Below are 109,220 nucleotides of genomic sequence, written 5' to 3'. Positions count from 1 at the left end.
GAATTTCTTACAGTGGTCACAATCTGTGAAACTTTTATTCGTGGCCGTGGAAAATTCGGCTATCTCTCAGGTATCACTACGAAACCTGCCGAAGAAGAAGAATCTAAAAGATGGGAGGCAGAAAACTCGATGATTATGTCTTGGCTCATAAATTCCATGGATCCGAGTGTAGGGAGAACTTATCTCTTCCTACCTACTGCTCATGACATTTGGAATGCTGTGAACGAGACCTATTCTGATCTCGGGAACGCAGGACAATGGTTTGAACTAAAAACTCGATTATGGAGGCTAAAACAAGGAGAAAAAACTGTCACTCAATACTACACTGAACTCAAGACCTTGTGGCAAGAGGTTGACATGTTCAGCGACTATGAATGGAGTTGTGCTAAGGACAGGGCTCTATTCCAGAAGATGGTGGAAAAAGAACGCGTCTTCGAATTCCTTGTCGGCCTTAACAAGGAATTGGATGAAGTCAGAGGGCGCATCCTTGGTCGTGAACCACTACCAAGCACAAGAGAAGTCTTCTCCGAAGTCAGACGAGAGGAGAGCCGGCGGACAGTCATGCTTGGAGGCCACTCACCAAATCCCACCGAGTCTTCTGCCTTGTTCTCGGGTCAGCCACCACGTCGCAACGATCGTCGGAACGACAGAGATCGGCCAATCTGTGAGCACTGCAACAAGCTGGGACACACTAAAGCCAAGTGTTGGAAGCTACACGGGAAGCCAGCCGAGAATTTTTCAGCCAATCGAAATTCTCGTAATGCAAAGGGATTCCATGCCATCTGAAGATGCTTCTGAAGAGCCAAAACCTGCCTCAGAACTGTCTGCCTTCAGCAAAGAACAGCTAGAGCAATTGTATCAACTAATGAGTTCTCATTCCATATCCAACACTCCTAACCCATCATCTTATATTGCCTCTTCATCATTAGCCCAGAAAAGTACATATCCTACAGCTTTCATAGCCGGTTCTAAATCAAACCCTTGGATCATAGATTCAGGGGCAACAGATCACATGACCGGTAATTCCTCCATATTCTCATCTTATTTTCCTTTATCTGGTAATCTGAAGGTAAAAATTGCTGATGGCTCCCTAACCTCTATAGTTGGAAAAGGCTCTATCATTATTTCTCCATCTCTCACATTACTAAATGTCCTACATGTCCCAAAGCTCTCTTGCAATCTCATCTCTGTTAATCGTATTATTCATGATTGCAAATGCATTGCTACAATAACATTTGCTGGATTTGAATTTCAGGACCCTTGTTCGGGGAAGATGATTGGCAATGCTAAGGAGGTTGATGGACTTTATCACTTGGTCACGGACAATCCTTCAAATAAACAAGTTCAGAAACCGAGATGCTTTACTACCTTGTCTTGTGAGAATGAAATAATGTTGTGGCATTATAGGTTAGGCCATCCTAGTTTTAATTATTTGAAAATTTGTTTCCAAATCTTTTCAAAAAAAGGGACGGTTTTTCTTTTCAGTGTGAAGCTTGTGAATTGGCAAAACATCATAGATCTGTTTATCCATCTTTAAAGTATATGCCATCAAAACCTTTTTCTCTTGTGCATAGTGATATTTGGGGCCCTTCACGAGTAAAAACAGCCTCAGGATCTAGATGGTTCATCACATTCATTGATGATCACACTAGAGTCACGTGGATTTATTTACTAAAACAAAAATCCGAGGCAGCAAGTGCTTTCAAAAATTTTCACTCACTGATCAATACTCAGTTTCAAGCAAATATTCAAGTTCTTAGAACCGATAATGGTCGAGAATATTTTAATGCAATCTTAGGTGATTTTTTGAAACAAAAAGGAATTATTCATCACAGTTCTTGCGTTGATACTCCCCAACAAAATGGAGTTGCTGAAAGAAAAAATAGGCATTTATTAGAGGGACTAGGGCTTACTGTTTGCTATGAATGTTCCTAATCGTTTTTGGAATGAAGTTTTTGGAATGAAGCACTCTAACAGCGTCTTATTTGATAAATCGAATGCTTACAAGAAGTTCTTAATTATATTACTCCTTTGCAAGCTCTAAAGAATATGTTTCCTGAAAATAGATCTTTCACTGATTTAACACCTAAATTTTTGGTTGCATTGCTTTTGTTCATATACACGGCCAAAATAGAGGGAAAACTCGATCCCCGAGCACATAATGCATATTTCTAGGTTTTTCACCAACACAAAAAGGGTATAAATGCTTGATCCTAAATCTGGGAAGTATTATGTGAGTATGGATGTCACGTTTTTTGAAAACAACCTTTTTTGACAAAAAACTCTCTTCCGAGGGAGAATGACTCTGAAATGAGTTTTTGGGAACAAACATCCTTGCCAAAATTGGTTGTAAATAGCTCAGTGGAACCAATTCATATTTCCGTAACTAATCCTAGGATTTCACAACCTATAAATTCACAACCTCGTGAGACTCAGGTAGAAACCAACTTGGAACCACCTACTGAACTTCGTGTTTATTCTAGACGGATGACTCGACCAAATAATGTTCCACCGGTCCCCAAGGTATGTCAACCATCGGACTCGACTATGGTCCAAGGTACGACTTCTCTTTCTCCTATTTCTTCTCCAAATTTAGAGCCTTCTACAGAATTCTTTGAACCCATAGCCTTGCGCAAAGGTGTTAGATCATGTACCACAAACATCCAATATCCAATTTTTATCTTATAATAAACTCTCTCCAGATTTCAAAGCTTTTTCCACCAGGATTATGGATGATGTACTACCTAAGTCGATACATGAAGCTCTAGAAGTTCCGAGATGGAGAGAGGCAGTTTTTGAGGAGTTAAAGGCCCTGAAGAAGAATGACACGTGGGATCTAACTCCTTTACCTGAGGGGAAACAATCTGTAGGCAGCAAGTGGGTGTTCACCATCAAATACCATGCAGATGGCTCGGTCGAGAGATACAAGGCAAGACTCGTAGCATGAGGCTTCACTCAGACATACGGCCTTGACTACGAGGAGACCTTCGCACCTGTGGCCAAACTAAACACCGTACGTGTCCTACTCTCACTAGCCGCCAATCTGGATTGGACTCTCAGACGAAGAATGCGTTCCTAAACGGTGAGCTAGAGGAAGAGGTGTTTATGGAAGTTCCTCCAGGCTTTGATGAATTGAAGAAGGATGGCAGGGTCTGCAAGCTAAAGAAATCCATTTATGGATTGAAACAATCTCCGAGAGCCTGGTTCGAGAGATTCACGAGAGCTGTGAAACAACATGGTTACACTCAGGCCCAGTCTGATCAACTATGTTCTACAAACACAATAATGGTAAAATGCTATTTAATTGTGTATGTAGATGACATTGTTATGACAGGAGATGACACAGTAGAGTTGGAGTCGTTGAAGAACTTCTTATCCAACCAGTTTGAAGTCAAGGATCTAGGACAACTCAAGTATTTCCTTGGAATGGAGGTGGCTAGATCCTCAAAAGGTATAATTATCTCGCAAAGGAAATATGTCCTCGATATCTTGAAGAGACCGGATTACTCGGATGTAAACCAGTGGCGACTCCTATTGATCCGAATCAAAAACTCGAAAAAGAAGATGGTGCTGAGCCTGTGGACAAGAATCGGTATCAGAAACTGGTAGGGAAACTGATTTATTGGCTCATACGAGACCAGATATTGCATTTGCTGTGAGCTTGGTTAGTCAGTTTATGCATTGTCCCTCAGAAAAACACTCCAAAGCTGTTTACCGGATTCTTCATTACTTGAAAGGGAGTCCTGGTAAAGGAATCATGTTTTCGAAGAATGGAAGTCGAAGAGTGGAGATCTCACTGATGCTGATTGGGGCGGAAGTTCTACAGACAGAAGATCTACTACCGGTTATTGCTCCTTTGTCTGGGGCAACTTAGTTACTTGGAGGAGCAAGAAGCAACCAGTTGTCTCTAGAAGCAGTGCGGAGGCCGAGTTCAGAGCCATGGCGCAAGGAGTATGTGAGTTGTATGGCTTAGGAGGATCTTAGAGGAGCTGAAGGTTGAAAGAGATAAACCGATGAAGTTGTATCGCGACAACAAATCGGCAATCAGTATTGCTCAGAATCCTGTACAGCATGACAGGACCAAACATGTCGAAATAGATCGACATTTCATCAAGGAGAGGCTGGAAAATGGCGATATCTGCATACCGTTTGTTCCATCATCAGAGCAGCTCGCCGATGTTCTCACCAAGGGACTGTTACTACGATGTTCGAAGGATTTCTGTCCAAGCTGGGAATGATCGATATCTATTCTCCAGCTTGAGGGGGGGTGTCGAGAATATCTAAATTAAATATTAGATAGGATCAGTTTTAATTAGATAGAATCAGTTTTTATTCTATTAGTTATTAGATAGGATCATTTTTAATTAGATAGAATCAGTTTTTTATTCTATAGGATCATTTTTAATTAGATAGAATCAGTTTTTATTATGTTGCTAATTTTATGCATCTTTTTATGTAAAGTTGTTACATTGTAAACTCTATTTAAGTCAGCCATATTCAGCAGAAATAACACGATTTATTCTGAACAAGTTTTGTTTTCTTTAGAAGTTATACCGATTTTATAAGCACCAATCTGCACGCCATTGACAGTGAATTAGCCTTCCAACCAGCTAACTTACTGTTGAAATTCTGTATAACCGGCTCCCAAAGTACATCAGAATTTCTCTTTGCACCTATAGGTAAGCCAAGATATTCCATGGGAAAACAGCCCACTGAGCAACCAATATCATTCGCCAAATGCTGCAATACCAGCAGAGGCAGGACTTTAACCTTATGCTCTGTCGTTATGCTTTAGTCTAAGTATTCTAATTCTGCAAATGATTGTCATGTTACTTTCTAATATTTTTGCACAACACCTAGCAACTGTAATTGCTATCATCCTATGCTTTCCTTATATTTTTCCCGATCTTCTTTTTACTTGTCAAGTGTCAACCATTTCTTAACCAACAAAAATAACATGCATACCACATAGATTTAACTTCTTCTACCCTTTCTGCTAAGTTAGCCTCCATGCTGTTGGTCCTAAAGTATCTTATTGAAGGGAAGCCTCCAGAATAGTAAGGTGGGATTAGTTAACACAAATCAAGAAACTTCATGCTTATAGATCAATTCTCTGCTTTAAGCATTGTCTAAACGTACCACAATTGTAGAGATCTCTGCAATTATACTTTTTCTTACATCAGTGATATTTGCTCAACATTCTATATTGACTGGTGAAGTGGTTTTTTTTTCCAATTTGTAGTCTCATCTAACTTATAATCTCATACATAATGTATGCACTAGTCTGAAATCCGAATTTCATTGGTAGGAAGTCCATCACTGGCTTTGAATCATTTTCATCACATTGAAACAGATACCGTAGCCATGTATTCTAGTTAACAGTGGTTTCTTTTCTGGTTTGCAGAGTCTGTCACAGTTCAGCCTTCCTGTTGCAGTTCCAACAGCAAAATTGTTGCCAACACCTTCTGGACTTGGAACAATACTTTCAGGTATTCCTCCAACAACTTCGATGAACAGCAGATCTACATAGCAAAACTGCATACCTGGAATGACTGAGGATGCCTTAGGTACGAATGGTGCTGGTTCTACCAGTGTAAGTGGTGCTGATTTGTATGATCCTGATCAACCCTTGTGGAATAGCAATGGTCTGGAACCATCGGGTGCACTCTCAGGACTGCGTTCACCCAAGACTGATGAAACAGAATCCTTGCAAAATGATGATATCTCTGGTTGTCATCATGGAAGGTTACGCGATGCAGTAATGGGTAGAACTGGTATCTCAAGAACTAGATTAGATACCAAACATAAAATTGACCTCTCATCCTTGGACTGTCTTGAGAATGAAATCAAGGAAGAACAACAAGCATATCCTAGCTTTCAAGGTACTTCTAGTCAGGTGAAGCGGAACATTAGTGAGAATGATGGCTCCAAAATTATGGATTCATCATTGAAGTCACAGACTGATAGCTTGCGTAATAGCAGAAAACCAACTCAAAAGGCACAATGTACACTGTTTGTCAATGGGATTCCCCAGAAAAGCAACAAAAGAGGGGCTCTTCTTTCTCATTTTTGTAAGTTTGGAGAGGTTATTGACATTTATATTCCATTAAATAGTCAACGGGCCTTTGTACAATTTTCAAGGAGGGAGGAGGCGGAAGCTGCTCTGAAGGCACCTGATGCTGTAATGGGTAACCGATTTATTAAGCTGTGGTGGGCCAATCGAGATAACATTCCTGAAGGTGGCATAAACAGTGGCAGTGGTACATCAGTAACTTCTCATGGTCAGCCTACTGCCAATAGAGGAAAAGATAATCTTCAACATGTTACTCAGAAGAGCAACATTAGCCATGGTGTTGATGTGCCTTCTCTGAATTCCTCCAAGCCTCTTAGTATGAATGGTCCCATGCTTCCCCCACTGCAGAAAAAGTTAGAGACTTGGAGCAGATGAAGAGGAACTACGCAAGAAGCATGAAATGCTGGAACAGAAGCGGAATGACTTTCGGCGCCAGTTGGACAAACTTGAGAAACAAGTACTGGGAACTTGGTTTACTTTTATGTACTATATTCCTAAATATCCAGTCTTTGAGTAATTTTATGCCTCTAAGAACCGTTACTTATATAAATCAGGTTCAGAAGTTGCATGCTCTCATAGTAGTTTTGAAACTGATTAGAATGCTGTAGCTAAGTGATGGGAAAAACTTCACTACCGTGCGTTGTCAAACATGCATGCCTTTTATTTTCCAATAGTTTGACTGCATATACATGCTGACACAAGTTGAGAAAGAATAATGAACCAGAACACCAGGTTTTTAAAGTAATAAATGCGTGATAGTATCCCATGTAAGTTAGGTTTAACGTTTGTCTATTTCAACCTTTTTGCTGTCCCATGTTAAGTTAGGTTTAACGTTTGTCTATTTCAACCATTTTGCAGTCTAGTGGGGTCGAAGGCAATACTGAACAAGCAGCCAAGAGGCAAAAGGTGGCATTGTGGCTGATCCTGCTAAAGCTTCAACTCCAAGATCCTTTGGAGCTGGCACTTCTGCTGCAACACCATGCACTATGGACATGGCAGATAAGGATATGTCAACGGAGAATGCTCTGTCCCACAGTCCTAAATCAAATCAGTGGTCTCAGTCAGCATCAGTGGCACATCCATTCTCGGTGAACAATACAAATTGGATAACAGGCCTACTGCTTTTAGAGTTATTTCACCATTGCCATCCGATCTTGCGCATGTGAGTTGCTCTCTCCTTTTCCTTGTTTGAGAAATTGTTTTGGCTCCATCTTTTGCGATGTTGGATTTCCCTTGATTCATCTTCTATTACATCTTGAAATGAAAAATGAAATAAGTACATTGCCCAAACAACAGGCCTTACCTATGTTGCTTGGGCTCAAATATACGCACACGAGTATGTGCCATTCAATTTTCCCAAGATTTTCATTGTTTGGAGAATCCTAGGTGGATCATGTTCCTATACCATATTTGGATGTGTGTTGGGTTTAGATGTTTGGCATGAATGCTTCAGGAAAAATGAAGAGTTGTAACAACATAATTTCTTAGATGTATAGTTATTTATAATGATGAGATCTTCACTTAATGACATAAAACTGGATAGGCTTGTATGCCCTTTGTTGTCAATGAAAGGCAGCTGAAATCTGTTTTGTCAATTATTAGGTTGATGTTTTGAAGGAGCACTTCTCACAATATGGTGACCTTTTCTCTGTGGAGCTGGAGGATGTGGAAAATGATGATGATGGTATGGTATCCGAGACAATAAATTGCTCAGTTCGTATAACTTACAGCACACACCTCTCAGCAGAAAGGGCATTTGTAAATGGCAAATGCTGGCAAGGCAACATTCTGCAGTTTTCATGGCTAACATGTAGCAATTCGAGCAATGACCCTACTAGTGAAGAAACATCATCTTCCACACCAAAGGAGCCTTTAGAAGCTGATGATAACTTTTCATGCAGCGTCCAGGAAGTTGCTTCGGATGACAGGGAGTCCACGAATTCTGATGTTAAGAGTTTTGTTGAGCATACCGGCTTGGCTGAAGTTTCAGAGCATAGTCCATCAACATCCAGCATGAAAGAGTCACCTAAAAGCAAGAAATGTTGAAGATTGAGAGGGGGGGGTTGGGTTGGGTTTGTACAGTAAGGTAAAAACATTCAATTTGTTTAAAGTTGTAGCCACCACAAGGTATAACAGTTCTACTTGACTGGCAATTGTGTTGTGTTTTGAGATTAAATTTTAGTACAAAGGATTAAAAGTAATATATATATATATATATCCATTGATATTTTACTGAAGAAAAGTTAGGGAATTGATTTCCATTTCAGTTTGGCATTTGAGTTTGGAGCTTGTACTGATTTTTAATTCGGAAATTAGAGATATAACCCTGCAAAAGTTACTAAAATTTTCTTAAAAGGTAAAAAGCTACAAGATGAAATGAAATCTGTACATACAAAATTTATAAGCAACCGGCTGGTTATTGCAGTTGAGAGCCAAGCATCTTATGATCATCCAATCTCTTAGCTCTCAATAGACCATTAATTACATATTTGCATGTCAAGGTATTAGGTGCATATCCTAGTTTCATCATTCTATCCTGAAGCCCCATTAACTTATCCATACCGCCACTCTCTGTATATGTCCTCACAAGAAAATTATAGCTTTCGGTATCGAAAATCTGAAATTCTCTGGCAAAGAAGCTCAATAGCAACTCCGCTCTATCAATATCCGATTGCTTGCAGTAGCATTGTATTAGTGCCCTGCTATTTGCGGATCGGGAAGGATATCAGATTCAAGCATTTCTTCCATCAAGGATTCTGCTTCACGAGCTTTACCTACTATACATGATGAGCATATAAGAGCTTTATATGCAACCAGATCAACCTTTATTCTCTTGCATACCATATCAGCTTTCAGGAGCAATGCATCAGTCACACTATTGCACCTGCAGAATGACTGGATCAATTCGTTGTAGATATTCGGTTTAGGAAAATAACCCTCTTGAGAGGTTCTTTCCAGTAGACTCTTTGCGGCGAATGGTCGATCCTCATGGCATAAAGAAACCATCAAAAAGTCATAAATATCTGAAGAGACGGAAACCCTGAATCTCCTTAGCTCTACAACCAAATTCAAAGCTGAAACCAAGCTTCCCTGTTTTGCATATCCTTTCACAAGAACTCGACAAGTAAAACTATCCGGGGAAATCCTGTTCCCTATCATCTCATGCATCAAATTCTTCGAATCTTGCATCCTCCCCTCCTTGCAATAACCAGAAATAAGAGTATTATATGACACAATGTCTGGTTCAATTCCTTGATGAACCATACTATGGAATAACTGATGCGCATCTCTCACTCTCCTTTCTTTACAAAGACCGCTCATCAACACGGTATACGAAACTAAATCTGGCATCTCACCTCTCCTATACATGATCCGATACAAATAGAATGCATCGTTGAGTCTCCCTTTCCTACAATAGCTACTAATCAACGTATTATAGGTTACGAGATCGGGATCAAACCCTTCTTCTTCCATCCTCTCCAAGAACTCATTAACCTTATCAGCATTTCCATCTTTGCAGAAAACATTAGTCAATATATTAAAAGTGTATGTATTCGGACGAATCCCAACTCTCCCCATCTCTTCATACACTAGCCAACACTGATCAATTAAATTCAACCTCAATAATCCATTCAAAAGACAATTACAAGTAATCACAGAGGGCAAATGGCCAACTTCCAATACCTTCCTAAAGGTCTTAATCCCTTCTTTAACCATACCCTTTCTCACATAAGCCTTAACAAGCATATCGAAAACAACAGGATCAAAGTTACAATCTTTGCTACAAAGCACCAAACTTTCAAAACATCTTCACAATTTGAACAAACCCTAACAAAATCAATCAGTTCACACAACAATTCCATTGCCAAAGGGAAGTTCTTAGACCAAGCCAATATATGAACAATGTAACAATAGTTATGTGAAGAAGGTTTAATACCCAAATCATTTTAACCCAGTTGAAGAAAGTTGAAGCTGAGAAAGAATCAGACTGGAATCTCAATAACACCCTTGTGATTTCATGACAACCCAAATGAGGAATGAGGGGTTCTATGTCATTTTTGAGAAGGGTTAATTGAGAATTGTTTTGTTTGAGAAAGGATGAGATGAGGTCTACTATTTTGTTGGGGTTTTGGGTCTCAGGAAGAAGATTGTAAAGTGGACTTATCATCGTTTTGCTCCGAGAGTTTTCAATGGTTTGAAGCGAAGAAGACGAGGTTGAAGAAAAGGGTAATTTTGAAATGGAGTTCCCGTGGAAATTGCCTGATTTTACAAGGCTACGGTTTAAGGTACTGAGCTGAGCTCGAGTCATCAAAAAAGACAAAGATAGAAATAACTTAATCTATAATGTTTCCCTAAGCTCACAGCAGAGCCATGAAGAAATCAAATCGAAGACTACCAATCATAACAATCTCACTAATTTCACCAGAAACCTGAAAATTTGCCGACAATTCGAGCCTTCAAAATTACAAGGAAAATCGAAAGCTTACCCAAAGCAGCCAAGAGCTCAATCAACTCGGAATCAATTATGAGTTTTGACACTGAAAAGAGCGACCTCTGTTTGCAGAGACCTACGGTTTGCTTTGCAGGGAAGCTCCGAGCCTCTTACCGGATGCAAAGAACCAAACATACAATAACAGGCCATCCTAGCCACCAAGCTTTTTGGGCTAATTGATCCACCAATTTGGCAGATTTAGAACTATTAGTGGCCTAATAGAGGTGGACTAATAATTTAAAAAAAGAGTAAATTACGCCTTCATACTTAACGTTTAATTTTTTTAAAACTATACTTAAAGTTTATTTTTTATTTCATTTTAGTACTCATCGTTAAAACCTACAACTTTTATTTCATTTTGGTACCTATAGAAATTAGGTTTTTATACTATGCTATTGGAATTCGTGATAAGAGATGCAATTATGTTTTTACAAGTCAATTCTGGTTTTTTTATGAGTTACCTCATTCATATAATATATGATATTTAGATTTGTATCAAATACGTATATTTTCCCTTCTACTAGGGGCTTTCATTTGTTGATAAAGAAGATTGAATTCCAGAGAAGTATGAAAGCTGATAATAATGCACACATGATGTGTTTAGAGAATCAAAATGATTGCATCCCTGCCAGTTAATTATAATTAATACTAATACATAATTAAGAATGTCTTTACTTTATAATATAAGCTGCACGCACACATATATATACATAGTCGGTGGGTTTAGGTTTGGCCGTGGTGGGTTGAGTTTACGTATAAACTATGGAAGGTAGGTGGCTTCAACAATAGAGTACTCAATATGAAATCATTAGCGTTGTAAAATTATAGCTAAATAACATGGCATAACTTGATACATGCAAATGATCAATTTGTCAATTATGTCAATTCATTTGGTATTTATTAGTATTTTGATCAATATTAAAATTCAAGTCCCAGTAGTAGTCTTATCTGACTGATGAATTATGTGTAGTTAAATAAAATTTTTAGTTCTTGATCAATGTAATATCTTTATTTTGAATTAGGATAATCTCTTCTCGTTTAAAACCATTGGATAAGGATGGATATTTTACTTGAACGTGATGTGTTCTGACTCAACCAATTTCGTAAGATTGTTTTTTAATTCAAGTTTAGGCCGGGTCACGATAGATAAATATAAGGTTGAATTAGGGTTCAAATTTAGAGTGAAATATACTCAATGCAACCTTAAAATAATAGTATAATTTAACTTTACGTATTTATCGATAATTACTACAATATCATTATCTCTATATTTTTTTAATTAAATTCATAGTTTACCTAATAAAAATGTACCAATGGATATATGTGTACAAATACGAATTTTTACATTACTCTGGGTTTGGTTTAATTTATCTATCCAACTCAAGCAAGACAATCAAAATCAACCCTAATGCTAGCTTGAAAAACCTAGAAACTATGATCTTTAAGCTTCTCATGAATCAAATCAATACATATAATCTGGTTGATCTTTAACTTTAGATATAGATTCTTTGAACAAATACATAAGATGTCTCATATAATCATATTAAAAGTTTCATGGAGGTTTAATCAATAATGGCAGCATGTCATGAAAGTACCACAATATATGCCATTGTCACACGCATGGAACTTTAGCAAACTCCATTACTAGAAAACCCTAAAGCTAATCCCAGATGGGGACTTCCCAGTTCCCACCAATAATCTTCTTTGCTTATTTAAGTACATTCATACTGCTTAGCCATGTCAGAGGCTTCCACCATCTGATCCTCCATAAGGTTCACTATTCCACTGAGAATTAGGATAGTAAAAGTTACCGGCATTATGATCGAAACAGGTGCTTCCCGACGTCGGCGCCGCGGGCATCTCATTGCGGGCGCCGGCGGTGTATCGGATTAGATCGGCACGAATGGTGTCCAATTCCCTTTGGAGTCTCATCACCTGTCTCTGGAGAACCGAGATGGCTCCGACACAGCCGTAAACGGGGTCTTTCAACCTCGCCTCGGCTTCGTACGCCAGCGAGTTGATGGCATCTTGTCTTTGATGGGGTGCTACTTCGTTGATCAGTTTGCTAACGTTGCTTGCGCCGAAAATTTTGTGAACATTGAAGAATTTCTGGGGTTCTTCCGGTGGGAAATATGGTGCAAAAGTGCAGTCCGCCATGCATTTTCTCCTCAAGAACTTGCAGGCTGCACATGGGAAGTTTGAAGAGCTGGAAGAAGAAGAAGAAGAAGCCATTTCTCTCTCTCTCTCTCTCTGCAGATACTATGAATTGTTTGCATGGATCAAGAGCATTATAATTTGTCTGTTTTCAATTGCTTAAAGGAAAACACTTTGTGGATCTCTCCAAATTTTGTTTTGAAACAACTTTTTTTCTTTTTCTCACCTGCAAAGCAGCTTTTCTTGAATTTAAATATCATACTGTCAGAAACATTTTCATCTTAAAATTATAAGTCCCCCCCCCAACCCCCCACACCAAACAAAACAAAAGAACATGTATGATTACATTAACATGTGAAGATTCTGTGATTCTTTCTTGGATTTTTTCAAAAATGTTGCATAAAATGAAAACAACCCTATCATCCCAAAGATCTAAATTTCCAACATGCCAGATCTTTCTTTCTTTCTTTCTTTCTTTTTCATGTGAAATATACAGACAGGCACACACATATATAAACTTGTTTTAAATTTCCTTGTGGGGAATAACTTGATAATCTATGATCTTCAAATGAACCACAGAGGAAAGGGTGAAAAACCATAAGAAGAATCAGAGTATATGTATAAAAACATCAGTTACATAGAGTGTTTATAGCAAAAGTTACCAATTTTAAGAGCAGGTTCTTCCAAGTTATGCAGTCCTTTGTTACTTGTTGACACTTTGTTCCAGTGAAGAAGATGACTATGAATCTGTGGAAACCCTAGAGAGGCCTGCAAATAAACAAAGTGAGAAAAAAGTAGGGAAGATGGAGGAAAAAGAAGCATAGGCAAAGAGCATTTTTGAGTGACAAATAATGTATAAAAAAAAAAAAAAAGCAAAAGAGGAAGGAGTAATAATGGGGCTAAGGCTACGCAAGGATCACTTTGACACTGTTGTTATAATTATAATAATAGTATTAGTACCAAATTAAACCACGGTTTCAAGAAACTGGGCACAATGTTTATATATATATATATATATATATTGATGTCAACTGATCATCTAATACACACTTCATTAACTTAATCATCAATGGGTAGGGTTGGTTAAACATATTCTTTTCAATTATTACTTTCATATAACTTCTTATAAACATTCAATAATTCAGTTGGTTGATGATTATTCATGTGCTTCAACAAAATTAAAATTTGAATCTTACCAATAATCCCATTAATTTGATTACTAAAAAAATATACACTATATTGCTAGATCAAGAGTACAATGAAAATGGGACGAAACGGTTTTTTTTAACGGCTCTCTCTCTATCCCGAAAACTAAATAATGTTATCTGATGTCGATTCATCTTGATATTAAATAATGTAAAATGCTTTAAATTTATCCTGATTTGATCAGACACAAGTGATTTTTTTCGACAAGATAGAATGCATGAGTATTATAGTTTAATTAAAAAATTTAAATTATTTAATTTATTTAGGGTTTAATTAAAATTTTAGAGAGACTTGACATGAATTTTTTTAAAATTATGGGAGAGGATTTAATTAAAAACATTAGAAAATTTTAATTTTAGGGATCAAATTAATTAGGGCATCAAAATATAGAGTCTATAGAATCCACAACAAATATTAAGTTCAAGAAAGATTCGAAATTATAATATAAGCAGAGAGAATAAGCTTGAATATGTGTTTACATAACTTTCTTTTATGCATGAACCTACGGTATTGATTGTTCAACATGTGTAAAACCATATGTTTATCATGTATTGTTAATTCTGACGGTCCAAATATATATATATTTTTATTATTTATTTTTTTAATAAAAAAATGGAGATAGTGTGACCAATGATTGAAGAAGAATATATATAGAACTGATGATAATCTAAATTAGATTATGGTCACGATGATTATGATTATGATACATTGGATATCTCTATTCTCTACCTTTACCTTCCTTTTCTATTCCTTGCAATGCATGTGCCTTACCAATATTCTCTTTTCCAATATATATTGTATAATACGGATCTGCCCATGAATTCAATTTTCTATTATTTAATTTCATTATAAAAATACTTCATTATTTAAATAATAAAACAAATCGATATACCAAATTTAAATAGAGTATCACATCATCATCGTTAACTGCTACATCAATACTGTAAATAACAACAAATATCGTTAAAGGATGGAATTAGTGTAATTAAATGAGTTCGAGAATAAAATTGATACAATTAAGATGTATGAGTCAAATTATTGATTGAGTTTATCATACGGGTAAAATAATCCCTTAAATTTAAATAAAATAAATTACTATTTTTTATTAAACTGGGTGGTTAAAATATAATATAATATATGTTCAGAAGACTCTCAATCATTTGACAATAAACGCTTAAATACCTTTGTAAACGCCTTACCCAAACCTGAGATTTCTAAAGATAGCAATCATCATTTAACTACTGAAATCGATTGGTCTATATAAATATAATAAATATATATCATGAGTCAATTTAACGCTAACTCAAGTAGAAAAAGATTAAAATAATTTTTAATAATAATTAATATTATTATAAAAATATTTTTATCTTCATATTTTTTAATATTTTAAATAAAATAAAATTAGATCTTATAAATTTGTATATAAATATTTTATTATTTTATTTATAATCATTGTTTGAAATATTTTATTAAGAATATATATTTTTAGATTGTTTGGTTTAATTAAATGGCATCAATTAAAAAAATAAAAAAAATCAAAATATAAATTTACAAGATTATAATAATAATTCAATTTTTTTAAAAATAAATAATAAGTATGATTGAATAAATTTTATTTGAAAATTTTTTTTTTACACTTCTAGTATTAAAATATTGATGTGAAAATATTTGGCATTTATGATTTATGTATTTTGAGCTTTGCGAATGGTGGGCTTGATCTGGCTCTAGAAATCTAAGATCATTGGGCCGAGATTCAGCACGATAATCATTTGGGTCTTTGTCTGTAGTTAGTCAAAAGATGAGAACTGCAGAGAAGATAACTGCAGCGAACTCAGCTCGGTTGTGCGTCTATTTGGGAAGACAGAAACTACAAAAAAAAGTAACTATCTGACGAGAATTATTTTCTTTTCTGATTTTTATTTGTTTGAATTTGAATTTCCGATGTTATTCTTATATAAATTTCCAAATTTGCTATAATTTATCCCGTTCTTTTATTCAAGATCAACTGTTTAGAAGAAAGTTTACTGTGTGTTTTTTTCCCTTCTGATTTCATGTGAAACTGATTTGGAAAATTTTCACATTTGATGGATCATGAGGTGGAAGTTACAGAAGAATTATCCTTTATTTTTGTTAGATTAGTGAATCAAGGTTGGTTACCTTGAAATTCCTTGTGAATTTCCAGCAAAATGTGTTCAGTTGCTTTCTTTTCTGATATAGAATTGTTCGTTTGCTAAGACATGTTATTACACCTTTTTATAAGATATTAGATTGTTTCTGCATTTGGACAGTGTGACAAGGAATGCATCATTGTCGAGTTTACTGTCATAGTGAATTATAATGTCGGGATTAGAAGAGTTAAAGAAGAAGCTAGCACCTTTATTTGATGCCGAGAAGGGCTTCTCGTCTGGATCTACACTTGATCCTTATGATTCGTATATGGTAAACTTCGCCATTGATGAGTTGAATGTGATCATGAAGCTAGTTTTTATCCTTTGATTCTTACATAAATGATTTTTTTGTGGGGTTGTTTGAAGCTTTCTGATGGTGGAACTGTCAACTTATTGAGTAGATCATATGGAGTGTATAACATTAATGAGCTTGGGTTGCAAAAATGCACATCTTCACCCGTGGACGATACAGAACAAGGTGAAAAGACGTATCGGTGTGCATCTCATGAGATGCGGATATTTGGGGCGATAGGTAGTGGTGCAAGCAGTGTTGTTCAAAGAGCTATGCATATTCCCTCTCATAGAATTCTTGCATTGAAGAAAATTAATATATTTGAGAAGGTAATTTTGCTGCAAAGATGTACTTGTTTGTCGCTTAAAGGTCAGCTAGATTTATTATGATAGTGAAGAGCATCATGTGGTTGTAGATTTGGCTTACATCGATATTGATTTTTGCATATTAGGAGAAAAGACAACAGCTTTTGACAGAAATACGAACGCTTTGTGAGGCACCTTGTTCTGAGGGCCTTGTGGAATTCCATGGAGCTTTCTATTCCCCTGACTCGGGGCAAATAAGCATAGCTTTAGAGTACATGGATGGAGGGTCACTGGCAGATATCTTGAGATTGAGGAAAAGTATGCCGGAACCAGTCCTTTCATCTATGTTTCAGAAGCTCCTGCAGGTAATAATATCTCATAGTGTTTCTGTTTTGGTTTTCCAAATGAAAAAGGTTGTGACTGGCCTATAAATGGTGCATGTTTTTAAGTTGAAACCACATCTCGTATCATCCAGGGGCTGAACTACTTGCATGGAGTAAGGCATTTGGTTCACAGAGACATCAAGCCTGCAAATTTGCTCGTAAATCTAAAGGGGGAGCCCAAAATAACAGATTTTGGCATAAGTGCTGGCCTAGATAATTCAATGGCAATGGTTAGTCATTAGATTTTAATTAATTTTTGCTTGCTTTTTTCTTTGCTGCCAGTACCTTCGGTTATATTAGTTTATCAAGAGTTATTTTCACTGATGTTTATCTTGAAGACGATAATAAGTTATTAAAATCTATTATAAATGTCTAACAACTGATTCGGACTTGTTATTAGTGTGCTACCTTTGTTGGAACTGTTACATACATGTCACCAGAGCGAATTCGAAATGATAGCTATTCTTATCCTGCTGATATATGGAGCCTTGGTCTTGCTCTCTTTGAGTGCGGCACTGGAGAATTTCCATATACAGCCAATGAAGGACCTGTTAATCTCATGTTGCAGGTGATATACCATTTCCTTTAATACAGATCTTTCAACATTAAATGTTGCCTGAAACATTACATATTATTCTTTGTTCATTTATTCTGACATTAATATTTCTGAATTTCCATGGAAGATCTTGGACGATCCATCCCCATCACCACCAAAAGACAAATTTTCACTAGAGTTCTGTTCATTTATTGATGCTTGCCTGCAGAAGGATGCAGATGGCAGACCAACAGCAGAGCAGGTAACTTGTACTCCTCAGTGAATATATGACCTATGTTACCTAAAATCATTTGTGAGTTTCAGACATGGGCATGGATCTAACTGGGATATGTTAATTTTTTTTCTAAGATTTATGTGTATTTGGAGAGTCTTTGAAGGATCATATCCCATATCTATGTCTGGATATGTGTTGGATACAGGTGTTGGACACTGGTACTTCAAAAAAAATTTAAAAAAAAATTAAGAGTTAGAACAACATAGAGTATGGCAGTTCAAACTTAGAATATGCTGAACTGATATTGTCTGATTGTAGCTTCTTTCCCACCCGTTTATCAAAAAGCATGAGCATGCTGGAGTTGACTTAGCAGCATTTGTTCGAAGCGTTTTTGATCCAACACAAAGACTGAAAGATTTGGCTGATGTGAGTACATTAACTATTATTTAATTATTTTGCATTACATTCGAACAGTTATGTTTGAGCTAGAGTGCATCATTTTCATTTTTTCATTGGCACATAGGACGTAGGAATGAAATTTAAGATATTCTTTCAAACTTCGAATATAGTCCAATTTATTTAAGAGAAAATAACCTCAGTGACCGAAAATGCCGTGTAATATACGATTTTGACCAACTTTTTTTGGATTTGCCAAAATGACCAAGTAAATCGCAATGCGATCGATAATTCGCAACGCGATCTCTGGTATCGCAAATCAGTTTCCAGATTCGCAATGCGATAGTCGAAGTTCGCGTTGCGATTCATTCCAATTCGTTGCGACAGGCGAAATTCGCATTGCGATTCATTCCAATTCGTTGCGACAGGCGAAGTTCGCATTGCGATTCATTCCAATTCGTTGCGACAGGCGAAGTTCGCATTGCGACAGGCGAAGTTCGCGTTGCGATTCATTCCAATTCGTTGCGACAGGCGAAGTTCGCGTTGCGATTCATTCCAATTCGTTGCGACAGGCGAAGTTCGCGTTGCGATTCATTCCAAATTCGTTGCGATTCATTCCAATTCGTTGCGACAGGCGAAGTTCGCGTTGCGATTCATTCCAAATTCGTTGCGATAGGCGAAGTTCGCGTTGCGAGTCATTCCAAATTCGTTGCGATAGTCCAAATATTGCATTTGTTTCTTAAGAATTTTTTCTAAAAAGATAGAATTCGCGCGGACGTGTCGAAGACACGTATTACCACGACCACGACCTCGACCCGAGACGGGACGGGACCAATAATGTTTCCAATACTATGTGGGATTGAGCATTACCAACACTTGTTTTCAATATCATTACTTTCATTGTCTGTAAGAGTTTAATTTTGAAACTAAAAAATATTTATTCGAATAAATAACTTACCCTTTGAGGATTTTGATCATAAATGAAGTAATTGCTAAAACTAACTCTGATTCGGGTTCTTATAGTGTTCAAATGACTTACTTGCAAAGAGTAGATGATGACCAAACAACTCGATATGTTTCCTTTGTGTCATTATCAGCTAGTTTTCGTAGCATCCTCAGTTGAAAACTTACATCATTGTCTCCTTTGCATTTGTTTGGTTAATATTTTTCTTCCATCAAAGTCCTCAAAGGGTAAGTTATTTATTCGAATAAATATTTTTTTAGTTTCAAAATTTAACTCTTACAGACAATGAAGGTAATGGTATTGGAAACAAGTGTTGGTAATGCTCAATCCCACATAGTATTGGAAATACTATTGGGAATGGTATTTAAGGCTTGACTTTCCCACTTCCTTGTTGAGTGATAGAGAACAAGGGGGACTCTCGCGCGCCGCCGTCCCGCCGCCGTCCCGTCTCGGGTAGGGTCGTGGTCGTGGTAATACGTGTCTTCGACACGTTCGCGTGAATTCTATTTTTTTAGAGAAAATTCTTAAGAAACAAATGCAATATTTGGACTATCGCAACAAATTTGGAATGAATCGCAACGCGAACTTCGCCTGTCGCAACGAATTGGAATGAATCGCAACGCGAACTTCGCCTGTCGCAACGAATTGGAATGAATCGCAACGCGAACTTCGCCTGTCGCAACGAATTGGAATGAATCGCAACGCGAACTTCGACTATCGCGTTGCGAATCTTGAAACTGATTTGCGATACCGGAGATCGCGTTGCGAATTATCGATCGCATTGCGATTTACTTGGTCATTTTGGCAAATCCAAAAAAAGTTGGTCAAAATCGTATATTACAAGGCATTTTCGGTCACCGAGGTTATTTTCTATTTATTTAAACCCTTTTTCTGATTATAAGATCAAAATTAGAATATCAATCATTATTTTTGTGGTTAGCAGATTGATATCTGTTAAAACAATTTTCTGTTGCTAATAGTCGAAAGGCTTGCCAACAAGAATAGAAATCAGGTTTATGTGGTCTTGCCTGATTTATCTATTAGTTTGTTTCGATCCGAGTACTTTCACTGACAAATATTGAATTTTTTTCCCCGCTAAACTTTGGGCGAAGATAGAACAGATGGTCTGATTGTACTATGATAAGGCATTTAAGTCCGAATAATTTCGATTTAATGTAGAAAAGTTAACGGAACTTGAAATTCACATATTATTTATCTTATCTTTTTTATTTATGTTTAATACTAACAGTAATATTTGCATGATCAGATGTTGACATTACACTATTACTTACTATTTGATGGACCAGACGAAAACTGGCAGCATGCAAGGACCCTGTACAATGAAGATTCAACTTTTAGGTAACAAACTATTAAGTGTGTCTTCCTATCATTCTTTTCATGGTACATCAGTAGAATAATCCCCCGGCTTTGCATATGTCTTGCTTTTTTAGTTCTCTTCAGGCTTCAACGACATTATGATGTAAGATAATAAACATTTATTCTCCCAACCAATGTACCATCAGAAACATTTATGCAGAAGCTAATTAAGAAGATTAGGATACCATTTAAAGCTTTATGGTTGAACGTCCATATGGCAAAAGTATTATAGTTATGAAATATTTTTGAACTTGGTTAAACTTTTGTGGATAGCACATTGTGCCTTTTTGGTTCATGTCTATTAAGAGGAATATGTACTTTTTTTTCCAGTTTCTCGGGGAAGCAGTTTGTTGGTCCAAATGATATCCATGCGATGCTTTCCAGTATCCGGAGCACATTAGCTGGTGACTGGCCCCCTGAAAAGCTTGTACATGTTGTAGAAAAACTTCAATGCCGTGCACATGGTCAAGATGGAGTAGCGATCCGTGTCTCGGGATCTTTCATCGCCGGAAATCAGTTTCTAATCTGTGGCGATGGCTTACAAGTAGAGGGCATGCCTAACTTTAAAGATCTTTCTATCGATATTCCTAGTAAGCGAATGGGTACATTTCAGGAGCAATTCATAATGGAACCAGGAAATCTCATCGGTTGCTACGTTATAGCTAAACAAGAACTTTACATTCTTCAATAGGCAAACCACAAGCACGCTCTCCTCTGAGGTTAGTAGCTCTTGACCTGTTCACAATGTTGACGCTAACATCCGGTTTCTTCTTGCCATCGGATTGGTTATAACAGTGCTGTAATGAGAATTTCCTCGTTATTTAGATAAATTACTGTTTCTTATTACATCTTCTATTACTTCTTCAATTCCCTCCTTCCATTGTTGACCATGGCTTGCATGTAGTCCATGTTGGTATTCTGCCGATTAGAGTAAGCCGCGCGTTCTGCCTTTGTAACATATAAGATAAAACTATTGCCATGGTCATTGGTGTAATTTGCTGAACTTATCAATACACAGATGTGTAGACCGACTGATAATGAGTCCAGGATTTGTTATATATTTGAAGAATCATCCTATATTTTCCAAACACATACTTTAACATAAAATTCCATAACTAATCAAATGGCAGGAGCATTGGGCTCTAATTCAATTGCCATTGTTCTTGAAATGTACATTTGGTACGACTGAAGAATATGAGCTACCAGGTTGCTTTATTTGAATAAACATTATCTATAGATGTCAAATATGCTCATACCTATATCTGACTAAACATTATATATAAATTCGAATAAAACCATAAATAAATGTCAAATATGATTATTCAAAGGAAAATGAAGTGCAGATGTGAAATAGCTATGGATCCCTATCCGTCCTTCCTGCAAGAAATATTAGAATATTAGCATCGGCTAGCATATTTTGCATATTATGTATGTCTATCAATTCATGGATATAATAATTGTTTTTTTTAATTTACCATATATTACTATTCCCGCCGGAAAAGTAATAATGGAAATGTATAATTATTTGAAATTAGGGTTAACTACATGCAAAATCACTCACGTTTATGTTTTGTTTATTTTTTGTCACTGATTTCAAAAAATATAAGATATGGTCACTTTCGCTTTTATTTAATTAAAACGTGGTGACCCCGAGCTAACTTCCGTTAACAACAGTTAAATATTTTGATATAATCACACATTTGGTCCATGTTATTTATATATTCCCTCAATTTAGTTATACTTTTAATAAATTAAAATAAATTTAATCCTCCAATCGAATAATGTCACATGTCATGCCACGTAGAGGTGAGTATTCGATCGAGCCGAGTCGAGTCAAAATTTTTTGAGTTATTCGAGTTGACGAGTCCTATTTTACAACTCGGAGTTGACTAAGAATTTTTTCGAGTCGAGTCAAAATTTCGAGTTTATGTTTAAATTTAATTATAAATATTTATTAAAAAAATAATGGAGAAAATCAACTTCCAATTAAAAAATTAAATTTTGTTTCTTAGAACAAAGCTCTTAGCATTTGTTTTCTGATTCCTTTTCTTTCCTTTCTCTTGTTTGGATCGGAGCTTGAACAGTTTCTTTGAAGGAGAGAACACTAAAACAAGGCAAAATCCCCACAAACTATAAAGGAAAGCTGTTTCACTTTTCTGATTTCTCCTCAATGAACAGCTTCCTTTTGAGAAAAAAAAAATTCTGGGCTTTCCATTTCATGGAAAATATCACCTTCTCCTGCATTCTTTTCCCTGTTCTGTGATCGGGTAACCTGGCTCTGGCCTCTATAAATTTCCTTTTTCTATGATGGGTTCTTTTCTTTTTCTCTATTGATGAAGATTATATATATAAATAAATGAAGCTTGCTTTTCTGTTTAATGCTTTTTCTTAGTATCTCTGTAATCTTTAGTGTTTTCTTTAATTGTCAGATTTGCTGGTGATGATGACTATATTTTGTTTGAATTTAAGACTGCAACTTTAAATCATCATTTCTTGGTTTTGAATAAATCCTTAGCATGTGACCGTTTGTTTTTTGTAACCGTTCTGTTTGGGACATTAAAGTTGCTAGTTTCTGCAATTAATGGCTTCACCTATATATATGAAGTTAAACTTTGCTGAATTTGACTTTGGTTTGGCATTGATAGGTGTTCTTGAATTGTTAATGGAATCCATTGCTATTTCTTCATCAAAGAATCAAACTCCAGGTTCTGATATGGGAAGCAATAGCCTTCCTTTGATGTCTGGGATGCCTCGGCGGCCTTCTAGGCCTCAATTACCGAAACACTCTGAAAATGAAGGGCTTTCGTCTACATATCATGGTGTTAGGATCGAACGATATCCAGATGGTTCGATATGTTCTCGAAAGCATTCATTTAAATCAGCCTGTGACAACATGGTGTGTGAAGAATTGCCTAATATGGCAGAACTCTACTATGATTCTAGCAAGACGAAATCCGAATCGGTGGGAAAGATTTCGGCGGTGGCTAACAAATCTTCCTTCAAACATCCCGTTGATGATCGTAAGAGTTCCAGTTCCATTGATCCATTGGAATATGAAACAACTGTGCATGGTGTACATTATCATGATTTGAGTAAGCGGAACTCGAAATCAGTAGGAAAAAATTTGACAATGACAGGTGAAGCTTCCTTCAAACATCCCATTGATGATCCTAAGAGATCTAGTTCCATTGCTTCATCGGATTATGAAACAACTGTGCATGGTGTACATTATTATGATTCGAGTAAGGCGGAATCCGAATCAGTGGGAAAGATTCCAAGAATAAGAAGCAAATATTCCTTCAAACATCTCACTGATGAACATAAGAGTTGCAATTCCATTGGTTCATTGGAATATGAAAAGCTTGAGCCCGGTGTTATGCATTTGAACAACCTCATTGTACCACAATCAGAACCAAGCATTTGTCTGAGCCGTTCAAGTAGTTACCGCACGGGGTCGCTCTATGCCGAAGCAAAACAAAGTTTCACCAATACAGAAAGTGATGAAAGTGATGAAGTGAGTAGGAAGATAAGCATCAATAGAGAGAGCAATGCCAGTTATGTTAGTGATGAAAGCGGCTCGAGTTGTTCGATCAGTATCATTTACAAGCCCCACAACGCAAATGATATAAGATGGGCTGCAATCCAAGCTGTTAGAGCAAGGAAATGAGACTTGGACTTTAAGCACTTTAGGGTGTTGAGGAGACTGGGATGTGGGGATATAGGGAGTGTTTATCAATCGGTACTGACCGGCACAAACACTTATTTCGCCATGAAAGTCATGGATAAAGCTCTTTTGGCAAGTCGAAAGAAGCTTCTTCGAGCACAAACCGAGAGAGAGATTCTCCGATCTTTGGATCATCCGTTTCTCCCCACCTTGTATACTCATTTCGAGACAGAGAAGCTTTCTTGCTTGGTTATGGAGTTTTGCCCTGGAGGAGACTTGCATGCTCTCAGGCAAAGACAACCTGGAAAGTACTTTCCAGAGCAAGCTGCCAGGTTAGCTCCTCATTCTCTTACTCGGACTCGAGTGTAAGTGTACGATATAACACTGCTAGGAAATGCCATTGATCTTCTTCTTTCGTTCTGCAGATTTTACATGGCCGAAGTTCTCTTCGCTTTGGAGTATCTGCACATGCTTGGGATCATTTACAGAGACCTTAAACCTGAGAATGCTTTGGTCCGAGAAGATGGACACCTAATGCTTTCGGATTTCGATCTCTCTCTTAGATGTACCGTCTCGCCGACACTGGTTAAATCATCAAACTAGACCCTGGAATCGAAAACTTCAGCATTCTGTACTCAGCCTGCATGTTTGCAGCCAACATGTGTAATGCAGCCATATTGTATTCAGCCTGCATGTTATGGACCGCCTTTTTTTTCGAGCAAGCATAAGAAAGAAAAGAAGAGCAAAATGAAGAACGAATCGACTCATCAAGTGAGTCTTCTCCCTGAGCTTCTTGCCGAACCTACCAACGCTCGATTGATGTCCTTTGTTGGCACTCACGAGTACTTGGCCATTAAAGGTGAAGGCCATGGAAGTGCTGTCGATTGGTGGACATTCGGGATTTTTCTATACGAACTCTTTTTCGGAAAAACCCCATTCAAGGGGGCCGAAAACCGGACGACACTCTTTAACATAATCGGCCAGCCACTGAAATTTCCAGATCACCCCAATGCGAGCTTTGCAGCGAGGGACTTAATCCGAGGCTTACTCGTAAAGGAACCACAGCATCGGCTTGCACACAGGCGTGGTGCTACTGAAATTAAACAACATTCGTTCTTTCAGACTGTCAATTGGGCACTCATTCGCCAGACGCGACATGGCAAAAGTTTCCATGAACAACATGGTCCCAGGTTTAGATGTTCAGCCTTCTGGTAACTATTTGGAGATTGATTTCTTTTGATTATTTCTTTTGTTTTCTTTCTTAGAAACAATGTTGTGAACACCGAAGTTGAAAAGCATCAGTTGAGACATGCAAATGAATTGAAATGAGGAATTAAGCTGCTTCTCGTCGTCTTCTTTTTAAAGTATCTATCTTTATCATTTGTATAAGATATGATTTTTACAAATCCATATCCGATATTTCCCAAATTTGTAAATTATTTTGATCTTTTAGAATTGAAATCGAAATTAAATGACATAAAAATCAAAATTTTCCATTAGATTTGGTTTGATCTTGTAGTTTTAATTTTTTGACATTTTTTTTAAATTAATATCTAAAGAAAGTAAACTTCAAGTTTAAACTCCTAAGCTGGGTCTAGGGGTTACATTAACAGTGATGTAAGTTCGAAACGTTTAGCTTTACATACCCAGTAATGTCTTTGAAAGGCTGAAGCTTTTTGTTTCTTTTTTATACGTAGGTTTTGCCTCAATGGTCCGCCCTTCCAGTCGGAGAGAAGTTCTATCCCTCGGACACTGAGCTTTTAAATCATTTAGCGGCAAAATGCGGCGTTGGAGGCTCGACGGCACATCCGTTTATCGACGATTTTATCCCTACGCTTGAGGAGGATAAGGGAATTTGCTACACGCATCCTGAAAATCTTCCTGGTAAGAGTTAATGCATTCTAGTATATGCCCAAATTTGATTATAATGAGCATTTCATCTTATTTTCTGCAGGTGCAAAGAAGGATGGAAGCAGTATTCAATTCTTTCATCGGACGATCAATGCTTACGGTACCGGTGGACGAAAGCGTCGCAGAATCCGAAGCCAATATAGTATCACCGAGGAGTATCGTTGGCATAAGACCGGAAAGACCAAACCCGTCATAGAGAATGGAGTTCACCAGGGCTGGAAGAAGATCATGGTTCTCTTATAAACGTTCGAAGCGAGTTCGTAAATCCGAAGAGTCAAATTGGGTGATGCACCAGTACCATTTAGGGGCTGAAGAAGAAGAGCATGATGGGGAATATGTGGTTTCTAAAATCACATATCGACATCCAAAACAAACTGAGTGATGGTAGTGTAAGCATTGAAGCGCCGGATGACTCGAGAATTAGGGATGCATGAAGATGACATTGATGAAGACATGTCTCACAATCCAATTTTTTTTTACCTTAGTTAATTTTTCCATACAACAGCGCTGGTCTTATTGACATTCTATAAAATTTTTCACCTTCTTGTCACACAAAACTCCAGTAGCGGCCATTCACTTTAACCATCCCACCTTTATACGGTGTGTAACGTCATCATCTACACCCATCTTTATGTATCATAGACCCTAGGTACTTGTAACAATAGGATTTGATTGACACCCGTCGAGTACGAGTCAAATGTTTACCCATAATTTTAACTGAATAAAAGTATATGCCCTATTATTTTTTATTTAAGATTAAGTTAGATAGAATATTACTAAATTTTGTTTTAGGGCGATTCTCTCGAGTTATTAATTTTTAGTATTGTATACCTTAATTTTGAAGCAAGTCGGCACTAGATAATATATTTCCAGTTTTAGTTTTGGACCAGATTTTTTTTCCTATTTAGTCCAAACTTAATTTCAAGTGGGGCCGGAAAATAACCAAGAAGAGTGGCACGTTTGAATCTAACAAGTGGCAAAGATGGAAATCTTCCTATAAATATTCCACGTGTCAATAACTAAGACTTAACCAAGACAAAAAGTAGAAAAATCAAAATTATCCATCGATTAACTTTTAATTCATTAATTAATTAATTAAATTTCATAAAATATTACTCTTATTTATTATTAATTTTCCTTATAATATTTTTCAATTTAACAAAGAGGCCCCCCATCAGCGTGTATTCTCTATTATACTAATTATTACAGAGTAACAGTATTTAATTCAAACATCATTTGAGAAAAAAAGAAAATAAATAACTTCTGATCAAATTAATTGGTCGATTGAAGTGAAAAATCTAAGCTTCAACTTGGAAGTAATCTGGCAAAACAGACGACATTCTATTTCCGACGAAGATAGGAAACAGGAAACGATGTCGTCTCCGGACATTGCTTCAATCTTGGAAAACTCGAGGGAACTCGATCGGTTGAGGAAAGATCAAGAGGATGTGCTCGCCGAAATCAACAAGCTTCACAAGAAGCTTCAAGCTAGTAAAATTCTCAACCTTTTTCTGGTTTAGCTTCAGATTTCATGATCTGGGTTGATTTTTTTGGTCACTGTGATTATTGGGTTTGTTTTAGATTATTGAAATACGGTCATTATAACTTTCTGGGTTTTGTATTGTTCCATTCGAACAATTGATTCTTGAGTTGGGTTTGGTTTAAAAGAGCTTAAATTTTGTTGATGATGGAATGTATTGGATGAGTAAGCTAACTTTTTTGCATATTATTGCTAATTGCTTAATTTATGAATATTCTTTTCGTTTTTAGGAGAAAAGGAGAATAGAGATAATCAAATAGCAAAAGATAGGACAATTTACATTGGCTTGCTTTAAAACTTGGTTGCATTTGTTTTTTAGGTAAAGAAGCTAAGTTCTTGTGAATTGGTTTACTAGGTTTTATGATCAAAATTGTGGTATAATATTAAGTGTGGTATATGTGACATGTAAGTTTGGTGTTAAGGATTTGCCTCTAGGATAATAAAACAAACTATTTAGCTATAAAAATGGCTGCCTATGTGGCCGAGTTTTCATGGAGAGTCGAAGTTATGTGATTTTCCGGTGTTATTCGTTAGATGCTTGGAATTCCATGTAGAGAGTGGTTAAACTTGCTTGTAGATTAATGGTCAAAGCTTCATGTATAATTACCTTTTAAATAGTGAACCACATAATACTCGTATCATAACTTTGCTCCTATATTCTTTTTCTCCGAAATGTTTTGATTGATTTAATTGAGAATGATTGCACAAAAGATGTCAGAAATCAGAATATTCTACAAATTAACAACAAACTGTGTGTATTGGAACACTAAAAGTAGTGTTGTTAATTTGATATGGTATAAGCTCGATTAAAAGTTTCTTAGATGCACGTAGTTGACAATCAGGAGTATAGAAGTAGCATGGGAGGAATTTTTAGATCCATCATTTCCTATCATTTAAACATTAACAGAAACTACGGGATGCGTTTGGATGAAGAATTTTTGTGGCTCTTGAATAATGACTTGAGGTTTAGAGATTTCAACAAATAATCAATTTCTGGATTGTTGTCTTGCATAGAGCAACTTATTACAGCTTTAATGAGTAGAAAGTTTACTTAGAAATCTTGGATCAAATGATTAAATTGTATTCTTTAAGATTCGAGAATCATTTCTCTCTCTTCTTTTACTTTATTTGTCCTTATTCCTGTTTAATTATTACTGTCAGTGATAGTTTATGCTAATCCTGAACTTTTGTATATAAATGCAGCTCCTGAGGTAGTTGAGAAACCTGGCGATTCTTCATTGTCGAAGCTGAAAACTTTATATATTCAAGCTAGAGATCTTTCAGAAAAAGAAGTAACGTATGCTCACTATCTCTAACAAAGTCTTGTTCAATTTGCTTAGTCCTTTCTCTTTCTCTCCCCCCATTTTCTAGTAAATCCGCGGCTTGTATTTTCGAGTGTAGGAATCAACTTTCTGGCTAGATTTCGTATTTCCAAGTACCGTTTCCATTGTTTTGACCAACCCCTTTTTTGGAATTGATACAGGATTTCCGGCTTGTTAGTAAGTCAACTTGATGCTTTCTTGCCATCTGGACCTCCGGGACAACAACGAAGAAAGATCGGTGTGTGCTACCAACTATGTCTAGCTTGGACGTTTCAGTTGATTTAAATCCCTTTGCATGATAATATTTAGGCTCCGGTTGATAATGTCTAGCTTTGCATTATATTTATACCTCGTTTTCATTTTATTGCTGCATTTCACTTTTTATCGAGAAAAGTAAAGGAAAGCAAGAAGCAAATAGAAAAAGTATCAACCAAACTAAGCCCTACGAATCTTAAAAATCCATTATTATAAAGTTAAAAGCTAAGGTTATATCTGGACACCATGGCACTTTTCTTTAACTGTGGAAGGGTTAGCAGCAGCCTGCGGTTATATAGTAATGAAGAAGATTTTCTACCTTATACCTCTCTTTCCCTTTCTAATAGTACAGTAGGTGAGTCATTTACTGAAACATATAGTTGCTTGGCCGATGACAGAAAAGTTGTTGAAGTGATATGACCCCAGGTTCCGAATTTATATTGTTATAGTTGCAATTCTTAAGTTTTATGCTCTCTCTGTTTTTCTGAAGCTCGAACATTGAATGTATGAGATGTACCGAAAAGGAAAATTCATTTCTTTGTGTAGATTTCGGATACTAGTATAAGAGTATTGGAACTGCCCTTTTTGTGTAGCTGTGCCTGACATTAAACAAATTGCAGATGGTAATGATCAAAAAAGGAAAAGAGTGAAATCTGATTTGGATATTTCCCGCCTCTCTCCTTCTATGCGGAGTCATATCGAAGCTTGTGTTAGCCTCAAAGATGAGCAGGTAAGTTTTTAGACTCATGTAGCAAACATGAAAACCAGATTCCATTAGTTTGTTGTAATCAGTCGTTGATATTTTGTTCGTAGACCAAATTTTTTTGTGCTCTTATGCCCAGGTTGCTGCAAGAGTCACCTCGGATGCTGAGAAGGACGAGTGGTTCGTTGTGAAAGTGATAAATTTTGACGAGAAAACAAAGGAGTAAGTACGGTTCGTGTAAGACATTAAATTTGGCTTGTGCTGATTCCATTCGGAATATTCTTTGTTCTTGGTTAAAGTTGCATCTCCATATGCAGATTTGAAGTTCTCGACGAGGAGCCAGGTGATGATGAAGAGGGCGGTGGCCAAAGGTAAGCTTTTATGCTTTATGTTTTAGTGTTTCGATAGATTCAGACCAGAATTCGAATCAGTTTAAGTATTTATACCACTAGATTGGGAGAGAACATAGATTTTGAAAGCACCTAAAAATACAAATTTTTGTTTTTGTTACTGCAACTTCAGGAAGTACAAGCTGCCTGCATCTTGCATTATACCGTTCCCCAAGCGGAACGATCCGTCTAGTACTCAAGAATTCCCTGCTGGAAGACAAGTTCTGGCTGTTTATCCTGGAACAACTGCACTCTATAAGGCGACTGTCATCAGTACTCCTCGAAAGGTAATGATTCCAGTCATCTCCATACTAATTCCGGCCAGTTGCTGCTGTTTCTATTTTACTTATATGTTGAACTGACCACTCATTTCTTGCATATATCCATGGGGGGACACCAACCATTTATATTTTTCCAGAGGAAATCGGACGAGTAAGTAACATCCTCGATTCTTGACCATCTGTTTGTTGATTACTGTTATTATTAGTTGATTAACTGTTGCTTTTTTCCCAGGTATATACTGGAATTCGACGATGACGAGGAAGATGGAGCATTGCCTCAGCGGACAGTACCGTTTCACAAGGTGGTTCCGTTGCCGGAAGGACATCGGCAATGAGATGTAATTTATATAAATTTGTATAATATAGAGCTGTAGCTGGCGTTTAAACCTGTGAATCTGACCTAATTTTCACGTGCCTTGTGTTATTTGATTAGTAGTGAAAGATTGCCACTGATAACTCTATTGCTACTTCAGTTCTTCATTACTTGTAAATGGCTGCCATTGGACTCGGTATTCGACTCAGTCGTTTGTTGATCCCGTTCCCGCTCAACTTTGTCAATAATATTCTAAAGGGTAAAATACTTTTAAAACACTTAACTTTGTCTGTATTTCTGTTTTGGTCACTCAACTTTAAAAAATTTCAATTTCATCATTCAACTTTCAAAATTGATATTTTGGTCACCTAGGTGTTAAATCAAAAACGGTGGTGGCATGACATGGGAAACGAAATGAAAAAAGGATTTAAGTGGACATTGTGGTATTCAAAATTGATATTTTGGTCACCTAGGTGTTAAAAGAAAAACGGTGATGGCATGACATGGGAAACTAAAAAATTTATTTTGAAAGTTGAGCGATGAAATTAAAACTTTTCAAGGTCGAGTAACCAAAACAAATACACAAGATGAGAGAAAGATCTAACACCTTCATCTCCACCTTTCTTCCTTCCCTTCCCTATAAAAACAAAGAAAAGATCTTGGTACCAATCCCACGTCTATTTAATCACCAGCTGCGATTCTCCGTTCAAACCAGAAATAATGAACCACTAAAGATCAACATAACCCTCTGTTTCATCAATAAATTGTATAATTTTCAACACATATATGATACACCAAAAAATAATTAAAATACTAAATAAAATAAGATGTAATGTGGGAAACTAGCATGGAGTAATATTGTGAAAGTGATATTATCTGATGTTGCTTAAATTTTACAGCTTGATCGGAGAGCAGTGATTATACCAGGTGGTCTTTATGCTGCATTATGGGGCAAAGCAAAAGAAGCAGAAGAAGTGAGAGATGAAGAGCGCTGTGGCTTAAGCCCCTTAGGACCCTCGTCTAGTGATCAGATTCCTTTGCTGCAAAGCATAATTGGACAATAAGTTAAGGCTAAACACCTCAATTTATTTTATTCGAAGTATACGCACATGGTTAAACTTGTGTTCCATTTTTTAAGTTTTTTTAAATATTTTAAATATTTTTATATATCCACGAAATCTTGATGTACAAGTACAACAGCTTAATTTAATGTTAGGGAATAGTAGAAAATAAGCGTTACCGGTTTTGTTATTTTTTTCTACCCGTTCTATTATTGTTTGGCACTTTACCGGAAATATTAAAAAACATTAAAGTTTTAGGTAGAAATAATAATGTTTTAGGTAATTTTTTACCAGTTTTGTTATTTAAATAATAACAAAACCGGTAATGTCTTTTTTTAGTTGTATATTAAAAGTGTCGCACTGTAGAACTTTCCTCTCAGAGAAATGATCACGTTAGACTCTAAACTGGAACGAACCGCTACCGGCTTAAATAGTCACATAATTAAACGTTAAGTACCAAACTGGAACGAAATAAACGTTAGACACTAAACTTAAACAATGGACATAGGTTAGACACCTTTTGTATATTTAAGCTTTTTTTATTACCCTCAACGAATAATTTGTTAAGCGTAAAATACACAAACAATATAACTATCTCCTATGTTTTCTTTTTGTTATAATTATAATTACAAGCGCTATGTTTCACTTCATCCATAATTTATCAGTATAAATAAATGTTAGGGTAAGTTACACATTTAGTACTTAAACTATCATTTTTAGTCCTTTTTAATACGTAAATTTTTAATTTTTTCGGAATCATACCTAACGTTTGGTTTTTATTTCATTTTAGTATATTACGTTAAAAATTTAAAGTGTATAGTACCTAAACTATCAGTATTGGTCCATTTTAGTACCTAGATTTTTTTCCAACTTAACGTTAAATTTTGAACGGATACTAAAATGAAACAAAAACTAAACTTTGAGTATATTTTTGAAAAAAATTGAAAGTTTAGGTACTAAAACAAATCAAAACTGATAGTTTAAATACCAAACACCCCCTAGATGTTAACAGTTTCTGTAATTATTATAACCAAATAAAATGATTTCCTCTAAAAATATATATAATATATAACTAAAAACCATGAAAATCGTTAAATTCTCCTAATCAGTTATAACCATTCCCTATATAAACCCACTGACTTTGCGTTGTATTCAAATCATTCATCAGTTTTGCAGTGTTTTTTTCTCGAGAGAAATAGTACTGCATTTCTTTTCGAATCATATAGATAAGCAAACGTATAAATCCACATACCCTTTCTTCTCAAATTCAACCAACAAACAAAAGCAAAAGATGACTCGCCAAATTATTATTGCCGTCGCCCTTGTTTTCTTGGCCGTCGTTGGGGCCTATGCGGCCCATACTAAGCCATCCCCTAAGGGGGAATCATCGGCGTCCCCCTCCTCCTCCCCCACCTCATCTCCCTCCTCGGGCAGCGCCGGCTCCACCGGCCACCATAGAGGCCATGCTCCTCCTTCACTAGACGCTCCCGCACCGGCACCATCGGATTCTAATTCTCTCAAAGCCTCCGGCGTCATTGGGGTTGCCACCGGTGTTGCCGGACTCTTCTTTTTCATTTAAGCTTTAATATCACACGTGCATGTATGCATGGAACATGCATGGACGTACTGATCATATAGTCACGTACGATTTATATATGATTTAAATGTATTAATTCGTGAAAAGCTGAAATTAATATAATGTATGAAAAGTCTTGAATAGTAAATAATATATAACAAGACTTTGGTGACTATTGTTTAATTCAACTCTCCCTTATTTTCAGTTATACGTATAATAAAGATTGATGGTAAAGAACTGGAATATAAATTATATTGAACATGAGTTTAATTTAAAGTTATTTTTTAATTATTTTAATTAGAAATAATAAATATATGAAAAGATAGTATCCACGCGGACGTGTCGAAGATACGTATTACCACGACACGACACGACATGACCCGACCCGACCCGAGACGGGACGGTGGTGCGCGAGAGTCCCCCTTGTTCTCTTCCACTCAACAAGAAAGTGAGAAATCTAAGTCTTAAATACCCAATCCCAATAGTGGTTCCAATACTATGTGGGATTGAACATTGCCAACACTTGGGAATCTTTTACACTATCGCAACACATTCTTTATTGTTTCAAACTAAGATATTACAAATGGCTTGGGAATCTTTTACACTATCGCAACACATTCTTTATTGTTTCAAATTCCACGTGAATTTGGAATAGTTAAAATGTAAACTTATTTTGGATTTTTCACTATCGCAACACTTTTTCACTATTGCAATAACACATTTTTCAAACTCTCGCAACACATTTTAACTATCGCAACACATTTTTTACAATCGCGTTGCGAATCTGGATATTCGCGTTGCGAATTTGAAAACTGAGTTGAAAAATTAGAGTTCATGTTGCGATTTTGTTGGTCATTTTGGCAAATCCAAAAAAAGTTGGTTAAATCGTATATTATAAGGCATTTTCGATCACTGGGGTTATTTTCTCTAATTTAAATAACTAATAGTTCTTATAAAAATAAATAAATCTTTAAATTTTCTGAAGAAAACAATTAAACGCTTGACTTCTTAAATGAATCAATTAAATTCATTTGCCATGTAATTATTCATCAAAAAGGCAAAAATTATCATAGATTATCAACATCAATAATGTGGTTACTACATTAATATCATGAATTATGACGTTGATATCGTAACAAGCAACAATAATTTTTATATATTAAAGGACCACATTAAATTTTTTCTTAACTTAAGGATCACATTGAGTGAAAAATAAGTTTACGAATTACATTTAAATTTTGTCTAAAAAATTGAGGGCCTCAATAACCATTAAAATTAATTTAATAAATTTTATTCTAGTTTATAAAAAAATATTTTCTTTTAATTCTCTATATGCTTTCACTTTTATAAATCAATTTCTAAAAAATTAAATTATTTTTATAATTAATATTCAATTAAACATATGACATCAAATAGAATAATCATTTAAGTATTATATGGTCATTATGATAGGGTCTCTAACCATGTTAGTAAAAGGTAACGTTCAACGCTAATGAAGGGCTTGATTGAATATATTTTTGGCTATAAGGAGTTAATTGGTAGCAACATTTTCATGAGGACTTAATTATTCTTCAACATTTGAATGAGGACTTTTATACAATTAAGCCTATTTGTTTTCAATATTATAAAACCCGAACGCTTTGATTTGACACCTAGAGGGGGCGGAAAAGGCAGAGAGTGAACGTATCCCCAAAGGAGGACCAAATACAGAAAGAAATGTCTTCGTCATTGGGTATTTCATTTCCCACCTCTGATTTTCTCTCCCTCCAATCAACCGGGAAAAATCAGCAAACAAGATGGCATCTTGGAATTCATTTCCGCTGGAAATCACATATGAAACTTTAGGTTGGCTTGCGTTTTTTTCGTGGTCCATTGGTTTCTATCCTCAAGTCATCTTAAATTTCCGAAGAAAAAGGTACCTTGAAATACCAGAATTCTAGTTTCGATATTTTTTTTACTCTGATCTTACTGTTTCCAATTTTTCCTTTTGTTTGTTCCAACTCTCAGCGTTATTGGGTTGAACTTCGATTTCGTGCTGCTAAATTTGACAAAGCACTCCTCTTATATGATCTACAACGTTTGTCTCTACTTTAGCCCAGTTATTCAGCAGCAATACTTTGACAAATATGGCTCTGGACAGGTTCTTTTTTAGTATTCCCTTTTCTATGTTGGGTTTTCATTATTTCTGATTCCTTTTTATGTTTTATACGGTGAATTAGTTGAATTTGTATAGCCAACTTTCAAAATTGTTGATAACATAAATCCATTCTCTTAGTTAATTTATGTTTGAGATGTTAGCTTAGTGTTATCAAGGCCAAGAATTATGATGAATTGAAACCACTTGTTAATGAGAATTTTTTCCCAATTTTCTTTTGTTTTGTTGACTTTATGGTTGATGCAGATGATCCCCGTAGCTGCTAATGATGTTTCGTTTTCTATACATGCTGTTTTGTTGACAGCTATTACACTGTTTCAAATTGTGATTTATGAGGTTAGTTTCACTAGCTTTTTCGTTGCTATGATGAGTACATTCCTAGTGTTTGTAAGTTGAAAAATCGATGTTTCATTGATGGATCGGTTTTGTGCAGCGTGGGACGCAAAAGGTTTCTAAGATTTCTATAGGAATTGTCTCTGTTGTGTGGTTAACCGCCGCCATTTGTTTCTTTGTAGCATTGCCTAGCCATTCATGGCTTTGGTTAATCTCCATTTTTAAGTAAGTTCCTTTTTTTTCGTTTTAAATCCTTCGTATCCATGTGAGGAACCGAAGTAGATAACATCTTGGTTTCGTCTTTGTCGATGATCAAATATATTCCTCAGGTTAGATGTTATCCTGTTTCATATGTTTCAAACCATTGTTAGAATTGCTGCAATTAGATTGCTGCATCATGGTTTTGATTATGGGAAAAAGTCCATTGGAACATAAGGCAGTGTATTTTCTAGAGCTGTTAAATTTCAGTTCTTATCGAGGAAAACGAGAAAATAAAGAACGAACAAGAATGATCTCGAAAAAGGGAAGCTGCTTTGTTTCCTCGAATCACACGAGGGTACATTGTTGTTTCCCATAATTTAACGAGACTGTTCTATCAATCAACATCACTGTGTAGTGTCCTTGGTCTTATAACACAGGAAGATTCTTGGTAATTGTCTTTAATTCATATACGAACTGAAGGACCTTGCTTGATCTTGCTGCTTACAGAGTTTGTGGCTTAATTTCAGGCATTCATGAACTTTGCACGAAAGAGTACAGAATGCTTGAGCATTGGAAACATTTTGCTCGATTTTACCGGCGGATTGGCAAATTATGCTCAGATGGCCATACAGTCTATAGATCAAAGAATGATTCGCCTTTACCAATTAATCCTATGGTCCAAAATTCTGCTTCATATAATAATAAGTTGATCGTGAGATTAAACTTTTTATTCAGATTCTTGGGTGAACTTCTACGGAAATATCGGGAAGACATTGATTTCTCTGGTATGTTATATATTCTCCACCATCCTGATTTGCTTTTATTATATGTTACTCCAATGCTGCATTGCTCTGCTCTCTTGATGCCTTTGCCAGTTAATACGTAATAAAGATGAACTCTGCTTGCAACATGGATCCATTGCTTCGAAGTTCGTCCCTAGACTCTTCGATGTTCTTTACCACAATTAACAATGGTGCAACTCTTTTTGCAGATATCCATAATCTTTGACATTATTTTCATGTGTCAACATTATGTGTTATATCCGGCTAGGAAAGCAACGGTTCCTTCTAAACTCGAACGAGAGGGCACGGAGCTGCTTGTCAAGTCCATTGACGAATCCGTGTCCGAAAATGTGTGAGGCTTTAGCAACTCGCCCAGCATTGAACATTGTATTCTACATGCAGGGAAAACAATTACACTATCATATGTAAAATTCATATCATTCTTGTTTTTCTTTTACCCTGTTGCACATAGAAAGGCCACACATCTTAGTCACTGTGAAACAAACAGATTGTGCAACTTATCAGAACATGTATCCTGAATCAATTTGCTGTATTGATTTCGTAGCACTCTTCATTGCTTTGAGATGATGAGTCAAAGTTAGCTCAAATGCATGAATTTATATTAGATTAACACTCTTGAAACTAGGCTATCAAAAACCCTAATTCTGGGATTTCCTTATTTTCTTAGATGAATTGTTTAACAAAGAAAGAACCCCTGAAAGAATGAAACAAGCTTATTGAATGGTGTAAATTAGAATTTTTCTCGTTTGGGTTCATTGGTTTTTAAGAATCATATAGCATTTTAGAGTGTTTTTTCTGTTTAAAGGATTATATAGCATTTCAGTGTTGTTTAATAAATATAGGTATTAAATTTTAAAATAATACAAGGACCTTCAAGTATATTTAAACTTTTTTCTTTAATCTAAAGAAAACAATAATTATTTTTTACATTATATAATTTAGAGGTTAATTAAACAAAAAATCATATTATATTCAAATGATTATGAATTTTTAAATGTAGAATAAAAATTAAAATTATTTAATTATTATCGACTAAAATCAAAGTTTAAGGCTTAAATTTTTCACCATTTGCACAGAAGTGAAAGGATAAGATTCTAACTGGTCAACATTCAACGGCTAAAGTAGGAAAAAGTCGTTGACTTTTCTACTTTGATTATGAATGTTTAAATGTAGAATAAAAATTAAAAGTATTTAATTATTACCTACCTCCTTGGCTAGCAAGGAAAATGACCAGACAAAACTCCTTGCTTCCCAAGCATATATAATTGTCCCATTTCTATGCCTCTATAAAGACAACAATGAAGAGGGACTCATCATTCAATTCCCAGCCTACATTTTTCAGGCCAAAAATGAAGAGGGAGGCTCGCCAACATGGTATGGTTCGGACTTACCCGATCCATCCATCTCCACGGAATCCGAAACCCGAAACACGACATGTTTCAAGTCTCGATTCGGCACCGTTTGCAGGATCATTTTCCGATTTGACATCAAAGGCCAGCAGCCATTCCAAGTTTACTGGAGAATGTGGGAAGTCACACTGGGTCCAGTGTCACATGAATCCGGTTAGTAAGTCCAAGGACAAGACAGAGGGTACTCAAAAGTTTAGGACAAGTAATATGGCCGGTTTTAGATTTTCCGGGCTCTCGGCTAATGGGGTTTTGGATTATTTGGATAGTTTTAATGAAGAATATGAGATCAATGATCATCAAGCAAATGATCATGATGAGGATGACTACAAGGATGGTGATACACATGTTGTGGTGGATGACAACGATGATTATATGGCTAAGTTTTGGTCTCTGCATGACAAACAGAACAACGATGATGATGATCATACGAGTTTTTTGTGAAGTGGGGTTCATGCTAGACATTGAAGAAGATGAAGGGTGGTGTTTAGTGGGAGAAATGTGATTTGTAGACCATCTATCATTACTTGTATGAGCTCTTGTTTGTATTCTTATCAATCTTTTTTTTTTTAAAGAAAAAAAGAAAAAAGAATCCTCAACTCTGTTGGAAGAAAGTTCCATTTTCCATGGGGTGTTTTGCTCACGCTGGCTGAGGGTTGCCTTGACCTTCCACTTACAGAAGCCTGCAGAACATAAAAGAAACCCGAGTTATCATCCACTGCAAGAACATCCGATTCGGAGCATAAAACCGGCAAACCGTTACGGTGCTCGGAGTCCTTAAAGGTGCGAGGCTTCTTTAGATGCTTTAGAATTTGAAGCAATTCTTGAACCATATATTTTCCTGGTAATAGTGTAAGTTAATCTACTGAGTTGTTTTGCATAGTTAAAGTTGATAGACTTATGACTCAATTTCAGAGTCGATCTCTTTCGATGTCTGTTGCAAACTTCTTGGCCAACGGAGTGAAATTATTAAAGGTCTCGAAGAGGCTGTGGCCATCCAAATTTTTGGGAGTAACAAAATTCTAGATTATTTTTAATTTAAACATTAATCAAATAGGATTTTTTTAATTTTTAGATTTAAGTATTTATTAAATTTTTATTTTTTCAATATAAAATAATTTAATTTCTCCTGATGTCTAATTTTTTTACGTGAAAAATAGATTTGCTTTATTTGCATGAATCAATTCACATATACGCTGCAATTATTTCAACTTTATTTTAAAACATAAGTATTCCAGTTACAAACATATTTTGCCCCCCCCCCCCAAAAAAAATAACCAGAGTGTCTGAAACTCAAAGCAAAACCTCCTAAACCAATGGTTCTAAGCAAGTATAACGGTATATAACCAGGCACAGACTTAATACGAAGCAATCACCGTTAAAATACCGGTAAAAGCAAGGCGGGTACGACGTGAAGTTATCTTAGGTAAGATCATCTTCCTCCAGTTCCTTAGCTTTCAGCTTTTCCTTCACCCGCAGTAAAAGGGTTGTCTTCCAAGAATCCTGCAATGTGTATTGTGTAAACAGAAAACACATCATAATTCTCATTTCATACAAGAAACATTTGTGATCGAAATTGACATACCAATGGGGTCATGCTGTCAAATTCCTTGAGAGCATCGGTAAACTTTGTGATATCTTCCTCGTCCATAGCAGAAGCAATGTCCTGTCATGGAAAGCATCAGCTCATTACCATATGAATTTCAAGGGTAAGGCCAGATTCTCAAAATTGCTACCGGTGAATCGTAGGTTAACAAATTTTCTGGTTCAGATGTAAGGCAGTAACCAGATATATCATCAGCCAATGCACATGAAAGGAAAAGATATAACAAATGGCAAAAATGTAACCACTGAATAGGCATCTTTAAGCAACCAAAAATTCTAATCACATCAAATCCTTTAGCAATAGAAAAATAAATTATAAAATATATATATAAAAAATGTTTCCTTGTGATAACTTACAGTTAATAATCTACACTCTCGAGTTCCAGAAAAAGTTTGATCCAGATCCTGAAGAAAGTAAATGTAGATATAAGTTAAACAAAACCAGAGGTAAATATGCTTTTACGATGCCAAAAAGTCAACCTGATATCGCTCTAATGCATTGGTTATCGCAACGACATCTCCTTTGCAGAGTTGACAAATGCCAGCATTAAGGAGATGCCCCTTAACTCCATACTTCAGCAAGTTGTTAGTAACTTCCTGCCGAGCTATATCTTCATAGATCTCAATGGCTTTCTGGTATCTGAAGAAATTCAAAAGTAGAGCTGTAAAAATTTATCAAATTTTACATGGGGAGCTGTATGTATCTGAGCAGACAATCACAAAATCATAGCAAGAACAACATTTATTAGAAGTGAATATGCTTACTGTTCTATCTGAGCAGCAAACTGTGCAATTTTCTGCTTGCACTGATTGGCAGAAGTAGATACTTCTTCACTTTGGAAGAAATCTGCAGCCTTTTCGTAATAATCCATGGCCTGTTCAATGTTTTGTTCAGTCTCGTATAGTTCAGCAATTTCCTGCACATAAAAGAGGCATCCATATCTATCAATAACCGTAAGCAACATCATGATACAAAGTAGTGGATTTTGAGGGAAATCAAAACCAGTACTATGAAAAAACATGAATGCCTACGATGACTCTGATAACTTATATTTTCATTAGATTTTTAGGTATTAAATCTAGTTTTAGAAATATTTTCTCTTCAATATTTATTTATTTTCTTCCTGGTTATAGTTGAAATTTATTTCAATTATTTTATAGAGTTTAATATGAATTCAGACTAATAGATGACTTTTTTTCGTCCCAAAGGATCCTAATGGGTTGGAGCGCCATTAGAGAGCACACGAAAACAGCCAGTTTTCAGCCCCAACGGAAGTGACTGCCTGCTCCAACGGGGACATAAAAAATCCTATTTTTTCCAATTTCGAGGTTTAAAAGGATTTCTTTGAAAATACAGGAAAAACTCACTTTGACGTAAGAAAGTACCCAAGATTCAACAGATTTTCAATTAGAATATACCTGTGTCAGACACATATCTATATCTCGACCCACACTAACAAGGATAAAAATTCAACCAAAACAAAAGAAAATGAAAAGCTATAAAATTATGTTTGCATATGAATCAGAAACAATACCTTAATACCTTGCAGCCATACTGAGCCTTCCAATATCACAAAACATGTTCACTGCCTGCTGCAAGCACGATATAGCCTCTGTATACAAACACAATTTAGTAACGGGCAGCGATTTTCACCAAGTGAAACTATGCAGAAATCACTTACCCTTTGGCGAAGTTTTCTTATAGCAATGAGCAGCACTAACATACGCTTGAGCAGCTTCATGCTGGCTTTCCAACTACAGATGGGGGGACGCAAATAAAAGGGTCAAATTCAATCTTACAAAACAGTTAATTACTATGAATTAAATGCTATTTTGCTCAAGTTCTTACTTTTAAATGACAATTTGCTAACTTTACATAAATGGATCCAGCTCTGTCCCCTTGAGAAAAGAAAATATATAGAGTAAACTTAACAGCTTTGTTTTACAAAATAAATTTCATCACATTACAAGTATCCATTGAATTATAAAGTAATTAATCCATACTCAGATTTTAAAAGAACCTTGAATTTAAAAATCTCTAACAGAATCAGAACAAAACAACTACTTTAATTCTTGACACAATCGGGGAATAAAAATAACAATTAAATGTTGGGAATAACAACAATAATAAAAATATTTGATCGCGCTAAATAATTTTTCCTCTAATGTGAATCGCCCCGATAGAAACATTAATCATATAATTCAGATTAAGATTTCTGCCTCGCAAAACTTAATCAGAAGATCTCGAATTTTCATTTTTATCACAATCCAACAATTCTCGAGAAACAAACAGAACACAATATTTAAAAGATCAACGATCAAGGGAAAAGGGGGAAAAATACATGATTTGGCGAGCTTGAAGAAATTGGCAGCTTTTTCAAAGAGATCGGCGGCATCTTCATATTTGGAGCCAAAAAAGTTCCAGCTGTTTAGCTTGTTCTCTGCGTTTTTCTCGAATTCTTCTCCTTTGGCTGATTGATCTCCCATTTCCCCCCTTCTTTCTCTCTTTGTTTTGATCAAAAATGAATTTAAAAAAAATAAAAACATATAAGAATTTAGGAGCCTTATGATTTATTGAAAATAAGAAGACAGATATATGTGAAAATTGACTGTTCTCGCTCTTTTCTTGAATGGATTTTCTACCTCTGATGTAGTTGAAAAATTTAATTTAACCATTATATCCATAAATCTAATGTTAAACAAATGTTTAATAATAATAATAAATTTAAAATGAAAATGAAAATGAAAATTTATTATCTAAACATAAACCCTGCTTTTTAACTTATTTAAATCATGTCTTCATATAAATTTTATATAATTTACATATTAATTAATAACTTATAAAAATAGTTATTCAAGGATTGAATCTATAATTGTAGTTGATCCAAGAGACTTTCTGTCATGTATTTTAGTACTATAACTTTTTAAAGTTACAAGAGAGCCATTTAACTAAAATATTATCATAATATCATTGATCATTAAATAGTGTCACAATTTTTAAGAAAAAAAGGGATTTAGAAAAAAAAAGATTTTAGAGAAAAGATTTCATTCAAATTCATCATCATAAACTCCTAGTTACAATTCTGTTGCATATATATATTGCCAACGTTCTTTTATTTGCTTACAAGTGACATTACTCTTGTCTTGTAGTGTAACAATTCATTCAACAGTTAGATTTTCCTCAATTGCCGTGGAAGTGGGCTCTGCAGCTGGATTCCTCAAATTCTCTTTCATTTCTTCAATTTGGGCCTTTTCCTTAGCTTGACCCACTAACCTCTTTTCTTCTTTTTTTATCATCCATTGATTGAGCCCCACTCTTACTCCTAACCCGTATTTTTCTTTTTTTCTCGGTTCTCTTTTTCCTCTTTCCTCGATCCCTAATCCCCTTAACCCTAGATGATGTTGATTTTCCCCAATTTCACTTCTCGTTTCTTCCTCTACCATGATAATACCTCCCTTCAACTGATCTTTGTCCCTAAGGATCAAAATCTAAAAATAAGATCTTCAAAATAGAATAGTCGCATCCTCTGCTGTCAAATTCATCCATTGAATTAACAGTTGTGTCACTGTCTGGTTGTTTCGCTTAACAATACACTTATCCAACACAAAGGTGGGGTAAGCCCTTATTTGACCATCAACACCAGTTCAGGGGATCAATCAAGGTTAGTTGTTGTTTACCAATCTTCTGTTTCAAAAGATTAAGGTGGAAAACGGGATGAATTTTTGAATGAGCAGGCAACTCAAGTTTATAGGCTACTGATCATGTCTTCTAGATTACTTTTTAAGGGTCATAAAATCGATCAACGAGTTTTAGATTTCTTTAAAACGCCAAGGACGTCTGTTGAAGCGATTAAAGTTTAAGGTAAACGATAACTTCAACCTGAAACTCTTTTTCAGTTCTTTTTTTGTATGCATAAAATTTAATGTGTTCTTGGGTTTTCTATATTTAATCTTGCACCAATTTGTTCAAATGCTCCCTACTTGTCAATAAATCTTGTACTGTATAAATCGATTAAAGTTTAAAGATTGTCTCAAGGTTGTTAAATCTTCTAATGAGTAAAGCTCTGATACCAATTGTTGAAATTATTGAAGCTTAATTTAAACAATCGAAAAATGTACAAGAGGGATGAATTGGCGAATATTGTTTAGGGAGTAAGGAGAAAGAAAATATAGACAATTTAGCACAACGATTTATAGTAGCTCGACTTCTCAACTAAGTCTACCTCTACTACCTTAGCTCCTCACTAAGGATTTTCCAGCAAATTCACTAATTTGTTCTTTCTTTTTCAATGATCAAGAGTAACATTTACAAACTCCCTAATTTTTCACTTGGCTAAACTAGAATCAATCCCCTTTATAAAAGGTAAAAAAAGTAAACAATAAATCATCTTACATGTAGAGTATTTACAAAATAAAGCTCACAAAAACACAATATTTACAAAAGAAAGTAAAATAAGAATGAAAACCTCTTAAACTTATATGTATATGTTGTAATGTGTTTATGGTCGTTTCTAGCTGTTGAGGATGATTTGGAGCCGTTGGGAATGTTTTCTCTGTAAAAATAAAATTGTCCAGTACAGAGGGTATCAGTACTCTTATAGGGATTATCGGTACTACCTTTGTTATTTTTAAATAAAACTAGTCGTTGGGCTTGACAGTATCGATATTGTCCTCATGGTATCGATACTATTGTGTAAAGTAGTATTGATACCTCTTTGGTTATCGGTATCATTTTTTGCATTCTGAAATTTGAGCAATGATGGTAGTATCGGTACTACCTAGATAGTATCGATACTTCTTTTACCTCTGGTATTGGTACCATATGAACAGTATCGGTACTGTTCATACAGTATCGATACTGTAAGAACAGTACCGGTACTACGTACGTGAAAATTTGTTTTTGTGCTCAAATTCACTTTTAATGGACTTTGAATTATTTTTGTAAACTTTAAATAAATTCAATTCAGTCCAAAACCATTTCATCTTAATTTGTTATATCAAAATATTATAAAAAGTGGTTCAACACTATTACTTCATACTAGAACCTTCAACACCGATGAACAGAAACATGTAATACATAATTTCATGGAACAATAAAGCATAAGTTTAAATTTCAAAATCACTTTTAAATAATTTAGAAACTGCAAACAGAAAATAACCCATTTCTTACATACCATAAACATATCCTATTAACATCTCCAAAAGATGGAAAATATTTGCTTATAAAACTAATAGAGATTTGGCCCACAGAAATACAACACGGGTGAATATTTGCAATTCCACAAATTAAACAAATATCATATTCATAATCAGTATTATATAGACATGCTATTCAGACGTCGACTAATTCGCTAATGGACAAGTATTGCCACAAGCTAAGGCATCTCACTTAACAGAAAAATAAAGAAATAAATAAAATGGCATACCAGCTGAAGTGACTGTTTATGAATTCGTTGTAATGCATGCGTCCAACATCTGATAATTTATGCCACGTCAACAGTCTGGTGGACTCTTCCACTTCTATCATCTACTCTAGAAAGTCTCTTCATTGACCCTAGTGTCATTCTGTTCTTTGTTATCCAAATCACCATACTGGACAGATAAGGCGTCCGTATAAGGAACTTGAGAACTCATCCATAGCTGCAAAGGACCATATCAACATATGGTGGCAAATCACCATACTAGACAGATGATCCAGAGATGCGGTACCTGGAAAATAAAATTATGAAAAGGGAAGAAAAAATGTCATACGCACCGTCTAAAAGGACCATACCAACATATGGTAGCAAATTACCTATGCTCCCGATGAGCAGTCAAATCCTCAATGGGGCATGAAGCAAGAACTTCATGCTCACCTGGACATATAGTTTGATAAGATAAAGGTTATGAGATCAAACAATATAATGAAGAAAAAATTGAACATAGTTGATTCATTTGTGCTTACTTTTACAATATAGAGTCCCGCAAGCGAGTGGCCTTTGAAACCAAATGAGAATTCTGACTTGAAGTGAAGACAAGATCATCCCATAGCTCCCCTTCCAACTTCACTTTGTTCCTCAAATCATGTAGTTTTTCCAGCTCTTGCTGCAAATAAGCCTAAGATCCAGGTTTTACAAGGCATTAGTTAAACATATTGAGTCAAAATCATCCCTTAACTACAAGGTAAAAGAGGCAAGAGAATCATATTTATAATTTGAAATAAATACACAAAAAGAGCTCAAAATGAGGGATCTAAGTTCTCCAAGATATGAGTAAAATATATTAAGTCAAAGTCATCACTTAACAAAACCGAAAAAGGGGATTATTGGTGTGGTTTAGGGAGAAAACAGCAGCAAATCAATTATTACAACTAAAAATCCTGTAGGATAGAAGTTGAAACTCTTGAAAACGTAGAGCTATAAAAACCTCCAGGTTCTGATGTCTATTAAATTATTAATTAAAGGGAAAACCCATTTAACAGCTTAACTATGACCCTATGTTTTCAAGAGTTCCCATTTCTATCTTACACATTTTTTAGTATTAATTCTATTATTTACTGCCATTTTCTCCCTAAACCACACCAATCATATTGATAGTTTGACATGAATGCTCAGAAAGAGTTTAAATGAGTGATTATTTGCTTAGCTCCTCAGCACAAAGACCACGAAACTCTGCAGCCATTTCATGAGCCAAATTTGACCATGTAGCCTGTCTCTGCACTGATGTTTCCGCATTTTTCAGAAATCTCCTCCTTTCAAGTACAATTCGAGCCTGATTATAAGCATGCTATTTTACTGCCATGGAAGTCGAGAAAAGCAATTTTGAAACTATTGCTGAAACTCTAAATCATGTGAACTATGATATCAGAAGGAGAGAAAAAACACAGAACCTACAATTGTACTTCATATGAATGAACAGTCAACAGAGCATCATTACCTTTGTTACAGGGAGTAGTGTAGCAGAATGAGACCAGAAGATTGTATGCGACATAAAGTTCTTACCATGATTTATCTCATGGAGTCCAGGCATCACACAATAATTCAATTATGAGCTTTGATGACGTAAAGGACTTAATTGCATAAAGTGGAAAACTTGTTTCGCCATTCAACACCAATTAGTCATCCAAGTTCATATGATGTTACAACCAAGTCCTCATCATTACCCAAACCTTTAAGGGCAAATTAAAAATTTGGTAACTTAATTTTACTCTCTCTTATTTCATTCTTGTACTTTAAATCTTTTTAATTTTCTCACTAAACTTAAGTCATTGAGTTTTTTTGTCACCCAATCAGTTTCTCACTATCGACGTTAAGAATGAACTTTTATATAAATACAAAACGATGTCGTTTTGGTAAAAAAATTTGTTTTCTAAAACGTTGTCGTTTTAACGTCGTCAATTATTTAACGTCAAATTGATAAAAAAACTCAATGTATTAAGTTTAGTGAAATTTTTTGAAAACTTTTAAAATCTAGTGAAACAAAATATGAGAGAGAATAATGTTTATTGATAAAATTTATAATTTAACCAACTTTTAATTAGGTAATTGTACGATGATTCGATGCCAAAAGGTAAATTATGATAAACACTGTATAATCTACACGTCTTTAAATTATACCTTTCCCTTTGAGATGCTACTCAAAACTTGTTACAAGGTAAAAGATAAAATCTCATACATTTCTCGATATTGTTATTATAAGAATACAATTAGGGATAAATTATGGACTAGGTCAAATTTTCGATCAATTTAATCTGATCTTAGAAAAATATTTTTTTATTGAAACTCAATCTACTTCATATTTAGGGAGGTTTCATTCAACCTAAGTTTTGAGGTAAAAAATCAAATTCGACCCGATCAAGATAAAAATAGTTTTTTGTTTAATAAAATAGGGATGCAATTGAAAAAAAAAACATAAAGAGATGAGTATCACAACAATTATCCTTAAATATATAGAGAAAAAAATATACTATTATTTCATATCGAATTGATGATTTTCTTTCCAAAAATTTAAACTCGATCTTAACTCATTTAAAAGAAAAAAGACCATACATGATTAAGTTAGAACATATCAAATTCAAGTAAAATGATAATCTCTAAATTTGACACATAATTGTTGAATATTTCGTCTTACTACGTAATTGAAAGATCTCTCAACAAAAATAATTAATTAAATTTTTTTAATATTATAATATAAATATAAGATAATATATGTTCAGATTTTTAAACTACCGATATACATATACATTATAAATTTAATTATTTAAATTTAAATCTCATGAAAAATAATATTCTATTAATAATATATTATTAAAACGATTCAATAAATTCAATAATAAAATATTTTTTTCAAAGATAACAGAGTTTATTTTACAATATATTTAGTTAATGCCTGAAATATATTTTTTCAAAGATTTATCTAGAATTTCATCCCGCACCGATACCATTTCAGTTTCTTCCTTCTCCACATTTAACCAATCAATCAACACTGACCATATTTTGTGGTCCCTACTTTCCCCTTAAATTGCCGTCAAATTAACGCTTCCTCCATTTAGGTTAAAGCCCTCTCATATATAAACTACCCTTCTCAAGTCATTTCCTACGGTCATCACTATCAACGCACCTGTGCTTCTCAATTACTATTATCGTCGTTAATATTTGCTTTTGTTTCTCCGCCATGGCTAAGATCAAGATCGGAATCAACGGTATTCATTTTTATTATCGTCTTTTAATACTTATTACTTTCTGGAAGAAAGTCATGATCTGATCTCTTTTCGTGTGTTCCGTGAAGGATTTGGAAGGATCGGCCGTCTGGTTGCGAGAGTTGCTCTCCAAAGCAATGATATTGAGCTCGTTGCCGTTAACGATCCTTTCATCACCACTGATTACATGGTTCGTATGCGCGCATTTGTGCATCGCTTTGTATTTGCTAGCTTGCATGTGTGTAGATCGCTTCATTGATTTAATTTTTGTGTTGAATGTTTTTTAGTGGAAAATGAGCTTATCTGGTTTTTAGTAGAAGAAAGTGATTATTTGAGTTTATTTTCCTGATTTGTTTCTTACATCTTTAATAGGTTTTAGCTGGAAATAATTTAAATTCCATTTATTACAGATTATTGATGGATAGATTTACTATTAACCAACTTTAAAACAAAGAATGAAGTTGGCTATTGTTGTTAACTTAATGATTTGATTTTTGATATGATTTGATGATTTGCACAGACCTATATGTTTAAGTACGACAGTGTTCATGGTCAATGGAAGCACCATGAACTTAAGGTGAAGGACTCAAAGACCCTGCTCTTTGTTGAAAAGCCTGTCACTGTTTTCGGCTTCAGGTGGTTATAAATCTTTCTTTTTGAAGAGATTTTGCAATTGAATCTAAGAGCATTGCGGTTTTTTCCACATAAACTATTTATTGATTTGTTTTCAATTGATTTTAGAAACCCCGAGGAAATCCCATGGGGTGAGACCGGAGCTGATTATGTTGTTGAGTCCACTGGTGTCTTCACTGATAAGGACAAAGCTGCTGCACACTTGAAGGTTTGTGATAGTGACTTGATAATTGGTTTATTTGAGGGCCATATGAGAAAATTTTTTGGAATTAAAATGTCCGTATTTTATCTGATCCAGGGAAAGTTCTAATGTTTGGTATTCTTATCTAAAATGCTTTTCAGGGTGGTGCAAAGAAGGTGGTCATCTCTGCTCCCAGTAAGGATGCCCCCATGTTTGTTGTGGGTGTCAATGAGAAGGAATACAAGGCTGACCTTAACATTGTCTCCAATGCTAGTTGCACCACCAATTGCCTTGCTCCATTGGCTAAGGTAAGTAATAATGAATTCTCTTATCCGTGCAGAGTATTGGTATAACACTGTTATCTGGATGTATTATTTGATCTGTAATATGGTGACAGGTCATCCATGACAAGTTTGGCATTGTTGAGGGTCTTATGACCACTGTCCATTCGATTACTGGTAAGTACATATGGCGTTTTATTGCTTCTTGTTGCAGCCTAGTGTGTTTATTATTTAACTAACTTGGTGATTTTAATTCAGCAACCCAAAAGACTGTAGATGGCCATCAATGAAGGACTGGAGAGGTGGTAGAGCTGCTTCCTTCAATATCATTCCTAGCGGCACTGGAGCTGCCAAGGTATGTTTAAATTTGACACCCTAGTCCCTGCATTCTTCCACCAGTGAGTGATTATAAGCACGCGGTCTCAGTAATTTTTATAATTAGTTGATGGAATTGAAGTGTGATGGTTGATTGTGGTGGTTATTTTGTAATTGCATAGGCTGTTGGCAAAGTCTTGCCGTCATTGAATGGCAAGCTCACCGGAATGGCTTTCCGTGTTCCCACTGTTGATGTCTCTGTGGTTGACTTAACGGTGAGACTTGAGAAGGCGGCTTCCTATGAAGATATTAAGGCTGCCATCAAGTAAGGATTAGAATGTTTTTTAACTTATAATGTTAATGATATTTCGAACTTCGGGATTCATGCTTAAGTTGTCCTAATGTACATCCTTAATATAGATAATCTCTATAATGATGTCTTTTACGACTTTTGTTCATGTAGGAACGAATCTGAAACCAACATGAAGGGAATTCTTGGTTATGTAGATGAAGATTTAGTCTCAACAGACTTTGTTGGGGACTCCAGGTGCGAAGCTTCATTCCGAGTTCAATTTTATATTTTTTTATTTTTTCTGGCACATTCGAAGTTTTACGTATCTGAAAAATTCATAAACTGCAATTGGGATCAGAGATAAGATTCTGTTGTGTTTCATTACAGGTCTAGTATTTTTTGATGCCAAGGCAGGAATTGCTTTGAGCGACAACTTTGTTAAGCTTGTTGCTTGGTACGACAACGAATGGGGTTACAGGTATAAATTCATATGTTTCCTTATTTCCATAGCTTGATAATACCTTAAACGCCACTTGTCTAATTCTCAATTTTACTTATAGTTCCCGAGTGATCGACTTGATCCGGCACATGGCTTCTGTTAACTGAGCGATTTTGGCGTACCGGTCATTGCATCCTGGGAATTTTCTTGAACAGGTTGCCAGAGAAATAACAGATTGCATGGGACATTTATCAGCAAAATCCTGTGCATTTAAACCGAAACATTTTTGTTGTTGGAATGAGTATTTTTATTTTGTTCTCAACTTTTGAAGGCCGGTGATTTAAGACCGGTGACATTAGTGTCAATAAATTTTAGAAGTCCAGATCCAATCTTTCCATGGAAAGACTCAAATAATGCAGTAGAATCACCTCAATCAATTTGAGGCATAAAATAAGAGATGAAAAATATCACAAACATATACCAATAATGATAATGATTCATCTGTCATAATTTATTAATCGTTTAATGTTTTAAACATGATCATGACTTGCAAACTAATGTCTTCAAACCTTCTAGTCTATATTGCATTCGTGTAAATAAAAAAAAAACTAAATAGAAGGCAAAACTCAAAAGTTAATCCTAAGAAAATGTAATAAAAATTAAAAATAAAGCAAAATTCAAATGTTAATTTTAAGAATTTGATAAAGCAAAATATTGGAATGACAAAAGAGAAGAAGAGTGGTGACTGGGATTTGAGAATGAACCTTGAAATTTTTTAAATTTATTTATTTTCATCACAAAATTAATAATTGTCTTCGTCAATCTCTTGTATAGTTAGATCTTCGCTATCGACTACTCCACTCTTTTTTCCATTAAAAATCAACGAACAACGTATCAATCGAATATTAAACATCGAACGCGAAGGTTTTAATCGAGCTATAAATAATGAATGAGAAAGTTTAATTCTTTTAAAGTTGGATAAATTATCCATTCAATACCCATCAGTAGTCATTACCTAAACTTTATTTTTTTTGGTTCATTTTAGTATCCACCGTTAAAAATTTAACGAATGCGCTCGTTGAGCGTCGCATATACAATCGTCAACCGTCGCATCTATCGGCAGATGAAGCCTTAACTTTCTAGCGTACCTTTTCGACCCCTGAATGTGATTTGACTTTTGTTTCAAGAAAATGCCTCAATCTTCTAATCGACGATAGACTCTTCGACTTCTTTATTCTCCGATCTTCTTCGTCTCTATCTAATTGGCCTAAAATTGGACTATGTTGCTCGACTCATCATTCTCTGGTGGTCCACCGTTCGAATTGGTCTTCTGTCCATCGGAGCTATGCCCCATCAGCCTGTCCGTTAAGTTTTTAATGACGTGGTATTAAAATGAATAAAAAATAAATGTTAGGTATGATTTTGAAAAAAATTGAAAGCTTAAGTACTAAAACATACCAAAAATTGATAGTTTATGTATAAATGTATAGTACACCCTTTAAATTTGATTGAAATATTTTGAAATCCAAATTTAATTTAAATGTATAATTTATGTCAGGGTGAATTTGAACTTATAAAATTTATAAGCGAACTTGAAGTTATAAAATTCTAGGAGGACGAAAACAAATTTTTAATAGAAATTACAATAAATATCTAAAATATATGATAATTTTAAATTTTTAGGGCGGCTAGGTCAACTGTTTATAATATCGGATCAATTTCTATAGTTATGTGTTTCCAGACCACAAAAGGCTTAATATTAAACAAACCAGAACCATGCAAATCAAAGGTGAACTGCAGATAAGCTAAACAAAGACAAATCTTCATGAGAAAGAAGCAAATTTTACAATTAGAGTTTTTACTGAACATCAAGGTATAATGATGACTTCACTATTGTACTACTAGTCCTCTTTGTTGCTGCTTGGGGTCTTGTTTTCATCATTCTTCTGTGAATTCCTGTACAAAACAACCATAAATCCGGAGTTAGTTCGCGTTCGTGTAAATTTCGATATTTTTCGGAATCGAATTTCATATGTTTTCTTTCGTATCGTGTTCGTCTCGTATCGAATATTGCGAGGTCGATCGAATAAAAGAACGATGCTTACTGTTGAGCATTAATCCAACGGGAGAGCTGGTAAAGCTGCACGGTCTCGTTCGAGGCATGGCAGACGAGAAGATGGATGTTGCGCGGTTGTACCATCCATGCAAATCTCATGAACAATGCCGAGTATCCGCACATTACTTCAAACAAAACACATCAATGGCCTTAATTTAGCAAACATATTATACGGTGCTCGGAAACTCGAGTGTGAGCGTCGGATACGATACGCATTCGTTCGATTAAGACTATTAAAGGTGTGTCGAATTCGGAGATCGACTGACCTGCAGTCATGTTGCCTGATATCATCTCCGGGGGTTTTTGTGTCTACAAATGCCTTTAAAACTGCAGTGTTAGTTTTCAAGAAAAACTGGATTTGACATCAGAGGTAACTGAACTAAATCGAAATGATCTTTTAATCATCGAACATTAGGATATTACAAAATGGTCATTAAAACACTTGAAAGTTTGATGATCAACAAATCATTTTGACGTAGCTCAGACGTAATTTAAACAAGAAATTTGTAGTGTTCATTTAGCAATACTGCAATAGGGAGGCTCCAGTTGAAAACAGGGCCCCAGAAATGAGTTGTTTTGGGACCAATGGGACTCTTCAAAAAAGCTCTAAACATCTCCATTCTCCTCTAATCTGTCGGCAACAAATGGACAATTCTTGTCAGTTTGAAATCAAATAAGCTGGACCAAAATCTGTCAATACACAGAGAAAGGAAACCGATGATCTCGGTCTAGCCTAGTCGGTTCACACAAGCACATATCGCATTCGACATGTCTCGGTTTGAATCCCGGATCTTCGATCTCTTCTCCTATCGCCGGTCACCGGCCTATCTCGTCGGAAAAGAAAAAAGAACTTACCAAGAATAAAAGAACTATTGGAGCAGTTGGATGAACACAAACCTGTATAGGATAGCAGCAGTTATACAAGTATCAACATTTGCAAAAGTCAGAAACGGCAGGCTGGAAAGATTAACAACCAAGCATTAATCTAAAGCAAATTGCTAGAAGAATATTCATTTAGATTCAAGCTTTATCTTTTGTTATTATATTTTAATCAAAGCGACCAATAGTATTACTTTCTTTCCCTCAAAACCTGACTCCCTTCACGTTACGTTCCTTGAGCTTGTCGTGCTTCTTTTGTCTACTTTCTATATATATATATATAAGTGATTGAAAATGACAGCTTTTTTTATCTTCCATCTCATTACCTTTTTAATAACAGGCATAGCGTTCCAAGAATAAATGAGGGCGGCTTCATTGAACATAGGCTATTGTCAAACTAAAGTGGGTAAACTACACAATTAGTCACTAAACATTAAGTGTACATCGGTTTCAGTACTAAACTTTAAAATGTTTTACATTTCAATTAAAGCAATGGTTTGTTAAACCATGAATCGGATAAAAAATGATCATGTCATTAACGATTTAAGAGTCTAATGCCCTAATTTAAACACAATTAAAATTCAATGCTAAAATCAAAGCATTCTAAAAAAACTCGATGCTAAAATTGATATAAACGTAATGTTTAGTGACCAATTGTAGTTTACCCAATAGAAATATAGCTTGTAACCCGACATTTCTTGCTAACCTTAGCACGATCAAATCCTTGAGATAAGCTTTTCTTTCCAGGTTCACTATATTTGGAGTATGGATTGGCTTTAATGGCTGCTGACGAGAGATATTTCGCTGTTGATAGCTTATTTTCGGAATTCGGCCTAAAAGAAAATAGCAGTGCCCCTTTTGTTGTGCTAAACGAAAATGGAACAGTCCCGGGACTCACATTCGGAGGCACGGTTCATATGTAACAGCCGAAAAGAGATCGAACCGGATCGTTGTTTACAGATATATTGGGAGGCTGCAGCATCTTGGATATGATAATGGTTGATTTCGAGGCACTCCGTGATTGAAGCGTATGAATATAGCAGGCATTGTATTTTACGATACGATGGGACCAAGAGACGGCTATATTCGAATTCGTTGCGACAACAACAATATACGGTGTTCTGTTCATATGAGTATCAAAACCTATGTTACCATAACTTCCCAAAATCCATCTGTGTCATAGTTACAGAAGATCCAACTATGGTTCTTTCCACAATTCTAACCATCATGTTTATGGACAAGTGTTAGGCTATAGAGGCTCTTTACAAATGCTGCTTCCATTTACTTTGCTCTCTGCTGCCATCTCTATCATGTCTACATGCTCATCTGAGCTGCACGTTTAGGAAGACTTCTGTATTCGCCGCTTCTTGACCACTCATCAATTTCACGAGCACGTAGAACAGGCAGCGGATGCGAAAGTTGCCATATTTGAGCATTTCTGAACATCATTAAGCAATTAGACAGCCAAAAGGAAAGCAGAAGACAGTTCCGAATGCTCTAAAACCATTGCTCACCGTATATACCACCCGATTGGGCTTGAAGAAGCTTTTCCATAAGAGGATGCTTGCTCCAAAAATGCGTCCACATTTAGCTGATCAGCCAATGATGGGCAGCCATCAGCTAATTTCATCAAAAGAGAGATGACGACCTCTTGTATGTGCATCACAACAAAAATTAGATATTGAAGTCTCGACTATTCAATTGCAGGTTACGTCGGAGATTTTCTTGCATACCTTGGGATCTTGTGCACAAGAAGTGCTGCACGATCACAAGTTAGCTCTGCCGCCCTAAGCCAACGGATTAACTGTTCCTCTAATCTCTCAGCTATAAAACCACCAAGTCCTGTGAAAAAAACTAAGGTATTCAAAACCGTGTATGCAGGCAACAAGTATGCAACCTAGACTATATAAAGCACTCCTCCACAATTAGAAATTTTTATATAAATCACTGATTATCAAGGCTATCTACAACATGATAATTGTGGTTATAGAAAGCGATATAATAAGATATGGTTTATGTCTCCAGAAAGATATTAGAAGATAATTTATATTACGAAAATATAATTTGCTCTCACTGAGCTAAGAATGTATCAAAGTAGCTAAGTTCCTCAACTGATGGATAGAGCCAAAGACATACCAGGTAAGCTGTAGGCTCCAAGAGTAAGAAGATTTGCAAAAGTAAGCCATACACCATAATCACATTTGAGATGACCCAAATCATGAGCCGAAGCAGCCTATTTTGAAGTTGCACAGAGAAAAAAACTTATGCATTTTATCATTTAACTCACAGCACTATTTGCATGTAATTCGATTTAGACATGTATAATCACATATACGCATACGAAACACATCTTATAGGATTTGAGAAGCCGTCAATACATTAAAAGGGAATAACAAAAATGATAAAGACCTGTAATTCTTTTCGTGTCAGAAGCTCCACAAGACTAGTGTGAATAATAACAAATGGTTTTTTACCACTTATAGCCAATGTATAAGCATTCAGAACTGGACTTTGACTGAACATAGAGATCAGGAGGTTCAATATCCAATATTCCCGCAGCCTCAATCATCATTTTATGAAGTTCGGGAGCTGATACAGACAAAAAGCGATGATTTGAAACCAGTAGAATAACTTTTTTAAAAAATAAACATCAAATAGCCTGGTTTTTCGAAACAAGGACAGAAGTTCCTAAATTCTCAAGCAGCGTGATTTGCTCTGTCACACTTCCTGCTACAAGGCACTAAAAAAAGCTTCTTTAACGTAGAAAATTCATGAGAAATACAATTATAAGCCTATGTTTTGAACTTTTGGTCTTTGATTCTTCAACTACTTCCCCTTTGATGCCAAACCAGACGGCAATGGCCTTGAAAAACAAATAAATGACAGAATAACATGATTTTTCCTTCATATGAATCAAATTAATTAAACATTAATTTTTGAGGTGTCATTCATAATAATTAATAATTTTAATCCGGGAAACAAGTACACATCTCATAAGATTGACGCGAATTTCAGCGCGTGAGTTAAAAATCCATGCTTCAAGTCTGTTTAATCAACCCAAGAAATCAAAGTTAAAACCAATCCATCCGAAAACCAGTTCTGGAACCATACTTTTTACTTGTTTTATCTGATCAATTCCCAGTCCTCTTTAATCTTCCCATAAACCCCACTTAAACATCGAATATACAGGGAAAATATAGTTTTAAACCAAGTTTAATCAAGTGAGATTTGGAAGCTGTCAACAGAAATTTAACGAGAAACCCACTTCTAGATCTAGTATTTCGATTCTAAATATACCCATTTGAATAAACTCCTCCTTTTGTTAGATCCAATTTTGATTCAGAAACGACTAGTTTCGTGTTCGTGGATTCGGGTGTAGATCTTGAGTGGATTTTGGTGTGAGATTGGATATCGGGTCGAAATATTGGGTACCCATTTCGGGAAATCGCTGCTCTGATTTGAATTTGTCCCTTTGATGTGATTTGCCATTGTTGTAGAGTTGAGTTTAAATTAATTTTGGGTTCCTTTTATTTTCCTTCTTAATTTTATTTGTTGGTCCTGAGAAAATAAAAGAGCGAGAAAAATGTTTCGGAGAGAACGCGAGAGGGAAATCAAAGAGCTCAATGGAGGGCCTCCTTGTGGGCAGGTTAGAGTTCTTGTTGTTGGTGATCCAGGTATCGAATTTTACTTGCTTTTTTTTTATTGATCACTGATTTTTTTGGTGTTAATATGTTGTGTTTGCAAAATTTTCTGCCTGTATGTTTTTTCTGTATATATAGTAGCTGTATAGGGTGTTTACTGAGTCTGTATACTAAAAAGTTATTATAATTGAATTTATTTGCACATCAAGATCTGAGAACTTGATTCATGCTCATTCATAAAACTATTGTTAGAAATGAGAAATGTAGTTTATGGTGTGAAATAATTGCCTACTATCGCAGTTTTTCCTTTTGGTCGAGTAGATGTTGTAAGAAACAAATTTGAAGCCATTAAAGAAAGATATGGGATGATGTGTTACGATTTGAAAGAAATAGGAACAAGGTAGATATGAATATCTTGGTATGTTTTGCAGTATACCATTAGTTTTAAGAGCTAACTGGGAAGAGCTTAATTTTTGTTTCTTCTTTTATTGGTACAAGAGTGAGCACTAGTGCTTGAACACATTATCTCTATCCATACCCCATTCCGCCTTCAACATTTTAGTTATTGATACACTTCAAGTTAGTTTAAGGGAAAATTTGCAGGACCTTATTTTCCGTTCTTCGGTAATTTGTTGATGACTGTTTCATGACTTTCTGTATTAAGAGAACAAATCTTTACAATGGATTCACTGCTTTCATGTTCCTTTGCTGTTTCCTTTTGATGTTATATTAATTTGTTTTTGACTGCTTGGGTGTTTATGACGCCGTGTTGTACCATTTTTGGGAAGTAAGCAGACTCTTGATATGCTGTTCTAGGTTGTTTACTTTTCATGCTTAAATATATTATATGTTTTTCTTTTCAATGTGTTACTAGAGGCCAATCTTTTGCTTGACATCTTATTATTTTTTGGCAGGTGTGGGGAAAACTTCTCTTGTTCATCTGATTGTCAAAGGCACTTCCACTTCTTGCCCTCCTCAAACTATTGGATGTACAGTTGGTGTGAAGGTAAGATTAGTACTCGTTTGTTGCCTTAAATAAAGTTATTGTTTGAGTTCACTCACCAAGTAACCACGATCATCACCACACAGCATACCACATATGGGAGCCCTGGTAGCTCTTCAGGTAGCTTGAAAGGGGATGCTGAGAGAGATTTCTTCATCGAACTCTGGGATGTGTCCGGACACGAGCGATACAAAGATTGCCGGTCTCTTTTTTATTCACAAATTAATGGTATGTTCTTAACCTCTTTGCTTGAGCAAATGTCTTTAGTTCACGACAATTGTTGGTACATAAATTTTCTGAACCTTAGTTTGCAAGTCTAGTAGTCCACAGTCTCTCCCTCTTAGTATCTGGTAGCTTGCCATTGGCATATTGGCACCTCAATTTAGTACTAGTTTGAAATAGAGTTTTTGATTGCACAAGAAACTGATTGAGGGCCATGGATATTACTTGGTTGATATTTTGATCAGTCCTCTAGTTCAATTACATGTATATATATGAATGGCTGGTTACTGTCCGTTCCTCCATATATTCAATTGAGGCGATAGGAATATAATATGGTTGCACTAATAGTTTCTGTCATAGTGGTCTTAAGTATTATCTGCATACTACATCTTCCCATAAAAACCTTGTATAATTACTGCAAACTCTGTGACCAGCGATTTTCTCTCATGATTTTGCCTTAAACTTTTGTGCAGGTGTTATTTTTGTTCATGATCTTTCCCAAAGGAGAACAAAAACAAGCCTGCAGCAGTGGGCAGCTGAGATAGCGACTAATGGGACATTTTCAGCTCCCCTAAGTTCTGGAGGTCCAGCAGGACTTCCTGTCCCATATATTGTTATAGGTAACAAAGCTGACATTGCTGCTAAAGAGGGTACAAGAGGTAGCAGTGGAAATCTGGTTGATGTAGCTCTTCAATGGGTCGAGAAGCAGGGTTTACTTCCATCTAGTGAGGAGCTTCCGCTGACTGAGAGTTTTCCTGGTAGTGGAGGCCTTATCGCTGTAATCATTTTAACTTATGCATTCACTTGCTTATATTCCGGTTAGAGTAGGCGTTGCTGATAAATTTTTGTTCTCAAGTCCAAAATATGGAATTCATTTTCTTTTCACGGAAAATCTCTTTTTATGGAAGATATTTTACTTAAAGAAGTTTTCTGCAAGTGAAAAGATCTTAAGATGGCATCTTTGTTTGTTAACTGTTGAATAAATCACGATTCACTGTTTAAAGCATTAGCAGAACATTGGGGTTGGTAAAGATCCGGTACTTTTGACGAGCCTGGCAAACCCAATTTAACAATGTTAGTTTTGGCTTTTGGTAAACGCAGACGTCTAACACTTTGCTTGATTTCTACAGGCAGCCAAAGAGGCAAGATACGACAAGGAAGGCTTAATGAGATTTTTCCGAATGGTATTGCTGGCCCTCATTGCATATTTATGTGAATTCTAACTCTTATTTTCCGTGTGGGTTAGCTGTTGCTGAACTTATACTGTACTTTGTTTCAGTTGATCAAGAGACGATATTTTTCAGACGACTTATCAACCCCAAATACATGGTCCATAACTCCTGCTCCGAGAACTTCTCAACGTTTAGATGAGAGTTCCGGTGATGATTATCAGTTATACAAGCGAACAAGGTAAGTCTGGCTGAGTTAACCTTATTAGGGAACATTTATACGCAAGGAACACCATCATTCCCTCTCCATCATTTCTGTTGTTTCTGGATGAAAACTCTGTTGTTTGCTCCGGTGGTTTGCAGTTTGAGCAGCGACCCTTACAAGTACAACATGCTTCCACCCTTACCGGCGCAGCGCAATCTAACTCCACCTCCCACACTTTACCCTCAACAGCCGGTTTCAGCAACTGAGAATTACAACATCCCACGGTTTTCCTTTAACGGCTCCCAAGAAGTCAACGGCAGTGCCAGGTCAAAGCGAGCCGATATTAATGTCTAATGTAATACTGTTTGCAGTGTTTGCTATATCATTCTTTGCTCCCGTTACGCTTGTGTAATTGGCATGCCAATTCTTTCATATCCGTTGCTTCCCTCCGAAAAGATATTTTATTTCACAGGCCCTCCGTTTCTGGGGTTTTTACAGTTCTAGTGCTTGTATAATTGTTAATTCTTTTACATTAATGCCAATTCTTTTCCAAGTGACGCATTCAATAGGTTTTAAGTTAAATCTTAATTTTATTTTTTTCTTCGTGGAGTTGTATTGGATTCATGAAAATGAATTCTTGAGAGATTTGTGGTAGTTCTTGCTAATGTTCGAATTTGTACTATTTCAAGTGGAGGGCGTATTAACATTGCATGCAACACTTATTGTTGATTCATTTTAAAAAGCAACACTTATTAATTATTTTGAACTCCTCCGGATTAATTTGTTCATATAAATTGGAAAACCAATCAAATTTTCATGCATTCGAGTTGAGGCGGACTTGAATTATAAAGAGAACACCAAACATTGAAATCGAATTAAACCGAATAATTGTGAGAATCTAATAAATAACAAGTGTAAACTACGCCTAAGCTATCAGTTTTAATTTGTTAAAACCTGAAGTTTCAATTTTTTAAAACTATACCTAAAGTTTAATTTTTATTTCATTTTAATACGTCATTGTTTAGTACCTCTTAACAAGTATGATTTTGGAAAAACTGAAAGTTCAAGTACTAAAACATATCAAAGCTGAGAGTTTAGATACTAAACTCATAATTTACCCAATTAACAATTCTCTGAGATATCCCAACTAGCTCTGTCATTTAAATATTAGTGTACTCAGGTCCCAAGTATTATACTTGCCATAACAAAGAAAAGAGAAAATCGCCTCAGTGACCAAAAATACCTTATAATATACGATTTTAACCAATTTTTTTTGGATTTGCCAAAATGACCAATAAAATCGCAACGCGATATCAAAATCGCAACGCGGTTTAGAAAATCGCAACGTTAAAAAGAAAATCGCAACGGTCAAAAGAAAATCGCAACGCGATTTAGAAGAAAATCGCAATGCGATTGATAGAATCGCAATGCGATTTATATAATCGCAATGCGATTGAGAGAGTCGCAACGCGATTTAGAAGAAAATCGCAATGCGACTGAGAGAATCGCAATGCGACTGAGAAAATCGCAATGCGATTTATAGAATCGCAATGCGATTGAGAGAATCGCAACGCGATTTAGAAAATCGCAACGTTAAAAAGAAAATCGCAACGGTCAAAAGAATAGTTAAAAAAATTTTGTTTCTTAAGAATTTTCTCTAAAAAGATAGTATCCGCGCGGACGTGTCGAAGACACGTATTACCACGACCACGACCACGACCACGACCACGACCACGACCACGACCACGACCACGACCCGACCCGACCCGACCCGACCCGACCCGAGACGAGACGGCGGCGGCGGCGGCGCGCGAGAGTCCCCCTTGTCCTCTTTCACTCAACAAGGAAGTGCAAAATACAAGCCTTAAATACCATTCCCAATAGTATTTCCAATACTATGTGGGATTGAGCATTACCAACACTTGTTCCAATATCATATTCTTCATAAGTTATCATCCATTACAATATGAATTAGTCGTGTTAATGAACCAATATACCTCATTAATATATGGTATTGTTGAACAAAAGAATGATGATGATGATCTTATTAAAGACCATCTAATACGAAAGAATCTAATGCATAACCGATACCTTATTGTGAAACTAATTCACATAGAGGTTGTACGTGAAAAAAAAATCTTTTACTTTTATAGTAAATATCTATCTCAATAATTTTAATATAAAAAATATATTTTTATTTAATATAGAATTATTTCATGTATTTATCAAGTTATAATTTTAAATACTTATTAAATGAATTAATTTATTATCGATAATTCATATTGTAATGGATGATAACTTATGAAGAATAATATATTGGGAACAAGTGTTGGTAATGCTCAATCCCACATAGTATTGGAAACACTATTGTGAATTATATTTAAGGCTTGTATTTTGCACTTCCTTGTTGAGTGAAAGAGGACAAGGGGGACTCTCGCGCGCCGCCGCCGCCGCCGCCGTCTCGTCTCGGGTCGGGTCGTGGTCGTGGTCGTGGTCGTGGTAATACGTGTCTTCGACACGTCCGCGCGGATACTATCTTTTTAGAGAAAATTCTTAAGAAACAAAATTTTTTTAACTATTCTTTTGACCGTTGCGATTTTCAACGTTGCGATTCTCTCAGTCGCATTGCGATTCTATAAATCGCATTGCGATTCTATCAATCGCATTGCGATTCTATCAATCGCATTGCGATTCTATCAATCGCATTGCGATTCTATCAATCGCATTGCGATTCTATCAATCGCATTGCGATTCTATCAATCGCATTGCGATTCTATCAATCGCATTGCGATTCTATCAATCGCATTGCGATTTTCTTCTAAATCGCGTTGCGAACTTGGAAGCTCGCGTTGCGATTTTCTTTTGACCGTTGCGATTTTCTTTTTAACGTTGCGATTTTCTAAATCGCGTTGCGATTTTGATATCGCGTTGCGATTTTATTGGTCATTTTGGCAAATCCAAAAAAAGTTGGTTAAAATCGTATATTATAAGATATTTTTGGTCACTGAGGCGATTTTCTCCAAAGAAAAACATAAACAGATCAAAATGGCTCTAATTACACATTCAACCTCGTTTGACCTAATTTCCTAAATGGCAGCTGACAATTTTGTGCATGATGATGGGTGTGGGATTCTGAGGGTGAAGAGATTCGATGATGTATGTATGCCAATAATCAGGTCACACTTTCTTGATAATCTGAACGTCTTCGTCCTCAAGTTCATGATCCTAGGATGATACCCAAGCAAAATCAGCGGGGATTGAACAACAAAAAAGAAGAAATCGGGCAAATCAGACAAATGGTAGATATGGACACAGGACACGGATACAGGGTAATAATTAAAGAGAAAATCGCCTCAGTGACCAAAAAAAAGTTATAATATACGATTTTAACCAACTTTTTTTGGATTTGCCAAAATGACCAACAAAATCGCAACGCGAAATAAAAATCGCAACGCGATCCCCAGAATCGCAAATCAGTTTCCAAAATCGCAACGCGATTCTTGAAAATCGCAATGCGATAGTACAAATTCGCATTGCGATTTTCCAAAATCGCAACGCGAATATGAAAATCGCAACGCGAACACATAAATCGCAACGCGTATCCGTAAATCGCAACGTGTATCCGTAAATCGCAACGCGTATGGGTAAATCGCAATGCGTATCCGTATATCGCAACGCGTATCCGTAAATCGCAACGATAATACATAAAATCGCAACGCGTATCCGTAAATCGCAACGCGATATTTAAAGCGCCATTATAATCGCTACGCGTATTTTATTTTCAAATTACAAAAGAATATTAAGACAAAATCCCGTAATCGCAACTCATAACCTAAAACCTAAAATCACAACTCAGTCCCATCTCCATCTCTCACTCTCTACGGCGAAGAAATCCGTCCCCATCTCCGAAGATTTCCGTCCCCATCTCCGGCGAAATCCCTCACAACCATTCACGGTCAGAAATCCCTCACAATATTCAGAAATGGAAAATCAACCTCCGAGGGTTAGTTTTTTTAATTATTTTTATTTTGAAATGTTTGCATTATTGTAGGTTTTTCATATTGAAACTGATGATAAGTTTACTGGTCATTTCAATAATAGATTAACCATTTCACTTAGATTTCATTTCGCGTTACGATTCTCTCGTTGCGATTTTCATTTCGCGTTGCTATTCTCTCGTTGCGATTTTCAAGTTAGTATTTGTCTTTGTCTTTGTTCTGTCTTTTGGTTGAAGTAATGCAATCCATTCAAGTTTCAATTTGCAGAAGAGTCGCAACGAGATAAATGAAAATCGCAACGAGAGAATGACTGTCGCAACGCGAAATGAAAATCGCAACGAGAGAATCGCAACGCGAAACCAAAATCGCATTGCGATTTTTATTTCGCGTTGCGATTCTCTCGTTGCGATTTTCATTTCGCGTTGCGATTCTCTCGTTGCGATTGTCATCTCGCGTTGCGATTCTCTCGTTGCGATTTTCATTTCAACCAAAAGACAAAACAGAGTTGCAAATTTTAGTTTCAAGAATAAACTACTACTTTTATGTTTATGTTTTTGGTATATCTTCACAGTGTAGTTTTTGGTATATCTAACTTGGTATGTTTATTGTTTTTGTAGAAATTTTTTTCGGCTCAATTGACCTTGCGAAATAAAGTCAGCCTGGCCACTACAATTGCAAAGAAGCTTTCACCTGCTCAAAGACAATTGTTTGAGGAAACCTGCTTCGGGCCATGGCTGAGAGTACAGCATCCGGGTGGAGATGCTAATTTGACCCATTTGTGGCTTCAGACCAGACATCAAATCTACCCGACAGTATACAACGTGGTGAGGAAGAGATATGGTTTCATTTTCCACCAGCGTATACTTGTTTTGGGCGGAAGGAGTTCTGCTTAATCACTGGTCTACGATTCGGACACGATGATGTAGGCCGGTACACTCGTCATATCGCCCGCCCATCATGGTTATCCCGGGTTTTTCCGGATGAGTCAATGGAGAAGCCGAACCTACATGTCGACGACCTGAAGAAATTGTTTAATAAGAAAGCTGGTTTCACTCGGATGGATGACGTCGATGTTGTCCGAGTATGCCTTCTACTACTTGTGTATGCCGGCTTTTTAGGCAGAGAGGCCAGACAACCTATTCATCGGGAGCTAATAATATTGGTAGAGGACCTGAATGCATAGAATCTGTTTCCGTGGGGTTCGTATATATGGAAAGCTACCTGGACTAAGTTGTCGTCTGCCTTTGATGACCGCAAAAGTTGCGGGGCGATGGGTCCAAATACACTTTGTCAGGCTTTGTTTGGGCCTTTAAGGTAAGAATTTCTATATATGTTTCTAAAATTATAATTAATTATTTAACAATTACTAATTTTGTTATTATATTGTTTGTAGATTTGGATATTCGAGGCTTTCCCCAGCATGCGTACATATGCAATAAAAACGTCAAATGATATTCCCAGGGCTATTTCCTGGAAGAGGAAAACTCTGTTGGATTGGGAAGACTTAATACCATATGCCACAATAAATAATGTAAGTTAACACAAATACTTTCATATAATATATAAACAAGTTATTAATAGTAGACGTTTAACTTTGTTTGAGTTTTATATTTTAGGAGGCTAACATTCCATTACAAAGACTGACACCCACGGAGGAAGAGCTTGCCACTGATTGGTGGCAAGCTAGTCAGAATTTTTTTGATGGCACGGATGATGAGCAGCATCCACTTCCTCCAATTCGAGAGCCATCACCTCACCTAGAGCCATCACCGATCGACCGACTATACACCTCTAGAACGAGAGCCATCACCTATCCCGTCACATCATCGAGCCTCTTCTCCACCATCACCTCATGATAGGCGACCGGCAAAGATGCCACGACTCCTATCTCCCTGTTCTCCACCTCCACCTCAACGGGATGAGTCAAGGGAGTTACGTGATGAGGTCAATGCCTTGCGTGAGGAGATCGGTACTCTACGCGATAACGATGGTGCATGGCGTGTGGAGGTGTCAACTTTACGTGGTGAGGTTGCCGCTCTACGTGAGATGATAGTATCGTTGCAGAATGAGGTTCATACTCTACGCAACGAGGTAAGTTTAAGATTTTCCATATTTAACTTAATGATAAATTTACTCGTAATTTCACTTAGATTAGCCATTTCACTTAGATTAGCCATTTCACTTAGATTGCTTAGTAAATTTATTCGGTTGCTGCCAATTCTGCTAAACTGTGTATTCTTTAACACTGTGAAATAGTATTTGTCTTTGTTTTGTCTTTTGGTTGAAAGTAAATTTGTTCGGTTGCTGCCAATTCTGCTAAACTGTGTATTCTTTAACACTGTGAAATAGTATTTGTCTTTGTTTTGTCTTTTGGTTGAAAGTAAATTTGTTCGGTTGCTGCCAATTCTGCTAAACTGTGTATTCTATAACACTGTGAAATAGTATTTGTCTTTGTTTTGTCTTTTTGGTTGAAAGTAAATTTGTTCGGTTGCTGCCAATTCTGCTAAACTGTGTATTCTTTAACACTGTGAAATAGTATTTGTCTTTGTTTTGTCTTTTGGTTGAAAGTAAATTTATCCATTCAAGTTTCAATTTGCAGAAGAAATAGTTTACTTTCGCAACACGAAACTTAAAATCGCAACGCGAAATGAAAATCGCAACGACAGAATCGCAACGCGAAACCATAATCGCAACGACAAGATCGCAACGCGAAACCAAAATCGCATTGCGATTTTCATTTCGCGTTGCGATTCTTTCGTTGCGATTTTCATTTCGCATTGCGATTATGTCGTTGCGATTTTCATTTCGCGTTGCGATTTGGTTTCGCGTTGCGATTTTAAGTTTCGTGTTGCGAAAGTAAACTATTTCTTCTTCTGCAAATTGAAACTTGAATGGATAAATTTACTTTCAACCAAAAGACAAAACAAAGACAAATACTAACTTCAGGGTATTAGTTTGAAACATATTTTTCTTTGTTATCTGATGCATTTTGTGAACTATGATAGAATAATGACTTGGGTGAATACAATGCAAGTTTGAAACATATTTGTCTTTGTTTTCACTGTTTAAATATCATGTCTGTTTATTTACTGATTTTTGTATTTAATTATTTAGCGGCCCGATAGAGTGGATGCTTTACGTCGGGTTATGCTTGCACGACGGAGTTCACGCATCAGACACGTGCACGTGCTATTAAGTCTCCGTACACCCCAATAGTGCGAAGACACCGCAAGAAGAAGCCCGACTCGCCTGTCATCCCTCAAGAGTCCACTCCTATCGTTGAAGAGGCCCCCCCTATCATTCCTCGAGAGTCCCCTCCCACCGTTCAAGAGGCCACTGTCATCATTGAAGAGGTCCCTCCCACCATTCAAGAGCCCGATTCACATGGCGTCATATGTAGGCTTCTTGAGAAACCCTCTGACGTGCCGGACATGATGGATTCAAGTTGGCTCTTGTATGAGTTACCGGCCAGTACCATACCGGTATCTGAAGAGGAGAGGGAAGAACTACCGGACACAATTCTGGATAACACCCTTTGGGCTAAGACCGCTGTTGATTTTTATCTACATGAGCGGAGCCAGGGGTGTTTCACTGACATATGCAAGCTCACCGATGATATCTATTTGTTGCTTGATCGGTCTTGGTGGGGCGTATTATTAGGGGTCGAAGACAATGGCTATTTCGATGGGGGGGTAAGTCTTATATTTTTCTTATATTTCAATTTGATTAATTTTTTTTTAAATTTATGTAAGTCACTAATATATGTCTTTTTTTGTAAAACAGCATATCGATGCGTGGGTGACACGTCTTCTAATAATAAGAAAACTTAAGAAAAATAAATATACGATATACAATTATGCCGACGTCTTTTCACGCCGTTCACTTGAAGAATGCACGAAATGAATCATTTGATTTGGGCAATGGACAAGCTAAACTTTATCATGCATGGTGGGAGGTCGATAAGGTTAGTATTTTATTTAGATTGAGTTTAAAGGTTTTATGAAATAAGTGCGCAAATGAATGAATTATTACTTATGATTGCAGGTGTTTATCCCTGTTTTGGAACGTAACATTGGATTCTCGTCGAGCTTCAGCTCCCATCCCTTAAGACAATAGTGTATGACAGCATGATAATTACATATCATTGGCTGATTTAAGAGATGTTATTAAGGATGGAGCTCTCATTTGGCTAAATTCTTGGATGCGATCAATTATTGGACTCGTTCTGGAAACAAGAAGCCAAAGAAGCTCAATATTACAGTTATTAGAGACGAGACCGCGCCACAACAAACGAGCGGAGCCAGAGGAGATTGTGGTCCTCTCGTATGCTTGGCGTTGGAGCGTTTGACGACGGAAGCATCAAGTATCTACCTCCCACCGATAGAGATAAAGCTGCAGTAGGCTTGTGGTTTCGACATTATATGGCTAAATCGATATATACGAGACGCTGCCTACCTGCATCCGCGTTATAAAAATGTCCATAAACAATTGGTAAGTTTATATACTTTGGTTTGAAAATGTTTGGTTAAGTACCTAGAATTCAATAATTTGCTGTTTGTAGGTTTTAGATGTGTAGAAAGTGTTGTTTGAACAAATGTTTGGTTTCTGCAGGTTAATCTCAGAAGTGACTGCGTGAAAATGATGTCGAGCTGCAAAGTTGATTCAATAGTTTAATTGATTGTTTTTTGATTGTTTAATTGATTTGTAAAAGTTGATTCAATAGTAGATGATCGGAAATAAGAATTATTGCTTATTTTTGATTGTTTAATTGATTTGTAAAAGATGATTTGTAAAAGTTGATTTGTGTAATTGATGCGAATATATTCTTATTTGTGCTTGTTTAATTGATTGAAATGTAATGGTTGATTTTGTTGATTTCAATCTGCATTATGTTGAAGGCAAATTGACTATCGCAATGCGAAATGAAAATCGCAATGCGAAATGAAAATCGCAACGGAGAATCGCAATGCGAAATGAAAATCGCAATGCGGAAATGAAATCGCAATGGGAGAATCGCAATGCGATTTTAATTCGCATTGCGATTATCTCGTTGCGATTTCATTTCGCATTGCGATTTTCATTTCGCATTGCGATTCTCTCGTTGCGATTTTCATTTCGCATTGCGATCTCTCGTTGCGATTTTCATTTCCGCATTGCGAAATGTAATGGTTGATTTTGTTGATTTCAATCTGCATTATGTTGAAGGCAAAATTGACTATCGCAATGCGAAATGAAAATCGCAATGCGAAATGAAAATCGCAACGAGAGAATCGCAATGCGAAATGAAAATCGCAATGCGGAAATGAAAATCGCAACGAGAGAATCGCAATGCGATTTTCATTTCGCATTGCGATTCTCTCGTTGCGATTGTAATTTCCGTGTTGCGATAGTCAAATGCATGCCTAATAGTGATAACAACTGAATAACAAGAGTTGGTAAGTCAAAATGGTTGGCCTGAGTCATTAATTCAACTGAAAATGTTAAAGTTCACACATAAAATCCACATAATACAACGTTTGCATTTAAAAATCACCTAAGTTAACAGTCCCAAAGGTAAAGCCAATTGTGATTGGGATTTAAAGATGGTTGCCTTTTGCTTGACCCATATGAGCTTTGGATTTTGATGAGGATCCATATTTTGGTAGAGGAAAAGATGATTTTGATGGCACTGGTGATCCACATGTCAACCTTGTATGATCACTTCCTTCCACCGACTACATGTCGATCTCTTCTCTCTTCACCCTTAGACGGTATACGATCGTGACTTTTTGGTCGGCCAGGTAGCCTTCTGTCCATGGCTGGTGGCAAAACTGTTTGTAAGTCATCTGGTATGTCCCACTCAGAAGGATGTGGAATAGGGTAGACAATCTCGGCATAAGTCTGTCGATAACTTCTGTAGTGTAGCAATCCATAGCGTATGCGCTTGAATCATCTTGGTTTAAATGAAGAGCAACTTTTATAACATGGCCACACGGATAACCAGATGTTTTGCCATTTCATACAACTACAACGTCTTTGCATTTAGATCGCCCCCATTTAAGTTATTATCCATACTTGAAACAAAGTGTTTGAACATGGTTCAACTCTCCATGACGTTGACTTCACAACACGTTTCGTTATCTTTTTTTCAGTCCATGTGTAACACGAGTTCCAATGTTCCTGTAATTTAAATAAACAATACTTAGTAAAATATATAATATGATAAGTTACGAATTCAAAGAAATAATACCTGCATGGTTTCTTTTCTTGTAGTACCACTGTTGAATAGAGGCTCGAAAAAACTCCATTAACATAGTAATGGGTAATTTCCGGGAATGACGACTTAGAGCGTTGATTGATTCTGCACTATTAGACGTCATGAAACCATATCTGCTCCAAGTTGATGTACTCTTGACCATCTTTCAAACCCGACATCTTCTAGTGTTTGAGCACACTGAGGCAAAACACGTCTTAAACAATTATATGCTTATTGAAATCCACTTCCCGATAAGCTTTTACAGCCTTCCAGTATGTCCATTTGTGCTTTTTTATACCAGCAGACCTTGATTTTAGATTTCTATACAAATGAACACCACAAAGTCCATGAAAAGCATCTGGGAAACACCTTCTAACAGCGTTGTCAATTGAGTTTGCCCTATCGGATATGATTGTCAGATTGCTAATAGGACCTATGCAATCCCTAAGATGCCCCATAAACCATGTCCATGAATCAGAGGTTTCAAATTTGCCAACCCCGTAAGCTATTGGCAATATCCCATTGTTAGCATCCATGGCTACTGCTAATAAGTTTACTCCAAGGTATCGACCTTTCAAATGTGCTCCGTCACTATAATAACTGGGCGCATGCAAGTAATAAACGAACGAATCTACAAATAATATACAAGAAATATAATCATTTAAATGTGAAATGCATATAACTAACAAAAATGAGTCAACAAAATTATATTGATTTACTAACCGTAGCACCAATGGCGATAAACAGCAACTCAAAGCGTCCATCTCTATCTGTTTTGATATGAGTTACCGACCCAGGATTTTTCAGCTTTAAATTGTGACAATAAGCCGGCAGTTGGGCAAACGATGCTTCTGGCGACCCCCTCAACAATTCCAAGGCATAACATTTGGCTCTCCAAGCTTGAGAATATGATATACTAATCTTGAACCGAGCATTCATGTCAGTCATAATTTCATGTCCCCGATATACCCTGCCATTCAAAACATTAACTCAGCCAGAAAACCACCCAACACCTTTTTGTTTGCCTGTCTATGGTGAGGAAAACTTGGGTTCTTGAACATGTATGTTTATCAATAAAGTCCTAACTTGAAACATTTTGCAATCTTTTATTCTCTTTGCAATCATACGCCACGTACAGTTTTTGTCAATCATACCCTTGTTTCGAAACGATCTTTGCTTGATTTGTTAACTTTTAGTTGATAGCCATCTTCCACATTTCGTATACAAAGCTATCTTCAAGTCTTCCTTTGTATCAAAACAATCATCTTTCTTGACACGAATAACTTTTGTGTAACATCAACTGCTTTCTTTGCCAACTCTTCTTCCGGTAACTGAAGTAATTCTGGCATATTCCAGTTATACTCCCGTGGCATTTTCTTTTCTTCGGGGACTTTTTCTTCTTCTTTTTCTTCTTCAGGATTATATGAATTACAGAATGGATGTTCAACATGTTCATTCACAGTCGTAACTTCCTCCTAATTATCATCAACAACATCTTCCTCGGCAACGGGTGTTTCATCATCAAAATTCGGGTATTGACCAATATGAAAATCATTACACACATGGTCTGTTTCTTCTTCTGAAACATCATCAAAATCCGTATTGACCAATATCAAAGTCCGGATATTGACCAAGACCAAATTTCGAATACTGACTAGTACTCACAATTTTTTCTGTTGGCTCATCATCGTCTAACTGGTCAATACGAAAACCGGAATTTGGTGCTGAAGTTGATTGGGATTTGGATTAGAGAAAGGTTGTGGTTTTGAGAAAAACTTAGTTGATTACTACCCGCTACTGACCCAACAATACTACTTCTAGGTTCAACAACATACAATGTAACATCATCTTGTGAAAACTAAGTAGCAATGAATCGTTCAACATCTTCATTGTCGGTTAACAAATAAACTTTACCATTTCTCTGATAAGATAGTCTAAATCCACTTAGGGGCTCTAAATTCAATTTATTTGAAACACGTAGCATAGAGTTCATAAGTTAACTTTTGTAAAGACAATTTTAGTTGAAGATTCATGGGTAAAGGCATATATTGTAAAACACCATGAACATTATCCCATGACCCTCCAAAACACAAATCTATCCAAACATGATCAACATTAGATGATTTCATGGTTGTAAATTAATTTACTAAACAGACGAGCTGCGAAACTAAAACCTGTTGCCGATTGGGAAGGATGTCGTTGGATATAGGAACGGATGTCGCCGAAGAGAGTGATAGATGGAGATGGAATGAGTTGCGATTTAGGGATTTAGTTTATGATTTCAGTGTTATATACCCAAAATTTCAGTGTTGTGATTTACAGATTCTCGTTGCGATTTACGGATTATCGTTGCGATTTACAGATTCTCGTTGCGATTTACGGATTATCGTTGCGATTTACAGATTCTCGTTGCGATTTACGGATACGCGTTGCGATATACGGATACGCATTGCGATTTACCCATACGCGTTGCGATTTACGGATACGCGTTGCGATTTACGGATACGCGTTGCGATTTATGTGTTCGCGTTGCGATTTTCATCGCGTTGCGATTTTGGAAAATCGCAATGCGAATTTGTACTATCGCATTGCGATTTTCAAGAATCGCGTTGCGATTTTGGAAACTGATTTGCGATTCTGGGGATCGCGTTGCGATTTTTATTTCGCGTTGCGATTTTGTTGGTCATTTTGGCAAATCCAAAAAAAGTTGGTTAAAATCGTATATTATAACTTTTTTTTGGTCACTGAGGCGATTTTCTCATAATTAAAACCCGATATGAAATGCAGCAAAAGCTTGAATGACCTATTGAACACAATTATGACGAGGAAGTATAACATGAACACGATACACGATACTTGGAACATACCTTGCCAACTCTTTGAGGCTTGTGTTTTACGCTTGACCCCCATACGAGTGCACTGAGATATTCAGCCAGATTAAGAACTTTAATGACTGGAAATTTAAAAAAAGAAGTAAAAGATGAAAAATTCTAAAATAAATAAATAAATCAATCTGAGCAGATCATTCTCAGGCATACATGCCCGGATAAGCCATTCTTGACAAGCATTCTTGTGAATTTACGATATTTATATAACAAGACGGTAAGGAGAAACAAAACACCCCACTTAGAGGCTAACAGTTCGAAACGATATGGTATTACACCCGCACCGTCAAACAAAATCTAAGGGCAGACTTCTTAAAACCTTGCGACTGCAAAGAATGCAAGTAAAGAAAATGGCCATCACTTGATGCAACACTGCGTTAATGAGTTGGAGAGCATACTTACTACTTAAATTGTTTAAGCATGTCTTTATGAATTCGAGTGCAGAAGTCCTCAACTGTCCTCTTCTTTGATGACAGGATAACAGGATCTTAGTCTGGATTCATCCCTTCTGGCTTTGTATAAATGCGAGTTAAATTGAGATACTCCCATATCTTCTCCAGGAGACCGTCTAGGTTCCACTCCAGGTGAGTACTTTAGAGTAGACAGAAAAAGAAATTACATAAAAAAATTATCAAGCATTACACAAAAAGACATAGTTGCAGTAACTCGTTCAATCATGCCAAGGAAAATGTATAGGAGTAAAAGTTACAATCAGGACACAATCAGAAAACATGGGCCAGCCATTACAATATTTCTAAGCTATTAGTATTGGCTCAAACCAAAAAACCTGGCCCTATAATCAGAGTTAGGTGCCACCCTACTCCAAGGCAATAAACAGTAACAGAACAACTATCCTCATCTTTAAGTCATCTGAAAAGCTATCAAAGGATCGCAGGGCCAATTTTTAAAATTTTCTATCTGAGAGCAATTTTGAAGGTTTTTGTTTATTCTAAACGTGGTTCGTACTTTTTAGGTCTCATGAGTGTTTGTTATAAAACACTTTAGCAGCTCTCAAAGAACGAGTATTATTGAAGTCAAAATCACAAAAAATTAATAATGCATATTAGAACCAACACACTTCAATGTAGTAGACCCCAATTTTAAAAACCAACTTTGAACGAAAAATGTGTTTGCCGGACAGAAAATTTCCCACAAGATTAGAGGTGAAAAATACCTGATTGGGCAGTAATGAGGAAGATTATCCAATATCTCCAGCTCTCAAGTGTGATCTAATCAATCTTGTTTATCACAGATGCAAGGCATATATATCCTACTGCCTTCAATGACATCAATTAGATCATCAGCAGTCGCATCATACCTCAGTGTGATATCAGCATTGTGAATTCTGTATTCGCTACATATGCCTTTACATTGTCAAGGTCCAGGTGAGTATTCGTAAGTTGAGGTGAAATTTATACCACCCTTGTCTTTCTTCTGAATGTCAAAACGTCAAATTAGGCGGTTCCTAGTTCAACCTATCTCCACCGACAAAAAAAAATATAAGATGGCAGAACAGGCTGAGATGCTTAGAAGTTAGAATATAAAGACATGAAAACTATAAAACAGTACAAAGTTTCAAAAGGCAAGTATGGCTACAAAGGGATTTAAATTCTCTTCAGTTAACTGGTGACTCTAGTATGTTCCCTTTTTTGTCATATCATACATCCACTAAAAAATTACAAAATCTGGGGGGATGCAAGGGTGTGTCATGCGTGTTGGATACTGATGTGCTTGACATGACTATTTTCAGATATTCCTAAGATTTACCATATAATTCAATGGGCTGGACCTCCAGAACTATATCCACCTAACATGTGATGGGCATTGGTACATTAAGGTACATGAAGATTTGGAGCACATAATATACTTCACGGTTTTTCAATACAAAATCAAACTGTAGCATTTCCCACAGCAGAAGACACAAGCATATTTTTCATGTGCTCTAATGACATAAAAAGCAGTCGTTCACACCTCTGAAAATGTCCCAGTCAGCTTGTTCAGAAGAGTGGATTTCCCCACCGAAGGGAAGCCTATTAAACCAACTCTTGCATCTCCACTTTTGGTAACATCAAAACCTTCACCTGCACACCTCCTCCCTTTGATGTAGGCGTAAGGAGTTCTCCCGTAGCTTTTCAAGTTTAGCCTAATGCCAAATGATCAATAACACAAAAATAATTTCAGAGGATGAAAATAAACACCAACGGAAAGAAATGCAAGTCACAGTTGTTCTACTTCAATGACGTATAATTCCACGATTGAACCAAAACAAACCCCAAAGAATAAAAAGTACATTTTCACCTTGAGCAAGCCCAGATGATGAGCTGTTGCTTTGTTCTTCTGAGTCTTCGCCATCTGTAAAACAAACGAAGAAAAAGCTTAAATACACCAAATGCAACAAACTTTAGCAATTTATCATGTTTCAAGGACAGATTTGGCTATCTTCATTTCTACATTTGGCTATCATGTGTCAAAGCATAAAAATTCAAATAAATAAAATAACAAGAACTGGAAGCTTTCTTCATTTCTCCTGGAATGTGGAAACTACATGATACAAATTCCAAATTAAATAGCTTCGAAAGATATTCAGAAATTCAGCAGGCACTATGCTAAATTAAAAGAAAGCAAACAAAAAACGAATAAAAATAGATTTCATTCAAAGATAATTGAGCAGCCGAAGAGAACAGAGAGACTATTCTATGACTAAATTTTAAATAAAAAATAAGAAGAAAGCTAACCTCATCTTCGATGACTTTGATCTTCTGCATAACGGTGGCCATTGTTGCTGAAGAAAAACAGTAACTAAGGTGACGACAATTGGACTGCGGCTGTTCGTGGACGGAATGGAGAAAATAAGAAAACTACTTGAGAGAATCAAATTCATCGAACAATAATAGGGCATTAGATTTGGCGCGACTTATGTGGGCTGTTACTGTTCTTGGGCTGGAATATTTATATGGATCCATTGACCAGTAAATTGGGCTCTTAAACACCTTCCCCAATTCCTTTTAAACACTTTTACATTTCTTACATCGAATAATTTTGCAAAATTTTGAGATTTTATTTCCAAGTCATAATCATTTTGAATTTTATTTAGATTTATTATTTTTAAGTTTTATTATTTTCTAATAACACTATCTATATCTAGACCTATTGATCAATTAATCTAAATCGTATCCCGTAGAAGAATATGAAACGACTCTTCCAACTCAATTTTCTCCATTCACAAATCGAGACACCGGAATATATCTCAAAATAATACAACTCTCAGCAGGCATGTTACAAGAAATTCCAACTTCCATCAATTCAACTATAAACAAACGTTTACAACTTCAAATTTCAACGTCTGCAAATCATTTTGGGAAAGAACAAAGGGTGACAAAGAAATCACTTGTTACAAAGTGCAACAGACACACGCATAGGCCAGGTGTACTTGAAAACTCCTTTATTTTCAATGGCCAGACAAATACATGGATTATAACTGTTATTTCCGAATTCTAAATAAGCTGATTACCAAAGTAACCGGAGAGGAAGATGCGAACCACTTTTCCCAAGTCCGCACCATAAGATTGTAATGGCATTCCATGCTGTTTAAAAGCTTAACGACACGATCATATTTGTGGGATGGCTCGATCTGAAGCTTTGCTGCTTCTTGCAGGGAGCATTCCTCCTGGTGAAGAAGATATCAGACATGTTTGCATCAAGCTAGAGTATCAAAAAGGGAACTAAAAGAGTTGCAACCATTAAAAATAGCTTCAAGTTTTGAGAAGCTTAAAGTTACGTCTAGAAGAAGAGCTCTGCTTAACAGTTTCCTGCTTTAATAGTAAAAAATGATGAGGTTTTTCCTGCTTTATCAAATCCCGTCCATTATAACGAGCAAGGAGATTAAGAAATGGTAAAAACCTATGTTATTCAGGTTCTTCATATACACTCGTGTTTGACACATATTTGGACATGGGTATAACAGCAAGATCCTCCAAATATGAGAAAACTTTGAAAAAAGAAATTGGCATACTCGTGTCAGATACACATGTCTCGAGTCCGAGTAACAAGGTAAACATTACTCCAAGAGACCTTTACCACTTCCACCTCAAAAAGTTGAAGAGAATGAAAGACAAAGAGGTAAAACTCAAACCTAGGAATAATAAAATGGCGTTAAGGCCTTTAAAGTTTAACCTGTGTTGCTCCTACACTTCACTTTTCTTCAATCCCAACACAAGTATGGGAATATGAATCTTAACAAACCTTCCAAATACAGGGAAAAAACTAAGAAAATAATGAATAGAACTATGTCAAACACATAAATATATCCAAAACTTACAACATAGTCCGAGTATCAAGGCTTGCTTAACGACCCTTGTCAACTGTATATCATACAGAATCAGCCAAAAATGACTAATGTAAGACAAAATTTATTACTTTATTATTCCACCACAAATGATACTTTGTACAATTCATCTTAGACTCGGAAAACGTTGACACCATGCACGACAAAGCACAATGATAGTTATACAATTGCATAATCATCAACAATTCAAGAACAAGGCTCTTGATGTCCCATTTTGTCTAGCATAGGACTCTGCTAAGAGACTTGAGAGCTAAGCAGAAGATATCTTAGTTGAGAAAATTCGAGATGTTAATAACAGAGTACGAAATTCAAAGCAAAAACTTTACCAGCCAAGCCTTTCCATTGATTCTCACAAAGCAACTGCCAAGCAATGAACAATGGAAGCTTCTCTAGGAACCAAAAGAACAACATCAGACCACTCAATTTCCCCCCATAACTCTCCTGCCTCATCCTTCTTAACCTCGATCTCAGCACATCGAATCTCCATTTCTTTCCCACCTCCATTCTTCGATTCCCATACCACCATCAATTTCCCTCCCAAATTCGCCATTGTACACCGCAAAGAAACCTTGGCAACCCTTTCTCCCAACCTTTCAATTCCTTCCAAGTCCCTTCTTTCACATCGTATCCTCTTATACTCCCCAGGTAATCATAGCAAAACAAAACCCCGTCGATAACGCAGGCTCTCCCTCGCCACCCATTATCCAAATCACTATCCACCGTTGCCCAATTCCCACTTTTAACTTCGTAGCAGACCCCATTCCTATCTGCCATTGCGTAAACTTTCCCATCAATAACAGCGCTCGCATGCATCCATTTATCCCGGATTTCGATCGGACTTGGAACAGAGTTCCATTTCCTCGATTTGGGGTCATAAACTTCAGCCCAATTCTTCGATCGAGCCCAATTATCAACCACGCAGCCGCCGAAGACATAAATTTTATCGTCCACAGCGCCGGCAGCGGCGAACTCGCGGAAACTTGCATATTCGGAGCTGGTTCCCATGTGTGGGTCCGGCAGTCAAGGGACCACACTTGTGAAGGGATATCCTTAATGGAGCCTCCGAGGACGTAAATTTTTTGGTTGAGGGCGGCGAGGGCAGAGCCGACTAAGGAAGGGGAAGGGATAAGAGGGAGAGGAACGAGGGTGTATTTGGGATTTAATGTGTCATTGGGGTTTTGGTACAGTGTGTAGAAGTGTATGAAGTGGCTCGTGTGGAGGCGGAGAGAGATGTAAAGGAAGTGCTCGGCGGATCTGAGGAGGGAACGGGCGGCGTAAAGGAGGCGATGAGATGAGGAATTTCATTGATTTCGAGACTAGTGAAAGGGTTGGGTGGTGGCGTCTTGGGACTCGAGCTATGATGTTTAGAGCCACGTCGTCTGGGAGGGACGGTATCAGCCGTGGAGAAAGCGGCGCGGCGGTGGTGATGGTGGAGTTGATGGTTCGACGGTGGCGGCGGTGGTGCGCTGGAAGAGACATGGTTGATGTCGAGTAGTTGGGGAATTTCGATGGAGATGAAGGAGTAGTTGAGGAACTTTTAACTTTTAACTGTCAGTTGGATTGGACTTTGAGCTTTTGTTGAATATGCTCACTTCTCAATACCCATTACTTGGATTGAAACCCAAACTTGGTACTTAACCCATACGTTCAGAATAAGGAGGATGCATGGAAGTTAATTACTATGTTTGGATAGGTGAAAAATATTTATTTATACGTTCAGAACACAAGCACAAGTCCACATTCAGGCAAATGATTGTTTACAGTACATACAAGACATAAATTTATGAATTATTTACAGTAAAGCATCAAATGGTCGACTTTGCTCATACGCGAACATACAAACAGTATTCTATAGAATGGACACTTCAACTGGGGATGGGGAGTCAGATTTCCGGTCTTTCCGATTTAGTAGCGGATGCATGTATGTTTTAAGGTGGCACGTGTCCACTTTAAAATATAAATTTTTTATGTTGTTGTTCGCTTTACTTATGTACTAACTTTGAAATATTATTGGTCCACACTAAAATTTTATTCGTGTTTATCCCATAAAAAAATTATTATCAGTACATATGTGCTCAACCTAAAAGATATTTCTGGATCATCCACTGATCGATCCAATTTGAAAAATTATAGGTAAGCCATTTGATCTGAAAATTATACATTTCACTCGACCCATATCAGATCCGTCTTTGAGACAAAATCCAAACTTTATTTGATCGGCCAAAAATAATATATTTATTAAAATATTATTTTTATTCAATAAAATAGAGACATGAATCAAGTGGCTTTCGTGGTAAAGCAATTACTATTATTCCTTGATGCCCGGGTTCGAGCATCATAAATGTCAGGGTGTAAATATTGAAAGGTTAGAGTTATATTAAACATATATTTCCTTGTACTTATCCAGATTAATTTAAAAAATAAAATAGAGATTTGATTAAAAAAATATATAGAGAGAGATATTATTTAATTATCATAAATATATAAGATAAAATTATAATTTTAAACAAATCGAGTTAAAGTATTATTCATCCTAAATTCAAATTTGATTTCTTTTAAAAAATTCGACCTGGTCGAATCACTTGGGTTTCAAAAACCCGGTCCAAATGGATCTATTTTTAGGCTAAATTATATGTTTAACTATTAAACTATTATTTTTATTCTGTTATAGTATCTATAACTTTATTTTATTTTAAATCGTACATAATTTTTAGTTTACTCGTTAAAAATTTAATGATGATGTTACGTACATAAAATAATATCATCATCATTGAAAAGTAACAAAACTACTAAATGTGTGTTTCTTTTGTTGTTTTTGTTATGGAACTATATTTTCCATATTTATAAGAACAACCCTACAATACCTCTACTTTTACCGATACGTCTCTATCTTCTTCAAAAAGAAAAATGCCGTGATTTTATTATTACGTTTAAATTAAGAGTATGAACCAATCATCTCGGTGATAAAAAAAATTATTGTTATTTCTTGAGGTCTCGAGTTGAGCACTATAAATATCAAGGTGTAAACATTTAATATCAAGCGATGAATAATTATTTTTAAACATATATCGTAACGAAAAGAAAAGTTTAAATTAAGTAAAGAAATATCCAATACTAACCGGCAAATAAGTAAATTATATATTAAAAATAAAAAGTTACACATCTAAATACAAGAATTCGACTAATTCAATACCAGTAAGTCATGATTGTATATAACTTCATAATAAAAATTTCAGATGAATACTTCATTTAATCCAGTTAACTATGGTGCTTTCATTGGAGTAGAATATCTCAAAATATTACTTTTTAAGGAAAATAACGCTACTCCCTGTATCATCACTGTTCACCGTTTGCGGGCAGCTATGTATTCTTTGGGGGATAAGTTTATTATTTTGCAGATAAATGAATATATAAAATGAACCCTAGCCCTAATTTCTCGTTGCTGTCCCCAATTTAGGTTGCTTCCCTCCCTCCCCGGGAAAATTTCGTGGAAACTGTGCTTCCTTTTGCAGGCAAGTTCATTGACCTCAAAGCTTATTTCTTTCTATGAGATATTTCTAAGGTTAGTGGCTATTGAAATTTCGACTGTTTATGATTTTTTTTCAAGGAAATTTAGCTGGTTGGCAATGGGTTTTCGAAGGAGTTCTGTGATTGATGAATAATTTGCCAACTTTTCATGTAGCGATTGTGATTAGTGCTTTTGCTTAGGGTTTATAGTTTATACCGCAAATATGTTGATTAATGTTTTAGGTGGAATGCATCATCAAACTTACACTAGTTATTGAAAATTTTAGAAGGATTAATGATATACTAGTTTTGGGGAAAATGTCATTGGGCAACTGAATTTTGGATTGTGATGGTGTTTGATTTTGATTCGACCTTCGTTAGAAGTACTATAATGGATAGTTTGGATTTCTATAGACTGTTAATATGCTTCAAAGCATTGGTAGGCTTGCACCGTTAAAGAACATGGTGTTGAAGAAATGGTGACTATCTTCCTTACATTAATTATATTCTTGGTGAAACTCTGAGTTGGTGTGATCTTAAATATTGGGTTGAGATTGCAAGTAGTGTTGTTAATAAGGATAGAGTCCCGACTCGAAAATTCTTCTTACTCCGATTATGTAGTTTGTTGTAGCGTTTCTTTACTGACTCTGTCCTTTTTTGTCTGCATCATTCTATCATACTTTAGGGATATTGGTTCGGGAATAAATACCAACAGAAGGTTCTTTAATAATGGAATATCAGGTTTGTAGAATAACTGAGAGATATTGTGTAGTTCGTGAATGGTCTGAAAAGTTCAGCAGGAGAATGGGGATTGTTTGAAGCAAGGTTATGTGTCAGTATTGCCTGAAAATGTGCGTTTGGATATCCAACAAAATGACCTCAGTGAGTTACTGGATATATGGAACCAGTGGAGTATGGAAGATAAAGAGAGTTTCAGTCAGAAATATGGGGATATAGCACTCCTGATGCCAGTCAAAGTCATGAACCGCTTATCCAAGCTGCAATACAGTTTTGGAACCCAGCTTATAGGTGTTCACCTTCAATTAGGAGGATATGACCCCAACTATAGAAGAGTATACCGCCTTGTTGCGAATAGAGTCAGCAAACCTCTGTAAGATATACTGCAAGCAAGACAAGCCAACATCGCTGAAAAAGTATCTTGCAATGATAACAGGAATGGACACCAAATGCTTCGAAGATCAGATCTTGAAAATAGGGAATAGCAACTGCATCCCATGGAACGCCCTTCGGGAGTTGCTTCAAAATGATCTCGACAGTGAAAAAAGGATAGATATTTTTGCTTTGGCGGTTTATGGTTTGGTGATTTTTCCGAAAACACTAGGGCATGTGGAGGCTGCCGTAGTTGATATGTTTTGGAAATTGAAACAAAATCAATCCCTCTCCGGCAATTTTGGCGGAAACCATTTTATCCCTCAACTATTGTAAGAAGAATGGGGAAGGAAGATTTACTGGGTGTGCACAACTTCTCCACATTTGGATAATGAGCCATTTTTGTAAAAAAGAGAAGGTGCTTCTACGTCCATATTTGAAATCATTAGTATCAATGTCGGATTTTATCAAGAGTGAGTGGTCGGAGAATACCACAGTAGAACAGTGGGTTGCTACTTTCAGAAATCTTAGAAAGGAAGATGTCACATGGAGAGCACCTTGGATGCAACATTCCCCTCTACTATACAGGTGTGGAAATAAGAATTGGGTTCCGCTGCTAGGATTATGGGGTGGTGTCAGTTACGCGCCTTTGATGGTGCAAAGGCAGTTTGGTTTTCAGCAGTTTATACCCGTGACCCATGGGCTAGATCAGTTAGAGTTTCCATATTGGTCTGAAGGTTACATGGGACAAATCCATGAAAGTTTCGTAGCTTGGAAACAAACCTTCTATCTAGAGGCAACCAAATACACGGATGGGCTCACCCCAAATTATGAGATATGGAGAGCACAAAGAGTAAACGATAAGATAGTAATGCCCCTGGATCTACAGTTGAGAGCAGTACAGTTAGAGTTGAATTTTGTGAGGCAGCAATCTGAGCATGAGAAGCTAGGTTGAATGAAGAGATTGCTAGACTACAAGAAGAAAATCGTCAGGTAAAGGGGAAGAGAAAAAATGATACGTCAAAGGATGACTTAGGAGAGTTTCAGTTTGAGAACAAGAAACTTCACCTTACCACGGAGGACACCAGGTTAGGCAAATCACTTAAGGACTGGGAAAAGGAGATTAGTGATCTTAAGGGAGAGAGGGAGTTCTGGAAGAACAAGTCAATGAAAGATGAGGAGAAGGTTGTGGGGCTCTCCCAAGAGGTACAGACATGGGAAGTCGTCTGTTCGGCTGTCATTGATAGGCTCACCGAAAGCCAAAGGGAAAATGAAGATCTGAGGGCCCTATTTGAAGTGGAGAAGGAGACTTTGTTGGAGAGAATCCGGGACTTGGAATGTTCTGTACAGGGCCACAAGGATCGTTTGATTCTCTCTGATGACTTTGGACGATAAAGACAGAGAGTGGCAGAACAAACTACATGTGTCGGAGGAAGCTTGCTGTGAGAAGAGCATTGACCGCTTGGTTTCTCAGATCCGTGGAGTAGTTCGAAGGGTGACTGATGTGTCTGTAGCTTCTGAAGCTATGAAACAAGAGATCAGTCAATCCGGGAAACATGGGCAGATGTGCTGACATTCTTGGAAGAAGTAAAGAAACAGTGTGATCATGTTAGACGTTTTAGTGATTGATGAAAGCTGGTTTTGTTGAGGCTATTCCCTACAGAAAGAACAGGGGCTGTATAAGTCAAAATTAAGCATATAAACGTATATGCATGTATATATGTAGCGCGAGGGAATAGATTGCCAGGAATTTAAGGATTCAGATAATTTGGTAAAAGCACATTCAGCGGTTTCACTTTTGTTAGGTTTAGAGCTGAAAATTTTCTTCTTTGTTCCATTTTCTTCTTATCTTCTACTTCTTCCCCCTTCCATTTGCAGCTCCGTCTACCACTGCTTCATCTTTTTATTATAGCAAAATATATACAAAATTTTCACACTTAGTAAATTAACTGCTAGATCTAAATCATGTTTTGATTTCGTTTGAACATTTCTCGAGAATGTCTTGGTCGATTACAACCGGGATAAGTAATGGTCCATGGCCCAAGTGCCAACTGGTGCTTCTCTACCACTGCTGGGTTTTTCTTTTCTTTACTTCCTTTCTTCTTCTTCTCGTCCAGTCATCAAGTGTCCGACGAGTCCGACCATATCCATTGCCCTTATCCTTGTAGTGTCAACATGGATGCAGCTCCCATTTTGATGAATCGGAGTAAATGAGGTTTTAAATTCATGCGTTCAATGAGCTTACCACTCTTTTCAATTGATATTGTGATATTTTATAAATAAATATATATATATATTCTAATATGTATGATGCTGTAGGGATTAAAAGGCAAGGAGAATGAAAGACCTATTTGATGATGATCAAAGCCTTCCGGCCTAGCTTAGTTGTAATGTGAACAATCATTTTTATACCAAACACGGTTTATTGTAAGCATGTGATGATTTGGTTTTGATTCCACAACTAAACACCTTCGTGGGGATCTTCATTGTGACCATATTAACAAAAAAGAGAGTGTCTTTTATAGGGTGGAAAACCCTGAAAGAATCATTTAAGATGGCAGAGTACATTATTATGAAAATGCGGCAGCATCTCAATCGCTGAACTCTGTCCTCAAGTTTTAGACATTAGAAAAAAAAATAAAAAACTGCACAGAAAAAAGATTAAACACGTGTCCTTCTCATATAGCAACTTCGATGACCAATCATGCAACTCGTTCTTCGGGCGAATCTGAGCGGATAGCTGATATCAAAGCAACAGGTTCAGAACAAAAACCATTAACCGATTCCAGCACAACAGGTTTGATGGGAAATTAATCACAATTAGAAGGGGCACAGCATAAAACATTTGATTGATCGATCAAAAATAACAAGGAAATTGTACAGAAATGAAAACCCAGATCTGATTATGGAAAAGAAGAGAGAGAGAGAGAGAGAGAGACATACTGGGCTTCTCAGGCTTTCCATCGGTCTACTTAGAGATGGAGAAATGGACTTTCTCACGAGAAAGGGCTTCAGTCTTATAAGGTTCCTTCAAGCAGTTTCTGACGAGGTTGGCGCATATTGGAGCAGGTGATGTATGTCATCCCCGCCGCATGCCAGAACGGCACCGCCGCGTTCGACGCCATTTTCTTTGGTGGCCGCTAAAACTACAAACAGTGGAGAAAATATAAGAGATCTTCTTCACTCTTCAGCAACAGATGGCCGAACGGGTTCATTTCATATCTTTGCTTTTGGGCTTCCGGGCCTTCTCCATTTTAATTCTGTTTAGCTCGGTTCTTGATTACTACTAATATTGGATTTTGACTTTTTAGGGTAAACTACAAGTTTAGTACCCAACTATCAATTTTGTTACGTTTTAGTCACTTAACTATTTTTTTTTAAAATTATACATATTTTTTTATTTTATTTGGGTCATTCATCATTAAAAACTAATGGTAATTATGATGTGACACCATAAAATAATGTCATATTATCATTAGAAAAACTAAAAATGTCACATTAATAGTTGTTAACTTTTCAATGGCAGTTTATCAAAATGAAACTAAATTTAAACGTTGTGTATAATTTTAAAAAAGAACAAAAATGATAGTTTAAATACTAAATGCATAGCTCACCCTTTTATCTACATCGATTAAAGATATTTTATAAAAGTATTTTTGTATAATCTTTTTAAGATTTGATATATTAAATATTTGTTTTAAATAAAAAATGTAAGCAATAATTAATTAAAAAATAAAATAAAATTTAATATAAATTAAATAACTATAATTTTAAACTTTTAAATCATAAATTATTTAAATATTATGACATTATTTCATTCACCGATATAATAACAATAAATAGGGGAACAAAATCAATATTAAACTTCGGGAAGGGCAAATTAACAAAGACACGTGATTCTTGTCCGATTGATATTAAACTTAATTGTTTGCTTTATCATTTATTAAATTTGGTAGTTTTTATATTCACGTATCACACAGACACGTGTCACTTGGGAAACTATTGATAACGACACATGCACTTATCATGTTCGTGTAAGATCCTTACTTTAATAGGCAAAAAAATATTCTTCTTTATAATATAACTTTTTTATTTTATATTAATTTATAGTTATTAAATTAAATAAAATTAAGGGTAAACTATATGTTTAGTATCTTAACTATTAGTTTTGTTTCATTTTCAACATCCAACATTTTTTTCTTCTAAAATCATATATAACATTTAACTTTAGTTTTATTTTCACCATGTACCGTTAAAAAATGCTTCCTTGTTTCACCATATATAAAATTAAGCGCAAATTAAGCGCATCTAATGCTTGCAAGCCCTCAAAATACACTGCCAAACACTACACGAAAACGGACATTCAACGAATAAATGATTCCTTGTTTCCTTCTCAATCCCACACAAGTTAAACATCTCATCGGAGACAATCCGAAAACGTAGAAATCTATCTTTAAGTGACAATTTATTCAGACGTACCATCCAAATAATGATCGAGTGCTTAGGGATGTGATCGGGGAACCAAATTATTTTATGCCAAGCAACCTTGTCCCTCCTATCACGGATTCTCTTCTACACCCAACCACTAGAAACAATCAACCAGTCAACAATCCCCTCAAACAAAGACTCAGCCTCATGCCTCATGCCTCATGCCTCATGCCTCATGCCTCATGCCTCATGCCTCAATTTCACCAAACCTAAAATAATCACCTTTCATTTTCCTTTAGTTTTTTTAGTTTAGTTAATAAACTAAATTTTGTTTAGTACATATGTAGTATTAATTTTTCTTTATGAGTAGATTTATAATTTGGTCGAACTAAATCCGATTTAAATGAGTCGTATTTTAAATCCAATTTGTAACTCCTCAAAGATCAATATAATATAACTTCTTTTGAAGTTATTAATTTTGGATGTTGTGGGGATGTTCTAATCTTGTCCACATGTAATCGACTTATAAGTCTGATTTTTTATATTAACAAATATACTTATTTTAAATATATTCGATTGTACCTATTCTAAAACGATCGATGACTATTTTAATCACATAATGAACTCTTCAAAAACTCTATACATTTGAACCACTGCCCAATGGTTTCCACAATTAGCCATTAGTTTTTAAAATTTTCTTTTCTAATTTCTTACAGGTTGGCATAAGATCAATTCCTCGTATCTTAATATTCTTTTTGAATGATTGCATTACCATTTGTTTATATTTTTTATATTTATAATATTCGAATTCGAGACCTAAAAAATAATAACAATTATTTATTACTAAAGTTGTTTGGTTGGTGCATATTTAATGATTTTTAAATTATTATCAATACAAATCCTAAATTCATTTTTTTCAACGAAAAAATTATGCCAATTTGTTGACGAAAACGGGTAAAGAAAACAAAAGAACACGAGAATTTTACGAGGTTCGACAATGTGCTTACGTCCTCGGTGCCTAGGCGGCGCTAGAAGTTTTATTCAATGATATTTTAGGTCTAGGTTACATCTCTATTTATAATAGAAAACCCTAGTACATAATTACAAAATCAACCCTGTACCGTACTACGGGGCCGCACCCCCCGCACCCCAACCCACATAATTCGTAACCCCCACAACGAGACTGGTATATTTATGAGCCATACCTAACAAATCTCCACCTTGGCGAATATCCTGCCCCTTGGAAACTTCAATGTGGGTTGGGTTACCTTGCTTCTTTAACAACTCGAAACATTCAACAAGTCCAAGCAATGTTTGAACTTGTCTGTCGTAACTGGCTTGGTGAACATATCAGCGGCATTCTCATCAGTATGTACCTTCTGAAACAAAACCTCTCCAGATGCAACCAACTCTCTGATCTTGTGGAACCTTACATCAATATGTTTAGTTCTAGCACGATACACCTGATTCTTAGCCAAGTAAATAGCACTTTGATTATCACAAAGCAACTGAACTCCACCTTGTTGAACACCCAACTCCTTTACTAAACCAGTAAGCCATAAAGCTTCTTTTGCAGCTTCAGCCGCTGCCATGTACTCAGCTTCAGTTGTAGATAGAGCCACAACAGATTGAACAGTAGACTTCCAACAAATAGGCCCTCCACCAAGAGCAAAGACATACCCTGTCGTAGATCTTCTATTATCCAAGTCACCTGCATAGTTTGAATCTACATATCCTACAACCAAAGGATTATCCCGCTGACTCCCAAAAACAATTCCATGTCCCACAGTACCCTTTAAGTACCGAAAGATCCACATGACTGCTTCCCAATGTTGCTTACCAGGTTTAGACATGTACTTACAAACTTGACTAACAGCATGAGCTAAATCAAGACGAGTACATACCATCGCATACATCAAGCAGCCAACAACATTAGAATACGGAACCTTTGCCATATCTTCAGCTTCCTTATCTGTCTTAGGGCACTGTTCTGATGAGAGCTTAAAGTGATTCGCCAATGGAGTGCTAACTGGTTTCGCGCTGCTCATCGCAAACCTTTCTAGCATTTTCTCAACATAACCCCGTTGAGATAGCCGCAGTTTCCTTGAGTCTCTGTCCCTGCAAATTTCCATTCCAAGAATTTTCTTTGCAGCACCTAAATCTTTCATATCAAATTCCTGACTCAATAAAGTTTTCAAACCGATAACATCATCCATGTTCTTCGCAGCAATCAACATATCATCAACATACAGTAATAGAAAAATAAAAGAACCATCATCAAGGCTCTTAACATAGACACAACAATCATGCTCACATCGGTTGTAGCCAATCTTGATCATATAGGAGTCAAACCGTTTATACCACTGTCTCGGAGACTGTTTCAACCCGTACAAAGATTTCTTCAATCTGTAAACTAAATGCTCGTTTACAGGTTGAGTGAAACCTTCAGGTTACCGCATGTAGATCTGCTCCTCTAAATCACCATGTAAAAAAGTAGTTTTAACATCCATCTGCTCTAAATGCAAATCCTAACTAGCCACCAATGCAAGTACTGCTCGGATTGAAGTGTGCCTGACCACAGGAGAAAAGATTTCATCATAATCAACTCCTTTCTGCTGTGAAAAACCCTTTGCTACCAACGAGCCTTGAACTTCTCCCCCTCTTTTTCTGTTACTGCTGGTTTCTTCTTATACACCCATTTGCAACCAATCGGCTTCTTACCCTCAGGAAGGGGAACTAACTCCCATGTGCGATTGTGATTCAAAGACTCCATCTCCTCAACCATGGCTACCATCCACTTGTCGTTTTCCTGACTAGCAACGACATCATGAAAAGTAACCGGATCATCACTGCTAACAATAAGTGCAAAAGATACCAAGTCTTCAAAACCCAATCTGTTCGGAGGCTTTATATTCGTCCGTCTCACCCTGTCTCTGGCGAGACTATAATCTTGCAAATCATCCGTAGTGGAACCACCAGAAATCGGTTGAGAAGTTTCTGGTTTCTCAACTGGAAACTGCTCGAAATCCACCACTGTCGTGTCTTGCTTCTGCTGCAACATGGACTGTTCATCAAAAACGACATCTCTACTAATCACAACTTTCTTCGCAACTGGATCCCAGAACTTGAATCCTTTGACACCTTTCTTGTAACCCAGAAAAATGCACTCCTTCGATTTTGCATCAAGTTTGGATCTCTCATCAGCAGGTACATGCACATAAGCAGGACAACCAAAAATCCGTAAGTTATCAAAACTAACATCATGACCAGTCCATACCTCTTCTGCAACTTTCCCAGCCAGCGATGCCCTTGGCGATCTGTTGATAAGGTAACACGCCATGTTAACAGCCTCAGCCCAGAAGTGTTTGGGAAGCCTCGCATTCAACCGCAAACATCTGGCTCTTTCATTCAACGACCTGTTCATTCGTTCTGCAACACCATTCTATTGTGGTGTCTTGCGCACTGTAAAATGCCTCTGAATCCCATGCTCCTTACAGAATTGTAGGAACTGTGAATCTGTGTACTCCGTACCATTGTCAGACCGCAAACACTTGATTTTTCGTCCTGTTCAGTTTTCTACCTCAGCTTTCCACAGCTTGAACTTCTCAAAAACTTCAGATTTCTGTTTCAAAAAATACACCCAAACTTTCCGTGAAAAATCATCAATAAAAGTAACATAGTACCTAGATCCACCCAAAGACGATGTCGTGGAAGGCCCCCATACATCAGAATGCACATAATCAAGAATCCCTTGAGTTGTGTGCTTCGTAGTCTTAAAACGGACTTTAGTTTGTTTACCAAGAACACAATACTTGCAAAAATCGAGCTTACAGCTTTTGACACCATGCAACAAGTTTCTCTTGTGTAATTCTGCCATACCACGTTCACTAAGATGAGCAAGGCGCATATGCCACAATTTTGTCGTATCATCACATGACTCAACAGAGTGAACTCCACCTGCAACGGTACTCCCTAACAATCTGTAGATATTCCCTGCAGTCATCTTACCTTTCATCACAGTCAATGCTCCTTTAACAATCCGAATGGTTTCCCTATCCTCGTCAGCCTTAGGGATAAAACCATTATTGTGCAAAGTGCCCAAGGAAATCAAATTCTTCTTCAAGTCTGGGATATGTTGAACACCACTCAACGTCCGAACGGAGCCATCGTGCATCTTAATTCTGACATCACCAATACCAACAATATTGCAACATCGATCATCACCCAAATAAACCGAACCAGAATTAACCGGCCTGTATGTCGAAAACCATTCCCTATTTGGCGTGATGTGATAAGAACATCCAGAATCAAGAATCCAAGCATCCGTCAATTGTGTCGTAGAAATAGAAAGCATATCACCCTCACTGCAATCAGAATTATCATCCTCGACCACATTCACAGACTTGGATGAGCCATCACGCTTCTCATCAGTCTGTTTTTTCAACTTCGGACAGTCTCGCTTCATATGTCCCGCCTCCTTGCACTTGTAACAGTGAATCGTCTTCTTATCCCTGGATTTGGATCTGGAATTCCGCTTCCCGGACCCTGCCTTCTCTGGCTTCCGTCCACGATCTCGATTACCCTTGACATATAAGCTATCGGCTTGAGAGCTTTCCCCTGCATTCTGCTTCCGCTGGTTGTGAGCCAACAAGGCTGCAGTAATCTCCTCAACGTTGATAGTCTCTTTCCCATATGTAAGAGTAGTCACCATGTGTTCGTAAGAGGGAGGCAACGAACACAACAGAATCATCGCTCTGTCTTCATCCTCAATTTTCACATCAAGCCGAACTAGATCAGAAACGATTTGATTGAAGACATTCACGTGTTGCGCCAAATCATGATCGTCCTGCATCTTCAGCCCATACAGCCGTTGCTTCAGATACAGTTTTGTTGTTAAGGATTTGGACATAAACTGACTTTCCAATTTCCTCCAAATTTCGTCTGGAGACGATAGATGCATGACGTGATACATGACCTCGTCCGCCAAGCATAATCGTATGGTTCCTTCCGCTCGCTGCTGCAATTCTTCCCAATCTTACTCATCCATCGACGCCGGCTTTGTAGGCCGCAAAGCCTTCAAGATCCCTTGCTGTGCCAATAGATCCTTCACCCTCGTTTGCCATAATCTGAAGTTACCCTGACCATCAAATTTCGCGACTTCGAATTTTGCTCCTGACATCTGATACCAATTGTTGACGAAAACGGGTAAAGAAAACAAAAGAACACGAGAATTTTACGAGGTTCGACAATGTGCTTACGTCCTCGGTGCCTAGGCGGCGCTAGAAGTTTTATTCAATGATATTTTAGGTCTAGGTTACATCTCTATTTATAACAGAAAACCCTAGTACATAATTACAAATCAACCCTATACCATACCGCGGGGCCGCACCCCCCGCACCCCCAACCCACATAATTCGTAACCCCACAACGAGACTGGTATATTTATGAGCAATACCTAACACAATTCAAACAATTAAAAAAAACAGTGAAAATAAAAAGGATAAATTACATCGTTTCTCACTGAACTTTACTCTCTCTAGTTGCTCACTGAATTTTCAGTTTGAATTATTTTGCTAACTCCCCCATTTTCTCTCTAACGTTTGGATGATGTGCATTTATTATTATTATTTAATATAAAATAATTAAAAATATTAAATAAAAATAAAAGGTGGCTTGATACCACCGCCATAGATGGTGGCAGTTCGGTCCCAAATTTCATGAGTCGCTTCACCTCGACACCTTGAGTCTAAATCCGACTTCCATTTTGTCGAAATTTGCTTCGAAGTCCATGAATTTGAGATTGAAAGTGAGGAAGTTGAAACATTTCAATCCAAATTCATAGGTTTTTGGACATTTTATGATGAAACAACTACCAAATTCAGACTTAGTGGGTTGAGGCAAACCATCCCATGAAATTTGAGACCGAATGACCATCCTCAACAACGGTGGATGGTGGTCAGAATGAAAATGACGTGGTGGTAGGTGGAGAGAAAATGAAGAAGAGAAGGAAAAAAGGGTAAATTATGCAATTCCTCATTGAATCTCACTCTCTCATAATTTACTCACCGTAATTTCAATATAGGATTCAAAACGACATCGTTTTGGCGTATATTGAGTTTTTAAAACGACATCGTTTTGGTGCTTGTGTCATGCCATAACGTTATTTAATATTTAATGGGAGAGTGAACAAAATGATTCAATTTGTAAAGTTTAATGAGCAAATTGAGTAAATTGAAAGTTGGGTAAAGAAAATAGGAGAGAAGTAAAGTTCAATAATGAATGGTGTAATTTACCGAAAAATAAAAAACTTAAAGCAAGATATGGATTTTATCATGGCATTCAAGAATCTTTACTATATTATAAACATTAAACGTGTATGGCTTAAGTCAATTAGAGTACATATTTAGGAATAAGTTGATCATCATCCCTTGGTAAACTCTCCTCCACCGCCACCGTCACGCTCAGCCGCACTACTCCGGTCCGGGAGAAAGAACTTCACCAATCTTGTTCTCTCTTACCTGACTCGCAATAGCCTCAGCAATTGAAGCCGCATCATCGCTCTCGGCTTGATCGGAATCGGACGATGCAGCAGCAGCCTCCAGGCTTGGAGCGGCGGCTCTTTCCCTCCGTTTGAAGGTTTTCTCAATCTCCTCACTGATCTTCTCGGCCTGGTCGAGAGAAAGTTCACCATCAGACGACGAAGTAATCTCACTAGCAATGTCCCCTTCGGAGCCTATCTGGATTCTGACGAAGTCTTTGATCTGCTTACCATACCCTACAATGGACTGTGTTGAGAGGATTAGGGCAAATGACAATACCACAATCAAAGCCTTCGCCATTTCTTTATTTTTCTTAAAGCTTAATCGAAAGGGCTTTAGGTTTTATTGTTGATGGTGGTGGAGGGTGAAGATGGGATGGTATTTAAAGAGTTTCGTCCGAGCTATTCGCCTGGAATTCATGGTTATCTTGAACGGTCTACTCTCTAATGGCCATACACATGTAGGAGAGAGAGGCAGCTTTCTTTCAACGTTTTCAAAGTTCATAATTTTAGGTAAACTTTAATTTTAGTATCTAATTATCATTTTTTGTTTTCAAATATAAAAGAATAAAACTAAGTGAAAATTATGCTGATAGTTTCATGTGTTTTTGTTATGATACGCCACTAAAAGAAATCAAGGGAAATGATATCTAATATTATTATTTTGTTCGATTTAAGTCTCTAACGTTATTGATTTGTTTAATTTAAGTCTCTATATTAGTTTCGTTAACTCATTAACGAAATTATTACACAATAATTAAAAAATAAAAAAAAATCACGTGGTCCTACTTTTTAAGTCTCTATATTAGTTTCATGTGCTATCAAAGGATCGCAGGGCCAATTTTTAAAATTTTCTATCTGAGAGCAATTTTGAAGGTTTTTGTTTATTCTAAACGTGGTTCGTACTTTTTAGGTCTCATGAGTGTTTGTTATAAAACACTTTAGCAGCTCTCAAAGAACGAGTATTATTTGAAGTCAAAATCACAAAAAAGATTAATAATGCATATTAGAACCAACACACTTCAATGTAGTAGACCCCAATTTTAAAACACCAACTTTGAACGAAAAATGTGTTTGCCGGACAGAAAATTTCCCACAAGATTAGAGGTGAAAAATACCTGATTGGGCAGTAATGAGGAAGATTATCCAATATCTCCAGCTCTTCAAGTGTGATCTAATCAATCTTGTTTATCACATAGATGCAAGGCATATATATCCTACTGCCTTCAATGACATCAATTAGATCATCAGCAGTCGCATCATACCTCAGTGTGATATCAGCATTGTGAATTCTGTATTCGCTACATATTGCCTTTACAGTGTCAAGGTCCAGGTGAGTATTCGTAACAGTTGAGGTGAAATTTATACCACCCTTGTATTTCTTTCTGAATGTCAAAACGTCAAATTAGGCGGTTCCTAGTTCAACCTATCTCCACCGACAAAAAAAAATATAAGATGGCAGAACAGGCTGAGATGCTTAGAAGTTAGAATATAAAGACATGAAAACTATAAAACAGTACAAAGTTTCAAAAGGCAAGTATGGCTACAAAGGGATTTAAATTCTCTTCAGTTAACTGGTGACTCTAGTATGTTCCCTTTTTTGTCATATCATACATCCACTAAAAAATTACAAAATCTGGGGGGATGCAAGGGTGTGTCATGCGTGTTGGATACTGATGTGCTTGACATGACTATTTTCAGATATTCCTAAGATTTACCATATAATTCAAGGGCTGGACCTCCAGAACTATATCCACCTAACATGTGATGGGACCTAACATGTGATGGGCATTGGTACATTAAGGTACATGAAGATTTGGAGCACATAATATACTTCACGGTTTTTCAATACAAAATCAAACTGTAGCATTTCCCACAGCAGAAGACACAAGCATATTTTTCATGTGCTCTAATGACATAAAAAGCAGTCGTTCACACCTCTGAAAATGTCCCAGTCAGCTTGTTCAGAAGAGTGGATTTCCCCACCGAAGGGAAGCCTATTAAACCAACTCTTGCATCTCCACTTTTGGTAACATCAAAACCTTCACCTGCACCACCTCCTCCCTTTGATGTAGGCGTAAGGAGTTCTCTCCGTAGCTTTTCAAGTTTAGCCTAATGCCAAATGATCAATAACACAAAAATAATTTCAGAGGATGAAAATAAACACCAACGGAAAGAAAATGCAAGTCACAGTTGTTCTACTTCAATGACGTATAATTCCACGATTGAACCAAAACAAAACCCCAAAGAATAAAAAGTACATTTTCACCTTGAGCAAGCCCAGATGATGAGCTGTTGCTTTGTTCTTCTGAGTCTTCGCCATCTGTAACGAAGAAAAAGCTTAAATACACCAGAAATGCAACAAACTTTAGCAATTTATCATGTTTCAAGGACAGATTTGGCTATCTTCATTTCTACATTTGGCTATCATGTGTCAAAGCATAAAAATTCAAATAAATAAAATAACAAGAACTGGAAGCTTTCTTCATTTCTCCCTGGAATGTGGAAACTACATGATACAAATTCCAAATTAAATAGCTTCGAAAGATATTCAGAAATTCAGCAGGTACTATGCTAAATTAAAAGAAAGCAAACAAAAAACGAATAAAAAATAGATTTCATTCAAAGATAATTATGAGCAGCCGAAGAGAACAGAGAGACTATTCTATGAACTAAATTTTAAATAAAGAAAAAATAAGAAGAAAGCTAACCTCATCTTCGATGACTTTGATCTTCTGCATAACGGTGGCCATTGTTGCTGAAGAAAAACAGTAACTAAGGTGACGACAATTGGACTGCGGCTGTTCGTGGACGGAATGGAGAAAAATAAGAAGAAACTACTTGAGAGAATCAAATTCATCGAACAATAATAGGGCATTAGATTTGGCGCGACTTATGTGGGCTGTTACTGTTCTTGGGCTGGAATATTTATATGGATCCCTTGACCAGTAAATTGGGCTCTTAAACACCTTCCCCAATTCCTTTTAAACACTTTTATTTACATTTCTTACATCGAATAATTTTGCAAAATTTTGAGATTTTATTTCCAAGTCATAATCATTTATTGAATTTTATTTAGATTTATTATTTTTAAGTTTTATTATTTTCTAATAACACTATCTATATCTAGAACCTATTGACCAATTAATCTAAATCGTATCCCGTAGAAGAATATGAAACGACTCTTCCAACTCAATTTTCTCCATTCACAAATCGAGACACCGGAATATATCTCAAAATAATACAACTCTCAGCAGGCATGTTACAAGAAATTCCAACTTCCATCAATTCAACTATAAACAAACGTTTACAACTTCAAATTTCAACATCTGCAAATCATAATTTGGGAAAGAACAAAGGGTGACAAAGAAATCACTTGTTACAAAGTGCAACAGACACACGCATAGGCCAGGAGTGTACTTGAAATCTCCTTTATTTTCAATGGCCAGACAAATACATGGATTATAACAGTTATTTCCGAATTCTAAATAAGTTGATTACCAAAGTAACCGGAGAGGAAGATGCGAACCACTTTTCCCAAGTCCGCACCATAAGATTGTAATGGCATTCCATGCTGTTTAAAAGCTTAACGACACGATCATATTTGTGGGATGGCTCGATCTGAAGCTTTGCTGCTTCTTGCAGGGAGCATTCCTCCTGGTGAAGAAGATATCAGACATGTTTGCATCAAGCTAGAGTATCAAAAAGGGAACTAAAAGAGTTGCAACCATTAAAAATAGCTTCAAGTTTTGAGAAGCTTAAAGTTACGTCTAGAAGAAGAGCTCTGCTTAACAGTTTCCTGCTTTAATAGTAAAAAGTGATGAGGTTTTTTCCTGCTTTATCAAATCCCGAGTCCATTATAACGAGCAAGGAGATTAAGAAATGGTAAAAACCTATGTTATTCAGGTTCTTCATATAGACACTCGTGTTTGACACATATTTGGACATGGGTATAACAGTAAGATCCTCCAAATATATGAGAAAACTATGAAAAAATAAATTTACCATACTCGTGTCAGATAAACAAGTATGTCTGGAGTCCGAGTAACAAGGTAAACACTACTCCAAGAGGCTTTTACCACTTCCTCCTCAAAAAGTTGAAGAGAATGAATGACAAAGAGGTAAAACTCAAACCTAGAATAATAAAATGGCGTTAAGGACTTTGAAGTATAACCTGTGTTGCTCCTACATTTCAGTTTTCTTCAATCTCAACATGAGTATGGGAATATGAATCTTAACAAACCTTCCAAATACAGGGAAAAAAACTAAGAAAATAATGAATAGAACTATGTCAAACACATAAATATATCCAAAACTTACAACATAGTCCGAGTAACAAGGCTTGCTTAACGACCCTTGTCAACATATCATACAGAATCAGCCAAAATGACTACTGTAAGACACAAAATTTACTACTTTATTATTCCACCACAAATGATACTTTGTACAATTCATCCTAGACTCGGAAGATATAGACACCACGCAAGACAAAGCACAATGATAGTTATACAATTGCATAATCATCAACAATTCAAGAACAAGGCTCTTGATGTCCCATTTTTGCTAAGACTTGAGAGCTAAGCAGAAGATATCTTAGTTGAGAAAATTCGAGATGTTAATAACAGAGTACGAAATTCAAAGCAAAAACTTTACCAGCCAAGCCTTTCCATTGATTCTCACAAAGCAACTGCCAAGCAATGAACAATGGAAGCTTCTCTAGGAACCAAAAGAACAACATCAGACCAGTCGATTTCCCCCCATAACTCCCCTGCTTCATCCTTCTTAACCTCGATCTCAGCGCATCGAATCTCCATTTCTTTCCCACCTCCGTTCTTCGCTTCCCAGACCACCATCAACTTCCCTCCCAAATTCGCCATTGTAGCACCGCAAAGAAACCTTGGCAACCCTTTCTCCCAACCTTTCAATTCCTTCCAAGTCCCTTCTTTCACATCGTATCCTCTTATACTCCCCAAGTAATCATAGCAAAACAAAACCCCGTCGATAACGCAGGCTCTCCCTCGCCACCCATTATCCAAATCACTATCCACCGTTGCCCAATTCCCACTTTTAACTTCGTAGCAGACCCCATTCCTATCTGCCATTGCGTAAACTTTCCCATCAATAACAGCGCTCGCATGCATCCATTTATCCCGGATTTCGATCGGACTTGGAACAGAGTTCCATTTCCTCGATTTGGGGTCATAAACTTCAGCCCAATTCATCGATCGAGCCCAATTATCAACAACGCAGCCGCCGAAGACATAAATTTTATCGTCCACAGCGCCGGCAGCGGCGAACTCGCGGGAAACTTGCATATTCGGAGCTGGTTCCCATGTGTGGGTCCGGCAGTCAAGGGACCACACTTGTGAAGAAGGGATATCCTTAATGGAGCCTCCGAGGACGTAAATTTTTTGGTTGAGGGCGGCGAGGGCAGAGCCGACTAAGGAAGGGGAAGGGATAAGAGGGAGAGGAACGAGGGTGTATTTGGGATTTAGTGTGTTATTGGGGTTTTGGTATAGTGTGTAGAAGCGTATGAAGTGGCTCGTGTGGAGGCGGAGAGAGATGTAAAGGAAGTGCTCGGCGGATCTGAGGAGGGAACGGGCGGCGTAAAGGAGAGGCGATGAGATGAGGAATTTCATTGATTTCGAGACTAGTGAAAGGGTTGGGTGGTGGCGTCTTGGGACTCGAGCTATGATGTTTAGAGCCACGTCGTCTGGGAGGGACGGTATCAGCCGTGGAGAAAGCGGCGGCGGTGGTGGTGATGGTGGAGTTGATGGTTCGACGGTGGTGGCGGTGGTGCTGCTGGAAGAGAACATGGTTGATGTCGAGTAGTTGGGGAATTTCGATGGAGATGAAGGAGGTAGTTGAGGAACTTTTAACTTTTAACTGTCAGTTGGATTGGACTTTGAGCTTTTGTTGAATATGCTCACTTCTCAATACCCATTACTTGGATTGAAACCCAAACTTGGTACTTAACCCATACGTTCAGAATAAGGAGGATGCATGGAAGTTAATTACTATGTTTTGGATAGGTGAAAAATATTTATTTTATACGTTCAGAACACAAGCACAAGTCCACATTCAGGCAAATGATTGTTTACAGTACATACAAGACATAAATTTATGAATTATTTACAGTAAAGCATCAAATGGTCGACTTTGCTCATACGCGAACATACAAACAGTATTCTATAGACATGGACACTTCAACTGGGGATGGGGAGTCAGATTTCCGGTCTTTCCGATTTAGTAGCGGATGCATGTATGTTTTAAGGTGGCACGTGTCCACTTTAAAATATAAATTATTTTATGTTTGTTGTTCGCTTTACTTATGTACTAACTTTGAAATATTATTGGTATCCACACTAAAATTTTATTCGTGTTTATCCCATATAAAAAAAATTATTATCAGTACATATGTGCTCAACCTAAAAGATATTTCTGGATCATCCACTGATCCGATCCAATTTGAAAAATTATAGGTAAGCCATTTGATCTGAAAATTATACATGTTTCACTCGACCCATATCAGATCCGTCTTCTTGAGACAAAATTCAAACTTTATTTGATCCGGCCAAAAATAATATATTTATTAAAAAATATTATTTTTATTCAATAAAATAGAGACATGAATCAAGTGGCTTTCGTGGTAAAGCAATTACTATTATTCCTTGATAGCCCGGGTTCGAGCATCAAAAATGTCAGGGTGTAAATATTGAAAGGTTAAGAGTTATATTTAAACATATATTTCCTTGTACTTATCCCAGATTAATTTAAAAAATAAAATAGAGATTTGATTAAAAAAATATATAGGGAGAGATATTATTGTAATTATCCATAAATATATAAGATAAAATTATAATTTTTTAAAACAAATCGAGTTAAGTATTATTCATACTAAATTCAAATTTGATTTCTTTTAAAAAATTCGACCTGGTCGAATCACTTTGGGTTTCAAAAACCCGGTCCAAATGGATCTTATTTTTAGGCTAAATTATATGTTTAACTATTAAACTATTATTTTTATTCTGTTATAGTATATAAACTTTATTTTATTTTAAAATCGTACATAATTTTTAGTTTACTCGTTATTAAAAACTTAATGATGATGTTGACGTATCACATAAAATAATATCACATCATCATTGAAAGAGTAACAAAACTACTAAATGTGTAGTTTATCTTTTGTTGTTTTTGTTTATGGAACTATAATTTTCCATATTTATAAGAACAACCCTACAATACCTCTACTTTTACCGATACGTCTCTATCTTCTTCAAAAAGAAAAATGCCCGTGATTTTATTATTACGTTTTAAATTAAGAGTATGAACCAATCATCTCGGTGATAAAAAGAATTATTGTTATTTCTTGAGGTCTCGAGTTTGAGCACTATAAATATCAAAGGTGTAAACATTTAATATCAAGCGATGAATAATTATTTTTAAACATATATCGTAACGAAAAGAAAAGTTTAAATTAAGTAAAGAAATATCCAATACTAACCGGCAAATAAGTAAATTATATATTAAAAATAAAAAAGCTTACACATCTAAATACAAGAATTCGACTAATTCAATACCAGTAAGTCATGATTGTATATAACTTCATAATAAAAATTTCAGATGAATACTTCATTTAATCCAGTTAACTATGGTGCTTTCATTGGAGTAGAATATCTCAAAATATTACTTTTTAAGGAAAATAACGCTACTCCCTGTATCATCACTGTTCACCGTTTTGCGGGCAGCTATGTATTCTTTGGGGGATAAGTTTACTATTTTGCGGATAAACGAATGTATAAAATGAACCCTAGCCCTAATTCCTCGTTGCTGTCCCCAATTTAGGTTGCTTCCCTCCCTCCCCGGGAAAAATTTCGTGGAAACTGTGCTTCCTTTTGCAGGCAAGTTCATCGATCTCAGCTTACTTCTTTCCATGAGATATTTCTAAGGTTAGTGGCTATTGAAATTTCGACTGTTTATGATTTTCTTTTTCAAGGAAATTTAGCTGGTTGTGAATGGGTTTTCGAAGGAGTTCTGTGATATTGATGAATAATTTGCCAACTTTTTATTTAGCGATTGTGATTAGTGCTTTTGCTTAGGGTTTATAGTTTATACCGCAAATATGTTGATTAATGTTTTAGGTGGAATGCATCATCAAACTTACACTAGTTATTGAAAATTTTAGAAGGATTAATGATATACTAGTTTTGGGGAAAATGTCATTGGGCAACTGAATTTTGGATTGTGATGGTGTTTGATTTTGATTCGACCTTCGTTAGAAGTACTATAGTGGATAGTTTGGGTTTCTATAGACGGTTAATATGCTTCAAAGCATTGGTAGGCTTGCACCGTTAAAGAACATGGTGTTGAAGAAATGGTGACTTTCTTACATTATTTCTATTCTTGGTGAAACTCTGAGCAGGTGATTTGGTGTGATCTTAAATGTTGGGTTGAGATTGCAAGTAGTGTTGTTAACGAGGATAGAGTCTCGACTCGAAAACTCTTCTTACTCCGATTATGTAGTTTGTTGTAGCGTTTCTTTACTGACTCTGTCCTTTTTTGTCTGCATCATTTTTATCATACTTTAGGGATATTGGTTCGGGAATAGATACCAACAGAAGGTTCTTTAATAATGGAATATCAGGTTTGTAGAATAACTGAGAGATATTGTGTAGTTCGTGAATGGTCTGAAAAAGTTCAGCAGGAGAATGGGGATCGTTTGAAGAAATGCTATGTGTCAGTATTGCCTGACCGTGTGCGTTTGGATGTCCAACAAAATGACCTCTGTGAGTTACAGGATATGTGGAATCAGTGGAGTATGGAAGATAAAGAGAGTTTTAGTCAGAAATATGGGGATATAGCACTCCTGATGCCAGTCAAAGTCAATGAACCGCTTATCCAAGCTGCAATACAGTTTTGGAACCCAGCTTATAGGTGTTTCACCTTCAATTAGGAGGATATGACACCGACTATAGAAGAGTATACCACCTTGTTGCGAATAGAGTCAGCTTCAATCGGTAAGATATACTGCAAGCAAGACAAGCCAACATCGTTGAAAAAGTATCTTGCAATGATAACAGGAATGGAGACCAAATGCTTCGAAGATCAGATCTTGAAAATAGGTAATAGCAAATGCATCCCATGGAACGACCTTCGGGAGTTACTTCAAAATGATCTAGACAATGAAAAAAGGATGGATATTTTTGCTTTGGCAGTTTATGGTTTGGTGATTTTTCCAAAAAAAACTAGGGCATGTGGAGGCTGCCGTAGTTGATATGTTTTGGAAATTGAAACATAAAATCAATCCCTCTCCGACAATTTTGGCGGAAACCATTTTTATCCCTCAACTATTGTAAGAAGAATGGGGAAGGAAGATTTTATCTGGGTGTGCACAACTTCTCCACGTTTGGATAATGAGCCATTTTTGTAAAAAAGAGAAGGTGCTTCTACGTCCATAATTGACATCATTAGTATCAATGTCGGATTTTATCAAGAGTGAGTGGTCAGAGAATGCCACAGTAGAACAGTGGGTTGCTATTTTCAGAAATCTTAGAAAGGAAGATGTCACATGGAGAGCACCTTGGATGAAACATTGCCCTCTACTATACAGGTGTGGAAATAAGAATTGGGTTCCACTGCTAGGATTATGGGGTGGTGTCAGTTACGCGCCTTTGATGGTGCAAAGGCAGTTTGGTTTTATGCAGTTTATACCCGTGACCCATGGGCTAGATCAGTTAGAGTTTCCTTATTGGTCTCAAAGTCACGTGAGAGAAAAATCCACGAAGGTTTCGTAGCTTGGAAACAAACCTTCTATCTAGAGGCAACCAAATACACGGATGGGCTCACCCCAAATTATGAGATATGGAGAGCACAAAGAGTAAATGATAAGATAGTAATGCCCCTGGATCTACAGTTGAGAGCAGTACAGTTAGAGTTGAATTTTGTGAGGCAGCAATCTGAGCATGAGAAAGCTAGGTTGAATGAAGAGATTGCTAGACTACAAGAAGAAAATCGTCAGGTAAAGGGGAAGAGAAAAAATGATACGTCAAAGGATGACTTAGGGGAGTTTCAGTTAGAGAACAAGAAACTTCACCTTACCACGGAGGACACCAGGTTAGGCAAATCACTTAAGGACTGGGAAAAGGAGATTAGTGATCTTAAGGGAGAGAGGGAGTTCTGGAAGAACAAGTCAATGAAAGATGAGGAGAAGGTTGTGGGGCTCTCCCAAGAGGTACAGACATGGGAAGTCGTCTGTTCTGCTGTCATTGATAGGCTCACCGAAAGCCAAAGGGAAAATGAAGATCTGAGGGCCCTATTTGAAGTGGAGAAGGAGACTTTGTTGGAGGGAATCCGGGACTTGGAATGTTCTGTACAGGGCCACAAGGATCGTTTTGATTCTCTCTTGATGACTTTGGACGATAAAGACAGAGAGTGGCAGAACAAACTACATGTGTCGGAGGAAGCTTGCTGTGAGAAGAGCATTGACCGCTTGGTTTCTCAGATCCGTGGAGTAGTTCGAAGGGTGACTGATGTGTCTGTAGCTTCTGAAGCTATGAAACAAGAGATCAGTCAATCCGGGAAACATGGGCAGATGTTGCTGACATTCTTGGAAGAAGTAAAGAAACAGTGTGATCATGTTAGACGTTTTAGTGATTGATGAAAGCTGGTTTTGTTGAGGCTATTCCCTACAGAAAGAACAGGGGCTGTATAAGTCAAAATTAAGCATATAAACGTATATGCATGTATATATGTAGCGCGAGGGAATAGATTGCTAGGAATTTAAGGATTCAGATAATTTGGTAAAAGCACATTCAGCGGTTTCACTTTTGTTAGGTTTAGAGCTGAAAATTTTTCTTTGTTCCATTTTCTTCTTATCTTCTACTTCTTCCCCCTTCCATTTGCAGCTCCGTCTACCACTGCTTCATCTTTTTATTATAGCAAAATATATACAAAATTTTCACACTTAGTAAATTAACTGCTAGATCTAAATCATGTTTTGATTTCGTTTGAACATTTCTCGAGAAATGTCTTGGTCGATTACAACCGGGATAAGTAATGGTCCATGGCCCAAGTGCCAACTTGGTGCTTCTCTACCACTGCTGGGTTTTTCTTTTCTTTACTTTCCTTTCTTCTTCTTCTCGTCTAGTCATCAAGTGTCCGACGAGTCCGACCATATCCATTGCCCTTATCCTTGTAGTGTCAACATGGATGCAGCTCCCATTTTGATGAATCGGAGTAAATGAGGTTTTAACTTCATGCGTTCAATGAGCTTACCACTCTTTTCAATTGATATTGTGATATTTTATAAATAAATATATATATATATTCTAATATGTATGATGCTGTAGGGATTAAAAGGCAAGGAGAATGAAAGACCTATTTGATGATGATCAAAGCCTTCCGGCCTAGCTTAGTTGTAATGTGAACAATCATTTTTATTCCAAACACGGTTTATTGTAAGCATGTGATGATTTGGTTTTGATTCCACAACTAAACACCTTCGTGGGGATCTTCATTGAGACCATATTAACAAAAAAGTGTGACTTTTATAGGGTGGAAAACCCTGAAAGAATCATTTAAGATGGCAGAGTACATTATTATGAAAATGCGGCAGCATCTCAATCGCTGAACTCTGTCCTCACGTTTTAGACATTAGAAAAAAAAAATAAAAAACTACACAGAAAAAAGATTAAACCTTCGGGCGAATCTGAGCGGATAGCTAATATCAAAGCAACAGGTTCAGAACAAAAACCATTAACCGATTCCAGCACAACAGGTTTGATGGGAAACTAATCACAATTAGAAGGGGCCCAGCATAAAACCTTTGATTGATCGATCAAAAATAACAAGGAAATTGTACAGAAATGAAAACCCAGATCTGATTATGGAAAAGAAGAGAGAGAGAGAGAGAGACATACTGGGCTTCTCAGGCTTTCCATCGGTCTACTTAGAGATGGAGAAATGGACTTTCTCACGAGAAAGGGCTTCAGTCTTATAAGGTTCCTTCAAGCAGTTTCTGACGAGGTTGGCGCATATGTTGGAGCAGGTGATGTATGTCATCCCCGCCGCATGCCAGAACGGCACCGCCGCGTTCGACGCCATTTTCTTTGGTGGCCGCTAAAACTACAAACAGTGGAGAAAATATAAGAGATCTTCTTCTTCACTCTTCAGCAACCGATGGTCGAACGGGTTCATTTCATATATTTGGTTTTGGGCTTCCGGGCCTTCTCCATTTTAATTCTGTTTAGCTCGGTTCTTGATTACTACTATTAATATTGGATTTTGACTTTTTAGGGTAAACTACAAGTTTAGTACCCAACTATCAATTTTGTTACATTTTAGTCACCTAACTATTTTTTAAAAAATTATACATATTTTTATTTTATTTTATTTGGGTCATTCATCATTAAAAACTAATGGTAATTATGATGTGACACCATAAAATAATGTCATATTATCATTAGAAAAACTAAAAATGTCACGTTAATAGTTGTTAACTTTTCAATTGTTAACTTTTCAATGGCAGTTTACCAAAATGAAACTAAAATTAAACGTTATGTATAATTTTAAAAAAGAACAAAAATGATAATTTAAATACTAAATGCATAGCTCACCCTTTTATTTACATCGATTAAAGATATTTGATAAAAGTATTTTTGTATAATCTTTTTAAGATTTGATATATAAAATGTTTGTTTTAAATAAAAAATGTAAGCAATAATTAATTAAAAAATAAAATTCAATTTAATATAAATTAAATAACTATAATTTTAAACTTTTAAATCATAAATTATTTAAATATTATGACATTATTTCATTCGCCGATATAATAACAATAAATAGGGGAACAAAATCAATATTAAACTTCGGGAAGGGCAAATTAACAAAGACACGTGATTAAATTTTGGTAGTTTTTATATTCACGTATCACACAGACACGTGTAAGATCCTTACTTTAATAGGCAAAAAAATATTCTCCTTTATAATATAACTTTTTTATTTTATATTAATTTATAGTTATTAAATTAAATAAAATTAAGGGTAAACTATATGTTTAGTATCTTAACTATTAGTTTTGTTTCATTTTCAACATCCAACATTTTTTTCTTCTAAAATCATATATAACATTTAACTTTAGTTTTATTTTCACCATGTACCGTTAAAAAATGCTTCCTTGTTTCACCATATATAAAATTAAGCGCAAATTAAGCGCATCTAATGCTTGCAAGCCCTCAAAATACACTGCCAAACACTACACGAAAACGGACATTCAACGAATAAATGATTCCTTGTTTCCTTCTCAATCCCACACAAGTTACACATCTCATCCGAGACAATCCGAAAACGTAGAAATCTATCTTTAAGTGACAATTTATTCAGACGTACCATCCAAATAATGATCAAGTGCTTAGGGATGTGATCGGGGAACCAAATTATTTTATGCCAAGCAACCTTGTCCCTCCTATCACGGATTCTCTTCTACACCCAACCACTAGAAACAATCAACCAGTCAACAATCCCCTCAAACAAAGACTCAGCCTCATGCCTCATGCCTCAATTTCACCAAACCTAAAATAATCACCTTTCATTTTCCTTTAGTTTTTTTAGTTTAGTTAATAAACTAAATTTTGTTTAGTACATATGTAGTATTAATTTTTCTTTATGAGTAGATTTATAATTTGGTCGAACTAAATCTGATTTAAATGAGTCGTATTTTTAAATCCAATTTGTAACTCCTCAAAGATCAATATAATATAACTTCTTTTGAAGTTATTAATTTTGGATGTTGTGGGGATGTTCTAATCTTGTCCACATGTAATCGACTTATAAGTCTGATTTTTTATATTAACCATATACTTATTTTAAATATATTCGATTGTACCTATTCTAAAACGATCGATGACTATTTTAATCACATAATGAACTCTTCAAAAACTCAATACATTTGAACCACTGCCCAATGGTTTACACAATTAGCCATTAGTTTTTAAAATTTTCTTTTCTAATTTCTTACAGGTTGGCATAAGATCAATTCCTCGTATCTTAATATTCTTTTTGAATGATTGCATTACCATTTGTTTATATTTTTTATATTTATAATATTCGAATTCGAGACCTAAAAAATAATAACAATTATTTATTACTAAAGTTGTTTGGTTGGTGCATATTTAATGATTTTTAAATTATTATCAATACAAATCCTAAATTCATTTTTTCAACGAAAAAATTATGCCAATTTGTTGACGAAAACGGGTAAAGAAAACAAAAGAACACGAGAATTTTACGAGGTTCGACAATGTGCTTATGTCCTCGGTGCCTAGGCGGCGCTAGAAGTTTTATTCAATGATATTTTAGGTCTAGGTTACATCTCTATTTATAATAGAAAACCCTAGTACATAATTACAAAATCAACCTTGTACCGTACCGCGGGGCCGCAGCCCCGCACCCCCAACCCACATAATTCGTAACCCCACAACGAGACTGGTATATTTATGAGCCATACCTAACAAATCTCCACCTTGGCGAATATCCTGTCCCTTGGAAACTTCAATGTGGGTTGGGTTACCTTGCTTCTTTAACAACTCGAAACATTCAACAAGTCCAAGCAATGTTTGAACTTGTCTGTCGTAACTGGCTTGGTGAACATATCAGCGGCATTCTCATCAGTATGTACCTTCTGAAACAAAACCTCTCCAGATGCAACCAACTCTCTGATCTTGTGGAACCTTACATCAATATGTTTAGTTCTAGCACGATACACCTGATTCTTAGCCAAGTAAATAGCACTTTGATTATCACAAAGCAACTGAACTCCACCTTGTTGAACACCCAACTCCTTTACTAAACCAGTAAGCCATAAAGCTTCTTTTGCAGCTTCAGCCGCTGTCATGTACTCAGCTTCAGTTGTAGATAGAGCCACAACAGATTGAACAGTAGACTTCCAACAAATAGGCCCTCCACCAAGAGTAAAGACATACCCTATCGTAGATCTTCTATTATCCAAGTCACCTGCATATTTTGAATCTACATATCCTACAACCAAAGGATTATCCCGCTGACTCCCAAAAACAATTCCATGTCCCACAGTACCCTTTATGTACCGAAAGATCCACTTGACTGCTTCCCAATGTTGCTTACCAGGTTTAGACATGTACTTACAAACTTGACTAACAACATGAGCTAAATCAGGACGAGTACATACCATCGCATACATCAAGCAGCCAACAGCATTAGAATACGGAACCTTTGCCATATCTTCAGCTTCCTTATCTGTCTTAGGGCACTGTTCTGATGAGAGCTTAAAGTGATTCGCCAATGGAGTGCTAACTGGTTTCGCGCTGCTCATCGCAAACCTTTCTAGCATTTTCTCAACATAACCCCGTTGAGATAGCCGCAGTTTCCTTGAGTCTCTGTCCCTGCAAATTTCCATTCCAAGAATTTTCTTTGCAGCACCTAAATCTTTCATATCAAATTCCTGACTCAATAAAGTTTTCAAACCGATAACATCATCCATGTTCTTCGCAGCAATCAACATATCATCAACATACAGTAATAGAAAAATAAAAGAACCATCATCAAGGCTCTTAACATAGACACAACAATCATGCTCACATCGATTGTAGCTAATCTTGATCATATAGGAGTCAAACCGTTTATACCACTGTCTCGGAGACTGTTTCAACCCGTACAAAGATTTCTTCAATCTGCAAACTAAATGCTCGTTTCCAGGTTGAGTGAAACCTTCAGGTTGCCGCATGTAGATCTGCTCCTCTAAATCACCATGCAAAAAAGCAGTTTTAACATCCATATGCTCTAAATGCAAATCCCAACTAGCCACCAATGCAAGTACTGCTCGGATTGAAGTGTGCCTGACCACAGGAGAAAAGATTTCATCATAATCAACTCCTTTCTGCTGTGAAAAACCCTTTGTGACCAAACGAGCCTTGAACTTCTCCCCCTCTTTTTCTGTTACTGCTGGTTTCTTCTTATACACCCATTTGCAACCAATCGGCTTCTTACCCT

The 109,220-nt window shown here is 36.4% G+C and overlaps 10 protein-coding genes, 1 long non-coding RNA gene and 11 pseudogenes across 17 annotated transcripts; 11 read left to right on the top strand and 11 right to left on the bottom strand.

Annotated features, from left to right (window-relative positions):
* The first annotated feature begins 4,013 nt into the window (after nucleotides 1-4,013).
* Nucleotides 4,014-8,256, top strand: LOC120132692 (annotated as a pseudogene).
* A 208-nt stretch (nucleotides 8,257-8,464) lies between these two features.
* LOC120132450 lies at nucleotides 8,465-10,588 on the bottom strand (annotated as a pseudogene).
* Nucleotides 10,589-12,130: 1,542 nt separating this feature from the next.
* Nucleotides 12,131-13,599, bottom strand: LOC120132453 (LOB domain-containing protein 25-like). Its single transcript, XM_039149206.1, has 2 exons — nucleotides 13,382-13,599; nucleotides 12,131-12,748 (listed from the first exon to the last, which is right to left on the bottom strand). Exons 1-2 carry the CDS (start codon nucleotides 13,539-13,541, stop codon nucleotides 12,306-12,308), a joined length of 603 nt encoding a protein of 200 aa, XP_039005137.1. The 5' UTR covers nucleotides 13,542-13,599; the 3' UTR covers nucleotides 12,131-12,305.
* A 2,151-nt stretch (nucleotides 13,600-15,750) lies between these two features.
* On the top strand, nucleotides 15,751-21,619 carry LOC120132451 (mitogen-activated protein kinase kinase 3-like). 4 transcript variants are annotated; one of them, XM_039149202.1, is made up of 11 exons: nucleotides 15,992-16,073; nucleotides 16,214-16,364; nucleotides 16,460-16,714; nucleotides 16,837-17,055; nucleotides 17,166-17,303; nucleotides 17,474-17,641; nucleotides 17,757-17,870; nucleotides 18,162-18,269; nucleotides 20,471-20,562; nucleotides 20,911-21,303; nucleotides 21,434-21,619. In XM_039149202.1, exons 2-10 carry the CDS (start codon nucleotides 16,263-16,265, stop codon nucleotides 21,269-21,271), a joined length of 1,557 nt encoding a protein of 518 aa, XP_039005133.1. In that variant the 5' UTR covers nucleotides 15,992-16,073; nucleotides 16,214-16,262; the 3' UTR covers nucleotides 21,272-21,303; nucleotides 21,434-21,619. The 4 variants fall into 4 exon arrangements, with proteins under 4 accessions (XP_039005134.1, XP_039005133.1, XP_039005132.1 ...); XM_039149203.1 differs by lacking the exons at nucleotides 15,992-16,073; nucleotides 21,434-21,619 and adding an exon at nucleotides 15,751-15,804 and having other exon boundaries at nucleotides 20,911-21,387; XM_039149201.1 differs by lacking the exon at nucleotides 21,434-21,619 and having other exon boundaries at nucleotides 20,911-21,387.
* Nucleotides 21,620-23,161: 1,542 nt separating this feature from the next.
* On the top strand, nucleotides 23,162-25,599 carry LOC120132691 (annotated as a pseudogene).
* A 37-nt stretch (nucleotides 25,600-25,636) lies between these two features.
* Nucleotides 25,637-26,537, top strand: LOC120132689 (annotated as a pseudogene).
* An 842-nt stretch (nucleotides 26,538-27,379) lies between these two features.
* Nucleotides 27,380-31,166, top strand: LOC120132452 (SAGA-associated factor 29 homolog A-like). The gene is made up of 9 exons (XM_039149205.1): nucleotides 27,380-27,646; nucleotides 28,899-28,992; nucleotides 29,179-29,255; nucleotides 29,893-30,002; nucleotides 30,115-30,197; nucleotides 30,293-30,346; nucleotides 30,498-30,651; nucleotides 30,783-30,796; nucleotides 30,878-31,166. The coding sequence occupies exons 1-9, from the start codon at nucleotides 27,529-27,531 to the stop codon at nucleotides 30,978-30,980; spliced, it is 807 nt and encodes a 268-aa protein (XP_039005136.1). The 5' UTR covers nucleotides 27,380-27,528; the 3' UTR covers nucleotides 30,981-31,166.
* Nucleotides 31,167-33,310: 2,144 nt separating this feature from the next.
* LOC120132688 (anther-specific protein BCP1-like) lies at nucleotides 33,311-33,598 on the top strand. Its single transcript, XM_039149393.1, has one exon. The coding sequence runs from the start codon at nucleotides 33,311-33,313 to the stop codon at nucleotides 33,596-33,598; it is 288 nt and encodes a 95-aa protein (XP_039005324.1).
* A 1,666-nt stretch (nucleotides 33,599-35,264) lies between these two features.
* LOC120132456 lies at nucleotides 35,265-37,602 on the top strand (annotated as a pseudogene).
* Nucleotides 37,603-38,401: 799 nt separating this feature from the next.
* LOC120132454 lies at nucleotides 38,402-39,006 on the top strand. Its single transcript, XM_039149207.1, has one exon. The coding sequence runs from the start codon at nucleotides 38,437-38,439 to the stop codon at nucleotides 38,935-38,937; it is 501 nt and encodes a 166-aa protein (XP_039005138.1). The 5' UTR covers nucleotides 38,402-38,436; the 3' UTR covers nucleotides 38,938-39,006.
* A 699-nt stretch (nucleotides 39,007-39,705) lies between these two features.
* LOC120132455 (alpha-soluble NSF attachment protein 2-like) lies at nucleotides 39,706-42,681 on the bottom strand. Its single transcript, XM_039149208.1, has 9 exons — nucleotides 42,441-42,681; nucleotides 41,948-41,997; nucleotides 41,781-41,853; nucleotides 41,642-41,711; nucleotides 40,864-41,040; nucleotides 40,579-40,738; nucleotides 40,456-40,503; nucleotides 40,079-40,159; nucleotides 39,706-39,996 (listed from the first exon to the last, which is right to left on the bottom strand). Exons 1-9 carry the CDS (start codon nucleotides 42,643-42,645, stop codon nucleotides 39,916-39,918), a joined length of 945 nt encoding a protein of 314 aa, XP_039005139.1. The 5' UTR covers nucleotides 42,646-42,681; the 3' UTR covers nucleotides 39,706-39,915.
* A 5,989-nt stretch (nucleotides 42,682-48,670) lies between these two features.
* LOC120132572 lies at nucleotides 48,671-51,298 on the top strand (annotated as a pseudogene).
* A 1,419-nt stretch (nucleotides 51,299-52,717) lies between these two features.
* Nucleotides 52,718-54,801, bottom strand: LOC120132558. The gene is made up of 6 exons (XR_005517010.1): nucleotides 54,618-54,801; nucleotides 53,888-53,929; nucleotides 53,530-53,656; nucleotides 53,299-53,411; nucleotides 53,022-53,157; nucleotides 52,718-52,872 (listed from the first exon to the last, which is right to left on the bottom strand). It is a non-coding gene; the product is annotated as an uncharacterized LOC120132558 (long non-coding RNA).
* A 419-nt stretch (nucleotides 54,802-55,220) lies between these two features.
* On the bottom strand, nucleotides 55,221-56,434 carry LOC120132687 (annotated as a pseudogene).
* Nucleotides 56,435-56,992: 558 nt separating this feature from the next.
* Nucleotides 56,993-60,642, top strand: LOC120132463 (small GTPase LIP1-like). Its single transcript, XM_039149212.1, has 7 exons — nucleotides 56,993-57,585; nucleotides 58,467-58,558; nucleotides 58,642-58,783; nucleotides 59,251-59,555; nucleotides 59,908-59,961; nucleotides 60,057-60,187; nucleotides 60,310-60,642. The coding sequence occupies exons 1-7, from the start codon at nucleotides 57,495-57,497 to the stop codon at nucleotides 60,503-60,505; spliced, it is 1,011 nt and encodes a 336-aa protein (XP_039005143.1). The 5' UTR covers nucleotides 56,993-57,494; the 3' UTR covers nucleotides 60,506-60,642.
* Nucleotides 60,643-63,274: 2,632 nt separating this feature from the next.
* On the bottom strand, nucleotides 63,275-76,119 carry LOC120132462 (annotated as a pseudogene).
* A 600-nt stretch (nucleotides 76,120-76,719) lies between these two features.
* On the bottom strand, nucleotides 76,720-79,123 carry LOC120132461 (annotated as a pseudogene).
* LOC120132459 (F-box/kelch-repeat protein SKIP6-like) lies at nucleotides 77,556-99,041 on the bottom strand. 4 transcript variants are annotated; one of them, XR_005517002.1, is made up of 3 exons: nucleotides 97,851-99,041; nucleotides 97,372-97,462; nucleotides 96,458-96,854 (listed from the first exon to the last, which is right to left on the bottom strand). XR_005517002.1 is itself a non-coding variant. In XM_039149211.1 (2 exons), the coding sequence occupies exon 1, from the start codon at nucleotides 99,011-99,013 to the stop codon at nucleotides 97,874-97,876; it is 1,140 nt and encodes a 379-aa protein (XP_039005142.1). In that variant the 5' UTR covers nucleotides 99,014-99,041; the 3' UTR covers nucleotides 77,556-77,928; nucleotides 97,830-97,873. The 4 variants fall into 4 exon arrangements, 2 of the variants coding, with proteins under 2 accessions (XP_039005142.1, XP_039005141.1); XR_005517003.1 differs by having other exon boundaries at nucleotides 97,372-97,440; XM_039149211.1 differs by lacking the exons at nucleotides 96,458-96,854; nucleotides 97,372-97,462 and adding an exon at nucleotides 77,556-77,928 and having other exon boundaries at nucleotides 97,830-99,041.
* Nucleotides 81,089-103,953, top strand: LOC120132464. The gene is made up of 2 exons (XM_039149213.1): nucleotides 81,089-81,176; nucleotides 101,786-103,953. The coding sequence occupies exon 2, from the start codon at nucleotides 102,844-102,846 to the stop codon at nucleotides 103,852-103,854; it is 1,011 nt and encodes a 336-aa protein (XP_039005144.1). The 5' UTR covers nucleotides 81,089-81,176; nucleotides 101,786-102,843; the 3' UTR covers nucleotides 103,855-103,953.
* On the bottom strand, nucleotides 84,675-85,468 carry LOC120132465 (annotated as a pseudogene).
* LOC120132685 (developmentally-regulated G-protein 3-like) lies at nucleotides 95,130-96,060 on the bottom strand. Its single transcript, XM_039149392.1, has 3 exons — nucleotides 95,909-96,060; nucleotides 95,467-95,520; nucleotides 95,130-95,309 (listed from the first exon to the last, which is right to left on the bottom strand). The coding sequence occupies exons 1-3, from the start codon at nucleotides 95,948-95,950 to the stop codon at nucleotides 95,130-95,132; spliced, it is 276 nt and encodes a 91-aa protein (XP_039005323.1). The 5' UTR covers nucleotides 95,951-96,060.
* A 790-nt stretch (nucleotides 103,954-104,743) lies between the features above and the next one.
* LOC120132684 lies at nucleotides 104,744-105,348 on the bottom strand (annotated as a pseudogene).
* Nucleotides 105,349-109,220: the final 3,872 nt, after the last annotated feature.

This window comes from Hibiscus syriacus, unplaced genomic scaffold, assembly GCF_006381635.1.
Source record: "Hibiscus syriacus cultivar Baekdansim isolate YM2019G1 unplaced genomic scaffold, ASM638163v2 tig00110569_pilon, whole genome shotgun sequence".
NCBI classification, from domain to species: domain Eukaryota; kingdom Viridiplantae; phylum Streptophyta; class Magnoliopsida; order Malvales; family Malvaceae; genus Hibiscus; species Hibiscus syriacus.
The sequence above is the reverse complement of the archived record's forward strand: the minus strand, read 5'-3'. Positions and strand labels throughout refer to the sequence as shown.

Excerpts from the sequence above, each read along its gene's own strand:
- LOC120132453 (XM_039149206.1), bottom strand. The coding sequence starts at position 13,541 with ATGCTTCTTTTTCCTCCATCTTCCCTACTTTTTTCTCACTTTGTTTAT. Across the intron at positions 12,749-13,381 it reads AGAACCTGCTCTTAAAATTG|CCTGCAAGTTCTTGAGGAGA; the intron begins GTAACTTTTGCT and ends TCCCATGTGCAG.
- LOC120132451 (XM_039149202.1), top strand. The coding sequence starts at position 16,263 with ATGTCGGGATTAGAAGAGTTAAAGAAGAAGCTAGCACCTTTATTTGAT. Across the intron at positions 18,270-20,470 it reads GACTGAAAGATTTGGCTGAT|ATGTTGACATTACACTATTA; the intron begins GTGAGTACATTA and ends TTGCATGATCAG. Across the intron at positions 20,563-20,910 it reads AATGAAGATTCAACTTTTAG|TTTCTCGGGGAAGCAGTTTG; the intron begins GTAACAAACTAT and ends TTTTTTTTCCAG.
- LOC120132452 (XM_039149205.1), top strand. The coding sequence starts at position 27,529 with ATGTCGTCTCCGGACATTGCTTCAATCTTGGAAAACTCGAGGGAACTC. Across the intron at positions 29,256-29,892 it reads ACAACAACGAAGAAAGATCG|ATGGTAATGATCAAAAAAGG; the intron begins GTGTGTGCTACC and ends AACAAATTGCAG. Across the intron at positions 30,347-30,497 it reads GAAGAGGGCGGTGGCCAAAG|GAAGTACAAGCTGCCTGCAT; the intron begins GTAAGCTTTTAT and ends CTGCAACTTCAG.
- LOC120132688 (XM_039149393.1), top strand. The coding sequence starts at position 33,311 with ATGACTCGCCAAATTATTATTGCCGTCGCCCTTGTTTTCTTGGCCGTC.
- LOC120132454 (XM_039149207.1), top strand. The coding sequence starts at position 38,437 with ATGAAGAGGGAGGCTCGCCAACATGGTATGGTTCGGACTTACCCGATC.
- LOC120132455 (XM_039149208.1), bottom strand. The coding sequence starts at position 42,645 with ATGTTTTTATTTTTTTTAAATTCATTTTTGATCAAAACAAAGAGAGAA. Across the intron at positions 41,854-41,947 it reads TAGCAAATTGTCATTTAAAA|TTGGAAAGCCAGCATGAAGC; the intron begins GTAAGAACTTGA and ends CCCCATCTGTAG. Across the intron at positions 39,997-40,078 it reads TTGACAGCATGACCCCATTG|GATTCTTGGAAGACAACCCT; the intron begins GTATGTCAATTT and ends TACACATTGCAG.
- LOC120132463 (XM_039149212.1), top strand. The coding sequence starts at position 57,495 with ATGTTTCGGAGAGAACGCGAGAGGGAAATCAAAGAGCTCAATGGAGGG. Across the intron at positions 57,586-58,466 it reads TCTTGTTGTTGGTGATCCAG|GTGTGGGGAAAACTTCTCTT; the intron begins GTATCGAATTTT and ends ATTTTTTGGCAG. Across the intron at positions 58,559-58,641 it reads GATGTACAGTTGGTGTGAAG|CATACCACATATGGGAGCCC; the intron begins GTAAGATTAGTA and ends ATCACCACACAG.
- LOC120132685 (XM_039149392.1), bottom strand. The coding sequence starts at position 95,950 with ATGGCCACCGTTATGCAGAAGATCAAAGTCATCGAAGATGAG. Across the intron at positions 95,521-95,908 it reads TCAAAGTCATCGAAGATGAG|ATGGCGAAGACTCAGAAGAA; the intron begins GTTAGCTTTCTT and ends TCTTCGTTACAG. Across the intron at positions 95,310-95,466 it reads ATCATCTGGGCTTGCTCAAG|GCTAAACTTGAAAAGCTACG; the intron begins GTGAAAATGTAC and ends ATTTGGCATTAG.
- LOC120132459 (XM_039149211.1), bottom strand. The coding sequence starts at position 99,013 with ATGTTCTCTTCCAGCAGCACCACCGCCACCACCGTCGAACCATCAACT.
- LOC120132464 (XM_039149213.1), top strand. The coding sequence starts at position 102,844 with ATGGGGTGGTGTCAGTTACGCGCCTTTGATGGTGCAAAGGCAGTTTGG.